At 35.2% G+C, this 103,503-nt stretch overlaps 4 protein-coding genes across 5 annotated transcripts; 3 read left to right on the forward strand and 1 right to left on the reverse strand.

The window, feature by feature from the left end:
* Nucleotides 1-781: 781 nt before the first annotated feature.
* LOC128244448 (uncharacterized) lies at nt 782-11,225 on the forward strand. The gene is made up of 6 exons (XM_052962452.1): nt 782-1,195; nt 2,172-2,227; nt 9,364-9,471; nt 9,774-9,805; nt 9,962-10,262; nt 10,867-11,225. The coding sequence occupies exons 1-6, from the start codon at nt 1,188-1,190 to the stop codon at nt 11,223-11,225; spliced, it is 864 nt and encodes a 287-aa protein (XP_052818412.1). The 5' UTR covers nt 782-1,187.
* A 153-nt stretch (nt 11,226-11,378) lies between these two features.
* On the forward strand, nt 11,379-23,383 carry LOC128243121 (uncharacterized). Its single transcript, XM_052960676.1, has 10 exons — nt 11,379-11,460; nt 11,699-11,799; nt 13,971-14,259; nt 14,395-14,712; nt 14,815-15,138; nt 15,444-15,719; nt 15,919-16,011; nt 16,136-16,294; nt 16,539-16,604; nt 16,820-23,383. The coding sequence occupies exons 1-10, from the start codon at nt 11,433-11,435 to the stop codon at nt 17,050-17,052; spliced, it is 1,887 nt and encodes a 628-aa protein (XP_052816636.1). The 5' UTR covers nt 11,379-11,432; the 3' UTR covers nt 17,053-23,383.
* Nucleotides 23,384-30,418: 7,035 nt separating this feature from the next.
* Nucleotides 30,419-57,985, forward strand: LOC128244982 (uncharacterized). Of its 2 annotated transcripts, none has more exons than XM_052963161.1 (19): nt 30,419-30,717; nt 38,523-38,723; nt 39,153-39,320; nt 43,665-43,697; nt 43,923-44,206; nt 45,848-45,934; nt 48,209-48,577; nt 48,991-49,076; nt 49,412-49,475; nt 49,830-50,021; nt 50,930-51,117; nt 51,685-52,006; nt 52,608-52,751; nt 54,080-54,341; nt 54,564-54,754; nt 54,917-55,186; nt 55,818-55,920; nt 56,202-56,472; nt 56,707-57,985. In XM_052963161.1, exons 1-19 carry the CDS (start codon nt 30,648-30,650, stop codon nt 56,762-56,764), a joined length of 3,363 nt encoding a protein of 1,120 aa, XP_052819121.1. In that variant the 5' UTR covers nt 30,419-30,647; the 3' UTR covers nt 56,765-57,985. The 2 variants fall into 2 exon arrangements, with proteins under 2 accessions (XP_052819121.1, XP_052819122.1); XM_052963162.1 differs by having other exon boundaries at nt 30,420-30,717; nt 56,208-56,472.
* Nucleotides 57,986-69,455: 11,470 nt separating this feature from the next.
* Nucleotides 69,456-80,795, reverse strand: LOC128243586 (putative defense protein Hdd11). Its single transcript, XM_052961437.1, has 5 exons — nt 80,696-80,795; nt 74,098-74,306; nt 72,795-72,955; nt 72,418-72,509; nt 69,456-71,343 (listed from the first exon to the last, which is right to left on the reverse strand). The coding sequence occupies exons 2-5, from the start codon at nt 74,285-74,287 to the stop codon at nt 71,160-71,162; spliced, it is 627 nt and encodes a 208-aa protein (XP_052817397.1). The 5' UTR covers nt 74,288-74,306; nt 80,696-80,795; the 3' UTR covers nt 69,456-71,159.
* Nucleotides 80,796-103,503: the final 22,708 nt, after the last annotated feature.

Consider the following 103,503-nt stretch of genomic DNA (forward strand, 5'->3'; position numbering starts at 1 on the left):
CGTTTGTAATCTTTTATTCAAAATTCTATATCAGACGCAGGTTTTTAAAGATGCACTCTTTCTCACACATAAAATTTACCACAATTACTTATATTAATTTAATATTTCAAAAAGGATAAACAAATGTTAAAAACAATAGTTCTTATGAAGGATGCAGTGTTTAATTTGAGACAAATGAGCATAAATAACGGTATTTCTACCTTATGTCATGAGACTATAGAAGACCACAGCAAATCTGTAAGCAATCACCTATCATTTAATATGTTTGCGCTTTCTGCGATTAAAAACATGGTTACAATCTTGTTATCAGCAATTTTTATTTTCCATAAATGCATTATTTAGTAAATAGTTGAAGGTTTATCAGTCAAAATTTATGTTTGTTACACATGTGTTTGTGTTGAAAGTTACTTTAATTTATCATGTTTTATATTGCTTGCCAGTCTCTGTAGTCTTGTGCAAAGTCGCCTTATAACATTATTTTGTGAAGTTTTTCATATTTGCCTAAAACATTTCTTCTAGTTGCTCAGTGTTATTTTACAAAAAGAAAGAAAAGCGCCTTTTACCCATGTTTTGTTGAAAGAAACACATATTCGACAATATAATTATCATAACAGGTTAGTGTCATGGATGGGGCACGTTTGTTTGGCTCGGGTGTATAATTAACGGGTGATTTTAGGCATTGCAAGATCAACTTTCCCGATACACAGCACAAAGCTGTTCTTTTTCTTTATATAGGAACGGTTTAAAACATTTCCTCAGTCATTTATTCTGAGTATATCATTAAGCTGGATACAATGTACTTATCAATGTTGCAATACTTACATCGCAAAATGGCAATATTACTTATTTCCTCATGCATTGGTTAAGAAAGCAAATACACTAAGTAAAAAAGGATTTTAATTTATTATATTGAGCTAATTTTGACACCGTAAGATCTGGCGTTATGTTACAATCCTCATAATGATCAATTGTCTTACTTTTGTCTCAAACTGATTGACCTAACTAATTGTGTAACTTGGTAGTGTTTGGTTTATGTTTGTCATAAATATATATAAACCTACGGGCATTTTCCTTTGATGTAGTTGACATGATTTAAAAAAAAACAAAAACTTTATCATTAGGTCGTCAACAATGACACGGGGGAAGATCCCGAGGAGGAACGTCAGAAAGTTTTGAAACGGAAACGTATGTTAAGGTATGCAAGTTCAATATTTGTAAATTCCTCTTTTGTTATGATTTTTAAGATGAGCTTTAAGCGAACTGTTTTAGTTGATTTTATCCCCCCACACCTTCGACGAAGGTACATCATTCACACTTCTTATTCGTATTTTAATATTATTCTTTTTCATCAATAATGTCTCGGAAGCTATCAGTAGGAATTGAATGAAACTTCAAACGAAGTTAGCAACGTTGTTAACTGGATTGGATCATTGTTAGCTATTATACCTGAAATATTGTACGATGTCCTGTTGTATTGAGTGAAACAAACAAAGCGGAATCAGTATTCTCAATGATTGTGAAAAGTACCTTAGATCAAGTGTGCGTCTATGAATCTTTAAGAGTATTCAAAATTTAAAAGGCAACTGCAGTCCAGTTAACAATATTGTTAACTTTAACAATATTCTGAACAATCGGCCCGAAGTGAAATAGTGCACCTGGCCAGAATTATAATTTTGGGCACTTCGTTGAAAAGTTATCACCACTTTTTCACTTATTTAGCAAACTTTATCCGAAACATTGCTGGAATTCTTCAATTTATTTGTGTGAAACTAGACACATTGTGAAACCAATGTGCTATTGCAGAGCGCAAGCATAATAATAAATGGCTCTCTTGTTGCAGATATATTTCTACTTGTACTTTCATTTTCTTAAAACTGTATACAATGATAATACTAATGAACGACGTTGAATAAAACTTTAAGCATTGGTATACATTATGGCATTGTCAATATTTATATGAAAAAACTACAAACACAAATACAGTTAACTTTTAGCATAATAATTTATTATTAAAATCCAAGTTGGGACCGTGCACACAGTGAAATCTTGTTTTGCATCAAAATAAATTAATTGTTTACACTTAAAGCAACCCCATTGTTTTGTTAAAATCCAAAAGTAGTATTTGTAATTGTTGAGTAGACAACTATGTAAGGTATTTATTTTGGTTGCAGTGACGCTGTTCCATCGTCGGTGAAACTTCAGAAGACAGATGAGGAATACGTAGAAAGTAAATTATTGTTCAAATTAGAATGATTTTCCGCTTTATTCTAGTATACATTTTTACTAATGGTGAGATGTACGCAATTGTTGAATTCATACTTGTTGGATTTCCTGCTTTGTGATTCTCATTCGCGAACATTTTATGTTTTACTTTTACTTTTGAAGCTATTTGTCATGCATTCGGAACTCCTCGGCCATTTTTATCGAAAACAATCTCGGATGAATATGGATGGTTTACAATGTCAGAAATCGGGTATTTTTACGTCCGCTGCAAGTAGATTGCGTAGTAATTTAATTTAGCAGTTAAACTTAATGACTTTACTCTTGGATATCTTATTTATGTTTGCAACAATACACGTCAGTGGCATTCAATTAAAATAATATCAACCAATACTAGCTAAAACCCAACATTGAATGAATGATATCAATCAAAATTTTACGAACTACTTCTACTGATGTACCGGCATACATCCAAGATTGTTTTCGATAAAAAATGAACGAGAAGCTCCGAATGTTTGTCAAGCAGATGCAAAAACTGCATGTTTAATTTTATCTTACTTAGTTCCTCGATATAGCTGATATCTTACTTGAATATATCATTTTCAAAACATGAATATAAATATTTTAAAACAATCTACGCTTTACTATTGATCATTTTTCTGGCCCATACTTGTGTTTTTACTTTCGGTATTTAGACACATTATATTGCTAATGTTTCACACGAAACAACACTAAAATGAGTTCGTTCAAGGACGGCGTTCAAAACCGTCACGAATTTTCGGAAATGTGCAGTCCTTGAAGTTAAAGGCATCAAATAAAATTGCTCAGTAAAAACTTCCTGTCGACTGTTGGCTAAAAAACTATCGTTTTCTTTCCTCAAAGCTATGCTAGAACTTTCATTGTTGACATGTTATGATGAAGTTGGTGGATATTTTGTGTTGTTTTATATCAATCATGTATAAAACAAGAGCTGTCACAGTATGTGAGGAATGCCCCCGAATGTGACATTGACCTATGAACAAGGTCAGTACATGAAAAGTTAAATATCAAACAAATACATATGGCAAGTTATTTTCAATTGCCTCTGAACATAAAAAATACCACCCATACTTGACAACCTACATTCTTATGTCCTTATATTCAGCATTCCATTGTGAATAAACACTAAGTGTATCTTTCACCTTAGAGGTAGCGACATGGGTCTTGCACGTGACACGTCGTCTTGGTATGTCGAACACATGTGGCAAGTTATTTTCAAATCTGTCCATACAAGAAAAAGTTACAGCCCGGACATAACAACCAATACTCTGTATCCTTATATGCAGCTCTCCATTGTGAATAAACACCTAAGTGTTACCTTGACCTTAGAGGTAGGGACACGGTTCTTGCAGGCGACACGTCGTCTTGGTATGTCGAACACATGTGGCAAGCTATTTTAAATTCTGTCTATACAAGGGAAAGTTAAAGCCCGGACACGACAACCTATACTCTATGTCCTTATATGCAGCATTCCATTGTGAATAAACACTAAGTGTGACCTTGACCTAAGAGGTAGCGACATGGGTCTTGCACCCGACACGTCGTCTTGGTATGTCAAACACATGTGGCAAGTTATTTTATTATCTGTCTATACAAGGGAAAGTTACAGCCCAGACACGGCAACCTATACTCTATGTCCTTATATGCAGCATTCCATTGTGAATAAACACTAAGTCTGACCTTGACCTAAGAAATATGGACACGAGTCTTGCACGCGACACGTCGTCTTGGTATGCCGAACACATGTGGCATGTTATTTTCAAATCTGTCCATACAAGGGAAAGTTACAGCCCGGACACGATAATCTATACTCTATGTCCTTATATGCAGCACTCCATTGTGAATAAACACCTAAGTGTGACCTTGACCTAAGAGGTAGGGACACGGTTCTTGCACGCGACACGTCGTCTTGGTATGCCGAACACATGTGGCATGTAATTTACAATACTCTGAAGTATTGAAAATTAATGAAAAATTTGAATGGTGGTGTGTAACCTGGAGGTCATGTTTGTTTACTTCCTGTAAAAAATAATTTAAAAATCAAGTTTAAAAGTATTTTCTGTCAGTATATTGTATCTTAATGTGTGGATTCAACAAGTATGAACTACCTAGGAAGTATTCTTACTGCCGTTATCATCTGTACTCGGATCGGTGATCATTATTTACACAATGACATATTCCCCACCCACTTGCTTCATCAAGGGTCAACTATAAATGTTTCTCAGGGACAGTTGATATTTTATGAGAACTTTGTATCTTCATACACTAGTCCAACAAGAAGAAAGGATAGCTTATTTAGATGTTGTTACACAAAGAATCCAACTTCTATATTTTTATTACTTTGTTGAGATGTCCATTCTTGTCCAGGGCCTACTGTTCAGGGCGGTCAACCTTCCTTGTTGACTGACCAGTCATCGGTGAATAGTCAGTACCAGGGTTTTAAGAACCGTGGCTTACATTTCATTCACCTCAACGTCCGCAGCCTGATCCCAAAGTTAGATGAGGTGAGACTCCTTGCCAACCGTACACGTGCAGCTTGTGTATGCCTCTCTGAAACATGGCTAGATGATTCGGTGGAAGACACTGAGGTACATATTCCTAAATATGTCATCCGGAGAAAGGACAGAAATCGTCAAGGCGGCGGGGTGTGTATCTACGTAAGAGAGGATCTCGCCTTCAATCCACGAGATGATATGACTCACTCTGAACTAGAGGCCACTTGGATCGATATTCTCTTGCCAAAAAGTAAACCAATTCTTTGTGGTACCATCTATCGTCCACCAACTCAACATAACTTTTTCACAGTGCTGGAATTAGTGTGTTCCATGTATATGCATGTTGGAACTGAATCTGTTATCCTGGGAGACTTTAATGTTAATATACTTAATAGATGTACTCTTGTTGATCAGTTATCATCATTCACAAATATGTTTCATTTAAAACAGCTTATACAAGATCCTACAAGAATCTGTAAAACTTCCTCTACATGCATAGACTTAGTCTTGGTATCAGATGTTGATAGAATTACACATATTGGTGTCATTGACTCATCTATTAGTGACCATTCTGTTCACTACTATGTCTATTGGTAAACATAACAATGTTCACATCAGATCCTTAAAAACTACAGTAAGGAAAATTTTGAACAATATCTTTTATCTACAGACTGGAATAGTGTTTTACTCTGTGACAATGTGTCAGAAGCCTGGACAAATTTTAAATCTATTTTTATATCCGTTCTTGATGGTATTGCACCTGTTAAGGAAGTTAGATGTAAGCAACACACACAGCCTTGGATATCCCCTGACATTTTACATAGTATTGAAGCTAGAGACAAAGCTTTTTATGTTTTTAAGAAAAATAGAACTAAAGATAATTTTAATGTTTTTAAGGAATTGCGTAATAAAACTCAGTTTCTCATTCATAAGGCCTAGAAATGCTATTTTTCAGAAAAACTTGAACAGTACAAAAACCAGTCTAAATCTCTCTGGAGCACACTTAAACAATTAGGTCTTCCTTCTAAGAAATGTAACTCTTCATCAAGTAGCATAGGTCTTAAAATTGATGGACAGATTTCTTTTATTAAGCTTACAGTTGCTAAAAAGTTTAACTTATTTTATACTACAGTTGCTTCTAAACTTGTTGAAAAACTTCCAATAAGCTTGAATAAGTATGGTAAAAGTTTTGTTAGCAAATATTATATTGATTAAGGTGTTAATCATAACAGCTTCTCATTTGCTATTGTGTCTGAAAATAAAGTTTTAAAACATTTAGATAAACTGAGTGCAAATAAGGCTACAGGTTTAGATGGCATTCCTGCTAGGTTTGTTAGGGATAGTGCTTCTATCATATCTTGTCCCCTCACTCATGTTGTGAACTTGTCCATTATCCAGAGGTCTGTACCTGATGACCTCAAGTCTGCCAGGGTTATTCCTCTCTATAAGAAAAGTGACAAGACTGAGGTTGGGAACTACAGGCCTGTTTCAGTTTTAAGTATTGTTTCAAAGATATTTGAAAGAGTCATATATGATCAGGTAGAAGGTTATTTAAATGATAAACAACTTCTCTACAGCTACCAATCCGGTTTTAGGCGTGGCTTCTCCACACACACATGTCTTACCCATTTATCTGATTACATTCGTTTTAAGATGGATGAAGGTAAAATGGTTGGAATGGTTCTACTTGACCTTCAGAAGGCCTTCGATACGGTCAATCATGGTATTTTACTGATGAAACTTGAGGCTATAGGTCTCCATGCTGACGCTGTTAGATGGTTTCAACCCTATCTCTCAGATCGCCATCAGATTGTCGACGTATTTGGCACATTGTCCTCCGAGGCCATTGTCACATGTGGTGTCCCTCAGGGTTCCATCCTTGGCCCTCTTCTATTTCTAATTTATGTTAATGATATGGCCGCTGTGGTTAACAATAAAATATTACTCTATGCTGATGATACGGGCATCTTAGAAGCTGGTAAAAGCATATCAGAAATTCAATCCATTCTTTCAAGTGACCTGGAACTCATTAGTGAGTGGCTAGTGGACAACAAACTGTCCCTACACCTTGGCAAGACATAATCAGTATTGTTTGGTTCAAAGCCCAAACTTAAGTCTAATCCCCAGCTTAATGTGTCTTGTAATGGGGTGCCAATTCCATCAAGTTTTGTCAAGTACCTTGGTGCTAAAATAGATCAGAGTCTGGCTGGTGAGTCCATAGCCAAGTCAGTTATTAGTAAGGCAAACTACAGGTTGAAGTTCTTATACAGAAAAAGTAAATTCTTAAATATGCACACTAGAAAACTCTTAATTATGTCCCTTATACAGTGCCACTATGACTATGCTTGTTCCTTTTGGTATCCAGGTCTTACCCAGTCACTTAAAAATAAACTCCAGACTACCCAAAATAAGATGATCAGGTTTGTTTTAAAGATGGATAACATGTCTCATGTTGGTCAAGAGCAATTTTTAAGTTTAGGTTGGCTACCCGTGTCAAAAAGGGTAGAGCAAATTATGCTTTGTCATGTCCATAAGATAAAGAATGGCCTTGCCCCTGAGTATCTTGGTGAACATTTTAAACCGCTAAGTGATGTGCACGGTTGCTGTACAAGGTCTAATAAGGTAGCTCAACCAGTGTCTGATCTTTTTGCGGATAGTTTTACCTTTGTTAACACTGGTCGTTTCTCCAAGCCTAAAGTTGGCAGTTTTGGGGCAAAGACATTCACAAATAATGGCATAAATTTGTGGAATAGTCTTCCTCAAAATATAAGGAATATTTCAAAACCTAATCATTTCAAGTCTGCCATCAAACAGTACCTATTACAGTCTTAAAGATTATTTTAAATTTTTATATTTAGCTATCATAATAATTTCATTTTTATTAGCATGTAGGGTTCTTATTCATACGTATTTCTTTATATCTTATCATATCTCATTGTGATATTAATAGAATAAATTTTTATTTTTAGCTATCATAATAATTTCATTTTTATTAGCATGTAGGGTTCTTATTCACACGTATTTCCTTATATCTTATCATATCTCATAGTGATATTAATATTGCTTTACAGTATTGCCATTTTGAATGGCATTTTTTTTATTCCATACATTATGATCTCAAGTCTTCTGTTACAATACATAGGCCATGAATGCAGTGTAATAGGCTATGAATGCAGAGTAATAATGTTAATGAGTTCTGTGATATAATTTATGCAATTAATTATCTGTGATATAAGATTATAACTTGTCTAGATTTATTATCCTTGTACTTAACAATTTTGCTAAACTACATGACTATTCCATGGTTACTGCCACCAATTTTTCAAGGACCACAATGGAAATAAGTGAAAATCATTTTTTCTCTTTTCTGTGTCATCCTTGGTATTGTGTGTGCATTTCATGGTTTCTATTGTCTATGCATTGATAATGATATGTTATAATTTGTCTGCATTATGACGTGCCATGTAATGTTCATGTCTTTTTACCGAATAAACCTACTACTACTACTACTACAAATCTGTCCATACAAGGGAGAGTTAAAGCCCGGACACGATAATCTATACTCTATGTCATTATATGCAACACTCCATTGTGAATAAACACCTAAGTGTGACCTTGACCTTAGAGGTAGGGACACGGGTCTTGCACGCGACACGTCGTCTTGGTATGTCGAGCACATTTGGCAAGTTATTTTCAAATCTGTGCATACAAGGGAAAGTAACAGCCCGGACACGACAACCTATACTCTATGTCTTTATATGAAGCACTCCATTGTGAATAAATACTAAGTGTGACCTTGACCTAAGAGGTAGGGACACGGGTTTTGCACGCGACACGTCGTCTTGGTATGTCAAACACATGTGGCAAGTTATTTTATTATCTGTCTATACAAGGGAAAGTTACAGCCCAGACACGGCAACCTATACTCTATGTCCTTATATGCAGCATTCCATTGTGAATAAACACCTAAGTGTGACCTTGACCTTAGAGGTAGGGACACGGGTCTTGCACGCGACACGTCGTCTTGGTATGCCGAACACATGTGGCCAGTTATTTTAAAATCTGTCCATACAAGGGAAAGTTACAGCCCGGACACGACAACTTATACTCTATGTCTTTATATGCAGCATTCCATTGTGAATAAACACCTAAGTGTGACCTTGACCCAAGAGGAAGGGACACGGTTCTTGCACGCGACGCGTCGTCTTGGTATGCCGAACACATATGGCAAGTTATTTTAAAATCTGTCCATACAAGGGAAAGCTACAGACCGGACACGAGTTATTGAGCCGGACACACGGACGGACGGACGGACGGACGGACGGTGCGATTTTAATATGCCCACCTTCGGGGGCATAAAAATAATCACATAAATATACCTTTACGTGCAAGAAATATGAAGATCCATATGTAGGTAAATTTTAACAGTTGACATGGAAATGAAGGTTTAAGTATTTCTACATTGTTTAAAGCATACCCAGAAGACATGATTCACACATTACTGTCATTCACATAGGGAATGAAAGTGTTATAATTTCATTCTTTCATGCTAACAACTTTATGCTGCTAAAATTGCACTTGTTAGCACAACTATTCCTTTACCTTGAAGTTCCGGCCCCTGCTTTAGTGCACACACTGGATGTAGGAAGCCCGTGCCTGTTACGAGAAGGGCCCCAATCTTGGCAACCACAGTCAGCTGAAAATTTGCAGTCCGAAGGTAGATAATTACGAAAATAAATAATAATATGAATATAATATAATATGTAATAAATTGATAAATATAATATTGAATTAAGAATATATTAAAGAATTGCACAACTCCTGTTTTAGTCTACCTGCCTAGTTTATGGACCTATGCAGCTAGTACTGCCATAACACTCCACGATAATAACACTGCGATAGTGCGGTTAGGAGGTAGATGTGACACGAGATTACGGGTATAAAGGTTGAACTTCTCTTTTAATGCCTTTGATGCATCTAGACTATAAATTAGATAATATCTGGCATAATTTGTTACAGAAAATTCCTATGCAATCTGCAGTCAACCGGAGGTATGATAACATTTGGATATCTTTCCCTTCCTTAGATTTATAAAAACAACTATTATAAAGTCAGAATATATTGAGTTAATACATATAGAGCTATCAATTTATCACATGTATGTTAAAAGAACTCTTGTAATAAAATATTTTATATATGTAATATAGGTTTCAACAGACTTTCCGGACGATCAACTCGAAAAATATATATCAAGAAAGTTCCCATTAATTCTGGAAGAAGCGGACGCTACTGGTATTGCTGACATCTTATATAGCAACGGAGTTATTCAAACGAAAGATGTTGAGGCCATTAGCGAAGAAAAGTTTAGAAGAGATAAAGTAGACACATTATTGAAAGCCATCAGCAGGTCGCCAAGAATAAAAGACAAATCTACCATACGAATCGTTCAAGAAGCATTTGCAGCTGCAAAATGTGCACATTTGGTCGAAGACATCACTAAGCCAATAGGTTAACGACTTAATCTTATATACAAACAATATTACTGTCTGCGAGTAGAATTAAGGAAATCGTGCCTTCCAATCAGTAAAAACGCACATTAACATTACACACATTAACATTGAACACCACTTATGACCAGCTGACAGTATACCACTAAAACAAAAAATAATCCCACCCAACATTTTAAACTGATCTGTCGTTGCGTTTCAAGTCTAACGCGTTGTCATTCGCAGTTCTACCTGTTGTTGATTGTCGATCATATTAGGAGCCTACCCAAATGCGTTAAAACTTAATTTCAGCGCAGTTTGGCAGTTTAAAATTATGGGGTTTGTCACGTGACACTTTAACAACCATGGTGGTCCTTTGATGTTCCAAAAACATAATTCGTTCAGAAGGCAATCCTTGATTGGGACTACATATAATGCTTCATTATCTCTAAAAATAATGCTTATTAAATTTGCACGCAGTTGTATTACAACATAAAAGGTCGTTTTGATAGCATGGACCTAACATGGATATTGACAACAAGCATGCTCCTACAATTCTATTCATATCGAATGTAAATAACTCATTTAATAATCATAAAACGCATAATGTGTTGTTTTTGCTCCAGAAGAGCTCAATCTTCATTGGCCTGAAGGGGAGAAGCTTTCAAAAAATAAAATTCGCACGTGTCTTCATCAGCTTGGGCGGCAAATGGAAAAGAACCTAGATGTTAAAGTTATTTTGGATGATCTTGTCGGTTTTGGCGTGCTTAGTATTAAAGAGCATCAAAACATCAAAGAGATAAGTTTTTATCCGACGAAGGTAAAATATATTTTAAAGTATATTTTACGAAAAGATGAAGAGGTGTTTATGCTCTTTTATCACGTCATTGAAAAGCACTGCAAACCACTCGCTAGTAGAATGCGTCAAGCCATGAAAGAAGCGTATGAAAACTTTGATTTAGGTAAGAACCCATGCATAGTTTAGTCATGTTATTAAACTGAAAGTTGAAAAAATAATCAAATGTTATGTCGATAAATTGCTTGGTCTTTAACTATCTTCGAGAGCTAGTGAACTTTTTACTTGCCCATCATACCCAGATGTCAATAGTTAAAACCATATTGCTCAATTTTATATGTTCAATTTGTTTCAGTGAATCAAAGTAAGGCGGTCAAGGTGACAATCAGACCAAACATGACGACAAGCCATAATGAAAACCAAGGTGTCTGTTTCTAGTTTTCTGCACACATGATTATTGATTAAAACAAATTACATTTAATTAAAATTAAAACACTAGTCTAGCATCAACTCAAGTGTAGGCAAGGGAAAATACAACAGTCTTAATTCATTAAGTTCAAGTTTCATGCTAGGATAATTTCTGCATTTGATATGCTGCATGACTTTTCGATCTTTTGCAATCTGTTACAAAGGTTTTCACCATCTTCTCATTTTTGCTTCAGTTTGTTCTTCCTCCATAACGTTAAAGTTTAAAGGAGCTGATGCTGTGCAAATAGAGCAAGAAATTGTCGATGACAGCTCAAACGAAAGTTTAAGCGACCAGGTATTTCGTTTTTACTTTCGTTTTCAACAGTCACAAAAGAAATCAACCTTTTTTACCGAATATAATATGTACGAATATCAACGCAGTTTGAATGCATATACTTTTTCATGATAGTTATTTAAAAAACGAGGTTCTTCACATATTTTTGTTATATTGTAAAAAGGTACAAACCATTTGAAATATCTTTCTTGTATTTCTTGCCATGTACACAAAAACTTTTTTTTTTATTTCCACAAGCCGTTTTCGTGAAAAGTATATTCACTCCTTTTTGAAACGATAAAAGCACTATATTAAACCATTAATCCCCATATTCTTCCACGATTTCCTTCACATCAGCAATGTAATTTATAGACAAGGGTGTTTTCCAATCCATTTCGGTAGATATTCTACTACCTGATTGCTGAAAACTGTTGATAAACGTCATGAAAGAAGTGCTATTCACACGATGTGCATGCCACGCGGTTAAACGTCATCTATACACAGGAGTATTTTGGGCATTTTTCAGTCGGACAATATAGATTTCCACTAATTTCGTTTTCCCGAAGTTGGGCAATGCGACAAAAATAAATGCAAAATTACATCATATATATTATATGTATGTAGACAAGTCCTTACTTAATACTAACATTTATCAACAGCGTGAATGTGTGACAAATATTTTGTACACTTTCTCTCCTGAGCTACAGAATTGTTTACAATAAGCATTTGCGTACGTCATCCTTAAACGGCCGTCCTGCCCTTTGTGGTGTACCAATAAAAATATTTTTTCACTTATACTAAGTAAACTCTCTTGTCTGGCTGAAAATGCCCGTAATAGCCATCAAAAGTATTTTTTACATTTCACGTTAAATCTCTATAATTCAGTGAATATGAGGTATTCCAGCTGAAATCGAATTACGTTTTTATTACTAAAAGTTCTATGAAATGTCTTGGTCTGTCTAGATGACGACTAGGTATGTCTGTTTAATTATGTGTTATTTTAAGTGAAATTGCAAGTTTAAGTTTGAAATGTCATTTATAACATATCGTTTTATAGAATCTGATCTTTGTTTGTTTTATTCCTAAAATTATATAAACAACAGAAGTGTCAAGTTAACATACATTGAACTAATTAATATCTTAACTTTTTATGATAAGTAGTGTCAAATATGAAATGAAGAAAGAAAAGTAACAACAACAAGAAACAGCATCTATACAACTATATTATACACAACGCAGACAAAGCGCATTATGTTAAAAAAACTATTTGAACTATCATAAAGTAGAGAAATGACATAAAAATAAAAAATAGTTCGTTTTAAATGACTTTAAGGGTCGTCCATAGTGATAAAGACGTTTGATGTGCGTAAATAAAAAAATGTTTAAAAAATACTCATTTTGGATTAAGTTCAGCAATTAGCAAGCATAACATATAAACATATATATATCCGCTGCAACAAGTGTAATTAGCAAATTTTACGAAGGAAGATGTTATCAGATTTCCAAAAACAAGCAGGTGCATTTCCCCCGGAAATGGCTTGGTACAAAATGAAAATGTTTTTGTTTATTATTATTTTATTGAATATCTTTCTCAATTGAAAACTTATCATCAAGAAAACAAAACAAAAACTTTGTTGATTAGGTATTCTGGAGACATTTTGACACAAAACATAGTTATATTGTTGACAAACTTTTCAAAAGAAAACGCAAATGATCTTTGATGAAACTCTGATAAAATCTTATTTCGTAAAATTTGATCAACTCTTTATTACCCTAAAACATGTTAAACAGAATGTATGTTTTACTCCCGAAGAGATTGTTCCTCAAAACTAAATGAAACATTAACGTTTGCGCTGTAGAAGGCCTTTAAATCTTTTGGAAACATTAATAATCTTTTAATGTTGTGATTATAAACAGGACAAGCGTATCCAGACACGGTTTTAAATTGTTCAGTACTTCTTTTTTCATACGTCTGTCACTTAACACATATTGCAGATCAAACATATCTAAGTAATATGTTAATTAATCATTGTAATTTTACTTCATTACTACTGTTTTTAAGTTTTCTTTTACTAATTAAGCTTGTATCGTTGACCTAATTGAATTCGTTATAGTAAGTATTTGTACTAATGTATTATGACGCAAGGCAGTCATCGCCGTTCATAAATAAACTATACATGTCTTATTTTCAGGCTTTACAAGAAGGCGGATTTAAAGTAACTGGAATTAACTTTCACTGCATTCAAATAGAACTTCAAGGTTTGTCACGACAGGCACAAATTGACTTTCTCCAATCGTGCAAAACGTCACCGGAGCTTTTAGAAAAATGGCTCCAAAAGTTATTGAAACAAAAACATCTTGAAAAACTAAAGAAGAAAAAGGAAAATGTTGTCCAATTTAAAATCACAATTAAATGGCCAGAAGAAGCGAAGAAGGAAGAAGCAGCTGAAAAGAAAGAAAATGCAGCACTGGATTACAAACGTATGTCAAGAACAAATTTGTATCAATAATGGTCAATTGTTATTAAAGAAAGGGTAAATACAGAATATTGTTTTATTAAAACACAACTTAATTATAAAAAGTATCCAACTTTTAGTTTCCTTCGCATAATTTCAGGGGATTGCTCGTGTAAAATAACAAAAGGAATGATCGTAAAGCACTTCACTGCTATTGAAGAGAAGATGACATGTGTACCCGAAATTATCAAATCGTTCTCTAACCTTCGGGGACTAACTGATGCCGAACGCAATACATTTTTGTCCTTACACAAGGACAGGGAATTGAGTGTAAATGAAACCAGAACAGGACTGCTGCTTCGAAAAATTCTCGAGGGGAACGACATCTTGCTATGCTTTCTTGAGAAATTGTTTCACCAGACAGAGCAGACGGAGTTGTTCAAAGAAATAACAAGCAAGACGAACGAGGATGTCACAGGTTTGATACCAATAATGTTAGTCGTAAGATAATAGTTTCTACGTACCTTATATATCTATTTGTTATACATTTTTCTATACTAGTACTTATAATACTTTGTAGATATTGCAAAACCAAAACGCAGAGTCAAACGGTCCGCAAGGAGAAAAAAATTGAGAAACGACCTGAGAAAACATTGCAGCCTCTTAGAAGAGGAATTAGAACCCCGGCACTTTCTTGATTTTCTTCGAAAAACAGGGGATTCTGAAACAATTATTGGATCAGTAGTTTCACCTGAACGAAGGAAGGAGCGATGCAGGAAATTTCTTCAGTACATTTTTACATCAAAAAATGTTGATATCGTTCCAAACTTTATTGCGGAAATGCGAAAACTGAAACTTGATTACATTCTGGATATCATAACACCAGAATTAAGAACAAAAATAGGTAAATAATATTTCACGTGTTTTTCTGCATGTCATAATATGAAGCAGTCAAACATTTTTACTGGGTAAATTGAACAATAAGTCGGTGTGTAAGTACAGTGTCAAATATCAGGTTTATATGAATAGCTAAGCCATTCGAAACTAGCCCAGAAAAAATGTAAAAAATAAAATAAAAAATTACACCGATTGCTGAAAAATTATCTAGTCACGACGGGTGTTAAGATTATAACATGAAAAACAGAAATAATGAAAAAATATCGTGAGAAAAAGAACACTCTAAACTATACAATGCATGCCATTTTACAGACCCAAAAGATGCTCGAGAAGCTGTTATAGCAATGTACAAAGAACTAAAAGATGCCTTCGAACCGAGGTCCCTACGAAGCTATATAGTAGATACAAAATTGATAAGAGCAAAAGTATTTGACGAAATTTGCAAATCGGACGAGAGACGCGAACGTGCATCAAATCTTATTCGCTGTCTTTTGGACAAGGATAATGACATAGCAATACTTACCTTCATAGACATATTGAACATGTCAGGACATTCTGCATTAGCAAAGGCTATCGAGCAGAAGGCAGGTGCGTAATTCATGACTTTTTATTTGCTTTGGTTTAACGCAGCACTGTCTCCCAGTTTGTTTTCAGTTTTACTTTAAACCTCTTTAATTTAGTTATTTAATTATTGCATTATAATGTATTTAATAGTTATTTTAATTCTGAAACTCTATATAACTGAAATTAGTTGGAAGACGTTTAAATTGTTTGCCTGCTTTTACAGCTAAATACAAGGAGTGTCCATACCTGTATTCAAGGGAACATGGTGGCTCGTCGACTGTGATTGAAGGGGAGTTGGATCTACGCGTTACACAGGGTAAAGAAAATAAAAATAGCCATTTTAAGTCAAAAACATTCGTAATGTTCATTCATGTTAAGTGTCTGCAATTGTATAATAATACTGTTGAAAGCTTTAAAGTGTAATTCAACCTGATTTTCAGTTCAAATAAAAGAATCTGATGTGCAGCTCTATTTACACCATGGACTTTACCATGGAACTCGTGTTGAAAAGGAAAGCGACAAAACACATCACGGAGCCGAGATTGAGGTCAAATCTAATACCATGGTTGCTTTTACAAGCCCCTCTGACTTGGATTACGGTACAAAAACATATCTCCTCTGGAAATTCGTAATGATGTTTTCAGAAATACATTGTATATGCTTTTGAAAACAACGTTATTTAAAGATTTGTATGATTATTAGATTGTTGGGTTTTCGAAGAAAAAGATCAAGATATTGCCATACCCTTAGTGTCGTTAGCGTCAATGGCAACATATTCTAATTACATTTGTTCAAGAGACAAAAGGCACATGAACAGCAATTACGTTTTAATTTTCTCGATAGGAAGTGATGACGATGATATTAGCCGCTTCGTGCATGGTATTGGAAATGAAGAACTCCCTTTGTCAGGTATATTTCATAGCTGCCACTATCGGTCAGGGATAACATTCAATAATTATTACACAATGCACTTCACTTAACATTTTGCGGCTGCATCGATTGATTGAAACTTAACATTTAAAATGCAATATAAAACCAAACTTAAAAGAGCACTTCACACAATTAAGCCCAAATGATAACATATTGTTTCAGCTATTATTGTAATACTTACTTTTGATTTGTAGACATAGTACATCAACTACATGGTTTTGACAAAGGACCAATTAGCCCAGCTTCATCTGTTCCCTTACACGTTTTCAACTCTCCACGCCGTTCTGACTTAGTGCACTCGCCAGGAGATTCAGTGTACGAAGATATCACACCGCCACGATCCCCTCTGCCAGATATACAGACGTTGCATGGAGACGCAATGTATGAGGAAATAACACCATCATCCTCCCCAGTGGCATTTTTGTAAAAACAGCTATCTGCAACAAGAATGACTATTTTTCTCCATTATATGGTTTGTTATTGTTGCAAAAGCATTTTAGCCCGAAATAAACATACTACTGTTATGATTTACATTCATAATAGATTAAAACAATATTTTCAACTTTCAAAGCATGCAAGTGATTGTAGATACAATTAAATGGGAAATTATATAAACATAATCATGATGTTCTGTTGTGCCTTACTTACAATGTTTCACAAGGTAGCTGTAGAGAATATTTAATTGAAAATTGTATTTTTAAGTAATATTAGATGGTATGTTGACTTTCACTAATGAGTATGACAGTACATGTGAGTTTTTGGTGATTTTAACAACAGAGAAGGTGAACAGCCAGATTTTGTTGTAAAGACAATATTCATTTTTGTTTAGAAGGTCTTTTACCGGATAAGTATGAACAAGATAAATATTTATCAAGAAGCAATTTAGACAAGACTGTGAATGAAATTTGGAATATATTGTTAGATTTTTGTAAGATTTCTGGTTTCCGAATTTTGAATCGAAGGGTAGGATTAGATTCTGAAGTAGGAAAATATGCATTTGTTAATTCACTGGGCAGTACTATTGATCTTGTTTTCAGTAATGTTATATTTTTTCATACGTACACATCTTTCAGGTATAAGACCCAAATGTCTTGTCTGATCTCTGCATTGTAAGTTTCAGTTCAATATGTTTAAATATATTTAATCTAGATGGGAAAGGGACAGCATTCAATACTTGTAATAAGGATAGGGATGATGAGATTAGTTATTAACCTTTAAATTAATTAGTGGACTAATGAGAAAAAATATTATATTAATGCTTTGTATAATGATAGTGATAAAAATATGCTTTCTATTAATATCGAACAGTAAAAGAATGATGACATGGATGAAAAACTTAATCTGTTTTGTAATATTGTTGAAGATATGTGTTCACCGCTGTTAGAAAGTCTTATGTTGATAATATTCCTGAAAGTATGGAAAATGTGATGCTGTGTGTTTTGATGATGAATGCAGATATTCAAAGCATTGTTATTATAAGAATTTAGATGTATATAGGATTTACCCATGTCATATTATTATATAAAATATAGTAGAATCTAGAAACTCGTATAAAGAAACTGATAGAAAAAAATAAATGTATTTATGAAAGACAATAAACAGAAAGGTTAGAGAATGCTAGATGATTCAATGCTAAACTTTATCGGAATATCTTAAAAGGTTCTGTTGTAAAAAATGACAAACTAAAGTTATCAAATAAAGATTTTATCAAATTATTGTATAAAATGTGTGCTTTCGGTCCGTTATCGTGGTATGTTTAAACGCAAAAACCCGGGCGTTATCGGTAGAAAACTTGCATTATTCAGTAAATTAACGTGCCGTTAATGACCGGCTTTTTGTTTTACATTAGCGCTATCAGGGCCCGCATCATAACATTGGACGCTAAGCGACCTGGATTTCTTACTGAAAGTTGCAAACGAGGCAAACTTTTGCACAAACACATATTTCAGCATATATAGCTGTATACAAATATTAACGAATTGAAATAAACCACATTCAACTTACATATTTTCTTTTGAGTTGTCTTTTCCTGACAAGATGAGGTGTGTGTTTACTAGATATTACTTTCTGCAGTTGTTTTAATTATTTGTTTGCTTAAAAGCACTAAATTAAGTCTTAAACGTTTAACTCCTTCCAAATGTGGTTATAGCAATCGATTTTATTCAGAACAGACGACTTATATGGACATGATTCAATTACGTCTTAAGCAATTAATATAAACTTTTAAAAAAATGAAAAATTCTATGATGCTGAAGAATCTGTACATTTCATCCAGAACATTTTAACAATGTTCCAGTTTAAATTAATTGACAAAACATATAAATGTTAAAATAGGAATATATATCGGTACTCAATCGATTACCCGATCGGTATTGTGTGTAAATAGTCCAAATAATCCATTAAAATTCTAAAAAAACAACAAAACTTTCCAATCGGCTGAACACTGAAAAAATGGCGTCGAAACAAAAATGCAATTGTCAAGTTATGTCGCAGCCCTTATCGAGCCTAATGTAAAACTTTTCACATCGATCGTGACGTCACATAAGTACCTGCTATGGAGATTATTTTGAACTAACTGTTTTTGCATTTTCGTGACCTTTAACAGCTGTTTGTAGCACAGAAGTTACTCATGGTGTGTATTTTATGCAATTATAGCGATAATACACCTTTTTTCGGTCGTAACTATCTGCAAACGTCCTTAAAATAGTTTAAAACCCTCGGGCTGTAAACCATTTTGCGGGCCTTTGCAGATAGTAACATCCTCAAAAGGGTGTATTAACCCTATAGTCAATGATCGAAAACTTATATATTTTTTCAAGCCTGATGATGATGTTTTGTATTTTCATGATAGTTACTACTCGGAGAGTTGAATAGTATGTTTGTTGAATTAAATGAATTATTCACACATAATGATTTTAGTCAAGCTTGTAAGCAGCTGAATAGTTGCAAAGCAGGTGTGATTATTTGTTAAATGAGTTATTATTTGTTAAATGAGTGTTTCAAGTGTTGTATAAATAGTGATAGAAGTGTTGTATGTACTCTATTTGTATAAGCTTTTATACTTGGATGTTTTTCTGAAACATGGCCTGAAGGTTGTATTGTTCCATAAAAAGGTGACAAAGATAATACTTATAATTATTATGTGTGTATTGCATTGCTTAGTACGTTTGGTAAATTGTTCACAAACGTAATTAACTATAGATAATTTATTAGACTTAAAAATAGCATGTATATATCGAGGCTCGGGCAGGGTTTAGGCAGAATATGGGCACGTTTGATACTATTTTTGTACTTCATGGTCTCATACATCATTTATTAAATAATTATAAGAGATTGTATGCAGTGATGTTTACTTAGGCTTTTGACTTTTTGGTGAGAGACATAATCTGGTATAAACTAATAAAATAAGGAATTAGAGGAAATATGTCTAATGTTATAAAATCTATGTATTCCAATGTTAAGTCCAATATTAAGCTTAATGAAACAACAACTCAAGAATATTTTTGTTGTTACTTAGGTGTACGACAAGGAGAAAGTTTATCTCAATTTTTATTTTCAATATACTTGGTATGTTAACATTGTTCTCTTTTGCTGATAATATTATGATTATGACTGAATCTGAGGATGAATTAACTAAAGGTTTATTATTACTTGAAAAACATTGTGATAGATGGAAACTAAGTGTAAACTCTACGAAGACTAAAATAATGATTTTTAAAAAAAGGAGGAAGGTTATGGAAAACTTAAGATTCTATAACTTGGAGTCTAAATAATCCTTTGCTTCTAGAAAGAGTTCATTTAAATTTCTGCAAAAAGCTTTTAGGGGTAAATTCAAATATTTGTATGAAAAACTACAGAAACAAGAACATTAGTCGAAAGTAAAAATATAAACCCCGTTATATGATTCAGGGTCAACGCCGAAGACATAGAACACAAAAACAAACTATCACAAACCAGAAACATGAAACAACATCACAAAATCCACAAACAACACACTACATATATAATATATAAAAAGCTAGGGGTGTTAATCAAGAATAGTTAGGAACCGCCTTGGAACGGTCAGTAAATGTAGATTTACTGGGGGCGGTAAACTAGTTTGTGAGCACAACATCACTCTTATCCCAACAATCCCGAATAAAGTAAAAACGTAAATGGTAAATATTATCAGAGAATGCATTAACTTTAGGAAACTTAATAATAAACAAACAATAATAAACTAGTAAGGTAAACCCCTAGTACTTCTATGATTAGGAATTCCGACTGTATCTGCAGACGAAAAAATACAATTCAGAGTAACGAATGCAATTTTTTTTACGAATATACGATACAGTTATTGTTTGAAACAATATAATATCACATAGTCTGTCTTAGCAATTAAACGGTTTAAAACTGTGTGATCATAGAGTTTTCTAATGAAAAACATCATTATACTAAATCTAGGAACAACCAAAGAAGACATAATTGAAAATACATTATATGTTTGCTTAATTCTTCTTCCAAATGATTACCCTTAGCATTAGTATGAAAAAAGTGACGACACACGCAGAAACATTCTGGGCAAGCCAACGAATGAAAAAAAACGTGTTTAAAACACGAACTGCATTTTCTTTAACTTAAAACAAAAAACTACAAAAAGCGTAATTTTCCAAGTATGTCATATTCAACTTTATAGTTTTTATTAGGAACTCAACTTAAATTCTACGATTTAAAAAAAAATCACCTTAAAAATCAGAATAAGCAATTCAAAGTATAGATATAATATTATAATGACCATCACAAATTTTGAGAAAGCTTTCCTTAACTTATAATATTTGAAACCCTCTTTCAGAGGTTTTTCCGTCATAAGTTTACTGCAAGAGCTCAAATTGTTTACATATACTAAGGAATCTTATCAACTGTGCAATAGCAACAGCTTATGATGGTAAACTAGGAACATCTCCATCTATAAAAAGGATAATTAATTTTTTGAAATTAAAATCATCACATTTATCATAAAGATTTATATACAACTTATGTTCCCAAAATTATGCAAAACGTACAAGTACTGAACTGTTTCGTGATGCAAACTTTACTAAGCATTCGTGTCAAATTTTATGTTCGTATACCTGGTTCTTTACACACTATTATTTTTTGAAAATATGAATATGGACGACTGTTTTTCACATTCCTTTTATTTATTAAACATTGATTTAATGGAAATAAAACCAAAACTAAATACTTATTTCATTGTATAGATCGGGGCTCTACCCTTCATGAAAGTTTAAAATTTCAGATAGGGTACAAAATCAGCTTATTTATGAAAACTCCACAATAGTTGTATCGGTTACATACATACAGTTTTGTAATTCATTCTTATTTTGAAGGATGTGTAACACTTTATATGTATTTTACATCTAAAAAACTCGAAATCTAGTTTTCAGTGTTCAAGTATAAACCGATCTTCAATATAGGAAAACACACTCCGATCAGATGCAGGCATGAAACCTCGATTTTAATTCCTTTTTTTATAATTTTCAAAGTAACCAATGTTTACGCTAAACCTCATATTTCACATAGGAAAAAACACTTTTTATAATTTAATAAACACACCGTTTTATATTATCAAAACCGAATCATCAACTTATTGAGACAATGAGATGATTCACCATCTGCCGCTGAGTCAAATTATGCAAAAAACATAAGTTACAAATATGTGCCATTGCAACCAGGACACATTAATATACTCACCAAACAAACTGACGATTAGCGTCTGTTACGGTTAAAATGTGAGATTCAACGTATTGTTTTTGTATATTGTAATTAACCTTATGTATTATTGGCGTCCGCAATGTTTTTTTTTCTGTGTACATACTTTGTAGTGTATATATTTGTATAGTTGTTATTCTCTTCACCTATGGAGAAAACACGGAATAAACTTATTCATTTCAAAAGGTAATGAATATAACAAATCTCTGGTGCAAAACATCTATTTTTAGAATATATATGTTGTGAAAAGTACACGCATATTTCCATATATAAGTTGAACGTATGAACTATGTTCTAATAAATTTGAAAATGACTTTGTTTACCTTGTAAGGATTGGTCGCTGTCTTCTCGGCCCTCTACTTCCGCTTTTGCTTGATAGATTTGACGAAATTGAATTTCTTTGCATATGTTTTGATTATTTACCATCGTTTAGCATATTTTAATGATGTAATAATTATATCCATACATTCATTTTAGCAACTGTAGTATATTTTACGTTACACGGTGTCATTATTATGTACTTGCAACTATTTTAAGCTTTGTATTCATACGTTAATAATGATGAATTTTGCTTGCTGCATATATTATGTAATGGAAACTATGTATGTTGCATAATTAGTATTACTATAGGTGTCGCTTATAACGTCTATTGATTTTATTCCTTTTTATAAAGTTTTTACGATTGTATGCATCCATTTTCATTTAACCATTATTTTGCACACAAATCAATATTGTTTGTTGTTGTTTTTAAGTAATAATTATGTTCAATATGTATAGGCAATATACATGCAATGCCTAAATATCTGATAAATACATGTGTTATTAAGCTATTTGAATATAAGTGACTGAGTAAAAGGGTGTATTTTACTACATATGAACTTTTTAAAGCTTGTAGAACAAAACATACTCAGTAAATGATTTACTCTTTTGTCTCCATCATTTTTTCAAACACGTACGTTGCATAATAATGGCCAAGACACCCGACTGTTTTTACATAATAAATATCAATACAAAAATGTGCTAATTGTTATTATTTATATATGGTTTACAGCAATGTTTTTATTCAAGTGCTTAATCCATGTTATATATCCTTAAAAGAGTAAAATATTAATCATCAAAACAATGTTATAGGAAAGGATTGACAAACATACTAGCTCATATACTTTTTCAATATACCTTTGGAATAACTACATATGCGTATGTTCACGTTAGAACTTCATTAGATTTAAGCTTTTCTTACGTTAACAAAAGATACATTTACAAACGCCATTTGTGAAACGGAAATACTTTTTATTTACACATTTACTTGCGAGTAAACAATTATTACCTAATAGAATTCGCCGATATCATAACCTATTCATCTATTCTGATATACAGAAAGCGCAACACAAGTTAGGAATTAGGTTTTTTATAAGCAGCATTTATCGAGAAAACAAAGAGAGAAAAAACTGTTAAACATGACAAAAATTCAGTTTCGTCTGCTGAGTTGTTGAGTATCTATTGAATATATCTGAATACGATACTTATCGAAAAAGTGATGTGTAGGTTTCTTGGCTTCCGGAATCAATTACACATGAAGCTATAAAAAGGAAAATCATTGCGACCAACAACCTGAACATTGACTTGCACAATCACACTGCTTCAAATGATGCTGTAGTAGAGATCTTCATCGCTAAGCCAGTAATAAATGTATATGTTTAAATAAAACAGTTGTAAAAGTTATGTGAATGAAGTAAAATAGCAGTGATTTAGAAATAAATACCCCATATGTTATATATAAACATATATAAAATGAAGTGAGTTCGCTGCTGTATTGTAAATGATATACCAGTCGATAGTATACAAAAAGGGTATTTATAAAATTCAGACTTTGTTCGGAATAACTCAACTGAGCACAAGGTGTGGTGTTCGAGCACTTGCAGAGCACAAAATGTGGTATTCCACTAGTTGCAGAACACAATACATGGTTGCCATTCCCCAACCTGCAAAGAACAAACACGTGGTTGGTATACCACCACTTGTATTGCACAAAACGTGCCAGCTTAGTTAAAGCAAGTAAACTACACACAAATGGTCTCTTCAATGAGTATGCTTTTAATTAAGGTACTTAAACTATAATCATCAAGTATTTGCATTTACTAAATAAACATTCAGGAATATCATAATCAATTACTTATATCATAGGAATGATCTCAAAAGATGTATCCCCTGTCAAAAATAAGCCTTTCCTGATATCTAAACGTAGCATAGAATATAAATATTCTAACGACAAGTTAAATCACGAAAATTGCTTGAACTATAACGGATAGATTGTCAAACCATTAAAAAATAAGTAAAATATCAAATAAAAGCAGCATTTTATAATAGCATTACAAGTAAGTATATGAAATACGTCACATGTTAAATCGAAAAGCAACACAAACAACGACATTTGCATCTCAATATTTTATGCTGAAAGTAGATTTCATGGGAATTGGATGTAACTGTATAAACCTTTTTGAAAATTTTCTCTTAAATTCTTTAAAAAAACACGACATTTTACATCTTGAAATCAACGATATTCAAGATAGCATCATACACAAAATAGCTCATTCGTCCAATTGGTCTAGTAGAACTTATTACTCAACGAATATTTTTAAACTTGGTATGCCAAAATAAACGACTCAAAAACTGGAATCGAATTGCTTAAGTAAATGACACAAACAAATCTGCATAATGAGTGCACACTCACTAAGTCATGAAACAGGAAACTGCAGTCTCGGACAGAAAAAGAGTGGTTATTACTTTCTTCTAGTGTGCCCTCAATATACTGAATAAAGACGAAAATACCTGCTCATAGTATTGCCAGTGACCGAATTTTCCCAAGGCTTGAATACTTATGTGGACATTTATTGAAAACGTATACACGAAATACCAAAGATAGTTTTGCAAAAACTGCTTATAATATTGACAAAATAGATATGCTGTAAAAATATATGTAATATGTAATATGTTTTATCAATAGATAACAGGACAATGAAAAACATACGAATCTTTCCAAATAAGCACTTATTTAATTGAAAAAAGCAAACTAATGAGCAAAACAAAAATATTAAATAAATAAAATAAACCTTTATTAAAAAGGCGCACCTAATCCACATATTCAACAATAAGTTTTCGGATTATAAACATGTATTTATTTTGGAATGAATGACACGAGCATTAGACACGACCACGACAGCCACATTGTTGAAGAACTTGTAAGTATATTTCCAATACCCGATGCTTGGTATTGAATTTGAATTAACGTCAAAGTAAATACACTTAACATGAAAATATAATTGATTCTCATGGAACCTAGTCATTTTAAATACATGTCTTTTGATATTAATGAAAAATATAAGGATAAAGCTCAACGTTTGAAAATTAATAGATACTTTTTTAAGACAAATACAAGTTAACTTTTGCATCCTATTTTGCTTATTGTGTAATCATTTTTCTCTATCAATTTATGTTACTTTTTAAATTTCATTTTTTTGCAATTTAAATAATTGCCTCTATGAAATTGTTCATGTCTGTGAATATATAAAACAATGTTGATTGAAGGCATAGGGTGCCCTTGGTTGTAACAAGAAGAACATAGTAAATTGTTGCTGGAAAGGTTAGGGTGACCATGCTTATATTTTGTGTATGAACTGAGCAATGGTTGTTGAAAGATATTGAGTGACTGTGTTTATACTTAGAAGAACAAAGTGAATTGCTGTTGGAAGGCATAGGGCACCCATGATTATAGAAAGACAGAGAAAATTGCTGTTGGAAGGAATGGTGCTATAATGGTTATATTTTGAAGAACAAATTTAGTTTTATTTTGAAAACAGTGTCAGTGGTTACAATTTTTAGGAACAGTTAGTCGTTAATTGTCTGAAATTTTTGTTGGCATGTATAGAATATATTTTGTTCTATCTGAAAGAACAGTCATTTTCGAAGGCAAACTATAAACATTGTTGGCATGTCATCAGTGGTCCTATCAATAAGGATACAATAAATTGTTGTTGGCAGACACAAGGCGTCTTCCGTTATATTTTGAAGGAGTGTATTTTAGACGGCAAGCATGCAATTCATGTAGTTATATTTGGAATAAAAGAGTTCTTTATTGCTGGCTAACATTGTCATTGGTTAGTATCTCGTAGGACAGGGATTATTGTTGTTTGGCAAGCACATGGTCTCATCGGATTTTAAGTTAAAGGACAGCAGAAATTGTTATCGATATTGTAGATGGATGTTGCTATATCTGAAAGGATGAAGGGAAATATGTTAAAGGCTTAATATAAAGTTTGTTAGTAGGAATATACTGACTGTTATAGCACCAGGAAATACATAGTACAGTTTTATTTGAAAGCAAATGGTGACTGTTTTTAAGGTAGAAAGTAAATTGTGGTAGACAGCTTTATCTGAAAGGCAAAAGGGAAAAGTCGTTGGCAGACTTAGGGAGACAATGATTATATGGAAGATAAAGTTAGTTGTTGTGGGTATAAATATAGTGTCTCTGGTCATATCTGAAAACAGAATGCTGTTGATGAAAAAGAGTATTAGTGACTATAATTGTTTGCAGGAATAGGACGGTGTCTGTGATCATATTTTGAAGATGAAAGTGAATACTTAATGACAGACATAGTGGCATTAGTGGTTATATATAGAAGAGATAATTGCTGTTTGCTGGCATATTATATATGGTACATTTGGTTTATAAAGATTAGTACATTGATGTTGACTGACATATGGTACATCGAGCTTTATTTAGATTATGGAAAGCAGGCAAAGGGTTATATCTGGAAAAACAGAGCAAAGTGTTGTTTGCAGGCAAAGAATGCCTGTTAGTTTTTGTAGAAGTGGTGAGCAAATTCTTGTTTGCAGAAGTATGGCAAAAGTAGTTGCATCTGGAAAGACAGACTACACTATTGTTTGCAGACATACTGTGCTTGTGGTCATATCTGGAATTGATAGGTGTAGATAAAACATACGGTGATTATATCTGAAAGAATGAGCAAAGGTTGATGGCAGACATAGGATGCCTGTGACTCCATGGTCAAAATTTGAAGATGGTTAATGAATAGCTCATCGAGTTGCAGTACAGATAACATTACGTTTGTGTATCCTAAGCAATACCAGAGCCAAAACTTCGATTTGACTTTGGCGACATGGCTGGTTATTAAATTTGACTGAGATATTTTACCAATACATATATCGTCTAAGTTTGGTGATGACAAAACAAAAGCTCCTCTATTTACAGCACGGACAGCAGAGACATGGCTTGTTATCAAATTTAGCCAAGATGTTCTGCCCATTCATATTTTGTCCGAGTTTAATGATGATAAGACTTCAGTTTCATAGCGGACAACATAAAGTCTGTAAAATTAAAGCATTACATGACTGTCATATCCCCCCATGAATTAAGAACAGTTTCAAGTTTGCCTAACGTTAAATGATTACAATTAAAGAAATTACTAAAACAACTGCGCCAAGAGTTATGGTTTTGTGCACTGCACTCTCCCTAAATGAGATATATATGTTTATGAGGTTTGATATTATTTTTTTCATTTTGATTTTGTAGTCCAAACCTCAAAGACTTTTCAAGTTATGCTCCAGACAAATATTATGTATGAACATTAACACAGAAAATAATCACTATGCACTCTGATCTTTCTGTATATGAAGTTCAAAGTCAATACTTCAAAGTCTTTTCAAGTTATTCTCCGGACAAAATTGCCCGGACACGCACACACACACACTCACAAACACGCCTACTATGTTGGACCTGCGACACGCCGCCTTGTCAAAGATAACCTCAATGGCACTTTTTTGAAATTCTATAAGGCATGGTAAAAATACAGCAAGATACAGAAAATATAGAGTTATATATTGTTGGCGTTGATAATTCTATCTTGGTTACTTTGTCTGATTTTGGTCAAACAAATTGGTGTTTTTAACAAACAGTACAACTTAAAGTGGACATTCTGACATTACATTGCGGAAAATTCTTAGAACTGGGAATTGCGACGAATTTGCGCACTATGCACCAAAATGATATCTCTGCAAAAAGTGTTTTATAATTCCCAAAAGAGAGTTTGTTTGTGTTTTGCTTGAACGCTTTAACTTAAATAGATACAATGTTCAGTTAATTGGTTATCAGTTTTAAAATATGTACCTGTCAACCCTTTATTGAATTAAAATATAGAGATATCATTTAAAATGTTTGCATTTAAACCTTTAAAAAATATTTCCTATAAACCAATATGATGGGCAAAACAAATACCTTACCTTTAAGCACTGGTGAAAGGATGAGCTGGATCAAAAACCAAAAAAAAAACTACATGTTTTATTCTTTAAATCACACTAGCATTTTCCAAATTAGCAAAAAAGGACAACCTCATTTTCATGTTGTGCATTTTCTTACATAAATATTTGTCATGGAACTCTTCACATATCGTTTCATAACAACTTTCTTTCACAAGTTACTTCAGTTAATTATATTATTTCATACATCTGATGCCTCATACCATATTTCATGCTGCGCCGAGTGGCGTCCATTCTCTGTTCAGATTCATGCCGGTGGCCTGGATCATGTTGTCCTGATCATGTACTGGCTCTGTGTCCATGGTTGCTTCTATCAGTACTTCTGGAAGGCTGAAATAAGAACATTTTTTATGATATCTAATTTTAAAAACACATATTAAATAATATCATTTTTGTGGGGGAAACACATCAACCTTTCCACAAAATACACATTTAAATTGGTGATCCACGTAAAACTAATGATAAGTGAAATTTAATACTACTGTTGTTCATGAACTTGACCTTTGACTTTATGAGCGTTAAACCAATAGGGGTTATTTTACCGAACCAAAATGGCCACCCACAGCTGAAATTACAAGTTCCAAGGTACAACCATGCTTAATACATTTAAGTCACAAGACAATTTTGACATGGTATATTGATCGACAGACAGACCGAGCAACATATAGTCTGCTAGACCTACCAACCGACATTTGAATACGCGATTCCCCTACTCTTCAAAGGCAGCATCACATCCGTGGATGTCCCTCTTTCAACAAAACATGTCCCCCGTCGAAGTAAGTGCAGAACAGTCGTATGTGTTAGATATGAACATAGCGGAAGAAAATACTCAATAAAATAAGTATTATAAAAGAGCAGTTGTTGATAAAATGCCCAAAACAGAGGTATGGTTCAACGCACTTCTCCAAGATAAGACAATAGATGCTGTATTGGCTGAGATATTGGCTTTGATGTGGTCTCTTGCAAAACCTTTACCAGAATTTCTAGCTCGAATAAAAAGGGTCATTATATGTATTTTTTGCGAAAAAGAGTTATCTTTCTTGTTAGTGTTATCTTATATTAAGTAGGTTAGATAGTACACAAATCTTAAGTTTCAATGCAACATGATGGATTTGCTTTTATTATGACTGAAAGGTGCTTAAGTGTAAAATCGTTACCAAGGTGTAACGCCGATACCGTCCCTAGGGTTAATTAATGTGTCCAAGATATTATTCCCTTACACATTCTAAACAAATTGGGTAATAATTGAACAAGATCGTATTAAGCTATTGATCGATCAAGACATATTTTTTTATGAATTTTCTATAATTTAAGGACGATAACTCTCGAATGACTCAAGCGAAATGGGTTTCTTATCAATCTTGTCCGAGAAACTACTCCCATATACATTTTGATCAGATTTGCTTATGACTAAACAGAGGGTTTTATAGTTATTGATCAGACAATACCGATTTTAGGTAATTTTCATTATTTAAAGGCGATTTCTCTGGATTTACTCAATCAATAAGGCTGATTATCGTATTTGTCCCAGATATAATGAATATTTCACTTTCCGACCGAATTTGGTGATGATTAGACAATGGCTTCTAAAGCTATTGATGGGACAACAATTTTAGGTTATTTCAATATGTAAAGGGCGATAAAACTCGAGTGTCAAGAGTGATATGGTTGGTAAACTTGTCTGCGATCATTTGACCAAGGCTTGTATTCAGAAAGGATATTATTTGAAACCGCATATTACACGCTGCAAACGTACTTTGAAACAGACGCAAAAGTCTGATTACTGGACGAGATTAGATTACATACTTGATTTGAATAGTTGTAAATTCCTGCAGTGCGCATTGCTGCACATAAATTCAGCTTAACCAGAACGTTTTGTGTTAATCATTAGCAGGCCAAAGGGAAGTGAATTTAATGCACATTTGCATTAACATTTAAGCTATGCATTGTGCACATGTTATAGTGTCTTGCGTTGTCTTGACGAATATATTGGATTATGTGGACATAATCGGTAATACAATGGTGTTTTTAAATTTACGAATCAATACCTCATATTTCTAAGCAGTGATTCTATTTACCACGATAAAACGATTGATTAAAGTAAGTGATAAGAAAATTGTCATTAATTTAAAACATGTTTATTATATCTATTTGAAATATTGATTTACATGTAGAGAATGCAGTTGCAGTCTTCGTTTATTTTGATCGGATTAAACGTTATTAATTTACTTCCTTGTAAATGATTGTGCAAATTTGTACACGAGTAATTGGTGAATGCGAATGAAATAAAAATTAAATCCTTTAATTATTGATAAATCTGTATTTATTTATTTGTTAATGCATTTATTTGCTCACTAATATATGCAATACCCTTATCGTCGTATAATTCAGATACAGTCACTCGTATTTTCTTCAAAAGTGTCCTCGTACAGACGTAAGAAACCGTTTCGCTAAGACGAACACCCATTTTATCCTCGGCATCTGACGTCTGTAAGAGGATACTTTTGAAGAAAAAAACGTACTGTATCAATAATCGACAATTGACATCAATATAATTGTCAATATGCTTGGTTTTAGTTCTGTTGTGCATCATGTAAGTTATTTAGTCTTGATAGACATGAAATCAGACTAATGAACCTTAAAGGGGCTGAAACTGGTTTGAACAATGTTAATTCTTTAAACACGTATTTTAACATCCACAATAAATTCTAAAGCCGATAAGAAGATGTGAAAAAGAATGAAGTAACAAGTTCGTAATTATTTAAAGTGTTGTCGTAGAGCTTGTCTCGAAATTGGGGATAGTCATTTCTGACAGCAAAGTGTTATGAAAATCTTCCCTATGGATATTATTCTCGATTTAAGTACTTTCAATTTACAAGAAAATCGAACGCGTTAACCATTATACATACCAATTTAAAGGCGCCCAATAAAGGTTTAATACTACAAAAATGTCTTTTTTAATGCATGCTCATGTTTTACTTATTTGACTTAAATGATCAAAACAAAAACATGTGATTATTGCATAAAACAACTATAAGTGATATTTTGGCGCTTTTCAAACCGAGGAATTAGTTCTTTTAAATCAAAACAACCATTTATAATAGCAAATATTTTGGCATCTTGGCGGGTGCTAGAAGTGTCTGAGACTGGTATAAGCTGGAACTGGATGCGTCTGACAGTGTTGCACTTTCATTACTGTCAGTGAGCAATTTAATTTAAACCGAGACTGGTATAAGCGGGTGTTAGGGGAGTCTTACAGTATTGCATTTAACATAACTGTCATTGAGCAGCTTAAATTAAACCGATACTGGTATAAGCGGGAACTGGTTGCGTCTGACAGTGTTGCATTTTATTTACATTACTGTCAGTGAGCAGTTTAAATTAAACCGTTACTGGTATAAGCAGGTGCTAGAGGCATCTGACAAAGTTGCACTTTACATTACTGTCAGTGAGCAGTTTAAATTAAGCAGATACTGGTATAAGCAGGTGCTAGAGGCGTCTGACAAAGTTGCACTTAACATTACTGTCAGTGAGCAGTTTAAATTAAGCCGATACTGGTATAAGCAGGTGCTAGAGGCGTCTGACAAAGTTGCACTTAACATTACTGTCAGTGAGCAGTTTAAATTGAGCCGATACTGGTAAAAGCAGGTGCTAGAGGCGTCTGACAAAGTTGCACTTAACATTACTGTCAGTGAGCAGTTTAAATTAAGCCGATACTGGTATAAGCAGGTGCTAGAGGCGTCTGACAAAGTTGCACTTAACATTACTGTCAGTGAGCAGTTTAAATTAAGCCGATACTGGTATAAGCAGGTGCTAGAAACGTCTGACAAAGTTGCACTTTACATTACTGTCAGTGACCAGTTTAAATTAAGCCGATTCTGGTATAAGCAGGTGCTAGAAGCGTCTGACAAAGTTGCACTTTACATTACTGTCAGTGAGCAGTTTAAATTAAGCCGATACTGGTATAAGCAGGTGCTAGAGGCGTCTGATAATGTTGCATTTAACATTACTGTCAGTGAGCAGTTTAAATTAAGCCGATACTGGTATAAGCAGGTGCTAGAGGCGTCTGACAGTGTTGCACTTTCATTACTGTCAGTGAGCAATTTAAATTAAGCCGATACTGGTATAAGCAGGTGCTAGAGGCGTCTGACAAAGTTGCACTTTACATTACTGTCAGTGAGCAGTTTAAATTAAGCCGATACTGGTATAAGCGGGTGTTAGGGGAGTCTGACAGTGTTGAACTTAACATAACTGTCAGTGAGCAGTTTAAATTAAGCCGATACTGGTATAAGCAGGTGCTAGATGCGTCTGACAAAGTTGCAATTTTTTACATTACTGTCAGTGAGCAGTTTAAATTAAGGCGATACTGGTATAAGCAGGTGCTAGAGGCGTCTGACAAAGTTGCATTTAACATTAGTGTCAGTGAGCAGTTTAAATCAAACCAATACTGGTATAAGCAGGTGCTAGAGGCGTCTGATAATGTTGCATTTAACATAACTGTCAGTGAGCAGTTTAAATTAAGCCGATGCTGGTATAAGCAGGTGCTAGAGGCGTCTGACAAAGTTGCACTTTACATTTCTGTCAGTGAGCAGTTTAAATTAAACCGAGACTGGTATAAGCAGGTGCTAGAGGCGTCTGACAAAGTTGCAATTTACATTACTTTCAGTGAGCAGTTTAAATTAAGCCGATACTGGTATAAGCGGGTGTTAGGGGAGTCTGACAGTGTTGAACTTAACATAACTGTCAGTGAGCAGTTTAAATTAAGCCGATACTGGTATAAGCAGGTGCTAGAAGCGTCTGACAAAGTTGCAATTTTTTACATTACTGTCAGTGAGCAGTTTAAATTAAGCCGATACTGGTATAAGCAGGTGCTAGAGGCGTCTGACAAAGTTGCATTTAACATAACTGTCAGTGGGCAGTTTAAATTAAACCGAGACTTATATAAGCAGGAGCTAGAAGCGTCTGACAATGTTCCACATTACATTACTGTCAGTGAGGAGTTTAAATTAAACTGAGACTGATAGTGTAGTTTGTATTTCTGAACTATATCCTCATATGTATACACTATGTTTAGCAAGATAATTCATGACTAGAAAAAAGCATATACTTTCATTCGTATGCATGCGTAGAAACCCATGAAGAACAACCTAAAAATAATTGCATGACAAATATAACGTCTACTGGAGTCACCCGTATGTAAATTATTAAATAACGGTTTATAAAACAACTAAAAAGTTTATTTTTGATGTACACCATACAATTGCAAAATAGGGTGATTTATGTTGTTGAGATATTGTTATGATTACAGTATAATGGATGGGAAATGTCAAAGCTCTAAAGCATCAGCTTCATTTACCTCCGCTTGCGCCAGCACAGGCAGGTCACACAACGTGCAAAATAAATGCATCAGGCCTGGGAGAAATATTATCTTCACAGATCAGACTGAACACTGCTCGTTACAGTGTTATCGTTTTCTGCTTGCCGGTGTTATCTTAAATGTTGATCCCGGGGGTCATTTTTCAACGGACACCTTACTTTTATTTAATGACCCTTCGTTGCAAAAATGACCCTCGTTGAACAATGATAAGGGATGGCTTGCAGTACCAAACTAAGTCAAAGTTATAGTCATAAACTGATTTATTTGGTGTTTATACCACGCAATCCGATTCGCTATATCTATCTTAGATCCAGTTAAGCCAGGACATTTTTCAACGATATATGAGTCGATTAAAAAGGAGATAGTTTTAAGTGTAACGTATACCACATGCTGATTCTATATCCTCGCTTGGTCAAGAGACTCAAATAAATATGGAACATTAAGTCTAAATTGATCCGTTTTGTAGATAATACCTTAAACCCCCATTTTGCTTCGCTATATTATCTGATAAATTTGAGCCAACATACATGTTAAATTTTTGTAAGACACTAATTCGTGTGTGTACAAATTGTGTCCCTTTATTGAGAGTTATTCTAAATCTAGAATACACATCAACAATGTTTTACGCAACTATCGAACTAAACTGACTATTCATTTTCACAAATAATAAATGTTTAAGAGTGATCTTTTATCATCTTTTAACTACAGCAAAATAACACATAACAAACAGCGCTCCTACTGTAATTGAAGGTTTATACGAAAAAGGTACCAACAGTTACCAGACTTTTCCGACTAGTATCAGCAGAGATATGACCATATACTGGGTCAATTTTCAAAACACGCATTAATGCGTGCAGACCATGAAGAGCCAAAAAACATTGCAGAAAAAGAGGTTTATATATTTTTCTGCAATTATTAATGCACCAGTCAGTTGTAACCACCTCAACCAGGTCCAGGGAATAGCGGGGACTTTGACTTTCGGTCCAGCCAATCCTTGGTAAAATCCTCCCTATGCGGGGACAAACTGCTGGTAAAAACCACGCCAAATGCCCCCGCACTCCGGGGTACCCAGGTAAAGCCCAGTCTCAGCTATTTTCGAAGCGAAAGCAAGACCACCGCATTCACTCGGCACTGCAGGGCCACCTGAAAGGTAAGAACACGGCCCATTTCCCCCGCTATTTTCGGTATACGCCCCGACCTGGGTGAGGGGCGTGGTTACAATTGACTGGTGCATAAACGTTACTTGTATTTGTTTTGAAGGCAAACGCCGTGAAAAGATATTATTCAGCTAGCTCTATTTTTACAGAGTAGCGAAATAAATATAGGATAACTGTGGTCGATTGGTACGTGCTTTACCCCGGTTGTACAATCCCCCGCCCATATTAATGTTCTCAAACCGCGGTCACATTGGTATTATACATACAAAACAACCAGTGGTGGCTATGAAACCGGGTCGCATTCCGTATATCCCAGGTCGGTGGATAACTATGCGTTAAAACCGGTCTAGGAAGATATAGGTTTGAGCTAGGACTTGGCACTGCGTCGAAAGAACCTCGCCGGTAAGACTGCAGAAGTCGATCTAAATTTAAATTGACACTCTTATTCAAAATCAATACATACACATGTATAAAAAACATCAATTTTGAGTGATAAACCTTAAACTACTTGCTAAATAATGCATTTATGTAAAAAAAATATTAATTACTGATAACATGATTGTAACTGTGTATTTAATAGCTAAAAATTCACAAAAATATTAAAGGACTGGTGAGTGCTTAAAGATTTACTGTGATCTACTATCGTCTCAAAAGTTAAAAAACGTGTTTCTGCACCTTTCTTTCAAAATAAACACAGTATCCTTCATAAAAAAAATTGTTTTCGACGTATATTCATCCTTTTAGGTGTATTAAAACAATTGTACTAATTGTGGGAAATTTTATTTGGAAGGAAGAGTGCATCTTTAACAGATAAAAATGTTATGTTGAAATATTGTCATTGCCAATGTTTAATGTGATAAAATTACCTTAGGTCAATATTTAACATTGTCAAAATTTGATGTATTACCTGCGCAGGTTTGCCTCGCCGGTATTCCGGATGTAAATAACGTCCTACCAGTAAGCGAACTTGACATGAAATTATTATGATTGAAACGTGGTTGTGCATGAAGGCTTAAGATAATCATTTATTTCATCATTTTTTATTACAAACGTCACACTTGTTCATTGTTAAATTATGCAATGCAACGTTTGAAACGAAACAATAATGACATTAATTATTCTGTATACATGTTTTCGAAAAAAGGATTTTGCAAAACTGCAAACCTTATATTATCGATTAATTAACAATAGATAAAGCAACCCTAATAGTATCATACACCTAAAAAAATTCAACTGTTAAAAAAGTTTGATGTTCTTTTCACACTTTTTATTTCTTCAATACATATTGAAGACATACTACATCTATGATAGTGTTCAATTTCTGCGATTCTGCATTTCTGTTGATCGTTAAAATTGGACTCTAACTTCTTTGGCGTTTTTGGTACATTGTGGGAATATATCTACGTAAAAGTTATGCACAGAAAATTTGAAAAAAATCCTCGATAGTCATTTGAAAACACCAATACTGTATTGTTCGTGCCAAAATTTAGACTCTATCTATGTTTTGATAGGAACACATGCCACGTTCTTAACTTCTGGAATTCAATGATTAACTACAGGCACGATGGCTATCTCGCTGATGATTAATTGGAATGATATAATATCCAAGCCGACCTTTCTTCTGCATTTTATCTTATCTTGCGTTTGTAAACAGTATGTTAAGTGTTCATAAGAAGTTGCTTTAACTCGAATGAGCACCTCTGTCTGTCTTATTGAAGGGTTTATACGCTTAATGAAATTGTAGCCATTTAAAAGTGCATGTAAGCAAACAGTGATTATTAACGAGCATACAACATAGCACGTGTAAACAGTTTTCTTTAACGTTACCGACTTTTGAAACCTTTAAAAAGTTAAAATCGCAAACAAAGTTTGCCGTGTTGTTAAAAAGAATCAAATATTGCAAAACTGTCCTCGCTGAGGATTAAAAGCAGACAGTTTTACCGCTCTTGTATTGTTCAACGACCGAGTTAATTTAATACCAGAAATGCAATGCAATTCAGTACACAATATTCGTTTAATTTGCAGTACAAGGCCTCCATTCAGAAATACAATCGTAACATTCAGTATACGTCAGAGGTTTGTTATTTGTATATATATTTTTTGGCATTAAACATGGATATGTACACCAGCAAAAACTAGTAAATGTTCAGCCAAAACATACAGAAATAAAATTTAATTTATATCATTAGCAATAAGAGGAAGGATACATACGCGACAGTTATATTAATATAAATACATAGACATATAAGGGATAGTTTCTTATCATTAACACAATATTGTAAAGTTAGAATAACACATACTTTAATTATAAAGGGATCAGCGTAGTTTTTCGCAAATTAAATGCCATATTTAATAAATTTAGTCAAACTAGATATATTCGCTTTCTTACAGTCTAACATAACAATTGTAAACCTTTCATCACTATTATGCACTCCAACATCGCACACAATATTCATGAAACAAATAAAAACCATTACTGAGTAATTAAAAGGAATTTGAAAACAATGACGCGTTTTGTCTTAAGTTATGACATTTTAACACTAGCTACGTGCGTTTGCATTCCTGGACACTATAGGTATAAAAGTCTTCTTGGAAACTATGCAAACATGAATGGTGACCAATACACCAATCGAAAGACAAAACAATGCATTCCTTTTTTGCGCTATGTCACTTTAACGAACTCTCGCGTATAACAAAAATATCGATAAGAAACTTACCTTGATTGACGATCAATCTAGCCAAAAAACTACTTGCGTTTGCATGTGTGGTCACGTGACTGTTTTTGTTCATCCATGGTGTCCAAATAAGATTTTCCACAATTAATACACGTATTTTAATATACCAATAAGAATGAATACACAACGAAAACAATTGTTCTAATGAAGGATACCGAGTTTAATTTGAAAGAAAGGTGCAAAAAACACAGTATTTCTAACTTATGAGACGATAGTAGATCACAGTTAATCTTTTATCTTTCACCAATCATTTAATGTTTTCGGTGTTCAGCTATCAAACACGCGGTCACAATCGTGTTATCAGTTATTAATATTTTCCATAAATGCATTATTCAGTAAGTAGTTTAAGGTTTATCACTCAAAATTATGATTGTTATATGTGTATGAAATGGTTTTGAATAAGAGTGTCACTTTAAGTAACGTTCTTACAGTTCATTATGCCCTTGCTGCACTTCGTTTTCAACAACATACACGCTCCGACAAAGACCCAATGAAATAGGTTCCAGGAAAAAATGCCAAATAAAAAAAAATGTTGTCTTTTTTTCAGCTGCTGAAGGCGACCCATGCCTCGACCCCACCACACGAGATTTAGGGTTCCTAAGAGAGCGGTTTGTAGGATACAAGGCGGGTGCAGACGAAGATGCAATATGTGACTACTACCTTGAAGAAGCGTGGTACAAAATGGAACAATATGTTGTGGCCTCAAGTGACCAAAGTTGCGGTACGGACTTTAATTGGTACCGCAAAGGTGAGTGTAATTTGCCATCCGTATTTGTATTTGACTGTATGTTTATCGGCGTTAACAGTACAAAAGACCAAAATGCCAACAAACAATACTTTTTTTGCAAGAACAGTTCGAAATAAAATTCATCGTAGAAATGAAGGCAAGTTGACTTATGTTGAGATGTCATTATTAGTTCTTTATTTTAATAAGTGCTTTAAAAGTCCATGTACTTGGTTTTAAGATTTCGTCAGAAATTTGGCCGATTGATTTTCTTTATTCTTAAACAATTTGCTTTACCTTTCCTTAAAAGTGTTGATAACACTCCTACTTTGACAGATCGTTTGAAACATATTTTTTTTCATTACTGATGTGGATAGTTTCACTATTATTATTTGTGGAATACTGGGTGTGTTTTTAGTAACACTATTTGTTGAAGCATTCGTATTTCTTTAGGAAACCTTCCTGAGACACCTAACGTTGTTGAAAACATAGTGTTGTGTCGAAATGGTTTGGACGGGCCTTGCGACATAACAAGGAATGGTCAAGCAATGCTCTGTCAAGATGGAACATACGTGTTCTTCCTGCCATACGTGCTCTCCTGCCCGGAGGCCTATTGCATCGGTAAGGGAACCAGAGCAGACATCTGTCTGTTATCTTGATAAACACATGTTGGTATACTAACACTCTGAGAGGGAGGTCTCAATATAGTGCAATTATTTTTATTTTCTATAGCTCAGGGGTCCTTGAATTGTACCAGATGATTCTTATGAAAACTGCTGATCCAGGAACTAGAGGGTGTTGTGAGTGCTTTATTCACAAAGCCATTGTAAATTGTATGTTGAACAGTCTCCACAGACCTGCTATGTCCAGACTTTGTATATTGTATGTTGATCGGTCACCACCACTCTGCCATGTTCAGCCTTTGTATATTGTGTGTAAAACAGCCACCACACTGCCATGCTCAGACTTTGTATATTGTTTGTTAAACGGTCACCACCACAATGCCATGTTCAGCCGTTGTATACTGTGTGTATAACGGCCACCACACTGCCATGTTCAGCCTTTGTATATTGTGTGTAAAACAGCCACCACACTGCCATGCTCAGCCTTTGTATATTATGTGAATAACGGTCACCACACTGCCATGTTCAGCCTTTGTATATTGTGTGCATAACGGTCACCACACTGCCATGTTCAGCCTTTGTATATTGTGTGTATAACGGCCACCACACTGCCATACTCAGCCTTTGTATATTGTGTGTATAACGGTCACCACCACACTGCTATGTTCAGCCTTTGTATATTGTGTGTATAACGGCCACCACACTGCCATGCTCAGCCTTTGTATATTGTGTGTATAACGGCCACCACACTGCCATGTTCAACCTTTGTATATTATGTGCATAACGGCAACCACACTGCCATGTTCAGCCTTTGTATATTGTGTGTATAACGGTCACCACACTGCCATGTTCAGCCTTTGTACATTGTGTGTATAACGGTCACCACACTGCCATGCTCAGCCTTTGTATATTGTGTGTATAACGGTCACCACACTGCCATGTTCAGCCTTTGTATATTGTGTGTATAACGGTCACCACCACACTGCCATGTTCAACCTTTGTATATAATGTGTATAACGGCCACAACACTGCCATGTTCAGCCTTTGTATATTGTGTGTATAACGGTCACCACACTGTCATGTTCAGCGTTTGTATATTGTGTGTATAACGGTCACCACCACACTGCCATGTTCAGCGTTTGTATATTGTGTGTATAACGGTCACCACCACACTGCCATGTTCAACCTTTGTATATTATGTGTATAACGGCCACCACACTGCCATGTTCAGCCTTTGTATATTGTGTGTATAACGGCCACCACACTGCCATGTTAATCCTTTGTATATTGTGTGTATAACGGTCACCACTGCACTGCCATGTTCAGCCTTTGTATACTGTGTGTATAACGGCCACCACACTGCCATGCTCATCCTTTGTATATTGTGTGTATAACGTCCACCAAACTGCCATGCTCAGCCTTTGTATATTGTGTGTATAACGGCCACCACACTGCCATGCTCAGCCTTTGTATATTGTGTATATAACGGCCACCACACTGCCATGCTCAGCCTTTGTATATTGTGTGTATAACGGTCACCACACTGCCATGTTCAGCCTTTGTATATTGTGTGTATAACGGTCACCACACTGCCATGCTCAGCCTTTGTATATTGTGTGTATAACGGTCACCACACTGCCATGTTCAGCCTTTGTATATTGTGTGTATAACGGTCACCACCACACTGCAATATTCAACCTTTGTATATTATGTGTATAACGGCCACCACACTGCCATGTTCAGCCTCTGTATATTGTGTGTATAACGGTCAACACACTGCCATGTTCAGCGTTTGTATATTGTGTGTATAACGGTCACCACCACACTGCCATGTTCAGCCTTTGTATATTGTGTGTATAACGGTCACCACCACACTGCCATGTTCAACCTTTGTATGTTATGTGTATAACGGCCACCGCACTGCCATGTTCAGCCTTTGTATATTGTGTGTATAACGGCCACCACACTGCCATGTTCATCCTTTGTATATTGTGTGTATAACGGTCACCACTGCACTGCCATGTTCAGCCTTTGTATATTGTGTGTATAACGGCCACCACACTGCCATGTCCATCCTTTGTATATTGAGTGTATTACGTCCACCAAACTGCCATGCTCAGCCTTTGTATATTGTGTGTATAACGGCCACCACACTGCCATGTTCAGCCTTTGTATATTGTGTGTATAACGGCCACCACACTGCCATGCTCAGCCTTTGTATATTGTGTATATAACGGCCACCACACTGCCATGCTCAGCCTTTGTATATAATGTGTATAACGGCCACCACACTGCCATGTTCAACCTTTGTATATTATGTGTATAACGGCCACCACACTGCCATGCTCAGCCTTTGTATATTGCGTGTATAACGGCCACCACACTGCCATGCTCAGCCTTTGTATATTGTGTGTATAACGGCCACCACACTGCCATGCTCAGCCTTTGTATAGTGTGTGTATATTAAACGGCCACCACACTGCCATGTTCAGCCTTTGTATATTGTGTGTATAACGGTCACTACCACACTGCCATGTTCAGCCTTTGTATATGTTATGTTAAACGGTCACCACCACACTGCCATGTTCAACCTTTGTATATTATGTGTATAACGGTCACCACCACACTGCCATGTCCATCCTTTGTATATGGTATGTTAAACGGTCACCACCACACTGCCATGTTCAACCTTTGTATATTATGTGTATAACGGTCACCACCACACTGCCATGTCCATCCTTTGTATATTGTATGTTAAACGGTCACCACACTGCCATGTTCAACCTTTGTATATTGTGTGTTTAACGGTTACCACCACACTGCCATGTTCAGCGTTTGTATATTGTGTGTATAACGGTCATCACCACACTGCCATGTTCAACCTTTGTATATTGTGTGTATAACGGTCACCTCCACACTGCCATGTTCATCCTTTGTATATTGTGTGTATAACGGTCACCACTGCACTGCCATGTTCAGCCTTTGTATACTGTGTGTATAACGGCCACCACACTGCCATGTCCATCCTTTGTATATTGTGTGTATAACGGTCACCACTGCACTAACATGTTCAGCCTTTGTATATTGTGTGTATAACGGTCACCACCACACTGCCATATTCAACCTTTGTATATTATGTGTATAACGTCCACCAAACTGCCATGTTCAGCCTTTGTATATTGTGTGTATAACGGCCACAACACTGCCATGTTCATCCTTTGTATATTGTGTGTATAACGGTCACCACTGCACTGCCATGTTCAGCCTTTGTATATTGTGTGTATAACGGCCACCACACTGCCATGTCCATCCTTTGTATATTGTGTGTATAACGTCCACCAAACTGCCATGCTCAGCCTTTGTATATTGTGTGTATAACGGCCACCACACTGCAATGCTCAGCCTTTGTATATTGTGTATATAACGGCCACCACACTGCCATGCTCAGCCTTTGTATATTGTGTGTATAACGGCCACCACACTGCCATGCTCAGCCTTTGTATAGTGTGTGTATAACGGCCACCACACTGCCATGTTCAGCCTTTGTATATTGTGTGTATAATGGTCACCACCACACTGCCATGTCCATCCTTTGTATATTGTATGTTAAACGGTCACCACCACACTGCCATGTTCAACCTTTGTATATTGTGTGTTAAACGGTTACCACCACACTGCCATGTCCATCCTTTGTATATTGTATGTTAAACGGTTACCACCACACTGCCATGTCCATCCTTTGTATATTGTATGTTAAACGGTCACCACTACACTGCCATGTCCATCCTTTGTATATTGTATATATAACGGTCACCACTACACTGCCATGTCCATCCTTTGTATATTGTATGTTAAACGGCCACCACTACACTGCCATGTCCATCCTTTGTATATTGTATATATAACGGTCACCACCACACTGCCATGCTCAGCCTTTGTATATTGTATGTTAAACGGACAACACCATACTGCCATATTCAGATTTTGCAGCTTTTTCATATTCTTTCCTATGCTTCCAAAAATCTCTTTTCAATTTCAAGGACTCAGATATTGTTAAGTATTGTGTTTAAGTTGACAACGTTGTTAATGGCATTATTGTTAAATTTCAAATAGGTGCAACTGTTCCAGCTGTGCATAATTTGTTTAGTTATATGAGGATATCATACATTGTTTCCGTTTTAAAGTTAAGAATGTTGGTACCTTGAACAAAGTTTTAAACAGTTTGGTCATTATGTCGTGGGTTGGTACTTTTTAAAGGAAACAAAATTCAATGTTTAACCTGTTTAAAATGTTAAAAGCGATTTCAAAATGTTTTAAAACTTTGTAAAATATATGCCTTCAGAACACCCAGTTGGGAAAGCCAAAACTGAAAAAGGTAAATTGTTTGGTATATTCATCTGATGTTATAACTTCAAGACGAATGCGTTAATTTTGGATAAGTTATATTCGAACATACATTTTTAAATGGTACAAAGCTTAAGCTTATCACCGGAACCATTTACCCGTGATTGTACGGTAGCTATAATATTTCCACATCTCTGAGAAGGGTTATGGATGTCAGTATATGTGTATTCAGTATTTTGTTTTACTTTTGACACAGACGGTGGCATAATCCCATCTATTACGTCCATAAACCCGAATATTGACGTCACAGTTGTTCCAAAAGGTGAAACACACGAGCTGGAGTTCCACTGTGACTTTCTACCTGTTCCCGATACGGAGTATTTTTATACTGTCCAGTATGCACGTACAACTGGTGACACATGGACCAACCAATTGCTGGAGACGCAACCAACTAAACATATAGATCAAAAAGGCTTTAGAGAAGAAACAAAACTTACAGAAACCCACCTTAAAACCAAGCAAATGGGGCTTGGAATTACCGTGAGGGTCTTTAAATATTTATTGTGTATGGGTTTTTTTCATTTAACGTTTATATACTTTTCAACTTGCTTTGGTTGTTCAAACAAATGATCTTTGATTATCGTTTTAGTTTGATTTTTTTCCGGTCCAATCACTCAAGTTATAGCAAAGTCAACGCACACTTTAAGAAACTACGTCAAGTGTGGAAACATTTCAATATAGTTTAGCTATAGCTAATTTTCCTCAGACGCTCCGAGATTTGCAATAAGGCTTAAAAAATCTTGGTTTCCACTAGTTTTTCTTCCCGACCCTGAACTTTGTTTTGATCGATATGTGGATGTTTTGCTAAATGACAAAATCATTTGAGTGAACATGTTAGAATTTGAACATATTATATTTTAAATATTTTGCAATGATGATTTTCCCTGATATTGGTCGGTTTGGTACAGAATCTCGGGTCTCACAAAATATAGATTTTATTAATACCTACATACCTTTTTTAGATGTTTGTTGGTTTTTGATATTCTATTCTATTAAATTTGAAAGAAAACATTTAGACAAATATAAGACGAATCGATCTTACAGACAATAATCAAGATTTAGTCAAAGTAAACCTGCTAATTCATTGAAGTGTTTGTCAGGCTTAGTGTCTTAAAATAGTTAAAATAGTTGGAATAGTTGGAATAGTTGAAATATTTGGAATAGTTGGAATATTTAGAATATTTGGAATAGTTGGAATAGTTGTAATATTTGGAATATTTGGAATAGTTGGAATAGTTGGAATATTTGGAATATTTAGAATAGTTGGAATAGTTGGAATAGTTGGAATATTTAGAATATTTGGAATATTTGGAATAGTTGGAATATTTGGAATATTTGGAATAGTTGGAATAGTTGGAATATTTGGAATAGTTGGAATAGTTGGAATATTTGGAATATTTGGAATAGTTGGAATATTTGGAATAGTTGGAATATTTGGAATAGTTGGAATAGTTGGAATATTTGGAATAGTTGGAATAGTTGGAATATTTGGAATAGTTGGAATAGTTGGAATATTTGGAATAGTTGGAATATTTGGAATATTTGGAATAGTTGGAATATTTGGAATGGTTGGAATAGTTGGAATATTTGGAATATTTGGAATAGTTGGAATATTTGGAATATTTGGAATAGTTGGAATAGTTGGAATAGTTGGAATATTTGGAATAGTTGGAATAGTTGGAATATTTGGAATAGTTGGAATATTTGGAATAGTTGGAATAGTTGGAATATTTGGAATAGTTGGAATAGTTGGAATAGTTGGAATATTTGGAATAGTTGGAATAGTTGGAATATTTGGAATAGTTGGAATAGTTGGAATATTTGGAATAGTTGGAATATTTGGAATAGTTGGAATAGTTGGAATAGTTGGAATAGTTGGATTATTTGGAATATTTGGAATAGTTGGAATATTTGGAATAGTTGGAATATTTGGAATAGTTGGAATAGTTGGAATATTTGGAATAGTTGGAATAGTTGGAATATTTGGAATAGTTGGAATATTTGGAATAGTTGGAATATTTGGAATAGTTGGAATAGTTGGAATATTTGGAATAGTTGGAATAGTTGAAATATTTGGAATAGTTGGAATAGTTGGAATAGTTGGATTATTTTATTTTTCAGATAGCTTGCTCAGTAACAGCAAGCCTCACGAAGATATCAGATCAAAGTGGCCCAAGAATAAGTCCAAACAAATTTATTGGAATCGAGGTAAGCTTTTGCAATATCAAATAAATGTAATAAATACGAGTCATCACTTTGTGAAAGGAAAGAAAAATACAAAGCTATCAAGAAAACTTAGTTAATTAATATATACTACATATGAATATTCCATGTATGCAACACTGATTATATGTTAACAGTAGCCTCGGTTAACTCAATAACAGTCATATGTAGGGTCGATTTAGTAAACCCATTTCATATGTTGATTACTTTTTAATGTGAGAAGGGCGTTGAAGGAAAATACGTGTGAATCTGGTTAAACGGGGTTTAAACTATCAAATATGTGATGCCTCCAAAATAAAGATACACTTTCTGATAAACAAATCATTAAGAGCCCTCCACAGTGCAAAACACTTTTTAAGTAACAAACTGTTTACGGTATGTTAACTTTAATATGATGCTATTACATACGGTATATGGTATGTTAACCCTCATATAATGTTATAACATACGATATGTGGTATGTTAACCCTCATATGATGTTATAACATACGATATGTGGTATGTTAGCCCTCATATGATGTTATAACATACTATATGTGGTAAGTTAACCCTCATATGATGTTATAATATACGATATGTGGTATGTTAACCCTCATATGATGTTATAACATACGGTATACGGTATACGGTATGTTAACCCTCCTATGATGTTATAACATACGGTATACGGTATGTTAACCCTCCTTTGATGTTATAACATACGGTATACGGTATGTTAACCCTCCTATGATGTTATAACATACGGTATACGGTATGTTAACCCTCATATGATGTTATTACATACGGTAAACGGTATGTTAACCCTCCTATGATGTTATTGCATACGGTATACGGTATGTTAACCCTCCTATGATGTTATTACATACGGTATACGGTATGTTAACCCTCATATGATGTTATTACATACGGTATACGGTATGTTAACCCTCATATGATGTTATTACATACGGTATACGGTATGTTAACCCTCATATGATGTTATTACATACGGTATATGATATGTTGACCCTCATATGATGTTATAACATACGATATACGGTATGTTAACCCTCATATGATGTTATTACATACGGTATATGATATGTTGACCCTCATATGATGTTATAACATACGATATGTGGTATGTTGACCCTCCTATGATGCTAATACATATGGTATATGATATGTTGACCCTCCTATGATGCTACAACATACGGTATATGGTATGCTGGCCCTCATATGATGTTATTACATACGGTATATGGTATGTTGACCCTCATATGATGCTATAACATAAGGTATATGGTATGCTGGCCCTCATATGATGTTATTACATACGGTGTATGGTATGGTGACCCTCATATGATGCTATAACATACGGTATATGGTATGCTGGCCCTCATATGATGCTACAACATACGGTTTATGGTATGTTGACCCTCATATGATGTTATTACATACGGTGTATGGTATGTTAACCCTCATATGATGCTATAACATACGGTATACCGTGTGTTAACTTTAATATGATGCTATAACATTCGGAATAAGGTATGCTGACACTCATATAATGCTATAACATACAGTGTATGGTATGTTGACCCGCATATTATGCTATATCATACGGTATACGGTGTGTTAACTTTAATATGATGCTATAACATACAGTCTATGGCATGTTAACCCTCATATGATGTTATTACATACGGTATATGGTATGCTGACCCTCATATGCTGCTACAACATACGGTATTTGATATGTTGACCCTCATATGATGCTATAACATACGGTATATGGTATGTTGACCCTCATATGATGCTATAACATACGGTATATGGTATGTTGACCCTCATATGATGCTATAACATACGGTATATGGTATGTTTACTTTAGTATGATGCTATAACATACGGTAGATGGTATGTTTACTTTATATGATGTTATAACATACCCTATTTTACCCTTTAATGTTTTCATAAACATACGGTATATGATATGTTAACCCTAGTATTATTTTATTAACATACGGTCGTGGTCCGTGGCGTCCTACATATCATACAGTTTGTCTATTTTGCACAACGAAACAAATGCAATGCGATTATCACCTTTTATCGTATATACTCGCACTTTGTTATCACTCAGTTACGAGGACTTTTCTCGATAGTGTGTAAATTGTTGACCAGCGAACCGTGAGCTTGCCGAATAATGATGTCTTTTGGTCGCGTTTATAAGTTACGGATATTCAGAAACCGTTGCAAGTATAAATCTTTGCATTGCAGCATGTAAACAAAACGTCACATATAACGCTTAACGATCAACAAACTGCAACGATATATCTGCGGCACACAGTTCCTTTTGGTTGCAGAGGCGACTCCGCATGTTTTCTGGACATCATTGTCTTTATTCCAAGAGAAAAGGGAATAGATACGTGTCATACTTCCGATATTGGTCAACTTGAAGGCGACCGTAATAAGTGCGGAACGAGACTTATGAGCAATAAAGTCGACGAGCTAACTCCCATTACAGTAGAATGTCTACAGGGTGGAAACAGATTAAAAGAAAGTCAAGAAATGCATATATACCTACGGACCCACGATTCCTATCCGATTCACCCGTTCTTTGCCAACTACGCGTTGGAGCCCATTAAGGTAAGATAGATATCAAAATCTTAAGCCCTGTATGAGCAGGGTATTGATTTAAAACAACAGCAACTAATTAATACATGTAATAGCACACTTCCGGCAGAAAGCATTAATAACACTAGGTAAAATTGGGTGCAATTTAAGTTTCATGTATGACCATTGACCACATACCGTGTCGATCAGCGTTCTTGCGTTAAAATATACGGGCTGATTCAAGGTTTCACGCGTATTATCTCGCGAGAATCCGCATATTATTTGATGACGTCCCGCTGAGCAAATTTTTGTAACAACCTTATAAAAAATACTTACATGAAATGTATAAAAATATTAATGCACTGCCGTTTATGTAAAAGAATTGGGGATTTTGTTAGGAAGGAAACATTTTTGTACGTTCCTATACAAAACGAGGTTTATTTCAGGTACATCTTCATACTGACAGAACTTTTCTGACCGACAAAGATTGCTACTCGTACAACGACCCCCACATGAAATCGTTTGATGGATTGTATGTATATCTCTCTATATATATTGTTTTTGACTTTTGGACTGAAAGTCTAATCTCATGACGAACACGCTTTGCAACGCCTTTAATGATTTTCGAGTCAGCTCAAATATGAACCACTTGTAAATGTATAAAAACACAATTAAATAAACAGGGACAAAAGTCGAAGATTTAAAAATAAACCCTATCATTTTTATAACACAAATTGTTCGGTAATTTGGCTTCGTTTGAAATTGTTATGTGCCATACAAAGGTTCTATCATGTCATACAGTAGTGTGCATATGTCGCTTTCACTTTGTTTTACATCACACTTATAAACATATTCAACTTTTTGCAGACGTTATGAAAATCAAAATCCTGGCACGTTCATCTTTTACAGACATACAGAAAGACCCCAAGAGGTAAGTTCCGTGACTGTTGATGTATTATGGGCAACAATTCGGTTCCTCGTTGATGGGAAATAAGTCGGTTCCTTGTTCATTCGGAGAATTAAGAATCGTGTTGCTTTTCGATTTCGGTGGATGTTAAAAGCCACTAGATAAAATATAAGAATAAATATAATATATTCAATCAAGAATTAAGCTATTATTCGCGAAAGAAATTAGACATTTTGATGTTTGCATGCTACTTCAAGGCATATAATGTATGTTATTCCATTTCAAGAATTAAGCTATTATTCGCTAAAGAAATTAGACATTTTGATGTTTGCATGCTACTTCAAGGCATATAATGTATGTTATTCCATTTCACTTCAGGTTCAAATTAAAACTAAACGGTGTTGGGGTCATTCAGGACCATTCTGTAACTGTGGTGTTGCCGTCAGGGCTGGCAGGGACGTCTACGTAGTTGATATGTGCGACGGGCAACCGGATTCTGGAAGATTCAGGGAGTGCAAGGACAAAGTTATATTTACTAAACTTGTCAAATTACCGGGCTCGAATAGTGAGGTACATATGAACTATGATTTTATACGTATTTAGCGACATCGTGACTGTTCAAATCATTATCCATTATCCGTCGTTATGGACAGTCTATGAGTTTTTGTATTTCCTTCAATTTAGCTTGGACGAGACTAGATACAATCTAACTTGATGTACACTTATCATATTTTTGAATGATTCAAATGATTAAGTTCATGTTGCCAAGTGCAATCATAATTACGAAAAATTGTGAAAACATCAGTCTTGGTTTCATTAAGACTGTGTTCTTTAATTGGATTGATTGAGTCTGTATCAGCAATAGTATGAGTTGTATTCTTTATTCAAATATCACCGAAACCAAATACTAGATTACAAGAAAATATATTTAGATTATGGCGAAAAGAAACCGTAGACACCAGTTTACACATATTTCTTTTCCTACTTGTAATACTTATAGCCATGGCTTTAATTAGGCTGCTTCGCTGTTGAAGTAGTTGTATCACATGAAATTAGTCATTCCATCAAAAAGCCCAATAAAATTCCAACTTTACACATAATTATTGTACTATTTTATTGTTATAACATTTCTATTATGCTCAATAATTTGTAATACGTCTTTGTTTCTCAAACCAAAAATAGCCACGAGAGTAACTTATTATAAGTTAGTATAACTTTCCTCACAGTTGTTGTAAAATATTTAATGTTCAAACTTACCAAAATTTGAACTGTTTTGGATTATTTTTATATTCTGATGGCATGAAACGATCAAAACGCCAAAGCCATCTTGCATGGGTGTTCTCCTTTTCTTTAAAAGAATCGCATCATTTGTAAGTTTAGAGTTGACAGAATAAAAAAAGGTGTTTTTTTTGCAAAATACAAAAAAAATGTTTGCGTATTGCCAAGAAGAAAAGATAACTGGCTGATATTTTTTGCAGATCATAATGCCAACTGGTACAAAAGTGGTCATCTCCTTTCAACACGTTTTGCTGAATGTAAGAATTTATCCCTCTATTGCTGATCATATGTTGAGCGAAGGACTCTGTGGAAATTTTGATGGAACGACGCAAAATGACAGAGCGCATCGCAAGAGTTCCACAGCCTCAGATCCTAATCTAAGTTGGATGTAATTGCTTGATTTTTTCTAAATAAACAAACACCATGTCGGCCACGAGCAAGCTAAAAGTAATTTAGCAGCGCTTCAAGAAATAATTTGAATTCACATACCATTTCTACGCATTATTTGGGTCTGAATAAAAGCAACACGTTTCCTACTCAATTATACGGAAATATACAAGAACTCTGGCTTTATACAGTATGGATTAAAGGGACTCGCTAAAATAATGTCGGCAACGATTTCATTGAAATTTAGTCTTTTTTTCCTATGAACAAACACAAATAAGTAACTGCCGGATACTCTTTTAAACACTATTTTGCTAATCCAAGCATAAACTCATTACATTTTCAATAGCGGTATTAATGCATATTCACAGTTTTAAAAATATTTTAACAACTGAACTTTTTTGGGGGGCCTTTAATGATGTTTTATCATTGAAAAGAGCATTTTTTTCATATTTTACAAGCACTAATTTGTTTTCTGTCCCACTCTGAAAGGCTAATGAGTCTCTTTGTAGTTTGGTTTATCCTTTGAGAATTCTTATACTGTGTTAAGTTTTGTTATCTTGTCATTCAGAGTCAATTCGGATGAAGATCTTTTTAATGAAGGCAATGACGAAACATTAGCAGCATGGACTGAGAAACAAAAGCTATGCACGTGTAAGGATAGATTTGGTGGAAATGGACCATCACCGTTTGTTACGTGCTCTGCTGATACCACAAAGATTTGTAATTTTAAGCCAAACACTAATAGCAGATGTTCATCAATTTCAAAACGAAGGAAAAGAGACGGCAGCATTCACCACAAGATGGAAATGGACTTTTACCGAAGCGTCAAAACAGCATTTGTTTCTAAACGTCCAAGAGTGGAAAGAGATTGGCCAAGAAGCATGGTAAAGGTAAATGACCAAAAACGATTTGTTAAAAAGAAACAATATTAAATTATATGTATGCTATTACTTTCTCAAACGCCAGCCATAATGGTAGCTCAATATATTCGGTCATTGCACAAAAAAGATCCGATAAAGTGAGCTTTATCCGGTCAAATCCATTTTATGTAGTTTCCATTAATTTTAAACAGTGAAAAAACGGTACTTGGCAATGGTAATTTCAGAGAGCTAGACAGTACGCAGTAAAACCATATAAAACTCTATCAAGCATTGATTTCGCTTGCCCAGTGAGTGGTCTTCCTTAAAGAGAATACTTGTTTAACCCCATATTTGATTGAAATGTTTAATTCGATATTTCGAACATATGTGACAGGATAATTACAATAAAAGGAAACCACCCCGTTAATGGGAAAACGTTAATCTGGATCGGCTTCGGAATTGATCGGGTAAACCAAATACGAACCCAGCAATTTCTACGCCTTACAAGATAAACTTTTCCAATCCACGATGCTAATCCGTTATTAAAAATACATATAATTTCAGTTGTTTTCATTGGTATAATTTTTGTAGCTAGCAAAACATACAAAATATTTACATCATCTGTTTACAGAGATCAGCTGATGAACCATACAATAATGTTACGGCGTTTGAAGATTGTATGAAAATCATAAATACAACGGCGTTCCAAAAATGCAAGGATATCCCTAGCCTTAACTTTGATTCGATCATCAGCGACTGCGTCCTGGATGCTATTGTAAGTATGTTGTTGATAACGTTACAAAATTGATTCCTTCTTTATTAAAATCAAAATCAATACATACACATGTATAACATAAAACATAAATTTTGGGCGGTAAACCTTTATCTACCTACTAAATAATGCATTTATGGAAAATATTAAATACTGATAACAGGATTGTAACCGTGTATATAAAAGCTGAAAACCCAAACATATTAAAGGTTTGGTGAATGCTAAAATATTTACTGTGATCTACTACCGTCTCAGGTAGATACACCATGGTTCCTGCACCTTTCTTTAAAACTAAATTCGGTATCCTTTATAAGAACCATTTTGTTCGACACTTATTCATCTTTGCTGGTACAGCAAAACATTTGAATTTATTGTGGTAAATTTTATTTGGGAGTACGAGTGCATCTTTAATAAGAGCTCGGTATTCAGTAATTATTTAAAGGTTTAAGAATAGATCTTACTGTGATCATCTAGATAATCCAACTATTATAAACTGGATATATTATTATACAATTGACACTATAGAAGCATGTCGAGTATTAAGAAAAATATACGAAGAATTTGTTCTGATGAGACATGAAAAACAAAACAATATACATTTTATATCTTTTGTGCATCATCATTTCATATATATATATATATATATATATATATATATGTGTGTGTGTGTGTGTGTGTGTGTGTGTGTGTGTGTGTGTGTGTGTGTGCTATTTATGCATATATGTGTAGTGACACAGCTGCTCATGCATGGATGCTTTGTGTCATGTTTTTTGGCCAGTAGCCTTTCACTCCCAATGAAACAGTTGACCGGACTTTAATCGCAAGGTAAAGTCCAAACAGACGCTGAACGTGATGCACAAAACGCAACAAACACCACAGAGAGACTACATATGCATCAAAACACCTTTATCATTTTAAGGTTGCGGGTAACCTCCTGGAAACGGACAACTTAACACGAGTTCACTTGAATTTAAACTAGTGTATATGCCCATCATCTTTCTTGTCCCAAGATTTATCAACATTACTAAAACCAAACAAATACGCCCAATCGGAGTCAGTATGAAATTGTATACAAATAAAAAGAAGCATACAAAGACATATTTACTAAATGCATGTAGCTCGTCTATGAGTTCATACAGTTTCATAATGATGATTGTATACAAACCTAGAGATAAAACAAAGTAAACATACACAAAATAAATAAATATATATGTTTTGATGTTCTTGCTAAATGTCAAAACGAAATTATCCCAAACACTTACAAAATAACTATTTCATTTTAGAATATTTCTGAATTTATGATACGATTTATTTTTATGTTTCATTCAAAGGCTTCTAATTCTATGGATTGGACAGCACAACATTTGGAATCTATCAAAACAAAATGCGTTCACGAAGTAAAAGCTGAACAACTTCCTCCTCCAGAGGCATTAGAAGGGGTGACAATTGAGATAAACGGCGTAGAGTATTCAAATATAACTGAAGAAAATGTTACATTGCCAGTAACACAAGAGTTCAGTCCGGTCATACTGGAAGAAATTGAGAATGTTGTTTGCACCAATGAGTGTAGCGAACGAGGAGTATGTGTAAATGGTAAACTTGTAGTCGAAACTTGTGAAAAAAAATCAATTAAACAGTATATGATATAAGAAAATACATACTTAAAGTAACAAAAAATATATATATATATATTCGAACATATTTCAATGCTTATATAATGCACCTTAAACTGTTTCTATATGCATAAAAAGCGAACACGTTCAATGATCAGTAAGAAACGTGAGGCATGTAATTGACATATTTTTTCTCTTGAAGGGACTTGTGTGTGCAACAAGCCTTATATTGGCGAAGATTGCTCCGTCGATTCAACTTCACCACCGGAAATGCTTGGAATTCCTGACGAAGGAATTTGTGATTTACAAGTTAGGGCTTGTAAAAGGGTCTACGTCATTGCTAGACACCTAGTTGACACGAGCAACTTGACGTGTATTTTGACTCCTTTTGTGGTATGTTGTTTATATCGAATATCTTGTAAAAAAAACAGTTCTGACGTTCGAGTAAAGCTAAATTAATTTGAAAAACAATTCTTCTTTTCTAAAAGAAATTAACCTTGTATAACAATAAGTGCTCAACCGTTACTGGAAACATACTTATTTGTAACTCATTAGGTTACCACAGATGCGAAAAATGTTACGGTATTTGAGCAAGTTGTGGTACCAGCGGAGCTTGAAACCTTCTTAGAAGCCTCTTGTGAACTCCCAGAGGTCCGAGTGAAACGATCTACCATTTTTTTGCCGAATGATGTTATTGCAACAGGATATTTAGTAGCCCTTTCTAACGATGGCGTCACATTTTCGGAAGAAGACACGTTAGCTTTATTTGACTCGGATTGTGTTGAATGTGAAAAGGTCAAAGGAGATCTTTTCTGTCGACGAAAGGTATTGTTTAGTTAAATTATTACTAAAAAATAAATTTACATAGGCTAATTAAGTTTAATTAACAGTTTGGTAATTTCAGTTACTTTTACATGTTCTGGGACAATATGATATGATTCGTGTGTACTATCATTTAATCAGATTTAATAGTAGGGTCATTATTTCGTCGATACATCATGCCGAATCAACACCTGACGTCGTGATTGGCAATCGACGCCAGCTATGTTTCGCCATTTAAGCAATTTTACGAAATCTATTCATACCCCTATTTGGAATCCTCTCGTTAATTTGTGGTTTTGACGAAAACCTAGATAGAAAATACAATGAATATGTACACAGTACTCTAGTTGGCATATCATTTGCATTTCATTTATTTTACCCCCCCCCCCCCCAAATAAAGTAAGTAATTTGACATCAATAAGCTATTGTGACAGCATATGATAAAACATATCATTGACTAAAGATTCATAGAAAATGTGCTGAATTTTTGGAAAAATTGCAGAATCCATGGATGTACGTAAACCCATCTACTAGTTTTTTGCGTTAGGGACCTTTTCACTGCCATAACTTAACTTGAGCAAGCATCGACAATCTAAATTGATAAATGAAAACGATATTTGTTTTCCTCATACAGCCAGGGTTTTGCGTAACCAATAGTCAATGCTATCAACACAATGAGACAATCGACTGCCTCAGATGTACCGGACAACCTGATGAGATTTTATCTTGGCAACCAGGTTGGAATATTTTCTTTCGTTACATTTAGTCAAAATGCTTAACTTAAAAGTGTTATAATCTTAAAAATAGATTTCGCTCTGAATCAATTATTCATTAATAAAGATTGTATGATGCATGTGAAGTCTGACGTTGTTGCTTTGTTGTGTGTCTCCGGATTAGTGTTTTTTGAGAGCTTTTCCTTGTATTTCGAAACACTGTATTCGTTTGTTGTATACTACCGGCTTGCCATTCTTATTTCATTTATATTATTCATATTAATCTTATTTGGATAATGGATCAAAAACAGATTGTGAAGAAACTGAGGCAACCGAAAAAACTGAAGAAACTGAGACAACCGAAAAAAACGAAGGAACTGAGACAACCGAAAAAAACGAAGGAACTGAGACAACCGAAAAAACTGAGGAAACTGAGACAACCGAAAAAACTGAAGAAACTGACAAAAGAAAGATAAATGTAGACGGGGAAGATAAAAAGACTTGGTTGATACCTGCAATTCTGACGCCAATTATTGTCTTTGGTATTGTGGTGGTTGTGCTCATAGTCCGCTTTAAGTAAGTGCAAACTTTTAGATAGACAATTTATTGAAATGGATGAAACACTGTTTGTTTTTCATGATTGTGTGTCGGGTTTTCCTCGGCGTCTTGACGGGATAACCATATTTGCTAGTTGAATTATTGACAAGAAACTCATTATCATTATACAAGTATTAGTGGAAATCACCGAACGTACATATTTACATGCGAGTTGGAACTTAAATGTGTCAATGAATATTTTTGCAATTTCAGAACCAAAAAAGAATCATTCAACTTTGCCCCCGTTGAAATGAATCCAATTGATGAATGAACCGCGATGATCTTAATAGCTTATTTGTGTTTCATCAGAGTTCGTACCAGTAATAGTGACGTACACTTCTTTACAGTGTGAAATTTTTTATTGACATTATTATATTTTATATTGATTGAACTGATTTCAAACATCAAACTGTCAATGGAAGAGATATAACTCATTGTCACTCTTCTTCAATATTATTTTGTATAGGTGTACATTATAAAAAGTTGCGGGGTTAGTAGTTGACCCGAAATGGGATATACGGGGCAAAGGAAACCATATCGGGTGAGAGCGAAGCTATGATCCTGAATATGGCCTTCTGTGCCCCGTAAATACAACTTGTTTACATTGTATAATATATTGGAAATGTTTCATGTATTCATCGAAATCGGAAAATAGACGCCATTTTGATGATATAAAGATTGGTGAGCCAATATGGAACACTATGGGGGTCACCGCATGACCAGTCCTGGACCAAAAGCTTTGTGTCATTCAGAGGCGTGAAATAACTAATGACTGTTCGAATGACACTGTATCAACATGATCCATTTGAAGAGAATACATCGAACGCCAATGATGTTCTCTGTATAACAGACAAATAATCTACATGCAAAGCAAATTTTAAAGAATGTATAATGCTCCGGTCTGATGTGATTTTCTCAAATATGTGTAGCGTAGTTTTAAATTTACTTTTACCTATTTTGAAGGACCAATACATCAACCCCGCTCAAAGTCAGTTTTAGTAATGTTGTATGTCATTTGCAAACACAGTGCTTTGTTGTAAATTTACTTGAAATGAGATACATGTAATCAGCCATACTTTCAAAAAGTTAGAATCTCAAAGAAAAGGATTTGCACAGTTGATTGGTGAAAACATTGAATACCTGCAAACCAATTATGTTTTTATATTAAAAAAAGACGCCGGAGGTTTGCTTGGTTTTTATCAAACGAAAATGCTGTTGTTTTTTTTGGTTTCAATGACGCTTCTATGGATATGGACCTTTAAAATGGAAATGATGAATTGAAATGAAACGCAAGGAACATAATCATTATGACTTCGCCTTGCGTTATATACAAAAGCTGAGATTAATACGTAATTAACTTTTTTGTTTTGCAAACGAAGGAACATATATGCACCAGTCTCGCATTTACAACCTATTATCACGCTCATACGTTCAAATAGTGTATATGTTTGCTTTTATCAACGTTGTTGCACTAATAAAAAGTAAACGCAGATATCGTTCTTTTACATGATTCCAACTGTTAATGTTTACGAGCTGATGCAAGAAGACGAAATGAGTGTTAATGCTACATATCAATTGTATTTTATCTACAAAATAAAATAAAATGTGAGAGTATACAGCAGCCGCCTTGTCAGTGAAAGTGATGATTTGTCATATACTCTTCTGGATACTAGATGTGAATGTCGGGTCCGATTGATTGACTCTGTTCAGTTTCACTTGATTGTTGTCCCGCATATGTTGATGTCAAATTAACTGTTTTAACCAGGTTTTCAACGAAAACCGGGTTATTAGAATGAGGTTGTCGTTGGGCGGGCGGCCGGGCGTCAAACATTGGTTTCTGTTCAATAACTTTAGTTACCATTGGTAGATATTGATGAAACCTGGTGTGTAAGTAGCTTATGGGAAGAGCTAACTTGGGATTGCTTTTGAGGGGTGTGGGGCTAAGGTCAAGGTCACTGTTACTAAAAATAGAAAATGGTTTCTGCCCAATAACTTTAGTTAGCATTGATAGATATTGACGAAACTTGGTGTGTTAGTTGCTTTTGTGAAGAGCTAGCTTGGGATTGCTTTTGAGTGGGGAGGGGCTAAGGTCAAGGTCACTATTACTTAAAATAGAAAAATGGTCAAGGTCTCTGTTACTTAAAATAGAAAAATGGTTTCTGCCCAATAACTTTAATTAGCATTGACAGATATTGATGAAACTTGGTGTGTAGGTAGCTTATTTGAAGAGCTAGCTTGGGATTGCTTTTGAGGGGTTTGGGGCTAAGGTCAAGGTCACTGTTACTAAAAATAGAAAATGGTTTCTGCCCAATCACTTTAGTTAGCATTGATAGATATTGACGAAACTTGGTGTGTAAGTTGCTTTTGTGAAGAGCTAGCTTGGGATTGCTTTTGAGTGGGGAGGGGCTAAGGTCAAGGTCACTATTACTTAAAATAGAAAAATGGTCAAGGTCTCTGTTACTTAAAATAGAAAAATGGTTTCTGCCCAGTAACTTTAATTAGCATTGACAGATATTGATGAAACTTGGTGTGTAGGTAGCTTATGTGAAGAGCTAGCTTGGGATTGCTTTTGAGTGGGGAGGGGCTAAGGTCAAGGTCACTATTACTTAAAATAGAAAAATGGTCAAGGTCTCTGTTACTTAAAATAGAAAAATGGTTTCTGCCCAATAACTTTAATTAGCATTGACAGATATTTATGAAACTTGGTGTGTAGGTAGCTTATGTGAAGAGCTAGCTTGGGATTGCTTTTGAGGGGGGTCGGGCTAAGGTCAAGGTAGCCTGTTACTAAAAATAGAAAAATGGTTTCTGCCCAATAACTTTAGTTAGAATTGATAGTTATTGACGAAAGTTGGTGTGTAGGTAGCTTATGTGAAGAGCTAGCTTGGGATTGCTTTTGAGGGGTGTGGGGCTAAGGTCAAGGTCACTGTTACTTAAAATAGAAAAATGGTTTCTGCCCAATAACTTTAGTTAGCATTGACCGATATTGATGAAACTTGGTGTGTAAGTTGCTTATGGAAAGAGCTAGCTTGGGATTGCTTTTGAGTTGGGAGGGGCTAAGGTCAAGGTCACTATTACTTAAAATAGAAAAATGGTCAAGGTCTCTGTTACTTAAAATAGAAAAATGGTTTCTGCCCAATAACTTTAATTAGCATTGACAGATATTGATGAAACTTGGTGTGTAGGTAGCTTATGTACAGAGCTAGCTTGGGATTGCTTTTGAGGGGGAGGCTAAGGTCAAGGTCGCCTGTTACCAAAAATAGAAAAATGGTTTCTGCCCAATAACATAAGTTAGCATTGATAGATATTAATGAAACTTAGTGTGTAGGTAGCTTATGTGAAGAGCTAGCTTGGAATTGCTTTTGAGTTGGGAGGGGCTAAGGTCAAGGTCACTATAACTAGAAATAGAAAAATGGTTTCCGCCAACAGTAATTTTCAGTTACGTCTCTTTTTGATAAAAGTAAAGATAAAGTCATACAACAAATTAATTGGCTATAATTTCTGATTGCCCATTACAAAAACCTGGTTTCGACGCATTGCTGCGCTTCTAGTTAAGAATTAAAACTTAAAAAATTATTCGCGGTTATATAATCAAAAACATTCAAAGAAAGTTTTGTTTCTCAAATTTGGTTAAATGAATAAGGACATAATATAGTTATAAGTAATAGTTCTAGGACATTACATAGTTATAAGTACTCATTCTAGGACATAATATAGTCATAAGTAATCATTCTAGGACATAATATCGTCATAAGTAATCGTTCTAGGACATAATATAGTTATAAGTAATCGTTCTAGGACATAATATAGTCATAAGTAATCGTTCTAGGACATAATATAGTCATAAGTAATCGTTCTAGGACATAATATAGTCATAAGTAATCGTTCTAGGACATAATATAGTCATAAGTAATCGTTCTAGGACATAATATAGTCATAAGTAATCGTTCTAGGACATAATATAGTCATAAGTAATCGTTCTAGGACATAATATAGTCATAAGTAATCGTTCTAGGACATAATATAGTCATAAGTAATCGTTCTAGGACATAATATAGTCATAAGTAATCGTTCTAGGACATAATATAGTTATAAGTAATAGTTCTAGGACATAATATAGTCATAAGTAATCAGTAATCATTCTAGGACATGATATAGTTATAAGTAAGCATTCTAGGACATAATATAGCTATAAATAATAATTTTAGGACATTCTAGGCACTGGGTATGAGAGTATAATAATTTAATCTATAAACCTTTGCTGGTTACAACACAAAGTTGGCGAACGGTCGCGGATCGATTTTCCTGACAAATTCCAAACAAGAAATTATCGTGGCTTTCGTGTGTTTGTGGCTTTAGCAAACAAAAACACTCATGGTAATGGAAGAAGCTCTATATAAATACCTTAAGTCGACCTTTTATTTGGAGACCAATTTATGTAGCCAATGCAATATTTTATTTAGTTTAAGGGAGACAATGCATGCAGGCCTTGACTGCACCTGTCAAATTACTTCCCTTAGACCATGATCAGTTCAATTATATACATATCAAGTGATGCTATTGGTCAAGTGATCTGTGTGCAAAGGATTTTGTTATCCCTGACGACAGTGTGAGTGGAAGCTTTTCTTTTATATGGTCGAAGTTTAGGAAAATAATATGGTCATCATTGTTTGCACTTGTTGTTTTAACTATTGTATTGGTGTTTGCAAGATGTAAAGATGCATTTGGTTGATTTACGGGAATGAAATTTGCATTTTCGTGGTTTGAGACTTTTGGGGATTGGTTGCAATAATAGCATACTTTACTAATTGTTCTTTAAATTTAATGTTGCATTCATGGTTTTGGGTTTTCAGTCATCACCAGAGTTAACAGCGTTCATGGAGAAGTTGAGAGTGAAAGAACAAGGAGTTCAGTCCCTTAGACTTGGTAGGTGATTAATGTGAACTGTGATTAAGTGTGTGTGTATTGTATATGTGTATTGTTATGTCATTGTATGTATTTTATATTTTTAACGCCACTAGACAATTACTTGACGTTTATGTGTAATACCATATGCAACAGACATGTTATAAGATTTCTTTAATAGTATAAGAATAGGCATAATGTCCTGAACTAAACATTATTAATCTTTTCTATTTTCAGAACGTGTCATCTTTATGTATGGATTGATATCATGTTTATTAAATGCTGAAATGGTGCATTAAAGGATGTACAGGAACTCGCGCCTTTCAAACATTTTCGCCTAAGTTTATATGAAGTTTCTTCAAGTTTATGCAATTGATAAATAGTGAAAGTTCAGTCAAATTAAAAAATCTTGCCACATTTACTTTTAAGGCCTTTGAAATAAGACGCCATTTAGTATATGACTGACGTGCTTTTAACTAATACAAATTGAATCGAATACATGTTGTCTCTCCCGACATGATTTTTTTTCCTTCAAGTATATAAGTTTCATTTTGCTATTTTGAATATATTATGTAAACTTACTATGCCAGATGACATCTGTACCAGTATATTATTATTATACTTTGTTGTTAATTCTGCTATGCTATGGATCTTGTCAGATTTGTTTGCATCACTAGAAAATTGAAACTGCTGATGTTAATTAAGGTAATAATTGTTTTAAGGATGTTGAAGTATGATTTGTTCAGTACTATAGACCGAGGTAAATAATGAGTAGTATAGCGATAATATATGTGTATATAGAAAAGGGGATCGTAGATTGAAGCATGGGACGTCATTTTTCGGAGAAGGAAAGAATGCAACCCAGATGATATTTTAGATCGTTTAAGGGAGACAATTCGCGTATGCCTTGACTGCACCTTTAAAGTTACACATCTGCTTTCGTATTTTATTTTTCAATGACATTTTCATCAAAGATCTTCTTCGAAAGTGATAAAAAATCTCGAGAATCACAAAGAACTCTCCAACTTTTAAAAGGCATCCTGATGCTGTCCCGTTTGCTGTTCACAATATGCTCTTTTATTTTTTTGCTGTTTCATTGCGTGTTTGAGAATGTATGTTTGATCCATAAAGAATGTTCTTATATCCTACATATATATGTCGTTTCTTGTTTGTCATCTGACACTGCCACCTACCTCAATTTATTTCATTGTATTGCAACGTTCGCTGACCTTTGGCAAAATAATGAAAACATGTGTAACGGTCCGCTGCAGGCGGCGAATGTGCGTTCATAGTATAACATTCCGTTAAAGACGGAAGTACGTTCATAGTACGTATGTTTACATGGTTGTTAATATGCAAATTAGCAAAGCTCGGGCTATGTATTTTACTGTATATAAAGACCAGGGGTGCGTTTCAGATAGATTTTACGATCTGCCATTATCGTAAATTTACGATCGTTATAACGACCAACTTAACGACAATCATAAAGGCGTTTCAGAAACGTCTCTTAAACTCTCCGGTCGTACGTAAAAAATAACGATAAAGCACAGCTTTAAAGCGAGTGACCCAGTCTGAAGTGAAATGACGTTACGTCACTTTGACCTGATGAGCGCACCTGTCTTTTTTAATAATAATAATAATAATAATAATAATAATAATAATAATAATAACACTGATAATCTCTTGAAGGGAATCAATTAATGAAACTCTCCTTTTTATAATGATTGACACAAATGATACAAACTCGTGGTCTCTATTCTGATTACCCATCTGCTATTTATGTTACATACATCGTCATCCGGGATTTTTTGTGATGGAGGCAATGGCGGGTTCCGACGCTCATTTCAATATTTGTGTAATTATTATGAAAACTGGACAACAACAAATTACTTTGTTTTTTTCAGGCTAGTGATTTTACTTTAAATTCGTCTTTGATAAGTGAAATATTATAGTATGCGTATTATGAATGTTGTGTAAAGTAAATGCAAACATGCAGCATGATGCTGATGATGATAGTCACGCTGATGCGACGACAACGGCAATGACAATTTAATAATAATAATGCGACAACGACACTATAATCATGATGCGATGACAGCGATAGTGATAATGCGACGACGACGACTTAGATGATGATAATAATAATGATGATGCGACGACGGCAATGATACTAATTATGATGTGACGATGACGACAATGCTCATGACAAGATGATGATGCGTAGATGTTGCTGATGATTGATGATGTGGATGATGATGAAGGTGTGAAGTTGGTGGTGTAGGTGGTTTGGGTTGGTGCGGTGGATGATGATGATGATGATGATGATGATGATGATGATGACTGATTCCAATCATCAACAACCGGCCTTAGTTCAGATAACGAGTAAAGTTCATACGCACCAAAACTCTGACTAAGAGTTATTGTATTGGGAAACAGTTCGAAAATACATTGACTGGTTGGATTTTTTGTATGAAGACAATTCATAAATCCATCTTTATTGTGTCAATCGTTGTAATAACAGTTAAATAAACAGTATTTCAGATCCATTCAAAATACATGATAAAATCTACATTTGCAGACATGCTTCAAATACACAAAATTACTAAAAGAAATACAGCTATTTTACAAGCTCGTCTCATCAAAACACATTATTCAACAAAAAGTATCTTAACTAGTGCAGATTGCCATAGTGGTTAAGTGTTCAGAGTTTCATGCAAACATTATCTATTATCTATTTCAATCATGTTATGATATACACTGGAGTATACACTTTATGTAGCATTCTGTGTTTATAAATAAGCCAGTCAAAGTAAAAAATAAATGTATTCAGAAATATCGAAAGATTCACTTAATTTCTATAAAAAGATAGTATGAATGTTTACATGATCAGCCATGGTAGTGTGTGTTTTCTATATATTCATAAGTTTGAATAAATGTATCATTAAGATAATCCTATATAATTCACAAACATGTACCACTGGATAAACATCACAGTTGAATTTGTATAAATATATATATATATATATTAGAAAAATCTAATGCTAATGGCTTTTAAATGCAAAGTCAAACTTAAAATAAATATAAGAAATTTCATTTTGAATAATGAAGGTTACACAAATGCCTCATCGCCTATTTAACATTTTAAAGTTCTATGTTGTGTTGGGATATGCAATTAATTTCAGATTCTGTGTCAATATATCTGTAATTATCTACTTGGTCTGGTATCTCCAGTGTATGTAGGTATAAAGTACTGTTCTGACAAAGTCTCCTAAAACACACTGGAACCTTTAAGGTAAGTATCTGGAAGACTGACTGTGAGCATATTCTAGATGTTTGAAACCTTGTGATTTCTCAGTGTCCTGAAAAAGACTAAAAGTTATAAAATATTGATTAATACAGCACAATATAATACATTTTTGAAAACTCCTTTTAATGGTTAGACTACAAGTAACACAACAATTTACATTCCCATATTTCAACTGAAATAGTTTGCATATTTTATGAAAATTATTGTCTTTTAAAAAAATAAAATAATTAGGGTTTTTAAGAAAACATGAAAAACACCATTCTGGCTACATTTTATTTCTTGTTTAATGTTCATATAAGTTAAATAACAAGTATGTTAAACCAGTTAACTGCTCAAAGTAAGATGCCCAACATTGTATCAATATAAAATTCATCTTATTATATTATTCATAACATTGGTTAATATCCTATTGCATTTTATCATTTCCTACCTACTTTTACATTTCCCTCCATTGCCAGCTTTAAGCATTCCTGATAGTTTTCTATCACCAGCCTGAAATAATTAACTAAAACAAATATTTAACAAGTAAAAACACTAAAAAATGAAAACATAGAATATCAATAAGCATCTGTATATAGCCTGTGCATTAACTGCAGATACATAATATGGTTTTGCAGTTTAGTTTCTACATAACTGTCATAAGTCCTTATGACAATGTGTTCAAATGTTGAATATACCTCCATTATTATTCATAAAACCAACATTAAAATTTAATACCCTTTCCATACCATTTTTAAACAGAGGTCAATGAAGAACACAGCATTTACCACCAAGACCATGACACTTCTGTTGGCAATTTTCATTTCAGTTTTTATTGTACACTTGGCATCACATGGTATGACTGAAAAAGACAAGACTTAACCTTTGTCAGTTGAAAACTCACATATGTACATATACTACAAAGTTCTACATAAACCATAGGATACCTTACTAGAACAAGTTTCAATTACAAGTAAAGGTGAACTAAAATGATTACATTGTCACCTGATAGTGTCCATGGTATTAAAGTAGCCAATAATCAACTTGTTTGTTGTGACAGTGTTGTTTACATTACTCTACAGTATATTTACATATTTAGCATCAGTTTTAGATGTGTAAAAATAAGAAAAATAATTATGTTATATCATGACATGATAAAATGGTAACACTGTTTAATAATTCACTGACTACATGCCACAAAGGCCGGTAATATTACAACAAAATATGTACAGGCATTTATTTATACGAATTAAAACCCAGCCGCATATTACATAGATATAACAAAAAGCTTACATCTCAGTGCCGTAGCCAGAGGCTCATTTAAACCGAGGCAGTACAGAGGGGTCAAGGAGCATGCTCCCTCCTATCTTGTTTCTAGGACTTCTTTTAGTTTGCCATTGACGATACGTCGGCCATGTAAAACTACCGAAAACTTCGTATTGTTGGCACTTTATATACATTTTTAATGAGCAAGCGTAAAGGAAAGATTTTCATATATTTATTATTGGTATCAGGACCAAGAGACGAGCTCGGCAGAAAAAGGGGGGTTTAGTGATAAAGTAAGCAAACACGGATTCAAGATACGCTATAAATGTAACATTTAATTTTGTTTTCTGAATAAAAAAAATACTTCGAAATCCGAAATCACAATCGTAGAGTATATGTGCATTATATTTGAATGTTTTAATGAACATATATAAAAGCCAAACGATTCAGCCAAGCGACTAACCTGGTAACAGGTAATCTTAAAATTAACTTACAGATTGGATCAATGGTTTGGGAGTCGTTTCCGTCACACTTTGAAATCCTTCTTATAATGACTTCAAATAACTTGCCGCATCTTGTTCGTTCACAGTATCTTTAATGGATGAAAATGTGTTCATAATGGACAGGGTTCTAATGGAATCCTTTATGAACCATCTCGTAATCGAGAAAATAGGGAGAGTCTGTCCTTTAAAGTCCAATGAAATACGACATATTCGTTTCCTCCTCATTCTGTGGTGAGTCGGCCCAAAGGTCAGACACTGCGCTTTTATATGGCATGTGATTTTGCGGAGTTGTGAAAAAAGTAAGTTGTTGAAATGTGTTCATAAAATTGTAAATTGATGGAACCTGTGTGTATGATGAGACTACTACTTAATTTAGACAACGATTTCTATAATGCATGACATATTAAGCATAAAGATTAAGGTCAGTAATCCGATCCTGAACGCCAGTTACTTGGCCACTCATTGTCGATGCACCATCAAACCCTATTCCTCGACAAGAGTTACGACTATGTCCCATTGTAATTGGCTGCAGCGTGTAACTGCGCAATATTAAATTTGGAAAGTTTTCATCATACATGTATATGCTTATCCAGTTCATGAAGAAATTATTATTTCCGTTCCCGCGGTTTTGGACTTTTAACCATCTCACTCTGAGAGAAATTTCCCCTGCTGAAAGTTTAATAATAAATTATGTCCATGTGGACATGTCTGTGTTTGTTTATTTTATAACACGCGTTACCTGTGAGTTAATCAAGCGTGCTCTACACTTAGCAACCGGAGCTTTTCATTCCATTAAATTTCATTAAATGTTTATATATTTGATACATATAGCAGAGATTTAAGCATGTATAAAATGGAACATGCAATAATTCGTTGGTATATATTGTTTAGGCTGTTATAACTAGGCTGTTATAACAAGGCTGTTATAACTAGGCTGTTAGCTGTTATAACTAGGCTGTTATAACTAGGCTGTTAGCTGTTATAACTAGGCTGTTATAACTAGGCTGTTAGCTGTTATAACTAGGCTGTTATAACTAGGCTGTTAGCTGTTATAACTAGGCTGTTATAACTAGGCTGTTAGCTGTTATAACTAGGCTGTTATAACTAGGCTGTTATAACTAGGCTGTTAGCTGTTATAACTAGGCTGTTATAACTAGGCTGTTAGCTGTTATAACTAGGCTGTTATAACTAGGCTGTTAGCTGTTATAACTAGGCTGTTATAACTAGGCTGGTATAACTAGGCTGTTAGCTGTTATAACTAGACTGTTAGCTGTTATAACTAGGCTGTTATAACTAGGCTGTTAGCTGTTATAACTAGGCTGTTATAACTAGGCTGTTAGCTGTTATAACTAGGCTGTTATAACTAGGCTGTTATAACTATAACTTATTTTGGAGTGCCATTCTGTATAGTCTGTCCAATGCGCGAGCAAAAAGGCATTGCTGTAGGGTTTGATACATTATACAGAGTCCCGGCAGTACTAAATGATAGCAAAGAAGGTGCCTCGATTTGGCTCAGTGTCTGTTGCTACGGCATTTTTCATAATTAAATGTAACATTGTAGTCGTTTCAAGAATTCCGAGGTCGATCTTATTAGTTTTCATTGTATAAGTTTTTTGTTGTTTTTTTTTGTTGTTTTTTTGCTCTCCAATTTTTAACCGAGGCAGCTGCCTCAGTGTGCCTCAGTGTGGCTACGGCGCTGCATCTTCTACAGTAAAAATCCTTTTTTGACAGAACGGCGGAAATAGAACGTTTTCATACTGTTTTCAGCTATATTTAGACATAGTTTGAAAATTCTATACCAGCGAAAATGCTACACGCAATATTAAACTCTCAAATGTTGATAAAAAGTAAAAGTATACTTCAATATGGAGAAAATCTTCATCCGCCATCTTGATCGTTAAGCTAACGAGTGCCTCTTACCGGTCGTACGTTTATGAGCAAAATTAACGATAAAGCAGGTGCACGTTGTGTCTCTGAAACGGTGCCGATCGGTAATTTTGGTCGTACTACCAAAATCAGCTAACGATCGTCTCTGAAACGCACCCCAGTACCCTTCAGGGTCGAGCATGCTTTTCTCTGAAGGGATCTGTTGGTCTTATTTGACGTCGCACGTTACAAATGGTGGCAGCGTTGAAATGTTGACAACTGCAGAATCGGAGTTGCCTTACCTACGTGTTACCCAGACCAAGACTCTGGACGAGTCTTCTCGGAGGGAAAAGTAATGTAACGGTCCGCTGTAGGCGGCGTATGTGCGTTCATAGTATAATATTACGTTAAAGGCGGAAGTACGTTCATAGTGCGTATGTTTACTTGGTTGGTAATATGCAAATTAGCAAAGACCGGGCTCTGTGTAGATTGAGAATTTACTGTATATAAAGTCAAGTGGACCCTTCGGGGTCGATCATGCTTTTCTCTGAAGGGATCTGTTGGCCTTATTTGACGTCGCACGTTTCAAATAGTGGCAGCGTTGAAATGTTGACAACTGCAGTATCGGAGTTGCCTTACCCACGAGTTACCAAGACCAAGACTCGGGACGAGTCTTCTCGGAGGGACAAGTAATGTAACGGTCCGCTGTAGGCGGCGTATGTGCGCTCATAGTATAATATTCCGTTAAAGGCGGAAGTACGTTCATAGTTCGTATGTTTACTTGGTTGATAATATGCAAATTGGCAAAGCCCGGGCTCTATGTGGATTGAGTGAACCATTCAGGGTCGAGAATGCTTTTCTCTGAAGGGATCTGTTAGCCTTGTTTGACGTCGCACGTTACACATGCAACACTTTCATATATGTACGGTTCGTTTTAGGAAATACATTAAGTCTTATCGTATTGAACTGTTCCTTTTTCCATTTGGTAATGGTAGCTCTAGATTTATTTGCAAATACACGATGTGACTGTACATAAACGTAGGACAGTCAGCTTGATTCTTAGATTAACACTTTCAGTTCAGTTAACTTACGCAATGTTTTACGTCAATTAAGACGCTGAAATTTAAAGTCAAGTCAAGTAAAGTCAAACAGCGTTTATTCTTTCATACCATAATGTATGGAAAATTAGGTGTATACAATAGACATACATGGCATGGCGGCAGATACATGTTTCATTTTGATACCCAACATGTGTATCGGAAAGTCGTGAATTTGACTTAAAATCTAACTTGCTAGTACATATAAACTATGAGAATAGTTTGTCATATAAAGCATACATTATATGCGTTGGTTAATTAAATTTCTATCAAATGGCCACTTGAGAAATAAAGAACTATATTTTCTAATTCATAAGAAACATTCATTTATACTATATCACGCATACTCGTACACATACAAGTATTTCTTTGAATTAATCACAATATAAATAAGTTATACATTAAGTATATGTTAACAAGTACAAGAGAATCAAACAAAATAGTACACATATGCACATTTCCATATCAGTATATAGCTGCAACTGACTCGGTACTATAACCATCCAACAAGGCTCTTGTCGTTTTAATAGATTTGAAAAGGAATCGTTAAGCACTAACTGTTAAATAAATATTAGTTAACTTCTTGTTATAAACGTTCCTAGAAGTAGTTCGTGAATCTCAACTTAGGATGTGAAGGATTCCTATGAATTTCCCGTTGCTATAATTTGAATACTCTTCAAAGACGCAAGACCCCTTAGTTTACCTCCTATTTTCTAAGGGAGAACACTCGCGTAAATTTTGTTTTCATTAAATGGTACTTTTCATTTGTAAGAAGCTTCCGCAAAATGCACCGTCTGCAGCTGATTAGATAACGAAATAAACAAAAACATCTATGTTTCCCCAACAAAACAAAGAGCGAAACACTGGCCGGAGTGAGATGTGATGTTGTTATGCGAGGCACTTGTAGGAGGTCCTTTGGAAACGTGCGGACCACAACATCTACCCATATATAATACAAAATTTGCAAATGGAAAGTAATAAAAATATTATCGTTTGACAATTCACGTTTAACTATTAGTTAACAAAGAAAATGCCGATTTAGCTTAAATATACAATATTATGCTGTTTATCGTTAATCAATTCATGTTTCTATCCAAACCATTGGTCTGCTGTAGTAACACTACCAGTAACAATGCATATATCCGAATGAAATTATCCTTTCGTCGGGTTTCTTGGTTCGATTTGCATGTACCCAGCATGGTCAGATTTGCATGTACCCAGCATGGTCAGATTTGCATGTACCCAGCATGGTCAGATTTGCATGTACCCAGCATGGTCAGTTAGATTTAGATAAAACAGACTCCGCAAGGTGAAATGCAGAGCTAAAATGTAGCACATTCATGGTACATGTATATGTCATTTTCCCATTAATATAAATCTCACAACACAGACACATTGTATTCAAACGACAGCACAGCAAGAGTTTTGAAAATTAAAAACACATGCAAATGATAATAAACTGTTTAATTTTATTTTGATAAGCATGGACGTGTCAATTATATCAAACAAATACGATGGTGATATATGATATCTTTAATTCTTTACAAGAGTGTATCATAAACTAACTCTAACAGTAAACAGAAAATTATCTATTGAGTTAAATGATGGAGGCAATTTTGAACGATGGCAGAATAATTGTAGTACATGAGATGGGAAAATATTTCGAATAATCGTCATCAACTCTGAAATGAAAAGTTGAAACATGCACACAAAAGTGATAGTTGTGCATTAAACATGTAAGGTAAGTTATAGCAGAATAAGGGTGAGAACAACGGTGAACCCAGCTAGAATATTGGAGACTGCTACCCCCACGGCGCCGGCTGTTGGGCAATCATGGGTAAGGTTCGCTGAAGCACTGATACTCTCGTCAAGAATATATTCCGAGTACACATTCGTCCAAAATTTTTCCTGATTTCGAGCAATGGTCGCCCTGAAAATGGTATTAAATCGTTTTGATATGTTTACATCTAGTAAAAAACATAACGTTTGGATTAAACAAACCATAATGCTAATTGTAAGAAAGAAACTCTGCTTAAATATAGGCGAGATCAATCATAACTACAAATTGCATTCTTTTTAAAACGCGCTTATCTCCCCTGTTGTATTGTCGTTACTGAGAAATAATCAATAATGGCATGGACATCGGACACCTTTTCAGCTCAATGTCACCGCAACCTTCGTGCAAGCGTTCTTAAATTATAGAAAAAGCTCATCCCAACCTTGACCTTCTTATCTTATATCAATAGTGGTCAATTACTGACCATCTTCTTGTCATGACCAACTAGCAAACCAAGTATGAAGTTCCTGAGAACAGGTGTTCTGAAGTTTTTTCGTCTCAATGTCTCCGCGACCTTGACCTTTGACCTACTTATCTCAAAAACAATAGTAATCATTCCCTTCATGACCAACTTGCATTTCAAGGATTGAATTCCTGGACCCAAAGAATCTTCAGTTATTAAACGGAAACCGTTTTTTTCCCGAACGTCAAAGCGACCTTTATCTTTGACCTTCTGGTCTCAAATTAAAAAGGGGTCATACCAAGAATGAAGTTCCTGGACGGAAACGTTCCCAATTTATTGAATAAAAAACGTGTTTTTTACCTCAAATGTCACCGTGACCTCGAAATAAATAAGCACCAGCTGTCTAACTGACCGATCGACTGACCGACCGACTGACTGACTGACTTAAAGGGCAAAACAATATGTCTTCCCATTAATGGGAGAGGCATAATGACTATAAGCCTTACAATAAGAAAAAATAATGCATCACCATATATAACCGTAAGATTGTTTTCCATACGCTTTTCACGTTTCCATGGATCTGTTGTGTAACGATAGTTCACTGAGCATCGCTTATGATATCTAAACTATGACAAACATTAATATCTTCGGACAATGCAACAATCGAAACCGCAATGACCACCTCAAAGAGGGTATTGCAATACCTCAACGAATTCTTTGGAAAATAGAGCCATCAAATCGAGACATATATATTCTGTACATACCTGATATAGAGGTGACCACTAGACTGGCTTGGTGCGGTCCAGCTAAATGTGCGGTTGTAGATGTGAAGGTGTGAATAGTGACGAAGGGCACTCTAGAGGCAACACACAAAGAACTATACTTTTATGAATATCGAAAAGAAACTATTTAACTTAATATAGGTATAATTGTTGTTATCTGGCCAATATATCTGAACTAACATAAATAGACTATCCTTGATATACAATACATAAGCAATGAGCATAATGTAACAGTTTCAATATACTCTTCTAACAATGATGCACCATATTTGTCAAATAATACTAAATTTCGTAAAAAAATACATTATCATTGAAGATGATATGTTGTGAAATGTGTATATTTAGTAATCAAACCTCACCCCATCTCTGCCAAAACAGCTAAAAGGCTTTAAAAACTCGTCCTGGTCTGGTACAGAAAAAGTACCAATGGATTTCACTTCACACGTCACAGGCCTCATTTGTATCAAAACGCCTTCCATAAAGTAGTCCCCATACATCTCTTGCGATGTGTTCAGATACACTGAAATTACAAATGTGCTATAAACTCTATGTTAAGATTTTACGATTTTTTTTGAGATAGCAGTTGTTTTATGTCCTATAGTCCTGAGCCATGGTGTTAGTCCCCACATCATTCCTCCGTACACTTAAAATCATTTACATTTCTGTTCGGAGAAAAGGGCGCAAGTCAAAAGGTTACGCCCCCTATGTGACGGCCCTCTAACGTCGAATCATGTATCCGCCCCTGGTAACACAAGTGAAACAACTGGAACAATCTCAGTGGCAAACAATAAAACAATACACGACGGACACGCAACGTCACACAACACCATCCATTGAACAAAAAACAAACATACCGGGAAAATGCAAGTAATGAATTTACGCTGTATCTGTCTTTCATGAGGTTGAGCCCCCCTCCCCAAAAAATAAAAATAAAAAATAAAAAAAATAAATAAATAAAATAAACAAAAACAACAGCAACTAACAAAACGAAAAAAAATTCACACCCAAACAAAAACAAAAAACGCCAATTTTTTATTTGTTAATTAGGTAACAAACTTATTTAAATGATTGTTTTATTTATGAATACAGCCATGTATATCTTGCGGCCAATTCTACGGAGGTCGGAAAGATAGTTGACACTTTAAGATTAAATCTGCTGCAATAATTTTGATATGGAATATGTATTGATCGACCAGTGTTATCATTGTTAGGGCAAATAACTAATATCCGTATTCTGCATCACATTATAACAGTTATTTCCCTTTTCCGTATCAATTAATGAACTATCATTATCGGATCGCGTGTCAATACTTTTCATCTCATAATGATCCTCCTACGCGGTCTAATTTTAGACCACCTTTTTTCCTAATCAATTCATGAGCTATTTACATCAAAGCTGTATTCGTCAATACATTTTCCATCACCTTCATATAACCGCGCGAAAAACATGGCTTTCTATATATACATATATAACAAATATTTTCATGAGTTTGTTACTCACGCATTTTTATTTGGGGTGGGGGGGGGGGGTACCTCAACCTTACGAAATGATGGTAAAGCGAACATTTCATGCACTTGGAGTTTATAAAGTCGGTTTTTTGTACACTTAGAACCTTTTGTTATAGATAAAAAGTCTACGTAAGGATGAGCATTTTTAGATACCTTCAATTCTTTCTCCTGGGCTGTATGTATTCTTAGTCAAATTGAAGCTGAACGGGGAAGCATCAGTGCTCGCTTGAAAACCGTGACCCGTTGGAAACATGTCACCACATGCCTCCAGTGGAGGGCCCAAACTGTAGCCATGGCAACATGATATGCCAGCGAGGACAGCGATAAATGTTGCAAACTTCATAGTTTTTCCAAAGGGCAACCTGAAAAAAGACAGATAACGTATATACAGCCTTGTTGATGCTAATCCTTGTGTGAGAGCATTGTCCATGATGTTTCCTGTGTGGTAGCATTATTTATACTGAGCCCCGTGTGGTAGCATTATTTATATTGATCTCTGTGTGAGAGCATTATTTAAACTGATCCCCGTGTGATAGCATTATTTATACTGATCTCTGTGTGAGAGCATTATTTAAACTGATTCCCGTATGATAGCATTATTTATACTGATCCCTGTGTAAGAGCATTATTTATACTGATCCCTGTGTGGTAGCATTATTTATACTGATCCCTGTTTGAGAGCATTATCTATACTGATCCCTGTGTGAGAGCAATATTTGAACTGATCACTGTGCGAGAGCACTATCTATACAGATCCCTGTGTGAGAGCATTATTTATACTGATCCCTGTGTTGGAGCATTATCTATACTGATCCCTGTGTGAGAGCATTATCTATACTGATCCCTGTGTTAGAGCATTATCTATACTGATCCCTGTGTGAGAGCATTATTTATACTGACCCCTGTGTTAGAGCATTATCTATACAGATCCCTGTGTGAGAGCATTATTTATACTGATCCCTGTGTTAGAGCATTATCTATACTGATCCCTGTGTGAGAGCATTATCTATACTGATCCCTGTGTGAGAGCATTATTTATACTGACCCCTGTGTTAAAGCATTATCTATACTGATCCCTGTGTTAGAGCATTATCTATACTGATCCCTGTGTTAGAGCATTATCTATACAGATCCCTGTGTGAGAGCATTATCTATACTGATCCCTGTGTTAGAGCATTATCTATACTGATCCCTGTGTTAGAGCATTATCTATACTGGTCCCTGTGTGAGAGCATTATTTATACTGATCCCTGTGTGATAGCATTATTTATACTGATCCCTGTGTGAGAGCATTATTTATACTGATCCCTGTGTGGAAGCATTATCTATACTGATTCCCGTGTGGTAGCATTATTTATACTGATCTCTGTATGGTAGCATTATCTAAACTGATCTCAGTGTGACAGCATTATCTATACTGATCCCTGTGTGAGAGCATTATCTATACTGGTCCCTGTGTGAGAGCATTATCTATACTGATCCCTGTGTGAGAGCATTATTTATACTGATACCTGTGTGGTAGCATTATTTATACTGATTCCCGTGTGGTAGCATTATTTATACTGATCCCTGTTAGGTAGCATTATCTAAACTGATCTCTGTGTGACAGCATTATCTATACTGATTCCTGTGTGAGAGCATTATCTATACTGATCCCTGTGTAAGAGCATTATCTATACTGGTCCCTGTGTGAGCCCGTGCGGTAGCATTATTTGTACTGATCCCTGTGTAAGAGCATTAATTGTACTAATCCCTGTGTTACAGCATTATTTGTACTGATCCCAGTGTAAGAGCATTATTTATACGGATCCCTGTGTGAGAACATTCCTTATACTGATCCCTGTGTAAGAGCATTATTTATACTGATCCATGTGTAAGAGCATTATTTATACTGACCCCTGTATGAAAACATTTCTTATACTGATCTCTGTGTGAGAGCATTATTTATACTGATCCCTGTGTTACAGCATTATTTATACTGATCTCTGTGTAAGAGCATTATTTATACTGATCCCTGTGTAAGAGCATTATTTATACTGATCCCTGCATGAGAACATTTCTTATACTGATCCCTGTGTGAGAGCATTATTTATACTGACCCCTGTGTAAGAGTATTATTTATACTGATCCCTGTGTAAGAGCATTTTTTATACTGATCCCTGTATGAAAAACATTCCTTATACTGACCTCTGTGTGAGAGCATTATTTAAACTGACCCCTGTGTAACAGCATTATTTATACTGATCCCTGTGTGAGATCATTGTTCATACTGATCCCTGTGTGGTAGCATTATTTATACTAACCCCTGTGTGGTAGCATTATTTATACTGATCTCTGTACGAGAGCATTATTTATACTGACCCCTATGTAACAGCATTATTTATACTGATCCCTGTGTCATGTAGAGCATTATTTATACTGAGCCCTGTGTAACAGCATTATCCATACTGATCCCTGTGTGTGTGCATTGTTCGTGGTGACCCTTGTCACAGGAAACATAGCACATGCCTTCCAAGACTTAAACTATATCAATATCAATATGAGACCGATGTATCAATCAGTGAAATCAAGTAAAAAATGGCGAGAGGTTGTAAAGCCCGGCATTGCACGTATCATTGGACTATAACAGCGTATTTCTGTCTTTAAAATCGAGCCAAAATGTAATGACAAAGGTACTCGTATGTTTCCCCTGTTCCAGAAAATCGTTATTGTTACAGTATATAGTCAGATAACGACCGGTGTTGTAGTGTAGATTTGTATAAAGGAAATGTTGACCTCTTACAATATAGCAGAAACAATTGGTACACACACTCCTACGCACAGGGTACAGAAGGTAGAAAATTCAGCTCTCTATGAGCTTACCAAATAATGCTCACACTGAGCCAATTTCTGACCACTGTGCGCAAGAGTGCACATGCCAACAGCAGTTCTGAATTAGCACACTGTGTACTTGTGAGACGTTCCGAAAATAATAATTGATAAAAACATAAAGTACTGATAAAATGCGCCCAGGTCTAAAATTAATTCATTGAAGCCTATATAAATATTAAGTGAGAATTATGATTTAGTAATACATTTAGTAAGTTATTATTTTAGGTCTTTTACACAATTTATTCAGCAGACCGAAAGCAAACTAGTTAAATCAGACATAAACATGGTGTTTCAAACATTTCAGTCCTTTGTAGAAACAGTTTGTAGAAAAAGTCAGAAGAATGTGTGACAGAATAATTAGAGTTGTATTGGTAACAACTTCCTTCATTTGCTCTTTTTATTTGTCAATTATTTTCTGTCAAACCCTGCCAAATTAAGTTTGGCGTAAATATGACATACCAACATGGTTAATTGACCCCGCCTCCAGACATGGGGCAAGTTTACCCAAGTTTATATGCACATATTTGACACTGAGGTAATATATTATTATTATTATTATTATTATTATTATTATTATTATTATTATTATTATTATTATTATTATTATTGTTTGTTTGTTTGTTTGTTTGTTTGTTACACACTACTTTCTTTGTTAAGTAAGCTGAAATAATTTAATAAAAAATCTAGCTTTCATCATGACAAATATGATATTAATATTTAATAATTAGTTGTTAGTCCATCCTCACTATGAGGTGTAAGTGAAATGTTAGTGTTATGTGAAAGTATGCCAAGTTTTATGTTAAAATATTGATTATCAGTTCTTTGTCTGAGATTCAAAACCTATCATGTTATCGTTGTATATGTTTAATTGAGTATATAATATCTACCATGTACTGATGAACACTTTATGTTCAAGATACTTAATAAATAAGTCGAATCTTGAATCTTGATATCAACTTTAATAAAAAAAAAAAAAAAAAAAAAAAATGTTAACCATTAAAGTAATATGTAAATGCGCTGACAACTATTGATTTAGGTCTCAGAAATGGCTATAACGAACCAAACAAGTGAATCAGTGGCATTAAAAGCTCACAAAAACAGTTTGTAATTGTTTGAGAAGAATAAATGTGGTGATATTCTCTCTGAATGCTAGACTCATCGATATTATTGGGAAGACATGCAAATAGATCAGTTCTCAATTGCACTTTATAGATAGATATACGTATCTATATAAAACCAAAACTCCTTGTTTTAGTGTTTTTTTTTTATGTTTTATCTTACCCTTATTATTGTTTTTCTCGAATATATAAATTTTGAACGTTTTATCAGAAGACAAAAACTCTTCGTTTAATAAATATCTCCGTGGTGGTCCTTTTTTGATTATGCCTGCTGAAGGTTAAGGCCATTTATTGAATATCGAAATAGATATATGGATCTTCAAAAAACCACATTAGTGGTTTATGGTAGGTCACTAGTGTGTCATACAGCGCCGTTGGCAAACAAGGCTGTGATAATTAAAGATGCACTTTATTCCCAATAAAGCAGTACCACATTTACTACATTTTATTTTAATTTTCCGAAAAAGATGAATAAATATCGAAATCAATGGTTTCTTAAGAAGGATACCGTGTTTAGTTTGAAAGGAATGTGCAGTATACACACGGTATTTCTACCTAAGAGACGAAAGTTGATCACTATTATCCTTCAGCACTCGTCATTTAATATTTCTGCGTTTTCAGGTATTAAGTACACGGTTGCAATCTAGATATCAGTAATCAATATTTTCGATAATTTTTTATCTAATAAATGGTTTAAGGTTTATCATTCAAAGTGTATGCTTGTTAAGTATGTGTATGTTTTGATTTTAAATACGAGTGGCGATTGCATTGGAGATACCTCATCATTAGTAAGTACATGTATAATAATCTGTTTTAGCTAAAAAAAATGTCATATATGGCATATAATATCTCATTGGTCCTGAAAGCCGTCGACGAAGAGCAATTTTTATCATATTCAATGAGTTTTTTTTGTACCATCCTGGTCTTAAAGCTGCACTCTCACGAATTGAACGTGTCGACAACTTTTTTTTTGTCTTGGAAAGAGCATTTTTTTGCAAAAATACATGGAAACCAGTGATATAAGACTGCTGACAACAAATGATCGCAGATTTGTATATTTAAGTTAAAAAATAATGTTTTATACATTTTTCTTAAACCGTAAGTAACAGTTTAAGCCATAAAACATTGATTTTCGAACGGAAATGTGCAAATCTGCGATCTGATCTTTTGTCAGCAATCTTTTATCATTGGATTGCAGATATTTACGCAAACATCTGCTCTTTCCAAAACAAAACATAAAAACAGTTGTAATTACGGTAAATCTATGAGAGTGCAGCTTTAATATATAGAATGTCATTCTTTTGATAAATACAAAATCGTTTAGGTTCTAAGTTTTCTCTTCTTACTCTGTTTGGTTTGCAATGACGTGAATTTGAATAGGAACCAATCTATTGTCATTTTCGAAATCACAGAAACTAGCGTTCAGCATTCAGCAAAAAAAAAACGTTTTTATAAAGCGTCATTATTTACGTTACTCATTTTCGAGTAAAGCAATATTTGATTTGAAGTTCTATTGCAAACACTGAAGATTTGAGAGCTCATTGAAAATATCGTGTTTTTTGCGGAAAATAATTTTACATATTTGCACACGAAATCACTTTTATCTGTCTGTCTTAACATAATTCAGCCATTTAATGATATTAATAACAAACATGCAAAAAGTACTTACAGCATTGTCCTTCCATACTTTTACCGAACATTTAAAAGTCCATTTTTTTTCAATTCACAGTTCAATTATTAGGAAACAAAATTGGTAAAACAACATTTATTTCGGTAGGTTTGAGTAAAAACCGGGTTGACTAATAAAGTTCACAGAGTACTAAATGATTTCCCAAAATATTCCATAGACAACTGACCAATTTGCACGCGATTTAACACTGATTTCTAGAGCTTCACGACCCCAAACACCATATATGGGGACAAAGTTCCCCGTGTATACTAAACACTAAGAATCGATAGAAAAAAAGTAACGTTTCTTATAAAAAAAATAGTTGAACGTAACCACTGTGTATATAAGGTGACGGAATCCGGTGTAGGTGTACAAATAATGCAGTGAAAATGTAAACAAAAAGGTAGATCAAGTAGCTCCACCATGTTCAGCCTGTTTTTAGAAATCATAAACCATACAGCTTTAAAACATATAAATATGGTAGGTAGTCAATGGTTTGAGATGGAATAACCATGTTCTGATTCACGTGCATGTGTTAATTAAAAGAGATAAGGTATGTAACAATGAGAAGACGCTATCGAATTTGTGTAATTTGCGCTTAATCAATCTTGGCATCTTCAAAATAAATTGTCATAAAAAAAACACATGTTGACAAACGCGTTATTGAATATGATCAGATATTTGATGGCAGAAAGTCATATTGACCTCGCCAATGATTGTATATTATTACATACGTAACTTCAATTCTATGTTGTATATATTGTACTTATATAAAATTGTTTTTGCATAGTTTAATTAATACATAAGACGTGAGAAACCTAGTAGATACACCTGCCTGATAAACAATACAGATGTGTTTCTCAGCTCATGAAAGTTTTTGTATATGTTTTACTTTTACTGTATAATGTAGAATTGTTACATCGCATTTACATCATATTTATCATTTTTAAATAAGTTGCGTCGTATATTTTTATATAAGCCTAGAATCTCTTAATAGTTCACTACTATCAATAATATATGTCGAACATTTATATGTTTTAAACAAATATAGCCAAACGTTCACTTTTATTATAATGTATGAAACACAACTTACTGATATTAAATAAATGTTGAATCCTTCTGGCAAAAAGCACGAACAAATCAAGCTTCAGTTAAAATGACTGGTTCAATCCACCGCTGCATTTATATTAATGTTGGCGATCACGTGAGTGTAGCCTACAATTTCGTTGGCTCAACGAATATATTTATACATACATGTATTAGGTACAATGAGCAATTCTTTTGGCGTGATTTAAACTTCAAAGGCTTTTGTCTAATCATTAATACAGTATTGGTAATAAGAATCGCTGAGATTATTCTGTTTTTAACATAATAATGAAATAAAATGTTATTTACCTAATGCGACATGATTCAATAACGTACTTTAAACAAACTTTAAAGCTTTTGTGCGTGATTTGTCTCATATTCCCCGTGAATACGTCCACCGATCAACATGGGAAACAAAATCGGGTGTTTAAACGTGAGGATGATATAATAGTACTTATTTTCTTCCAGTAAGTTATAATTTCACGGACCGTTTTAAGGCGTTCACCCTACTACTGAAAACATATTTGGTGTGCGTGTGTGTGTGTGTGTTTGTGAGAGAGAAAGAGAGAGAGAGAGCGTGTGTGCGCGCGTGTGCGTTAGAGCGTGGGTGCGTGTGTGTGTGTGCGTGCGTGCGTGCGTACGTGCGTGCGTCAGTGCGTGCGTAAGTGTGTTTTAATATGATGTTTGCTTTATGTGATGTATGACGTTGAGCATTCACTAGGCTTTAATCCGAGTGTCTCTAAAGAAAACAGGCTTGATAACAAGGCATACGCGGATTGCACCAGGTTGCTACACGACATACGTGGATTTCACCACGTTGCTACAAGGCATACGCGGATTGCATCAGGTTGCTACACGACATACGTGGATTTCACCAGGTTGCTACAAGGCATACGCAGATTGCACCAGGTTGCTACACGACATACGCGGATTTCACCAGGTTGCTACAAGGCATACGCGGGTGCACCAGGTTGCTACACGACATACGCGGATTGCACCAGGTTGCTACACGACATACGCGGATTTCACCAGGTTGCTACACGACATACGCGGATTGCACCAGGTTGCGATAAGACATACGCGGATTGCACCAGGCTTGCTACAAGATATACGCGGATTGTGCCAGGTTTGCTACCCGACATACGCAGATTGTACCAAGTTGCTACAAGACATACGCGGATTGCACCGGGTTGCTATAAGACATACGCGGATTTCACCAGATTGCTACACGACATACGCGGATTGCACCAGGTTCCTACAGGACATGCGCGGATTGCACCAGGTTGCTACAAGACATACGCAGATTGCACCAGGTTGCTACAAGACATACGCGGATTGCACCAGGCTTGTTACAAGACATACGCGGATTGCACCAGGCTTGCTACAAGACATACGCGGATTGCACCAGGTTTGCTACAATACATACGCGGATTTCACCAGGTTTCCTACAAGACATACGCCGATTGCACCAGGTTGCTACAAGACAAACGCGGATTGCAACAGCTTGCTACAAGACATACGCGGATTGCACCAGGCTTGCTACAAGACATACGCGGATTTCACCAGGTTGCTACAAGACATACGCGGATTGCACCAGGTTGCTACATGACATACGCGGATTTCACCAGGTTGCTACACGACATACGCGAATTGCACTAGGCAGCTACAAGACAAATGCGGATTGCACCAGGCTTGCTACAAGACAACCGCGGATTTTACCAGGTTGCTACAAGACATACGCGGATTGCACCAGGTTGCTACATGACATACGCGGAATCACCAGGTTGCTACACGACATACGCGAATTGCACTAGGCAGCTACAAGACAAATGCGGATTGCACCAGGCTTGCTACAAGACAACCGCGGATTTTACCATGTTGCTATACGACATACGCGAATTACACCAGGTTGCTACAAGACAAACTCGGATTGTAACAGTTTGATACACGACATACGCGGATTGCACCAGGTTGCTACACGACATACGCGGATTGCAACAGGTTGCTACAAGACATACGCGGATTTCACCAGGTTGCTACACGATATACGCGAATTGCACTAGGCTGCTACAAGACAAATGCGGATTGCACCAGGCTTACTACAAGACATACGCGGATTGCACCAGGCTTGCTACAAGACATACGCGGATTTCACCAGGTTGCTATACGACATACGCGAATTGCACCAGGTTGCTACAAGACAAACTCGGATTGTAACAGGTGGCTACACGACATACGCGGATTGCAATAGGTTTGCTACAAGACATACGCGGATTGCACCAGGTTGCTACACGACATACGCCGATTGCACCAGGTTGCTACAAGACAAACTCGGATTTCACCAGGTTGCTACACGACATACGCGGATTGTACCATGTTGCTACAAGACATACGCGGATTGTACCAGGTTACTACACGACATACGCGGATTGTACCAGGTTGCTACACGACATACGCGGATTGTTCCAGGTTGCTACACGACATACGCGGATTGCACCAGGCCTGCTACAAGATATACGCGGATTGTACCAGGTTTGCTACCCGACATACGCAGATTGTACCAAGTTGCTACAAGACATACGCGGATTGCACCAGGTTGCTATAATACATACGCGGATTTCTCCAGGTTTCTACACGACATACGCGAATTGCACCGGGTTTGCTACAAGACATATGCAGATTGCACCAGGTTGCTACAAGACATACGTGTATTGCACCAGGTTGCTACAAGACATATGCGGATTGCACCAGGCTTGCTACAAGACATACGCGGATTTCACCAGGTTGCTACAAGACATACGCGGATTTCACCAGGTTGCTACAAGACAAACGCGGATTGCACCAGGTTTGCTACACGACATACGCGGATTTCACGAGGTTGCTACACGCTATGCGCAGATTGCAACAGGTTTGCTACAATACATACTCGGATTTCACCAGGTTTGCTACAAGACATACGCCGATTGCACCAGGTTGCTACAAGACAAACGCGGATTGCAACAGCTTGCTACAAGACATATGCGGATTTCACCAGGTTGCTACAAGACAAATGCGGATTGCACCAGGCTTGCTACAAGAAATACGCGGATTTCACCAGGTTGCTACACGACATACGCGAATTGCACCAGGTTGCTACAAAACAAACTCGGATTGTAACATGTTGCTACACGACATACGCGGATTGCACCAGGTTTGCTACAAGACATACGCGGATTTCACCAGGTTGCTACACGACATACGCGGATTGCACCAGGTTGCTACAAGACAAACTCGGATTTCACCAGGTTGCTACAAGACATACGCGGATTGCACCAGGCTTGCTACAAGACATACGCGGATTTCACCAGGTTGCTACAAGACATACGCGGATTGCATCAGTTTGCTACAATACATACGCGGATTTCACCAGGTTTGCTACAAGACATACGCCGATTGCACCAGGTTGCTACAAGACAAACGCGGATTGCAACAGCTTGCTACAAGACATACGCGGATTGCACCAGGCTTGCTACAAGATATACGCGGATTGTGCCAGGTTTGCTACCCGACATACGCAGATTGTACCAAGTTGCTACAAGACATACGCGGATTGCACCAGGTTGCTATAAGACGTACGCGGACTGCAACAGGTTGCTTCAAGTCATACGCGGATTGTACCAGGTTGCTACAAGGCATGCGCGAATTGCTCAAGGTTTGCTTCAAGGCTTACGTGGATTTCATCAGATTTGCTACAAGTTAAACGCGGATTCATACGAGCGATCATAGGAATATACAAAATTACGAAAACATGCATTTCGTGACGTGGCGAAAATATTATAATACGAAGTTCTTTGCATGAAATATAATACACCACGCAATGGTTCTTTCCAATAGTACAGTCATCACTGCCGCCATGCTTACCACATGACCGTAGATACCTTAAACTATTATATCGGTAAAGATTATAAATTATCTTTAATTCTAAATATTTGTTTGTATTTTAACCCTTAATGCAGCTTTAATAATTGAATTTTGCTATAAACTATCCAAACAGAGAGAAGAAAATTATTTTAAAAGTACATGTAGTTTATATAGCTAAAATCCAGCTATAGTCGCCCATGCTTGCCAGGGGAGATGTTCTGCAGGGGGAGGTTGGCAAGACGACGCTGTATGTGTCATTTGGCATGGAGAGGCAGATTGAAATGTTTCCATGGTATGACAAATATTTTCAGATCTTAATGAAATGTTCCATTATATATACTGATGAAAATGTGTGTACTTATATGAAATGTTAAAGGTATATTTCCCAGTGACTGTGTAATGCCCTTTGTAAATTTCCAAATGGGAACGAAATATCAGAGAAAAAAATCCTGGTATTATTGGTACGAAACAACCAAAATGTATCTTGATAATAAACTTTCATGCTACGAAAAGTCCAAGTTTTGCTAACAATTCCATTCTGTTTGTAAACTTGTGTCATTCGAATTGTATTGCCAGTATAATATTTTGTCTATTTCCATAAAATGTGTTTAAATGTTCACCAAATTATCATTCCCACGCTGTTATAGGATTACCGCCTTCATGTTCTATTCAACTATAATAGTTGCCAAACATCCAGAAACTAGTCTTGTCTACATGTAAAAAAATCTAATTGGAGCATAATAACAAACAACTTTTTGCCTTGTCGAACTTAATGCCCTCAAACAGAATATAACATTCATCATACTGTGTCCCAAAAGCATTGCTTTCCGGTCTATCAATGCTAGGAATGGTAATATTCGTAGAATACTAAGCAAGTGTTATACGTTGTTTCATATCAGATCCGACAATAATCAAAGCGCTTAAAGCGTTCAAAGGCTTTCGGCCCGCTACGTTTTGTGAGTATAGTCATGTAATTGTAAAACAAACTAACATTTACATCTAAATATGCATATGCATTCTCATGAATTCCTTCACAAATACTTTTAGATGTTTATACTGAAGCTCAATAAAATCAAAACCATGGAGTATCAGTCACTTGAAATACTCCTTTTTTCGAAGTATGGAGTAGTACGCCTACAATACACTTGAAACATGAGTGAGTCGTATCTTAATTAATACCAGGGTGTGCCCGCAAAACCAAACGCATCCACAAAAATTCACTGTACAGGTTTATTTAGTTTATGTTTAAAGTCTCTTTCTACAATGATAGGATCCTCGCGCAAAATTCCTCTGGATCGAATTACCAACATACTATATTGACTGTATGTATTGATGTATCTTAAATTTACCCTTAACCGATGTTAGTCGTCGACGAAATGAACAGATTTATATCAGTGGTTTATATAAATATGCAACATGCTCAAGACTCAGTGGGCTAGAATAACTGAGACAAACTGAGAAATCACACACTTTCCGTTCCATGCAGTATCATTATGTTATGCAAATGTTAATATGTACAAATTTAGAAAAGACATGTGTAGATTGAGAGTTTCTTCACATAGACTGTCAATAGAGTCAGGCAGATGGCACAAACCTGACCCAATACCATATATTGATAGAAAATGTTTGTGTTGTTATGTATTAGAAGATGAATTTCATTTTATTTTAGAATGCTCATTGTATAGTGATTTAAGAAAAACTTATATTAGTAAATATTATTGGACTAGACCAAATGTACCAAAGTTTGTTGAGTTAATGCAATCGGACAATGTTAAAGTGAATAGAAATTTAGCTATGTATATACATAAGGCATTTAATGTTAGAAACCAATACCATTATTACTATGAATAATATGTGTTTTTCATGTACACAATGATCTCTCGCTGTCATATACATGTACATAATGCTATATTGTGTCTCTATTATGACATGAAACATGAATATTTATTTATATGATCATTGGTGATTTATTTGACCATTTGATTACTTACATGCATATAATTCTCTATTTGTAAAGGTATACTCATGGACATATTGTCTATTGTATTTGTTAATAAAACTAAAAAACTATCACAAATCGTAGCAGGCCGAAAGCCTGTCAACGCTTTAAGCGCTATAATTTTAATTGTAAACGTGTATACCATGCATTGAGTAATGTATAAAAGTTGTTAGTATGTTCTTTACAAGTATATGGTTTGATGCGACATAGAGGGCTCGCATAACCATTTATGTTACAATATTGATAAAAAAAATCAAGTAAGGCCAATTTAAACGTAGAAAATATAGTTAAATATGAGTAACAATCAACAAACAACTAATTACCGGAAAAAGTGAAATATTGTTATCAAACTTTGGTTTGATAATTATTACTCCCAATGGGCATTAAATTGCATCTTTAATACGATTTAGGGCTTTTTCCAGGTTTTACCGAGTTTTCCGGGTAAGTTTCCGGGAAATAATCCTGTCCTAATCCGATGACCCAAATTATATTTTTAACAGACAACCGGTGTTGGCCATAATGTAAACACAAATATATGTATGTATTCATTTTGTTTCAGTACGCATTCATTTTAAAACAATTTGCGTATTCTGCTTTCTATATATTGCATTTTGTTTCTCGTCGATATTTAAATAATTGCGACTTCTATCATTTTAATTGAGTATACGCAAAGAACGCAGCGTTATCGAACTATATCAACCGCAAATTTTTTTATGAAATCTCTTGAATACGCTACTTTTAGCAAGCTCCTCACACAGAACGCAGCTCTCCGTAGCTATTAGAGCAGATTGGTAATGTAAATTAAATCGTTGACCAACGCAGTTCAAACAGCGCCAGTGTGCGCCAAATGTCAAATGTTAAGAATGTTATGTCGATCTGCGTACGGAACTCCTCGGCCATTTTTCTCGAAAACAACCTCGCATGTATGCCGGTACATCAGTTGAAGTAGTTCGTAAATTTCTGAATTATATCATTTATTAAATGAAGTGTTTTAGCTTGTATTTATAGATCTAAGTTTGAATTGATTGTCAGTGAAGTGTATTATTGCAAACCTAATTGGCTGAGGAGTTTCCAATGGACGATCTGCCTATTTAGTATGCCGGTCTAGCGGCCTACAGCCTTAAAACGGAAACCGGAAGATAGGAAAGAAATCGCACGTTTCCGGTGCTTTAAAAATACAAACCTCATAGGAGTTGAGACAAATGCAATAACGCGACAACTGCAATTATATATAAGTATTCGATGCGATTTAAATTGCGACATTGTCTAATAGCAAAATCAAATAAATAACTAATCGGAAATAATATTATTGCAAACTTGCATAGAATCTGTAAAAAATGCAATAGTTTTTCGGAACTATTTGACATCCAGTGTTACATGCCAGATACTGTCAGAATGTGGCTTCAAGTTACTGTATTTACAATGCATTTAGATAAATTGAAATCCCATATAAATTGCTCCTCTTTCCAATTTAAGTTGAAATGAATAGGTAGCCATTCTATTCATGAAATTCAAGTTTGGAGTTATTGAAAGTATAAATTACTCAATTCATGCGGTATTTTAAACTGTTGTATGATTGCACAGGATCGTCTTCGATATTGTTTGGCTGCGAAAAAGAGGTCAGACAATTATTCATCCTTCGATATTTTTACATGCAAGCGAATGTGAAACTAACTTCAGTCGTGTACTTTTATCTGATTAATTTACAAATTGGTATTCTTCTATTGCATACAATAGTTGTGTTTTGGGCTTATGATATTGTGCAAGAATGTATTAGAGTTAATTACAATTATGCATTATTTTCAATCTGTAATCGTAGATACAATCAAGCGTGACTTTCCTTAAAGACATGATTTCCTAAAAGTCTTCAAGCAATAATCCGTATTTTAGGAATGAAATCATTCATTTCAAGGGTATGCACGTGTTATGTGTTGATTGTGTGAACAAAACAGTTTCGTATGTGAAATATATCCTTATATCCTTTATTTGAAATCATTCTTATATACATTTATACAATATAAATTCACATTCAATATGACAGTATATTCAATAAGATAATATGAATAAAGCAATTGATATATCTAGTTTAACATCAATGTAATCTCATGTTTTAATTGTCTGTCCCAAAGCTTTAACCACAGTATTGTCAAAGTGACACTCTTATTCAAAATCCATACATATACATGTATAACAAACATGCATTTAGCGTGATAAACCTTTAACTACTTACTAAATAATGCATTTATCTAAAATTCTTATTACTGGTAACACGATTGTAACCGTGTACTTAATAGCTGAACACGCATAACTATAAAATTATTGGTGAGTGCTAAAAGATTTACTGTGATCTTCTAGTGTCTCATTAGGTCGAAATACTGTGTTTCCTGCACCTTTATTTCAAATATAACTGGGTATTCTTCATACGAAGCATTGTTTTCGACATTTATTATTCCTTTTTGGCATATTAAAATATTTGTATTAAATGTGGTAAAACTTATTTTGGAGTAAGAGAGCATCTTTAACAATACCGAACTATATTCAGCAGAATGTACACAGCTTTTTATCTGTCCATTGTCAAGACAGTGCTTCTGTTTGTAATTATATTTATATTATACCACGTTAACCAACTGATTTGCAAGCATTCCTTTAGCAAAAAACAATTAATTTATTTCGCTGTTTACTACGGAAGATACATTCTAGTGTAAAAGAGATGCGCGGAACTGAAAATGAAATCTCGCGTCGTTTTTATGCATTTTGTCGTTTTTATGCATTTTGTATGTGTGAACTTATATAATTTTCTGTATAAAATAATTGTTAAAAAGATGCAAGGATGTTTCACGATCGCGATGCCATTTTGAAACAAGGAGACGGTCAATTGTTTTCAGCCCTAATGTTCAGTTTTAGAAACATTCAGTTTCAATACTTTAGAGTCTCTTTTGACATCGCGTCGTTTTTGCGATCGTTATTTAAAGCCACGATTTATTGGAACCAATGCAAACACGACATGTATTTATGGTGACAGTGGGTTTCTTTCATGTGTGAAGTCAATTGACAGGTTAAACCCGTCAGTCTGTGAAATAACTGCTTATAGATATAGAAGCAGTTAGAAAGTTTTTGCATTCAAAAACTAAATTAAAAATTGAGTTGATGTATTGCGACAGAGCTTAATTCACGATATACAATGCTTCAACTAACTTGACCAACTTTGCGTAAAACTACATTAGGAATTGCAAAAAAAAATCCTTGATGATAATGCTCTTCTATAATTACCTTTACTTATAACATTAAAAAATTGTAAGCGTCTCTCAAGGTCCGCGACAAAAACAAACAAACAATGCGCTAAATTACATTACAAATTAAACAAATGACCGGTGGGGGCGATTTCCTCACGTGTTCTTCTCTATTGTGACACTATGGCTTTTTTCTAAAAAGGAAGATAGCCAAGAACAAGTGCATACTTTACAAACCTAGTAGGTATTACTCTTCTTCGACCACGTTTTATACATTATGAGGACAAGCTATAAAGCTTAAACTTAAATCTAATAATTGTTTAATTGAATATTCAATTAAGTCAGTTAAGAGTAGATAAGACTTGTTTGATAAACTCATTTTCCATAGTCTAAGCTATGGGTCAGAAGTGTGGGGATTACAAAATAGATTACAATAAGAAAGGGTACATGTTTTTTTGGGGGAAAATATGTAATATGTGTAAGAAGACAAACTAAACAATGTTGTTTATTGAGTATTCATATATTTGTATATTAAGTGTACATATATATTGTATATTGAGTGTACATATATATTGTATATACATATATATTGTATATTGAGTGTACATATATATTGTATATTGAGGTAGTTCAAAATTGTAAGCTAAACGTTAAACAGGCGTTATCAGATATTGTACGAAAATCTACGATGAAATATGTTGTTTTTAAGGCGATCATCTAAAGTTCAAGTTCATGGGCTTATTTAGTGAACTACTTACTTTAATCATTACGATTAAATCATGTTTGGATGTATTAAGGTGTTGAAAATGTAATATACGAACTGGTTAACTGAGTTAAATGGATCCACTAGGGTTAACTTACTATTTGTAGATTTTAAACTTAAATGCTATTACTTTGGTCAATATTATAAGTTACGGGGTTAGTAGGTGACCCGTATGGGAAATAGGGGGCGCAGGAAAACATATTCGGATTCGAGCAACCCCGTAGGGTATACATGACGTCGGCAACCTGTTTGCATGTTTCATTTATTAATCAGAATCGGGAAAAAGACGCAATTTTAATATAATTGTGGTGACACAATATGGAAAAATATGGTGTCGCGGCGTGACCAGTCCTGGACCATTGGCATTGCGGCATGTTGGAGGCGTGATGTTTAGATTATATGGGTAAATGTTAAAGGAAGACGCCTGTAGATGGCACAAACTAATTACAATACCATAATGTGACATTTAAACATGTAAACATGGTTTACTTTGTCCCGTGTATCCCATATCGAGTCACCTACTAACCCCGTAATTTATAATACTAGTCCAAAGAGACTCTAAAGTATTGAAACTGAATGTTTCTAAAACTGAACATTAGGGCTGAAAACAATTGACCGTCTCCTTGTTTCAAAATGGCATCGCGATCGTGCCATGTTTAACTTATTTACGTTTCGCTTAGTTTACTTGCAAACAGTGTTACAATTGTGCCGACATGAAATCGTTTTCTACATAGGGGCAGTTTAAGAACGCCAAGAAAGATAACCCCGGGTCCAGCGTGCGTATCGTTTATCCGGCCAAACTCCTCTGTGGTAACCGTGTAATTCAAGATGAGTTTCCCGACTGGCACTCTGTACTTAATCAGTCCAGGTTGGTTGATTTTCCCATACTGGACACACATGGAAAATGTGACGTCACGTCGTACAACTTTTTGTCGCCAATAGACAGGACATCAGTTTCTCCTTCTAGAAACCCACCCCAAACTGCGCTTGATGTTATGCCAGATAACGTTGTGGCGGCAGAGAGTGTACCGTCTGCTGATGCCTCAGGACATACAGCCCAAATTACACCTGATGTAATCTTTCCAACGGCACGATCCAAAAGTCACGAGAAAGACATGGTGACCGACTTCCCGCAGCCACGTGATATTGTTGTACCATCACTCTTTAAACATAAGGAAACACGTGACGCCCCTAAACAAAATGGTACAAAACAAAAAACTGTTCAGTCTAAAACCCAGCCGGGTAAGGATGGTTCACATACTCCTAGATCAACGACCAGACGTAAGCCGGGTCCACGTCGGACACAGTCAGTATCAGCGCGCCGTGTAAACCTTCAACTTACTCCGGGTACAAACATCAACTCTGCCCCTGGTGGTGAATCTGTGGCATTAGGAGGTGCTGACTCTGGCTAGGAATGGCAGGAGAAGGTTAACCTTAAAATAGCCGTCCTTAATGTACAGTGTTTAGTGTCTAAATATTGTAACAAACTGCATTGTCCTGAAATTATTTCCATATTTGATAAAAATGACATAGTTATGCTTACTGAGACATGGTCTAATGAATCTATTGATTTAAATGTACAAAACTTTCAGCATTTTTGTTTACATAGGAAAAAAAGTAAAAACTCTAAACGTGATTCCGGTGGAATAATTATTTATGTAAAAGATACATATGTCAATGATAAAAGTTTGTTTTTCCAAAGTGAAGATGACATTTTATGGATACGGCTTGACGGCAATATTTTTTTGCTAGATAATGATTTATTTATCGGTTTATGTTATGTTGTACCAGAGAGTAGCGGAAGATTTAACTTACAGTTAGAAAATGTTTTTGACAGATTGTTAAACTCTGTAGCATTTATTCACAATTATACGGATGGTCAGTGTAATATATTACTGTCTGGTGATTTTAACAGCCGTACATCGGATAACTCCGATTGTATTGACTTTGACCTAAATAATGACCTGCTTATACTACCTGACGATTATACGGTTGACATATCCCGTCCTAGATTCTCTCAAGATAAAGGTCACACCAATAGTAACGGTACTGCTTTTATAGATTTTTGTAAACAAACAGGTTTACGCATAGTGAATGGTCGTTGTGGCGAGGACGCGGGGATTGGTAAATTTACTTTTGTAGGGTCGAGAGGATGCAGTTTAGTGGATTATGTTTTAGTTTCGGAATCCGTGTTTGACTGCATTACTTCATTTACCATTCATGATCCAAATTCCTTATCTGATCATTGTTTAATTGAGTATGCATTTGAAAATACCGTTAACATTGACGCTTTATCACGTGATCAGACCGTAGAAAATGATACGTATGAAGAGATTAATTCTAGATATAAGTGGAAAGTTAATCTTACGAATAATTATATAAATGGAATTAGCACCGATGTATTTGTTGATGAACTGAATGCACTGACTCTTTTTACAAATAATTGTTCGACGGGTAGTGACATAGATTCTAGTTTATCACAGTTTTCCAAGCTTATGAACAATGTTACTGATGGTCTTTTTAAAACTTCTATTTATCATAATGCTAACAACTTAAATAAAACACAGCCTGGAAATAATCCTTGGTTTACTGAAGAATGCTGTCAAAAAAGAAGCATATTTTTAACATTTTTAAACAAATATCGCAATTGTCCTTCAAATGAAAATAGATTGCTTCTTGTTAAAGCTCGGTCGGAATACAAATGTACTATACAATCCTGTAAGAAAACATACCTCGCCGACAGAACAAACACTTTAGAGCAATATAGACATAATAACGCTAAACTTTACTGGAAAATGTTGAAACAGTCAGCACATGTAAAACCTCCAGACATACCATTGTCCTCTTTTGAAGTGTATTTTAAAGCAGTTAACAATCCTGGCGACCCATTTTTACAGGCTGATGAGGATATCATGTATTTTAATGAACGATTCGTACGCGACGAATTTCAAGTTATGTTTTTGGAATTAGATGCTGAAATTAGTATAGCAGAGATAAATCAAGGTATTAAACAATTAAAACTCAGTAAAAGTGCTGGTCCAGATAATTATATAAATGAATATTTTATACATGGAAACACCGTGTTAAACCCTTTTTTACACTCACTATTTAATGTTATTTTTAAAACTGGACATTTTCCAGAAACATGGTCTGACGGTTATATAGTGCCACTACATAAGAAAGGATCTATTCATAACCCGGAAAACTACAGGGGTATTACTTTATTGAGTGTTTTGGGGAAACTTTTTACCCGCATTCTTAATAACAGATTGACATCATGGGCTGAAAATTACAATGTTTACATCGAGGCTCAGGCCGGTTTTCGCAGTGGAATGGGCACTACTGATAATATATTCGCCCTACATGGCATAATTACACATATGATCAATCAGGGTAAAAAATTGTATTGTAGTTTCATAGATTTTAGCAAAGCTTTTGATTATGTTGAACGCAATAATCTTTGGTCTAAACTGATAAAACTTGGTATTCGCGGTAAAATGATGATAATTCTTAAAAGTATGTACTCAAGTGTTAAATCTCGTGTTAGGTTCAACAACAAGTTAAGCGAAGAGTTTTATTGCTTTTTGGCGTTCGTCAAGGTGAATCGTTGTCTCCTTTCTTGTTTTCAATGTTTCTCAATGATATTGAAGAGCATCTAGTACTGAATGGTTTTAATGGTATCGAGATGTACATGACAAAAATGTTTATTTTATTATACGCTGACGACATTGTTGTTTTTTCTGATTCGCCCGAAGGCTTGCAAAACGGTTTAGATCATTTATATGAGTATTGTCGTAGATGGAAACTCAAAATAAATGTCCAGAAAACCAAAATAATTGTTTTCAGAAAGGGTGGCATTTTGCCAAGGAATCTACAGTTTTCATTCAATGGGGAAATTCTTGAAATAGTCAGGTCTCTTTCTTATTTAGGTGTTGTCTTTTCCTCGGGTGGTTCTTTTAGTAAAACAGAAGTAACTCTAGCTGGCAAAGCACAAAAAGCTATTTTTAAACTTAATAAATATTTATACAATTTTCCTAACGTGGGCGTGAAACACCGACTAGACCTTTTTGACAAGCTGATTGTACCTATTTTGAATTACTCTAGCGAGGTTTGGGGTTTTCATAAGGCAAATACTATCGAACGTATCCATACACAGTATTGCAAACGCATTCTTCAGGTAAAACGCTGTTCACAGAATGATTTTGTTTACGGTGTACTCGGTCGATTTGATTTAACATACAATAGATATATTAGAATTGTTAAGTACTGGCTAAAGATTCTAACTAGTGACGACCTGAAGTATTGTAAAATTGTCTACGAAGTTTTAAAAACTGATGCTGATTTGCTTCCAAATAAGGTGTCGTGGGTAACATTACTTCAACATTTATTGTCATCATTAGGATTTTATGAAGTTTGGGTAGCTCAGGGTGTTGGTGATGCAAATGTTTTTGTAAGAATTTTTAAACAACGTTTGTGTGATACAAATGTACAAAACTGGAACGCGAGAATTGAAAATTCACCACGCAGCACTTTCTTTAAATCCATTGTTTCCTTTGGCTTTCAGTATTATTTAAAATGTAACGTATGTAATAGTTTAACCATAGCAATGTCTAGGTTACTTCTTTCATCTCATAATCTGTCTATTGAAACAGGTCGATGGCATCGTCCAAACTGTATTTCACGTCAAGACAGAAAGTGTATTACATGCAATAAATTGGAAGACGAATATCACTTTGTGATAGAATGTAATTTATATACTGAACTCCGTAAAAGATACATTGCAAAATATTATTGGTCCAATCCAAGTTTGTATAAACTTAAACAACTCTTCGAAAGTACTAATATTACTAAACTCAGAAAGTTATGCACATACGTAGATAAGGCTTTTAAATTTAGAAAAAGTTTACAAATATAAACAACCTTCTTTTTTCCATTTTTTTCTTCTTGTTGTTTTTACTGTTGTAATATGTTGCCTTACATTTCATTTTATGTATTGGTAAATTTGTCCTTTGATTTGTATGTATTGAAGATCGATAATTTCGTTTTTGAAATGTGTAAATGTACAATGTGTAAAAATTTCACTTTTCTCAGATTTCTATGTTGCACTTTGTTGACACTGTATGTAGTAGTATAGGTATATGAACACCTTCTCCGTATATGATGTCGACTTGCACCGTTAAGTATTACGTTGTCTCTTACCATGTCCTTCGTTAGCTGTAAAATCTATAGTAAAATTTAAACAAGCCTTACGTGCTCCACTTGCTATGTCATTTGTAAATGTTAAATCGTGTATTTTGTTTTTCTCACGGGCCATGTGGCTTATTGAACATGTATTCAAAATAAACCATCTCTCATATTATAACGATTTTTTAGATATAATTGCAAGTGTGTTAAGTGTTATACAGGGATGTTCACCTGTATTTAAGGTTTACAATACCGATTCTGTCCATGTAATTACAAAAATTCAAACCCTTCCACCATATATGATATTTTCCTGACCAAATCACAAAAGTAACTAATCACTACTTTCAAAATGCGATCAACAAGATGTCAATTGAGCTTTTGGTTGTAAATAGTTCTTCTTCTTTCTGAAGATGTTCTGAACATAATTATGTACATGTAGTATTTATTATAATAGCATACATATAAGTTAATATACAGTTCATTTAGGTTTATAATAATGCACACACATTTAATTCGTTCTTCAAAACTAACATACCCTTATCTGCTTACATTGAACTCACTGTTTTCTTTACGGCAATGCGCAGACACACATTTGAGAAGCGCTTTTCATGTGCCTTTTGTGTCTTTTTCAAACTAAGACACGGCTCATTGCTCATCGCCAATAGAAGACTCTGCGCTTTCTCACATTTCTTTGTACGTTTTTTTTTTCTAAAGAATGCAAAGGAAACTAGACTACTAGGCCAGCAGCCAAACACTATACTTCTCTTGAGTGACACACGGATAAAGCCTAGCAAACACCTAACGACATACCTCACAAAACCAAACAAACAAAATTTTGCTACCCAGACCAACAACCTAACTTCTCAAGGGAAGGACGGATAACGCCTAGCAAACACTTAACGATATACATCACATAACCAAACAAAGGAACGTAGGCTACCCAGACCAGCAACCAAACACTATAATCTTCTTAAGAGGCACATGGATGAAGCCATGCAAACATTCAACGAAACACGACGTCACAGGACAACACACTCTTACACATAATACATAAAGCTAACAAGCACTCAACAAAACACGACGTCACAGGACAACACACTTTTACAGAGAATACATTCAGCTAACAAACACTCAACAAAACACGACGTCACAGGACAACACACTCTTACGCAGAATACATTAAGCTAACAAACACTCAAAAGATACACGACGTCACAGGACAACACACTCTTACGCAGAAAACATTAAGATAACAAACACTCAAAAGATACACGACGTCATAGGACAACACGCTCTCACGCAGAATACATTAAGCTAAGTAATACTCAACGAAACACGACGTCACAGGACAACACGCTCTTACGCAGAATACATTAAGCTAACAAACACTCAAAAGATACACGACGTCATAGGACACCACGCTCTTACGCAGAATACATTAAGCTAAGTAACACTCAACGAAACACGACGTCACAGGACAACACGCTCTTACGCAGAATACATTAAGCTAAGTAACACTCAACGAAACACGACGTCACAGGACAACACACTCTTACGCAGAATACATTAAGATAACAAACACTCAACGAAACACGACGTCACAGGACAACACACTCTTACGCAGAAAACATTAAGCTAACAAACACTCAAAAGATACACGACATACGCTGGACATACGCTAGACATACTCTAGACGTACACTGGACATACGCTGGACATACGCTAAACATACTCTAGACGTACACTGGACATACGCTGGATAAATGCTAGACATACTCTAGACGTACACTGGACATACGCTGGACATACGCTAGACATACTCTAGACGTACACTGGTCATACGCTGGTCATTTAGTAGACATGCGCTGGTCAAACACTTGCCATACGTGGGACATACGCTGAACATACGTTAGACATACACTGACAATACAAAGGTCATACGCTGGGCAAACACTGGCGATACACAGGCCATAAGCTGTTCATTCACTGACCATACGCGGGACATACGCTAGACATACGCTGGCCATACACTGGACATACGCTGGAAATACGCTTGCCATACGCTAGTCATACACTGGTCATACACTGGGCATTCAATCGCCATACACTGGGCATACGCTGGCCATACGCTGGTCATGTGCTGGTCATACGCTGGCCATACGCTGGGCAAACGCTGGTCATACGCTGGTCATACGCTGGTCATACGCTGGGCAAACGCTGGTCATACGCTGGTCATACGCTGGCCATGTGCTGTTTATACGCTGAAAATACACTGGTCATACGCTGGTCATACCCTGGCGATATACCGGACACTGGTTGGACATGGTTGTCCGGTTAGCGCAGTGGTTAGCGCACTCGCTTCTCACCTAGGCAACCCGGATTCGATTCCTGGCTTGGGCGCATGTGAGTTTGGTTTCTGGCCACCAAGCCGGATAAGTTTTCTCCGGGTTCTCCGGTTTCCCCCACAACACAAGACCACACAATCGTGCAAACGAGAGTGATTAATATAGTGTTGTAATAATTTGTTTCACAATCGTTGTAAAACAAATATGTTTAAACTAAACTATATACCGGACATACGCTAAACATAAGCTTTCAAACGCTGAACACACGCTGGACATACGCTGGACAAAAGCTGACCATACACTAGACATAAGCTGGCCAAACGCTATACATACTCTTGACATACGCTGACAATGCGCTGGTCATACTTTAAACATACCATAGCCATAAGCTGCCATACACTAGACATACGCTGGACACACACTTAAAATACGCTGAACATACGCTGGTCATATGTCGGACAAACGCTGATCATACACTGGCCATACGCTGGTCATACGCAGGCCATTCACTGGCCATACACTGGCCATACGCTTGCGATACGCAGGCTTTACGCTTGTCATTTACTAGCCACACACTGGCAAAACACTTGCCACACGCTGTTCATACGCTGGGCATACGCCGTCATACGCTGGGCATACGCTGTAAATACACTGTACATAGGCTGACTAGACATTGGCTATACGCTAGTCATACAATGATCATTCATTGGACATACACTGTTCATACGCTGGCGATTCACTTGAAATACGCTTGACATCAGCTTTCAAGCGCTGGCCATACGCTGGACATACACTGTACAAACTCTGGCCTTACGCTGGACATACACTAGACATACGCTAGCCATTCGCTGGGCATACACTAGATATACGCTGGTCATACGCTTGGCATACGCTGGACATACACTGGGCATACGCTGGTCATACGCTAGACATACATTGGTCATACACTGGTCATACACTGGACACACGTTTGCAATACGCTCTGATACGCTGGACATTAGGTGTCATATACTGTCATAAGTTAGTCATGTATATGAGTTAGCGATAGATTTCGAATGGGTTACATACGATAAGTATACTCATATGATACAGTATGCATACATCCAATTCATTCATGCTGTCGAACTTTCGAAGGTTTTTGGGACGTATGCCGATGGTTCGACATTATTCAATGATTTTTCATACGCTATATATAAGTTTTCCTAACACGTCAATGCTGGTTTGCACAATAAAGAATATATGTTTGTGTTGACATATCATCCAATAATACTTACTGCAGTCACTTTTAATTGTCCTTGTTCGGACATATAAGTAACCAGTAAGCATTACCCTTTCTAAAAATCATGGGGTAACCAGGCATCAGCATTTATCATTACAATGTGTTACCAATGACTAAATGAGGTGACAATATTATGTATAAAAACGATACCACCATATATGGAGTAAAACCAAATACAACACAGTTTCAGTTTCTTAAACATGATAGTATAATTGGTCATAGTAAAACTGATCAGAGCCAACTGAGTCAGTACATATGTACCCATATTCGATGACCTAGCAAAAAAATAACATTCCAAACATTGAATTATAAACGTTCGACCCACTTTTAGGCAAAAACTTCTATACATCGGACACATTTTCAAATCGGTTAACCACGCGCTGTGAATCGAATGGCAATTTAATATTTTGTAATTCAATAGAATTACCCGAAATCGTGACTTAAAAATATGTGAGGTATTATGGTTAAATCACGACTTCGTTTTATTTATAAATCAGAACAATGCCTAAGCATGCAGTAACTTAAGCGAAGCATATGACTCTTTTGAAAGGTAATAGTAGGCACGATACCCAGATCTAAATAATATGTTTTGATTGCTTAAAGGTTGAAGGTTCGACGCAGTGGGGATAAGGAAATATTTCTTAAAGTACTAATGAATTTCTAACGACATTAGTTCTAATAACTTATTTAAGTCATACGTTTGTTTAGCGAACAGTATTAAAATTATAGGGTTAGTACATACTAGTGCATTATAGCTCGATTGTGACGAAAGCTGACAGCTTATAGAATCACTCTCGAGTCCGTTTCCTGAGTAGAATATTTTGTACTCCTAGTGGGGATCGAAGCCACGACCTGTTGGGTAAGAGGCAGACAGCTATACCTCTAGACCTCTCTCATCCCTAATTAGAGGATTACGGTTCGTGTCTCCGTAATTGAAATCACCGGGCAGATCGTCATTTGAAAGCCTTCGACAAAAACCACTGCCAATGTTCATGAAGTCATTAAGTGGGTTATTTATCGGTTTGCTCATGTGCAAGGGCAAGGCCGGTCCAAACTCAAGAATCGTTATACCTACTCTTATTCTCCTTCTATCCTTTCTACAGTTTCTTCCCTGATTGCATTAATTTCACTTATGAATAAAAACAGTATTTTACTGTGTACGCTATTTTTCTACATAACGATACATTTGTAATTTCCGACAACCTTATGCACCAGTCAATTGTAACCACGGCCCCCAGGTCCGGGGTGTACCGGGGATAGCCGGGAAAATAGGCCGTGTTTTGACCTTCCAGGTGGCCCCGCAGGGTCGGATGAATGCGTTGGTTTTGTTTTCGCGCCAAATATAGCGGGGAACGGGCCTAACCTAGAGTCCCTGGGGTTCGGGGGCATTTGGCGGGTTTTTTTAACAGCAGTTCGTCCCTGCAGGACGGGGATTCTACCCGGGCTTGGCTGGGCTGGACCGAAAGTCAAAGTCCCCATTATTCCCCGGCCCTGGGGGGATCGTGGTTACAATTGACTGGTGCATTACTACATGTTTCTTTTCTGTATTGCTTTAAGTTTTCTATACCGTATCGATGTATTAATGATATAGATAAGGAGAGAAGTCTTAATATTATCTCTAATTTATCTCTTCAATCCTTTTCCCCGTAAACTCGTAATATGCTGATCAATATATTAACATCATATGAATAAATACTGTTTAAACCAAGGGCAAGAACTGAGATATTCGAGTAAACACTAACACAGTTGGAATGTTTCCTATACTTTAATAACAATCTAGTCGGCATCTGGGGTACACTTACAATTAATGTACCAATATACATGCTGAAGTCCACTTCTAGATTCCATAGTTCCTATGCTTATAGCACACGATGATGTTCTTATAATTAAGTGAAAAGTAGCCTTTATTTCAATAAGATATATCTTGATCAGCCCAGATCCCATCTTGTAACTGCCCTTATTAGATGCCCAAAACATATTAACACTTACAGTAAATGTAGATATAGTTTTCTTATATTTTCACAGTCGTATACGTTTGTGTGATATTCGATCATCCTTAACGCAATTTATCATTCGAAAAGATGTTATCATTTTGTAAAATTGTTAATGTTCACCGACACGGTATCGAACGCGCAAAGTGGTAAACATTACTCTTAAAGATCTTGTTCATAAATAACTATCAGTTGAACATACGGCAAAGGAGTTGGTTGTGAACAGAGGTACGATCTTCACCACTTTACTCATCTTTAGTTCAATGTTGAGAGGGTATATTATGATCATCCCTATCATTTGCAAAATATAGGAGCATACACAAACCATTTGAAAGAGAAGTAAAGTGAAGTAAAGTGAAAGTTTGACAAGAAGCAGTCACAGGCTGCTATATCCCAAGCCGAAATAAGTATATAATAAGAATAATCTTAAATGTTTGATGCAAAAGTGGAGAAGCCATGAACATTCTCATACTGAAAAAAGAACAGAAAATAAACAATTACTATTTTTGTTAAAACACTATTTAAAAACAGAGTTATGGTTCTTATGCACTGCAATCCTTCTCAATAACATATGTTTGAGTTTAAGGTTAGAAGTCCTTACCTCAAAGACTTCAGGAGTTAGGCTTTGGACAAAATAAATAGAAACATGATACCAAAGACAGAGATATGGTTCCTATGCTCTGCACTTCTCCTCTGAGTAAGATGAATCTGTATATGCAGTTTAAAGTCAATAAATCAATAACGTTTGGAAATACGCTCCTGGTAAAATTAAAGAACAAAAATTAATAACTAATAGGTGAATAACTCTTAAAATATAAAAAGGCAAATTCATGGTTCCTGTGCATTGTGCACTCCTCTTCAAAACGTTTATCTGTTTATGAATTTTAATGGTCAATATCTCAACGATTTTTGGAGTTATGCTCCAGAAAATAATAGTTATAAACATGAGCAAAGGGCAATAACTCTACAGCAAACTAAAGACAAAGTTATGGTTCCTATGCACTGCACTTTTCCTTATCTAGACCTGCATGTATATGAAATTTGAAGTCGATACCTTAAAGACATTTGGACAAAACCCTAAATAAAGGAGAAGCTTATTTTGTAAATATGAAAGGAACAAATAAAGCTTGTGCAAACTGCACTTCTTCTCGCTTTTTATCAATATTCCAAGTTTCACATAGATTCCTGCAAAACTTTTGGAGATACACAATCACGTTCCTTATTATGTATTGTGATAAATTAAAGGGGATGGACCGGGGGGGGAGGGTATTCAGCAAGAATTGGAGATATGATAATGGTTCTACCGCACTCCACTTGTGCATTTTGCCCTCTGTCTATGTTTCAAGCTTCAATGAAACCAAATCAGTTGTTTTAAGTATTTTCCGAAAAAAGTGTGTGTCAGAGCAGCAATAAAAACAAATATAGGTCAAAGGGGAGACTATCCAGTAAATATGGACGTATTATTAAAGCTTTTGGGCACTGCACTTCCTCTCATAGCCCAAGTTTAATTTAAATCTCTTCAGTAATTGTTTGCTTTATGGTCCGTATTATCATACATAATGTAAAAGTCCTATGGAAAGATAATTCAGCAATATCTGAAGGAGAAAATCAAATCGTCCACACTGCACTTTTGCATATTACCCGCTGTCTATGTTTCAAGTTTCATTGAATTCATATCATTGTCTCGTAAATGTATTCAGTTTTACTGTGATGCAGAATCAATGTGTGTAAAACTGATGAAATCTTAAGTTATTACATTTTGGTGACGAGGATAGTGGAAAATTGCTGTGCACGGAAGAATAAATGATTTTCGCTATGGTGAAGAAGATTGGAACGAGTACATTGAAAGACTGGAATATTATTTTATTGCAAATGAAATTACAGATGCGGACAAGAAGAAAGCGATTTTATTATCAGTGGTTGGTGCAAAAACATACAAACTGATGTGCAATTGATTTCACCATTCAAACCAAGTGACAAATCTTTTGATGAATTAAAAGACCTTGTTCAGAAGCATCCTAAACCATCAGAAAATAGTACAGAGATTTAAGTTTAACAGTCGTGCTCGAAAAAGTGGAGAAACTGCATGAAACTTTGTGGCGGAATTACGTAAATTGTCGGAGG

This window comes from Mya arenaria, chromosome 8 (genome assembly GCF_026914265.1).
Source record: "Mya arenaria isolate MELC-2E11 chromosome 8, ASM2691426v1".
Classification (NCBI taxonomy): domain Eukaryota; kingdom Metazoa; phylum Mollusca; class Bivalvia; order Myida; family Myidae; genus Mya; species Mya arenaria.

Coding starts and splice junctions, on each gene's coding strand:
- LOC128244448 (XM_052962452.1), top strand. Junction 9,472..9,773: donor TGAAAATTTGCAGTCCGAAG/GTAGATAATTAC, acceptor AATTTGTTACAG/AAAATTCCTATGCAATCTGC. Junction 9,806..9,961: donor CAATCTGCAGTCAACCGGAG/GTATGATAACAT, acceptor TATGTAATATAG/GTTTCAACAGACTTTCCGGA.
- LOC128243121 (XM_052960676.1), top strand. CDS start 11,433: ATGACGACAAGCCATAATGAAAACCAAG. Junction 11,461..11,698: donor AAGCCATAATGAAAACCAAG/GTGTCTGTTTCT, acceptor TTTTTGCTTCAG/TTTGTTCTTCCTCCATAACG. Junction 15,139..15,443: donor AGAATTAAGAACAAAAATAG/GTAAATAATATT, acceptor GCCATTTTACAG/ACCCAAAAGATGCTCGAGAA.
- LOC128244982 (XM_052963161.1), top strand. CDS start 30,648: ATGCATTGTGCACATGTTATAGTGTCTTGCGTTGTCTTGACGAATATA. Junction 44,207..45,847: donor AAATGGGGCTTGGAATTACC/GTGAGGGTCTTT, acceptor TTTATTTTTCAG/ATAGCTTGCTCAGTAACAGC. Junction 52,007..52,607: donor GGCCAAGAAGCATGGTAAAG/GTAAATGACCAA, acceptor ATCTGTTTACAG/AGATCAGCTGATGAACCATA.
- LOC128243586 (XM_052961437.1), bottom strand. CDS start 74,287: ATGAAGTTTGCAACATTTATCGCTGTCCTCGCTGGCATATCATGTTGC. Junction 72,956..74,097: donor CCCAGGAGAAAGAATTGAAG/GTATCTAAAAAT, acceptor TTGTAATTTCAG/TGTATCTGAACACATCGCAA. Junction 71,344..72,417: donor AGTGGTCACCTCTATATCAG/GTATGTACAGAA, acceptor TACCATTTTCAG/GGCGACCATTGCTCGAAATC.